The 143380-nt window shown below is 41.4% G+C and overlaps 7 protein-coding genes across 12 annotated transcripts; 1 reads left to right on the forward strand and 6 right to left on the reverse strand.

Annotated features, from left to right (window-relative positions):
- Positions 1 to 2054: 2054 nt before the first annotated feature.
- On the reverse strand, positions 2055 to 10603 carry r3hdm4 (R3H domain containing 4). Of its 3 annotated transcripts, XR_013935754.1 has the most exons (9): positions 10425 to 10586; positions 8394 to 8551; positions 8117 to 8238; positions 7548 to 7665; positions 7368 to 7453; positions 6074 to 6159; positions 4971 to 5026; positions 4275 to 4770; positions 2055 to 3282 (listed from the first exon to the last, which is right to left on the reverse strand). XR_013935754.1 is itself a non-coding variant. In XM_080474179.1 (8 exons), the coding sequence occupies exons 1-8, from the start codon at positions 10463 to 10465 to the stop codon at positions 4667 to 4669; spliced, it is 771 nt and encodes a 256-aa protein (XP_080330305.1). In that variant the 5' UTR covers positions 10466 to 10603; the 3' UTR covers positions 2055 to 4666. The 3 variants fall into 3 exon arrangements, 2 of the variants coding, with proteins under 2 accessions (XP_080330305.1, XP_080330306.1); XM_080474179.1 differs by having other exon boundaries at positions 2055 to 4770; positions 10425 to 10603; XM_080474180.1 differs by lacking the exons at positions 2055 to 3282; positions 4971 to 5026 and having other exon boundaries at positions 3959 to 4770; positions 10425 to 10581.
- A 12432-nt stretch (positions 10604 to 23035) lies between these two features.
- Positions 23036 to 65658, reverse strand: abca7 (ATP-binding cassette, sub-family A (ABC1), member 7). The gene is made up of 50 exons (XM_080474123.1): positions 65573 to 65658; positions 64463 to 64560; positions 63989 to 64082; positions 63311 to 63452; positions 62326 to 62450; positions 60056 to 60174; positions 59411 to 59608; positions 59025 to 59117; positions 58479 to 58716; positions 57149 to 57288; positions 56443 to 56559; positions 56152 to 56349; positions 55684 to 55889; positions 55234 to 55410; positions 54573 to 54795; positions 54188 to 54409; positions 53200 to 53404; positions 52541 to 52654; positions 51428 to 51599; positions 51108 to 51239; positions 50214 to 50353; positions 49974 to 50111; positions 48049 to 48293; positions 47834 to 47891; positions 47514 to 47716; positions 46479 to 46605; positions 46344 to 46367; positions 45927 to 46072; positions 45633 to 45757; positions 45362 to 45469; positions 34494 to 34686; positions 34228 to 34322; positions 33958 to 33990; positions 33693 to 33798; positions 33537 to 33611; positions 33226 to 33395; positions 32685 to 32862; positions 32463 to 32578; positions 31621 to 31765; positions 31324 to 31447; positions 31046 to 31175; positions 30818 to 30944; positions 30242 to 30304; positions 29567 to 29673; positions 28872 to 29013; positions 28024 to 28158; positions 27802 to 27905; positions 27558 to 27650; positions 26861 to 27110; positions 23036 to 26608 (listed from the first exon to the last, which is right to left on the reverse strand). The coding sequence occupies exons 2-50, from the start codon at positions 64526 to 64528 to the stop codon at positions 26144 to 26146; spliced, it is 7146 nt and encodes a 2381-aa protein (XP_080330249.1). The 5' UTR covers positions 64529 to 64560; positions 65573 to 65658; the 3' UTR covers positions 23036 to 26143.
- A 207-nt stretch (positions 65659 to 65865) lies between these two features.
- Positions 65866 to 82334, reverse strand: LOC308115941 (amyloid-beta A4 precursor protein-binding family A member 3). 2 transcript variants are annotated; one of them, XM_080473824.1, is made up of 12 exons: positions 82059 to 82328; positions 80220 to 81216; positions 79842 to 79872; positions 79602 to 79747; positions 79255 to 79341; positions 71516 to 71683; positions 71068 to 71106; positions 69590 to 69769; positions 68363 to 68575; positions 67296 to 67415; positions 66919 to 67059; positions 65866 to 66800 (listed from the first exon to the last, which is right to left on the reverse strand). In XM_080473824.1, exons 2-12 carry the CDS (start codon positions 81201 to 81203, stop codon positions 66729 to 66731), a joined length of 2181 nt encoding a protein of 726 aa, XP_080329950.1. In that variant the 5' UTR covers positions 81204 to 81216; positions 82059 to 82328; the 3' UTR covers positions 65866 to 66728. The 2 variants fall into 2 exon arrangements, with proteins under 2 accessions (XP_080329950.1, XP_080329951.1); XM_080473825.1 differs by lacking the exon at positions 71068 to 71106 and having other exon boundaries at positions 82059 to 82334.
- Positions 82335 to 82919: 585 nt separating this feature from the next.
- Positions 82920 to 87035, reverse strand: pex11g (peroxisomal biogenesis factor 11 gamma). Its single transcript, XM_080473827.1, has 5 exons — positions 86886 to 87035; positions 85525 to 85725; positions 84831 to 85009; positions 84181 to 84249; positions 82920 to 84035 (listed from the first exon to the last, which is right to left on the reverse strand). Exons 1-5 carry the CDS (start codon positions 86946 to 86948, stop codon positions 83822 to 83824), a joined length of 726 nt encoding a protein of 241 aa, XP_080329953.1. The 5' UTR covers positions 86949 to 87035; the 3' UTR covers positions 82920 to 83821.
- A 1233-nt stretch (positions 87036 to 88268) lies between these two features.
- LOC308116089 (FYN-binding protein 1) lies at positions 88269 to 101968 on the reverse strand. 3 transcript variants are annotated; one of them, XM_080474077.1, is made up of 16 exons: positions 101824 to 101968; positions 96023 to 96590; positions 94622 to 94736; positions 94174 to 94229; positions 93952 to 93989; positions 93044 to 93081; positions 92449 to 92581; positions 91881 to 92043; positions 90759 to 90909; positions 90564 to 90580; positions 90349 to 90418; positions 90133 to 90175; positions 89783 to 89945; positions 89424 to 89457; positions 89066 to 89103; positions 88269 to 88935 (listed from the first exon to the last, which is right to left on the reverse strand). In XM_080474077.1, the coding sequence occupies exons 1-16, from the start codon at positions 101824 to 101826 to the stop codon at positions 88907 to 88909; spliced, it is 1659 nt and encodes a 552-aa protein (XP_080330203.1). In that variant the 5' UTR covers positions 101827 to 101968; the 3' UTR covers positions 88269 to 88906. The 3 variants fall into 3 exon arrangements, 2 of the variants coding, with proteins under 2 accessions (XP_080330203.1, XP_080330204.1); XM_080474078.1 differs by having other exon boundaries at positions 96023 to 96587; positions 101824 to 101934; XR_013935750.1 differs by lacking the exon at positions 90564 to 90580 and having other exon boundaries at positions 90749 to 90909.
- An 18932-nt stretch (positions 101969 to 120900) lies between these two features.
- LOC308116002 (prostaglandin E2 receptor EP4 subtype-like) lies at positions 120901 to 124462 on the forward strand. The gene is made up of 2 exons (XM_080473944.1): positions 120901 to 122025; positions 122861 to 124462. The coding sequence occupies exons 1-2, from the start codon at positions 121213 to 121215 to the stop codon at positions 123191 to 123193; spliced, it is 1146 nt and encodes a 381-aa protein (XP_080330070.1). The 5' UTR covers positions 120901 to 121212; the 3' UTR covers positions 123194 to 124462.
- Positions 124463 to 128211: 3749 nt separating this feature from the next.
- On the reverse strand, positions 128212 to 134841 carry dcst1 (DC-STAMP domain containing 1; the record flags this gene model as incomplete). Its single annotated transcript, XM_080473104.1, has 13 exons — positions 128212 to 128378; positions 128480 to 128606; positions 128879 to 128974; positions 129057 to 129156; positions 129292 to 129449; positions 129547 to 129668; positions 130003 to 130146; positions 131481 to 131646; positions 132383 to 132522; positions 133777 to 133905; positions 133995 to 134069; positions 134539 to 134664; positions 134799 to 134841. The coding sequence occupies 13 exons, from the start codon at positions 134839 to 134841 to the stop codon at positions 128212 to 128214; spliced, it is 1593 nt and encodes a 530-aa protein (XP_080329230.1).
- Positions 134842 to 143380: the final 8539 nt, after the last annotated feature.

Below are 143380 nucleotides of genomic sequence, written 5' to 3' on the forward strand. Positions count from 1 at the left end.
TTATAATCTTCTAAGAAGTTTGTATAGTGATGCTGAGTTGAAACTTATTTTTTTTTTTTTTAATACAATGAAGTGACTTATTTTGTCAAAGTTTTAATAATGTCACCTACACCAAAATAACTCTGCAAACATTTTTGTATATGAAACACAAGAACAGCAATAAAAAAATATCTTTGGAGTAAGTGCAGTAGAGTCAAAGAAATCCAACAGAGTTGACATTCATGATGTGCATATTACCGAGTCTGTGTAATCGAATTATTAATTGAAAGGGGTTTGCTCAAAATGATAGCAGTGTAGAGTTCAACTACTGAGTTCATTCATTCTGTGAAAAAACAGCTATCAGTCAGGTGGCCCATATCTGATGAAGCCAGCACATGTTGTCCATGTATTTATTCCTCTGAGAAAAATGAGTCGTTCCAGACATTGCTCAGAAGAACAGCATAGTCCATTAAAATGGATCAATGAATAGTCCGAATGGAAAAGACTCAATGATCAACTCCAGGGTGATCTAAGACGGTCTGAAGTTACCAGTGAGTACTGTGACAACTAGAAGATGCCTGTGTGAAGCTACCTATTGGCAAGGAGGTCCGTCAAAGTCCCACTGTTAAAAAAGACGTGCTCAAGAGGATACAGTTGGTCAAAAAACCCAGTAAGCGAGCAGCATAGTGGTTCCAGGCCCCCCCAAAAAATGAAGCGATGAAGTGGCCAGGCTAATCCCCAACAATAATCTGACAGAATGCAGAGGAATTGTGGAATGTCACATCATCCGGGGTTGGAATCAGGGTTCACAGGACCCAGAAGTTGGTCGACTCTTTGCAACACAGATGTGAAGCAGTTCTCAGAAACAGTAGTTAGAAATATTGGTTCAGTGATTGACAGGAATGCTAAATCATAAAAATGTCTGAATTCATTCAGTAAATATTTGAGCTTGTAAAGAAATACACTTTTTGTTTTGCCTCGCCCAATATAATTTTTTTTTTTAATTTACTGTAAAATCACTAAAATCTTATCACATTCTTCAAGTTTGAGTTTTACAGCATATTTTTGGAGCACAAACACTATGAAAGTATGTGAATGTGTGTTTATGAGTGTGTTGATATGCAGTGCGGTCCCTTGGGGATCGTGATGTATTTTCACCGGGTCAACAGATCGATGGCAGCAGGATCGACCTCGACTCCATGGGGCCACGTGCATCAATGAGCCTTGCTTCACCACATTTCTTTACAGAGAAATGATGATATTGAACTCTGCGCACCAGGAACACGCCTCAGGAAGAGCAGCTTCAAAGATGCTCTCACATAGTTTTATAGCGTCACAGTTTGGCCCTCGTCAAACTTGTCTAAAATTTTACACTTTACCCATTTTTCTGTTCTAAATGATCTGCTTTCAGGAGAAACTGCTAAGCTGCTGTCTAGTAGGTTCCTCCTATTAATAGGTCTCATGATGAAAACACAACTCACTGAAGCTTGTTTGGAGAACTGATGTGCGTGCGTGTGGCTGCGACGGCAGACGTATACAGCGAAGATGTAATGTTGTCTGGCTGTAGGCTGTTTTTTTTTTTTTTTTTTAAACGACAGTTGAGGCGTTCTGTTTGCTGAGCAGTTTGCAAATAATGCTCTTGATTGTTTTAACCATCTCAGCCAATAACTGCTTTTCTTTGACGTTTTACTGAAGAAACCCAATAAACAAAGTTTGCCAAAAACAAACAAGTTGTCGAGGTGATTTTTATCATTATTTAGTTGGTAAATAAAAGGTATGTTTTTATGTACACCTCCAATACGTTGGGTATATCTTCATATTATTAGTTGTACTCATATTTCACGTGAACAACTGCTGATGTGAATCACATGCACTACATAATTAGGATGAGGAAAAAGTGAAAACAACTAACATGCAAGATATTACAAAATAATGGTTGATTTTATATGTTAACGGCATCAACCATACTTCAACAAGTCATCATAGTAAGAAGCAGTGACTTCACTACTTTGTCTACTGTCTGAGCTTGTTGTGAAAGTTGGATGTATTCACCGTCACAATAATGAAGAGATTTGGTAAGTCAAGTCATGTTTATTACAATTGTGATCTCAGACATGGCTTTCAGCATTTAGAAGAAATAAGTTGACAGTAAAGTGAGAAAATACCTTAATAGCTGCAGTGATTATTATAAATATGGACATATGATCGATATATATATACACATATATATCTATATACACACAAACACACACAAAGATGCTTCAGATAAGTGTATAAAGCTCTCAGACTGTTTAGGCTTTTTGTTAATCCAAACATTGGCACAAGTCAATCGAAGTCTATATTTACAGCACAACTACATCAAGGTATTGAGACGGTGGCAGCACCCTGCAGTGTGTTGGCCAACGCAATTCAAACAAACTAAAAAGCATAAAGTACACAGGAACTGACTACATGACATTCAGAGTGACACTTTAAAAGCCTGAGAAGTTGGATTTTCATGCAACCCGCTCACAAACTTTGGTTGTTGATAAAATGCACCAACAGATCAAGTTTTGTCACATTGCCTACGGCAGTGGAAAGAAAACTAACCGGTGGCAATTTATTACATTAAATAACCTGGATACATGTTTCCAAAATGCAGGCAGTACAAAGGTAGAAATATATTTACAGAACAAAGAGAAACTCTAGTTGTGAAGGCAGAGATCCATATCCAGGATGTGAACATTAAAGATTAAACACACCCGAGAGTGACAGCTCTTACTCTTATCCATATCAAACCTTAAAGGGGTCATATTATTCTAAAAGGTTTTCCAACAGTAATATGCATCCCCATACCTGGAATGACGCCCAAGAAGTGAAGAAAATCTGTCCTCTCCCTGGTTTGTTTCATTTTTAAAAAGTGTGCTCCAATGAGCCAATCAGAAATCAAACCCTATATGGTGTCATCGGGGGTTTGGCCAATCCAAATCAAGGTCGGCGCTCCCTTTGACTCTCCCACAATTAAGCAGCTCTGATTTGGCACATGGCACCACGAGAGGAAGTACTTCTTCCCCTTCCCAAGATGGGCATGTGTGGGCGGAGCCAGTCCAGCTCACACAGACACAGCAGATTCTGAATGCAGCTCCTATGAGCCAATATTCAAATCAAGGAAAAGCTGGATTTGGGGCGATAAACTTTGACTCCAATGTTTTTGGACCAACAAGACCCATGTGAAAGTGTTGGAAAGCTGTATAATATGACCCCTTTAAATGTGGCTGTCATCATGTCATTGCAACACATTTACTTGAAGCCAGAAAGAAAGATCTGAAAATAGAGAAAAGCAAAATAAGTCCCCTTTTAAACGGGTTATGTCACTGTTTTGTTTTCCGTCCATCACTTGTCTAGAGACGACTGAGACGTGTGTTGAAGAGACGGTGTCAGTCCACCGGGCACAGACAAAAGCCAGCAGAAACAGATGTACCAACTCAAATGACCTAAATCCACTTTGTAGGATCTTTTACATCAAACAGTTAACTTCAAAAGAGAAAAAGAAAAGAAAAACCACTTCCCAAGCAACAATTTAAAAAAACGAAGACATTTACTTATGCCGAGTGTCCGTGCATAAAGACCGCTCGCTAAAACCCATGCTTCAATTCTTTGTACTCGCATGGATCCTATAGGCTAGTTGTTGTTCAGGCAGTGATTTCAGAGGAGCACCGTTACAGGTTGTGATTATATCAGCATCACAAGCTTCTTACAGTCAGAACTGCTGAGCTCAGTGTTTTTACAGTAAATTTCCCATTGTTTTCCAACAACATTCAAGGTTGCTGCTGCTTTTTCTTGCTCAAATAAAACAATGTTCAGTAAAAGTTGTTACACCGTCTACAATATTGTAGGAGTGGCCCTCGGTAAAAACACATCTCGTTGGCAGAGAAAGCTCTGATGAAACTATATTATTAGTAATATAAAAATGGCTCTTCAAACTCTGGGTTTTCTTTTTGGAAAGTTTACTCATATATGATCCCACATCATCATAATCACAAAATATTCCTGTTATTGAATATAATTTGACTATCCCAAATTAAATAGGTTTTCAGAAATGTACATAAAGTACAGAAATTGTATTACATTTAACCGAGTTTACCAGCTTCTGTCGTCGCTGTGGAAGTTAAATCCAAAGATAAAGGTCACACCTGTCCGGCGTGTGTGACAATATAAAAGTGACTGCAGGGTCACCTGGAAACACTGTCGGATGGGAGGAGAGACTGTTTTATTGTTGCTGTTGCTTTCAGATCTTTCCCAGTGAGATGAAAGACATGACATTTTTCTTGGGGTCGGCGCGAGTCACGAGGTCGGCTGACCACGTTTGTGAAGGGTGATTCTTTGCACACTAGTTATTTTTGAACCGTTTGAATTACACTTTGTCAGTGTCTGTGTAATGCAATGCATGCCAACATATTAACAAGACTGCATATTGACCTGCACGTGGCTTAACTCCGACACTTTGATGCATTTATGGTGATAATTAATGGAGAAATTTACTGGAGAAACCAGAGAAAAACAGAAGCAGGGAGGTTTTCCAGCTCCGTTTACTGAGCTCAGTGGACGTTTCAGACGCTGCGTACAAACCATGCCTTTGTATGTACAAGTCACCAAAGCTCCCGGGCCTTTGTGCAGGAAACCCCGGAGCCGCTGTGACGCGCTGGACTCAGCTCATCTGCTCCAGGTAGGCAGACAGCAGAAGTCCAGGAGGCAGAAACTCTTCTTGTTTGTTCAGCACTTCAGTCTGACGTGAGCCGTTGTGGTCTGTGCCTGAGGGTCCCACAAACAGCAAAACAGCCTTTAAAAATGTACAGCCACACATATATGCCTTTGCACTTCTCAGCAACTGTTTCTCATCAGCATTTACACTTTCATATCGGAAAAAAAGAGATTCAGCTAAATCCACATGACACCATGAGGTTAAGAGATCCTGAAACCGTGTGTTCCTGATGTGTATTAGTTGCACTCACTTGCGGAGAAGAGGTCCATATACTGGCAGACGGCATGAAGCAGCAGTCTCTCAAAGCTGAGTGAAGCACACAAACACCACAACCGTGACTTTCCTCTCCCCCGTCCCCTCAAGCTCATCATTTACAATCAACCGCCACGAAAAGGAGCCTTCAGTCGCTTCAGCCGAGCAGATCAATAAAATCCATCCATATCCATTTGCTCGCATCCTGTTTTTATTTGCTTTAAAATGTTTGTGTTGTTTTCATGCTGCTGCAGCAGTGAATCTACGTCTGTGGGTGAATTATGTAATCCAATATGAACCAGCCTTCCAGGTGGTGAAACGTATTTAGCATCGATCAGTCTGGAGTTTCAGTCTGCGTATTACTCGAGAGCCGAAGATATAAAACTGTGTTCAGATGAACTGAGGGTCTGTGTTGGTGGGGTCGTTATATTTCAGGAACTGGTGTGACTTGGAAGTTGATCTCGAAAAGAAATTCGAGCAGCACAGTCGTGACTCTGAAGGTCTAACAAGGGCCAAAGCTTTACGTAATCCGTATATACAGTAACCTCATAGATGAAGAGACTTTCTCAGTACCGGAAAGACCGGAAATCTTTTCCACATCAATACATTTCACTGTATTTCTGTAGATTTATTGGTATCAATGCTTCAAAGCAAAATAAAACTAATCAGGAATTAAATACGGGGGCGGTTTTTACTTTATGACTTGTATTTAAACAAACTTGTCATAAATATGAGTTAAAAAAAGATTACACTGGAATTTCAGGAAAAATAAATACAAAAAAAGTCCTCAACATCTATTAAATCTATGAAAGACTGAATACATGTGCAAATCTATTGATCATCTACTGTGGTAAACACAGCCCCCCCCCCCCCCCCCCCCCTCCCGCCCCCCGTTAAACTTGTAAGTAATATATAACAATTAATCAAAAGAATAAACTTTGTAATTCTTATTGAAAAAATATTCTCTCCCACGACACAAGCCTGTGGAAATCGCTGAAATAGGACACCAGTGGCAGATTAAAACTTTTTGAGGATGAAGAAGAAGAGAAATCAGTCTGGTGCTTCTGCAGACATACAGATATCCTGGTTACATTTTCCTACCTGCTGGCGAGGTTCGTTGTGTAAACAGATCGAGGTTGAGCATCGAAGAAGCTCATGAGGTTTTCCTCAAGAACTTCAACCGTTCCCTGAAAAGGAAAACCAGAGAGATTAACTCTTTTGGCCGGTGCTCATTGGAAAACAACCCGAGTTTGTATGAATTTCTGGTGAATCACAATCACATTGTGTCACAATAAAGCTTGACACACAATATTTGGTGCTTTAGTTTACAGCAGCAGAGCCACTCTGTGGTGAGGAGTACAACTAAGAGCAAATGTCGGACAGAAAAACACATTCTTAAAGTTTGTCAGATGTTCTCCTTTTATATAGTTTTGAACTATAGCGAATGGAGAGATTAGTGAACAAGGCCAGAGTCTGAAATTTCATGTGGCCTTTGGTCTGAAACCATATTTGTTTACATCGCCTGCAACTATTTGAATTATTACAACCTGAACACGGTTCAGTTTCCGTTCTGTTGATATTTTTTCTGGACCAGGAGCTGAACCACAAGTTTGAATACTAAGTTCAAATGAGACTATAAGACAAATAATAAATGAATGTTTGGTGCACAGTAATGAAAGAACGAAAATGGTTTCGCATTAGAGGTGTGCATCGTCCACGATATTATGGGTAATGTGGTTTTGGCAATGTATACTTTTACATTATCGAGTATTTCCATTATCTCAAAAAGAGAAACCAAAGGCAAACAGACGGTAATGCAGAGGTGCACGAGGTGCCTCAGAAGCCAATCAGAGGGCAGGGTTCAGTCACGTGAAGATAATGTTCTTCCCACATAAACAGTGTCGGCGGAAACAAAACACACAGACGTGAATCTCGCATGGGGGAAACATGCAAGAACCTCCGGCCTCTGCAGCCAGTTCAGGGGATGAACTATTAATGAGACGTTGGTCGACATCACGAGTCTGGAAAAGGTTCAGTTTTGAACGGACTGACGACACTCAAAATAAAAGTTATTTGCAAAATATGTCGGTGTCGTGCCAAAGTAGACAGAATCTGTATCCCCTGCTGTAGAGCGCGCCTGCATTCTGAAGAGTGGAGATACAATTCCGTGTTGGATGTCAAATTTTGAAGGATATCGTCAGATTATCATTCTCGTGAAATAAAACAAATAAGCAAGATTTTTCTTTTTTGATTTTCATATCGGATACCTCTACTTCATATTTTGGAAAAAGTCATTCATTAAAAACTGAAAAAACCAAGAGTTAACAAGAGAAAAAAAGCCTCCACAAGAAACTTAACGTGTGTGGATTAGCTGTTAATACAGTGAGACACTCACTATAGGGATTTGTTTTCGCCTCAGAGTCACTCGCAGCCTGCGATCGATTCTTTGGAAGCAGTCTTGTGCACTGAAGGCAGGATTTACTGCAGAGAGACCAGGGACAGTCAGGCTGACATGCACATGTTAAACAAATAGTCTCCAAAAAAAAAAAAAAAAAAACAGTCCTCTGTGACGGACCATTCCTCTCGTCTTTGACGAGCCGGTTGGCGTTTTTCTTCTTGGCACCTTCCTGTTCCAGCAGGGACAGGAGCCGCTCCTGCTCCTCGCCGGAGCAATTCATGAAGTCATTCCACGGCTGAAACAACACGGCAATAAACACAAGCAGTCAGCTTAGGAAGAAAATGTATGCGACTTCTGAACACAGTGAAACATTCCTCAGTATGATGCTCCCACCAACTGCTGAATAACGCATCTATGTTGCACTGCGATGCAGTTTATTATTCCTGCAACTGCATGGACAAATTGTAAAAAAAAAAAAAAATACTAATTTGATTGCCAAGAAGGTGTTAAGCGGCACACAGTAAAACAAGTCAGCAAACCACAAAGAAAAGCGCACACGACTGACACCAGACGAAATCTCATTTCAGGCCAAAATAAGCAGCTTTGCCATGAGGGTTCAACACAGAGGTTATTCTTTCAGCAGGAGCTCTCCTTTACATCAGAAAACTCAGAGGACATAACTCACCGACAGCACGCTTCTTAGCTCTTATGTAAAGAAAGGACTGACGAGCACTGCAGATGTCTACCTCTATGTAGTTTCCATTGGTGCAAGCTTCGGTGAAGATGGACGGGATGGCCGGGTTACTGCACACCTCCAGGTCGTCTTTGGCGCACTCATCCTTCTCAAGGAGGTTTGCGAGAAAACGTGCTGATTTCCAGAAGGAGGCGAGAGACAGTGATGGCAGGGATGTGAGCAGAAGCAGCGACAGGTGAATACGTTTAAAGTGTCGGTAAATAAAAGGTGGAAGTCTGTGTTTCCCAGCCTGGGGTGGGGTGGAATGCTTGTTTCGGGTGAGGGCTTACTGTTCTCCTGTCGGCGAAGGCTCTTCTTGCCTTTAGCCCGGGGAGTGAGGTCAGAGTTACGGATGGCTTGGTTGATATAAAACTGCTTCTTTTTGGCAGGAGACACTCGCTTGGCAGGTGAGCTGGGCAGCGAGGAGCACTTGCGCTCCTCGATCAGGCTACAAAAACGGAGAGAAAAATAATTCCATCGATGTGTAAGACTCGGCTGCTCGTACTTGATAAAAGTGATTTATTATTATTTATTTTACACGTTTTGAAAATTCAGTTGACCCACATCTTGTTATGGTGCCTGGGAAGAAACCAATATAAGACCAAATCTACTTGGGTTTAGGTCAAAGAGACACATTTCAAGATTTTTCTAAAATTTCTGATCTTCTGATATCAACCCAATTCCAAAAAGATTAGTGGGAGATACAGTCGCAGACCAGGCTGGTTTTCCGCCCTGGGCAAACATCAGCAGTGTGAAAGACTGTATAACTCAAGACTGGTGCATTTTCGTAAACGAAAACACGACACGCACTGATGACATCTCATATGACGTATTTTCCTGCAACGCCACTATTCAGCGATGCGTTCGCAGCACATGATGTTCACACTACAAAGCCTATGTGTTTAGATGCATTCCAGACCACCGCTGGAAGTGGTTTAAAGCTCTCAGGACCCTGTTCACACTCGTTCACCATTTGTGATCTGAAACGCATGTTAACGTCAAGTCTGAACAGGCCCTATGGGCTGAGGCAGAGTACACGCTGGACAAACAAATAGTTGGATTCACACTGACTGACAATTTTTTCGGGGCCACCAATTCACTGTGGCCAAGAAGGGTCAGTGCAACTGCAAGAGCCACAATAACACAGCAAGAGCCACAACGTAAGTTAACACACAACAGAAGAAAGCAGCGGTTGGAAGAACACGCTTTGTTCCCAGGGGACAATATTTAATGCCAAACTTTTTTTATTCACAGGAGCGTGTATTAAAAATCTAAGTACTCAATAATCTCAATCTCGAGCAGCAGCGTTTTACTTACGTTTCATTGAACTCTCCCATAATCAAAACAGTCTGTCAGAAAATATTATCCCAGAAATAAAGCTTGTTCTGACCGCTGCACACCTCCGTTTAGTCTTTGGCTGTTGCGTTGACCCTTCTGGTCCACCAAAAACAACTAACCTCAACACCACACCACAATCCTTATGATTGAACAGTGTCTCGAAATTACTCATCAGTCTTTACATTACTTGACAAGTTATCGATTACTTGGCTGGATTAAGATATGTGGAGGCTTTCAGTCATTTGTCTTTTGTTTTCCCACCATCTACAAGTCAAACAGTCTTTGTGAGCAACATCTTATATAAGAAAGAACACACATGAGCTGAATGTGGTCGTCAGTGATGGAATCCTCCTGCAGAGTGGGTGTTCTCTCTTCACAGTGAGCATTGCAGCAGGTTTACATGTAGGTCAGTGTGTTGAGGAGGACAGACCTCCTCTGCTTTCTGCCTCTCGGCTGCCAACTCCTCGGAATTATTTTTAGCTCCGACCTGAGCAGGCTGATCGCCCCATAACATGCAGTCATATCTCACCCAGTCGTTTGCAGTCCCATTATTTTTTGCATGCAAATCTCAACAAAGTGGGAAGCTTTTAGCTGCAGACCTCCGAATTAGAATTGTGACTAAAATACCAAGAGGTCTTCTCAAATCTGACCAAGGAGCAAATGAGAGAGGACATGTGTTACTCTTCACCAGATCACCGATGGGAACAAGATAATAGATGTTTAGATGATGTTACAGGAACAGGTCGGCTAGCGGCTACAGGCTAACAACGACACATTTTAAACCTCTATTATCGCCTCAGATTTCACACAAAACAAACCAGCAGCTCGGACGAAGTGGAGGTTTGTCGATCACCACAGTCGGCAAGACCTAAATCTAAACGAACAGCGGCTACAAATCCTGAAAGTAGCACCGAGTCGTATTTCCGGCTAATGCTAACTAGCAGGGGTAATGAGAACGTTAGAGACTCGGAGAATCCACTCACATATAATCCTGGTCTTCATTGTTGTTTGTCAAAACGACCATCTTACTCAGGCAAAAGCCAAACGAAGCAGAGCCCACCTGAATGTTTAAAAATAAACCAGATCAAACCAGCAGAGTTGCCACTAAAAACAAGTCAAGATGCAAGGCAAAGCAGCAGTGTGGGAGGAACCTCAACAAAGAGCCGAGGGACAGCGAAGAGCACTCACTCCGTCAAAAATACCGAGGACGGAAGAGTGAGGAATACTACAAAGTGTCGTTTCTTAAATGTTTCGCCTGCAGCCTTCCTCACAGCGTCATTTGGCGTGTGATGACGTGTCGGTCTTTATCACGTGACGGATCTGTCCGAACCTATCAGCAAGGTAAAAACATGCCTGTTTCAAGTTGTAGTTAAAAATAATATTTACTTTAGGAATAGTACTACTACTACTACTACTACTACTACTACTACTACTACTACCAACAATAATAAATCAAAAGTTCTAGAGGAAATTTTGTGTGCCTTTGTTTCCTGAGATCTGTTTTGAATTCCTCCATGAGGTGCCTCTCCCATCTGCTTTCTATGGGACATTTTTATGCAGTTTTTTGGGAAAGTCATGGCAACGGTGCAGTACTAGTTACTTGCAGAAAAAAACTGCAGAACAATAATAATTAAGTAAAGCTGCTCCTAGGATAGTGATTTTTGCACCGTGCCTCTTAATGAGCGTTGAGACTCTGTTTCTGTGGTGCTCCTGTGTGGTTCTTGGAGAATCTCCCCCACATTACCACAAGAAACACTGTCTAACAGGAGTTCTCTCAGTCCTGAAATAAACGCCACATTCTCGCCTCTTGAAAGGTCTCTGAGTTTCTGAAATTCACGGACCTCATTCCCAGCTACCTGTGGGCAGTGTGCTTCAAGGAAAGAGTCCACACGGTCAATGATCTCCTCCATTGGCTGACAGTGACTGCTGTCAGTTCTCTCTCTCTTGAGTTGGGTTACAATGCGAAGAATTGCCATTTTGACAAACTGTCTGCCAAAAAAAGCCCTGATCTTGTTTTTAACTTCTCTAAAGGAAACGTTGGGCTTCTGTGTGGTCTCTGCACTTGAGTCACAGCTTCTTAGTTGTTCGTCGAGGTCCATCACGATGTCAAACACCACCGCCTCTGTGTCTTCTCCAAGATGTTTGCCAATCAGTTCCCTCTCAGCTTCCACTATGTCTTCTAAAAAGGGCTCTGCAAACTCATTTTCCGCCTTTGTCATAACTTCATGGACAACTTTATAAGTTTCTGATACTACCCCTTGGCACAGATTCACTTTGATGACATCAGGAGTGTCTGTTCTTATCAGTAATATCTCTGAATCCTCCTCCATGTCATCGCTCTCTAATTCAGAATCAATCAACTTTACAGTTGACACTGGAGACTCCTTGACGATGCAGTCATCACCTACCTGAATGATACTGATCTCTTGTACAGGGGTCTGAACATCTGATCTGTCCTTACGATTCTTACATCTGCTCACTGGCAGACGTCGCATCTTTGCCGTAAAGTCTTTAAGGACTCTAGATGAAACAGTAATCATTTTGCTCAGCCTTTTAGGAGGGATAGTGTGGTGAACAGACGGCCGAGCAGAGTGGTCAGAATTGACCATCTCTGTGACCTCCTCAACAACAACAGAAGGAAAAGAACAGCAAAAGAACAATTTCAACAGGGAAAATCGCAAATCAGGCAAAACACCTTCTGAAGAAATTGCAGATGATGCCCTTCCTTTGCTGAGTGTTTGTCAGTTTAAGGCAGGATGCAACAAGATTTGCAACGATGACTTTATGCAGAGTCATAGCACAAAAAACTTTGTCCACACCACCCAGTTCATCACAGAGAACCTTGAAAATGCCTTTTACAAGGTTCTTCAAAGTTTTGGAGGTGATGTTAAGTGTTTGATCCTCCACCTCTGACAACACCGCCTCAGTCAGCCAATCCACTATGGAGTCCTGAAACCTTGCAGTGTAAGCTGAAGGCAGGCCCTCCTTCTTGAATACTCGTGTTACCAGAGCATCAACTATTAAAAGGACTTGTGGCTTCTTCATGTTGTCTGCTGCTTTTTTCTGTGCTGCTCGTTCAACATCCATCTCCACCACTGCACCATGTGCATGAACTACATCCAGTAACGGTGTGCCCTGCAAAGTCAGCAGCACCTGCTCTGTGTGCTGGACATTCTGTACATTGAACCACCACTTCATCATTCCAAGGACGTGTCGGATGCATTTCTTGACATCTACACTATCACTTAATGAGCGTTGAGACTCTGTCTCTGTGGTGCTCCTGTGTGGTTCTTGGAGAATCTCCCCCACATTACCACAAGAAACACTGTCTAACAGGAGTTCTCTCAGTCCTGAAATAAACGCCACATTCTCGCCTCTTGAAAGGTCTCTGAGTTTCTGAAATTCACGGACCTCATTCCCAGCTACCTGTGGGCAGTGTGCTTCAAGGAAAGAGTCCACACGGTCAATGATCTCCTCCATTGGCTGACAGTGACTGCTGTCATTTCTCTCTCTCTTGAGTTGGGTTACAATGCGAAGAATTGCTATTTTGACAAACTGTCTGCCAAAAAAAGCCCTGATCTTGTTTTTAACTTCTCTAAAGGAAACGTTGGGCTTCTGTGTGGTCTCTGCACTTGAGTCACAGCTTCTTAGTTGTTCGTCGAGGTCCATCACGATGTCAAACACCACCGCCTCTGTGTCTTCTCCAAGATGTTTGCCAATCAGTTCCCTCTCAGCTTCCACTATGTCTTCTAAAAAGGGCTCTGCAAACTCATTTTCCGCCTTTGTCATAACTTCATGGACAACTTTATAAGTTTCTGATACTACCCCTTGGCACAGATTCACTTTGATGACATCAGGAGTGTCTGTTCTTATCAGTAATATCTCTGAATCCTCCTCCATGTCATCGCTCTCTAATTCAGAATCAATCAACTTTACAGTTGACACTGGAGACTCCCTGACGATGCAGTCATCACCTACCTGGATGATACTGATCTCTTGTACAGGGGTCTGAACATCTGATCTGTCCTTACGATTCTTACATCTGCTCACTGGCAGACGTCGCATCTTTGCCGTAAAGTCTTTAAGGACTCTAGATGAAACAGTAATCATTTTGCTCAGCCTTTTAGGAGGGATAGTGTGGTGAACAGACGGCCGAGCAGAGTGGTCAGAATTGACCATCTCTGTGACCTCCTCAACAATCAAGCTGGTCAAATGATCTGAACTGTCACTGTGAACATCCTCCTTAATGTCCAGAGCATTCCTAATTGTTTCAGTAACTGTGTTCTTCAAAACAGCTGAAACATGGTGCTGCTCAAGCAAAACGTCTTCCATTCTAATTAATTTCAACATCAGATTTGACACTTCTGAAATCAGTCTCAAAAGCAGCTCTGCTAACAATGCTGTAGTCGCAAAGTCTGGCCGACACAATGAGAGTGATTCCCACCGTTCAAATGTCATCTTTTCAAGAAATGACTCCACTAACGGTTGGACAATAGCCACAATCTCCTCTCTCTCAACTGTCTTCATAGTGACTGTTGGTGTTTTAAAATGAACTAAGCTGAAATGTTTTAAATGCTTCTAATTTGTTGGCTTGGATTGTTTAGTAGCTTTCAATGTCTGTCAAAGTCATGGAAATAATAAAGTAGCAAACCACTTCTTTTGGGTTTAACATCTCTCAGGACCATAACCTCTGTTCATCAAAGCTCAAACCAGCTTTGTATGTAATCTCAAAGCTTTGATGTAACTTCAGAGAACTGTGATGTCATCAGATAATTTCCTGACTTTGAAGTAATGCATGTGATAATTACTGTTGCCAGGCAACTACACCTGGCTGGTTGTAAATCCACACAAATTTGCAGTTACTGAGAAACAAATGACATGACGTCAGAATAAAGGCTGTTACTGTACTTTTTGGAATTTTAAGCCATTTATAAAAGACTTCTGATTTATCATCATACGTCATTCAACTGTGAGAAAAATTAATGTGCAGCTGAGTCAAACATCTGCGATTTATTCAAGATTGACTGTCCCAGAAAATCTTGATATATTTTTCAACTCCTTTTTAGTTTAAGAGCTTCTGGAGTTTGTTGAACATGAACATTAAGCCCAATAAAAATTTACTTCATGAATCATCAGATTAACTGAGCTTTTCATCCCACATTTGGCATCTCTGGGTTTTCAACATCCTTTACAAATTATGATTCAATTCTTCACAGATAACTTTGATTTGGTGGATGGTAAAAGCCTTCACACCCCTTTAACTTTTTCACATTTTCTCACATTACAGCCACAAATGTAAATGTATTTTAAGTGATTGTCCAATACAATGTGCTCCATAATTTTGAAGTGGAAAAAAATGATAGATGGTTTTCAAGTATTTTTTCAGATCCCCTGAGTCGATACTTTGTAGAGCCGCTGCAGATCTTCTGGGGTCTGTGAGTGGCAGCTGATGAAAAACATTCTAGTGTTGCTGTGCTTTATGAGCTTGTTCACAAAGTCAAGCATCCAGTCATCCTACCAAGTAACAGCCATATCACATGGCTGATTGTGTCCCACTTTCATGCAAAGTCATGCCATCAAGGTCAAAGCCAGACTTTAATGGAGCTTCGGGCCAATAGATTCTGGATAATTGGTGGAAGCAAGCTGGTTGAGAAGCTGATACACAGCTGTGTAATTTGCATTAAACATCGATGGCCAACAGAGAGGCAGCGATTGGCTGAACCTCCCAAAGAATGCGTTGAATCTTCAGCACCCAATCTTTCAGCCCTTTCATTGCAAAGAGAGCACACAAAGAATGCAAAAGATACAGTCTGATATTCACCTGTCTGTCCTCTAGAGCTGTTCATATCAAAATGCTTGAAGATTTGTCAACTGACTCTTTCATTAACTCGTTCAGATGCTTCATCAGCTTGAGAGGAGCCATCCGACAACTACACTGTGATCAAGGCTCACATTTTATTGGTGCCAGAAATGAGTTCAAGAAGCACTTAAACAATGTGACACTAAGGTACTGGAAATCTTCTTGACTGAGCAGCAGTGTGAATTTGTCTTTAATGTTCCCTCTGCCAGTCATGCAGGCTTGGTCTGGGAACGCCAAATTAGAACCATAAGAAATGTGTTGAACGCAACCTTTGTACAGTGCCTGGGTAGACTTGATGATGCCTCCCTCAGAACACTGCTATATGAGGCCATGGCTATTGGTAACAGCCGCCCATTAACAGTGAATGAAATCAATGATCCTCAGGGACTGGAACCTATAACACCAATTCACCTAATTTTGATGAAAACTAAAGTTGCTCTTCCTCCCCCTGGAATATTTATCAAGGAGGATCTGTATGCAACAAAGAGGTGGAGAAGAGTTCAGTATCTTATTGAACAGTTCTGGAGCCGCTGGAAAAAGGAGTATCTGCTGAATCTATCCATCAGACAGAAATGGCACTTACCTCGACGCAACCTCAAAGTGAATTATGTAGTCATTATCAAAGATGACAACCTCTCAAGAAATCAGTGGCAACTTGGACGAGTGATAGAGACCTTTCAAAGTAGCGATGGCCTAGTTCGTCGAATTAAAGTGCAAGTTGGGGAGCTAAGACCTCATGAAAAACAAGACCCTCCCTCCAAGCCCTCAGTTATTGAGAGACCAATCCAGAAATTGGTACTCCTTCTTGAGAACTGATTAGAAGAATGAGATTGATAACACTGCACTCGTTGCTTTATTGTATGATGCCACAGTTACACAACTGATTGCTTAACTTGTGATAATTCATTTCGAGTCAGAAATCCTGTACAATTAATTACTTTAGCATATTTGTTCACTTTTTGTACCATGTTTGCGGACAGTTTGAGGTATGGAGGTGTTGCTGGGAAGCTATGAAATGTATTGTTGTAAATTGATTTATGCATTTTATTTAAGAATATCATTAGTTGTATATAATTAGGACTGTACATGCTATATCTGTATCAATTATTAGTGTATTGTTTGTGGAACTCCAGAAAGTTTTTTTTTTTTTTTTCTTCTGTAGTATTGTTGTGAAGTATTGAAACTGTGTTTCGATGATCGGAGTTTGATTATTGAGAGAAAATATATCGACACACTCATTCTGAAATTCTCTGCATCTTCGACTAACTACATCTGAGGGGTGAACAGCAGCGGAGAGAGTTGGCAGCCCTGCCTACTCCCCCTGCACACCCAAAACCTTTTTTGATCTAAGCCCATTGGTTATGACTGCTGCCATAGGGTAATTGTATAGAACCCTCACCCAATTTATGAAGTTGTGGCCCAAACCTCATTGCTCAAGGGTGAAGAACAAATAAGGTCATTCTCCGCATCGAGGGAGACCAAAAGCCGATCCCTTTCTTGTCGCCTTCATATCTAAATCAAATGTATTAACCTCCTTATGTTATTGTATGAGTTACGGCCCTTAATAAAGCATGTTTGATCTTCTTTTATGATATGAGGCAAAAGAGCTTCTAGATGGGTTGCCAGGACTTTAGATGAAATTTTAAGGTCAACATTAAGCAGTGAAATAGGCCTATAGGAGGCACAACCTTCTGGACATTTTCCTTTTTTCAGTATTAATGAAATATTAGCCTCCCTTAAAGGGGACATATCATGCTAAATCCACTTTTTTAGCCCTTAAATGCATTTTTAGAGTGTTTAGAAGTACAGAAAAGTTCAAAGTAGTCTCTTCAGGTGCTCCGTTGATATCTTTATATTCTGTTTTGGTCATATTTTGCGATCGGTTTCGATTTTTCTATTCTCTATTACGTTTTTTGAACAATGACGTCACACTATTCGCAGCGGAACTGCCAAATTAGGACATCGACATTTCGAGCAATCCGCCATTTTTGTTTCTCGCTGCGATTTTGTAGTCAAACCGAAGTTACGAGAGGATAATTCGAAATGTTCGGTTGTTGGATGTAGTAACCCACAAGCTTCGTTACACCGTCTCCCAGCATCAGAACCTTTTCGAAGTGCCTGGTTGAGTTTTATTTTTCACAGAAATGTACCCACATCTGTGGGTAAGGTCATTTTTGTGTGCGCGAATCACTTCAAGAATGACTGCTTCAGCAACCTCCGCCAGTATAAAGAAGGATTTGCCGAAAGACTTGGTCTGATTGAGCGGTCAGTTCCTTCTATCTATGGAGACGACGAACAGAGCACTTCGGTAAGCTGTATATAACGCTAAAAAGTGTGATGATAAGACGTCCCTGTCATTGTTTTGTTAGCATTAGCAGTTGCACCGTCTTCATATGTTAGCGCTGTGTGCTCGTTTTAGATTATAATGTAACTTCTGTGTTAAATAGTCGTTGTAATACAGGCAGTATTGTAGTAGTGGGCATGGATGGAGAAGTTAGTGTAAATATAGTAACACACCATTGCGTTACATCCATATGAAGACGTTGTTCTGCAGCTGCATCATCGTCATTTTCATCTCGCTCCGCCGGGTCCGACTCTGGCTCCAACATGTATGGCTGGATGGACAAATCTTCCCTTGTTGACATTTTGTAAATAATGTGTGAATATAAAGTTTCTGCGCCGTTAGATAATTGTATCTGTTCTATCAAACTACAAAGATGGCCGAACAGGGTGACGTTGAACCGAGTGTCACCTCTGCAACCTGGAGAGGAGGAGGGGTATGAAGTGTCTCATTTGCATTTGAAGAGACCGCCCCAAAACGAGTTGCTCTCAGAAGCACATCAGAAAAGGGGTTGAAAAGGGGCCTGTGGAGCTATAATAATGAGGAATTCAGACCCAAGCATTGCAGTTCCGCTTTATATAGACCACAACTGTATGATTTATATGTAAAAAGGAAGGATTTAAAAGCATGATATGTCTCCTTTAATGTTGGAGGGAGGATACCAGTCTCAGATGAGTGGTTTAGCATATTTAAATAGGGCTCTGTGGGCAGGTCTCTGAATTCCTTATAGAACTCACTAGTGAGCCTATCTGGGCCTGTTGACTTTCCACTTTGAAGAGACATAATGGCCTCCCCCACCTCCCGTGCAGATATTTGAGCATTTAAAATTGCTTTCTCGTCGGTGGACGGGTTGGTAAGATTAATTTTAGAGAACACATTTTTTAATTGTGATTGTGCATTTTCACATTTCTCTGATTGGTATATGTTCTTACAAAAGTCATGAAAAGTATTACTGATGACTTCCAAATTTGTAGAGCAGGTTCCACTCCTATCTGAGATTGAGGCAATTTTTTGAATGGCCCTGTGTTTTTTTGTAAGACAGGCTAGATATTTACTGGTTTTATCCCCATGCTTTTTGTTTTAGTTTGGATGATGAAGGGTTCTTAATATAATCTTTTTTTTGCAATGCTGAGCCCTGTTACCAGTATTTGCTGTTGTTTCATAATTCAACGCTTTTTGCTGCCTATGTATGAGAATATTAAGCCTCTTGCAAAAGCCATACATACTGTGAAATTGAATCCTGGCAGTGCCATCATCAGTACACATTTGAAATTCCAAATTCTTCTCCACAAATGGCAGCTTTAATAAACAGTGCCCAGAGTTGTCTTTTGTAAATTATATTTAATTATATATTAATTTAAATGAGAAGTTCTTCCTCACTAAGATAGCCACATCCCGGCTTTTGTTAGAGAAGGATGAAAAACAGACATGTTCAAGACAACCTTGCTGTAGTTTAAGATGTTCTTTGTCAGAGAGGTGTGTTTCTTGTAAGAGTGCGATATCATTTAAAAAAAATTTTAGAGAGAACAAAACTTTTTTCCTCCTGATTGGTGAATGGCATCCTTTAATATTCCACGTACAAAGCCTTAATATACTACCGACCACAGCACGTTAAATCATTAATGAAATGGGAGGAGGCTGCTGCTGATAAATTGAAAGAAAAATAAGAAAAAAGAAAAAAAAAGAAAGGGGAAAAAAAAACTGAGCCAAACACATTACAACAGATTACTTGAACCATAACACAGAGAACAAGAGCACCAACAGTGCGTTTCAGTAGGGCTTCCCCATTCAACAAACAGGGGACTTTAACTTCTGTAAACATGTGTCCGCTGCACCGCTTAAGTACGTATTTAGTTATTTTTCAAACAATACTAAAAAAAACTGACATTCGCATACCGACAGTCCTGCTGCCTGCAAGTGATGATGATGATGGAGTAAAGGTCGTATGTGAGCCATGTTGGTCAGCGATCTCACCCCAGTCTCGTCCAGAAAAGCCAAAGCTTCAACGTGGGATTCAGCCACCTTAATTCTCCCGTTGTGAGAGATCCTCAGCCGGGCTGGGGAGATGGAGTACTGTACACCAGCCAGTTTCAGTCGCTTCTTCACCTCATCAGACTCCTTGCGTCTGTGTATGACTGCAGCGGAGAAATCCTGGAAAAGCATAATTTTCGATCCTTCTTACATCAGCGGTTGTCTACTGTCCCCGTTCCGTCTGGAAGCCTCAAGCTCCCCGACCGCACCAACGGGTGTGCCCTTTTGATTTTGATCTGGTTAGCCTTGGCTTCTATCTGGAGGAAGGCGGGCAGCCAACTTTCAAAAAACGTCACCGGTCGGGTACCCTCAACGCCCTCGGGCAGCCCAATAAGGCAGATATCCTTCCTCCTGCCTCTATTCTCCAGGTCGTCAATATGTTCACCCATTTCAACCACTTCCTTCTCCAGCGCTTTAAAGATGTGTCACAATAATAGCAATAATATTACTAAGAATAATAATGATGACATTTAATATGATAATAATATTTTGATGAAACAAATTTCAGATAAGAAAGTGACACAAAATGTTCACAGACATTTAAATTGTGACAGACATACAAAATTGAAAATTTCACCAAGAAGAAAATAGTATAACCAGAAAACCACACAAAATAATGTGAAATGACACGTGGTTGGTTTTAGCCTGTACATTTTTGCAGCCACATTTATATATCGTTTCATGCCACCTCGGTAGCAATATTTGTTATAGACTATTAAGCACTTCTGGTTATTGTTAACTTTGTAAATGTGAAAAAGCTGAAACTCAATCTGTAGCTGAAATTACTGGAATAAGACATAAAGATGACTTCTATGACATACAAAATAAACAAATGAACTGAAATTGATGACGAAGACAACAAGCGATAACAAAGAAACACAGAAATACACAAAGGCTGCGAAAACAGACACACAGAAATGAATAAAAAAGACTCAAAGGAAACAGAGGTACTAAACTTTCACAAAAAGTTAGAAATGACCAAAAGACAGCAAAAACTTCTATACGGAGAAAGAAAACCACATGAGAGAACCAAAAAGGAATAGACAACGGAGACAGCGATTACAGAGGAACACAAAAAAGTTACCTCAAAGAGATTCAAAAAGATTGAATTGAAATAGGCACACAAATGAGCTACAAAGTGATAGAAAATGCAAAACAAAACAACCACAAAGAGCCACATGGGTTTGATTCAGGATGGAGTAAGACTCCTGGCTAATAGATGGTATTTGGTATGATATACCCAGATTGTTGTAATAACTGAAATAATAATACTCCTCTGTAGCCTCCAGCAGCTTGTATGTATGTGCCGTGTTGAGGTGGCTGCAGCTTAAGCTTTATTCCTGCTTTGAGTTTCCCCATTCTGTCAGCAGGGCTTCAGTTTGTGTGCCTGTTACCATAACAGCAGGTTTAATAGCAGACAAGTTTAATTGTTCTGAGCTTTTCTCACTGCATCTGCAGAGGAAACAGTTCTGACAGATCCGAGCGACAGCATTGTTGTTGTTTTTTCAGGGAAATGTTTGTTTTTTTGTTTCTGTTCTGTAAAGGGGAAAGAAAAAAAGATGGGGACAGTAAAATTTCAAAAACTCGAACCTGACATTTGTCCGCTGGTCGTGTGTCAAGTCAAGAAATCAGTTCCGAGGACGAGACCTGTGAAGCTAAAGCGGATCACTAAAGAGACCGACAGCAGGTCCACCTCAGACAAGCCTGTGACATTATGTGAGACATCAGCAAACAAGATGAGAATCTTCGTCAACCTCATGCCCATTCTGGCTTCAGCTGAGGAGCCCCAGGAAGAGGACAAGGAGGAGCAAGCGGCGACAGATGAAGGGGACTGCTGCATGATTCAAACAGAACCGCAAACCACCAGCAGGAATGGCCCACCTGTCAACAAATCAGTGGAAAAGGAAAATAATTCAAGACCTTTTTACCCGGGATTGAATTTGAAGAGAGCGGCCAAAGCAAGGCAAATACTGCTGCCGCCTATAAGTCGGCCACAACCAGCTCCTGAGAGGAGTGACCGCCAGAAGATGAACCACACGTCCCTGCCTCCCATCACTTTAAACCTGGGGGCAACAAGCAGCTCTACAAACTCTACTACAACAACAACAACAACAAACACAACACAACAGTGGGCCGGTGACGGACTGGTCTCGGTGTCAGACAGCAGATCCTGGATGAACAATCCTCTGCTCTTTAAAAGTGTGAGTCCAATTTAAACCCGCTCCACTGATCTCAGTATAATCATGACAGAAAAGTACTTTGTTTAGAACAAATTAAAAGGCCAGTTTACTTACTCAGTTGGTGTTTAAGTAACTGACCAAACTCGATACAACAATTCCTGCTTCTTCCTTTGTTTAAATGTCTCCCTCTCTCAAGTCCATCGGCTTTATGGAAAAACAATTGAGTGTTGTGTTGCATGTAGTATTTCAATTGATTATACCTTCTCTGGGGTCAAAGTATCAAAATATTACCCAGCTGTTATTGGGGTTGGCTGAAGTTCCAACCAAGTCTTGTACAGTTTACATCACAGTTTGCACAAAAAATACATTTATAGTCCCAAAGCTCCACTTTTCAAGAAATGTTGTGAAATCAAAACATCTTTGAAACTCGTTTTTGAATTAATGGGCAATAGGTTGCATGTTGGCATGGCGGTTAGGGCTCTGGCCTCGTTGCGAGGAGTTGGTGGATTTGAGTTTGCATATCCATGAGTATGAGTATCCATGGGTTTTCTACGGGTACCCACAGTCCTAAAACGCATACACAGTGGCAAAATGCTTTCGTTTAATTGATAAACCTTCCAGTTGACGACATAACCTCAGGTGTCATCCACACCAACAATTGTATCTTACTGAGTCACATTATACAAGACTAAATAGATGTACGATCAAATCATCTCACTTTAAAATGTGAAGGAAATGTGGAAATGCCGGTCACCAGATTCAATCACAGGTAATGATGGGATCTTCCTTGTAAATAGTTTTCTTCAGTCAACAATGAAACATGTGGGGAAATTATGATAGTTTGTTTTTCTTTGCATTTCTTTAGATGTATGTGTTTGAGGAACACTTGTGTTATTTGCACTGTGTAAATGAATCTGAATGAGAGATTTTTATTCATCTTTTTTTTATTTATCATTTATCTTATTTAGAGAAAATTTATAGCAGTTTTTTGGGGGATTTATATGACATGATATTGATCAAAAAGACTGAATTTAGAAAAATACAAGCCTAAAGAAAGTCAAGTATCTCATGACATTACAAAATAGCTCATTTCGGTTGAATCGTTATCCTTCCTGTGCAGAGATCAGCAGAGTTTCAGCTTCCCGACATCTCCGTGTCCAGCCTGAACGCCCTGCTGCAGACAGTCACACAGAAACTGGAGTGGAGGAGGAGGAGGAGGAGGAGGAGAAGTGATGATGAAGTCCCGTCTCCTCGTCTCCCTGAGGACGTCTGTCGATGGAGTTGGAGTGAGACGAGTGCTGGGCAGCAGAATGGAAACTTCAACATGTACGTTCCATAAAGCGGTGAACCGTTTCACATGTCTGTTTGTTACAACAGGACTGGTGCAGAAAGGGTTTCATATTAATGCTGCTTTTCTTATTCAATGTCGTCATGTTAGATAGCAACTTTTATTGAATGTTGAATACAAATTTTGCAAAACAAATGAAAAAAAACAAGTCTTGTTGCTGCCAACATTTAACCTCAGTACAAGTGAATTCACTCAATAAGACTTTGGTTTCCAGTTGTGAACAACGGCGTCACATGAGTGACTGTCGTGTAAAGAAACACGTAACCAAACCTGTTTGTTCTTTCACACAGAAAAGGAGCAGAGGCATCAATGGGAAGCCGAAGCACAAACAGAGAGACGAGCCTCCCTCCACTTTTCTGTGTTTCCAAGCCCGCAGTCATTCTTAGTATGACTCAGAAAAACACAACGTTGTCCAACGTGTTTCAGTGACTCATGAGAAAAAAAACAAAACAAAACCCAACAGACTGTTTTAAAAAAGAGCACTGGAAATCATATATTTGTATTTTCTTTCAGGACAACACATTCACATTTACACATTTTTCCTACATTAGCATATTTTCAGGAAATTGCACAGCGGATGCATAGATAAAATAATATTCAAGTACATTCAGCGTTTGAGAAATTCAGTCCAAATCGACACGTTCAGCTTAATTCGATAAAATGGGATCATTTATCAATTTCCGACTCATTTTTAGCCTTTAGTCGGCGCATGGCAGAGAGCTGCAGAATTCTAGTGCCGTGTCAGGACATCTTAAACCACATTTGACCTATTAAAAGCTGATTTGGAGTGAAATTCCTCACATACCCTCTAGTTGTCGCGCGTCTATAGCAGCGATAGTAACAACATTGTAATAAATACACAGTGTTTCACAGAGCAGTAACTGCCTGCTCGGGACATTCAGCCGTCTGTTGTGTCTGTGTCAAAGTTGAACGCAAATAAATAGTTTGTCGTAAAAACAATCTTTAACCAAAAGCCATGTTGTTGTGTCTTTGATTGCCCAATCTTTGATATAATATTATGTCTTTAAAATAAACCCGGAGTGTTTGCCATATCATATTTGAATCTAGTATACGCCTGTGTGTCTGGAGACTTTCAATGGTTAAATAAGAGTTCTAAGACTCACTGACGATGCAGGAAGCCCTGGCCTCTGAATCCTGGATGAGACATAAACAAATCTTTAAAAAATACTTAAAATAGTCCATGGCAAAACATGTGCTAGTGGATTTGACCCTTATAATATGTAACAGTTTGTTTAAATGCTAGACAACGGACCAGGAAAAAAAAAGAAGAATTAAAAAACATTTTGACAGAAAAAGACAAAATAAAATGTAAATTTACAAAACAGTATCACATTAAACATCTTTTTGAAACATTTAGGAGATAATAAACAATTAACTTGCAGTACAAGCAAAATCCTTCATAATAGATACAGAAAGCTGTTCTGACACAGTGCTTAAAATACTTTATCCTCTATAAAATCTTCTTAATAATTACAGGTAACACGTGACCAACTGTTGGTGTTTGCAGCATTTTCTTCTTTAAAGTGCTTTCTGCAACATAAAACACGACTGTAAGAGGTCCAAGGATTGAGTCCTGAGGAACGCCACCTGCTGTTGCTACACAGATGACAATCATTCAGGCCAGGAGTTTTCAAAGATGGAGAGGAGCCCACCCCACCCTCACTACTGGGAATAATGCTTCAAGGACAGACTTCATAGTTTTTCACATAATAAGATATGATTGATGACTACAGAACAATATTACAGCCACTGGAAAAATGTTTTAAAATAAAAAATCCTCATGCGCTTTGAGAAAAATGTTGAAATACAATGTTGAGATTTTTCTATTATCTTTTTATACAAACTGGAAACGTCTGTCTCCTCGGGTCCGTCCACATGCCGGCGCGTGTGACTTCTTCTACAAAATGCATTGCAGGCAGTTTAATGAAGTGGTGAAACTATACTTCATAACAGGCTTTATCCCATAAACACAGTGCGGTTATCATCAATAATAGACTTTGGAGAGGCGGTGCAGCCTGCAGCTCTCCGTCGCTCCTCACTGACTTCTTACGGAGAATGAGGGACATAGGCACCGATCCCGGGCTGCTTATAAAATGTATTATTAATAAACACTGAAATTCTGTGTAAAATCAGATGTTTAGAAGCAGTGAGCAACCCTATATAGTCACAATTATGTGATTTAATGTGATTAATTCTGCATCCGAGGGCATATGGTGAAATGGACCAGAGGAGAGGGACGTTTCCAGTTTGTATTAAAAAAAATTAAATAAAAATCTCAACCATGTATTTTGACTTTTTTTTTCTCTGTGAAAAAGAAAAAAAACCTAGCTCGACATGAACTTTTGTTCTCGCAGTGCATGATTTTTTAAAATTTAGTTTTAACATCTGACTTCTTTTTCACTTGAGTGGCCCCAATACTCTTCCGTAGAACTGTTGGAATCCAGGCAATGAAAACATAAAAGATGTTTCTCCTGCGTGTCAGATGGTTTTGACTTTCAAGTATCTATTGAGTCTTTGCATTGTTCTTTTTCTCAGGATCTTTCTAAACTTTTAAAAAGTGAAACAAAAGTCATGTTTTGAACCGGGCATCCTCCCAAACTCAAACCTTCAACTCTCTATGGCGCCACTTGGGTGAGACATGCACTACACTTTGAAAACCACTGATTCAGAATAAAGAAACCACTTCTTTAAAAAGAGAGACTAAAGAAAAGACACAGTGAGTATCAGCTGGGGGGTTGCAGACAAGTGACAGGTGGTGTGAACAAGGCACCAAAGCCATTGACAGGAAAGACCTTTGGTTCTTTCTTCTGAGAATAATCTGAATACTCATAGTCAGTGTATTTTGATTGTTCACTTCCCAGCAGTTTAAAAACGAGCACTCAGGAAGGTGATGTAAAGCATTCGGCAGTTTTTGGTCTACTTCACAGTGAGCTGTCCTGAGAGCTGTTGCCGACTATAAACAGTGCAGAGGGATCCTTGCTGGAGCTCTCTGCTCTCTGCTTGGACCTGCGAGGTTTACTGGATCCTGCCTGAGCGGCGCCGCTGCTGCTGTTGGACTCGCTGCTGGCCCTGCGGCTCGTCACCGGAGACTCCTGGGCGGTTTCTTCCGGCTGTGGTAGTCTGCTCATTGCCATGCTGTTGCTTTTCTCTCCATCAGATTTGGCCTTGCTGGCTTTGGCCTTCTTTGATTTACCTGCTTTGCTGGTTTCAGGGGATTTCCGGGGCAGCTGCGGACTTCTGGCCAGCTGAGGAGAGACTGGTGGGTGTGGGTGGATGATGGGAGGAGTAATCCGGGCCGTGGTGTTTGCCTGCGCCGCGCCGTTGCCGACGACCACGTCTGTAAGATGGTCGTCGTCGGTCTGCTCCTTCGCAAAGTTGACAAACACCTACAAATATAATCCAACTTTAGTGTCACATTGTTTTTCTTTAGTGAAAGACATATCATTTCAAGAACTGCAAGCATAAGTCATTTACTCTCAACCAATTAGAGAAATTAAATCAACGCTTTTTTTATGCGTCTTTTAAGCACTGAAATATGTTTGAGCACTTTTTTGTCCGACACACTTTCTAGTAACGGCGAATGTTTTCATTCGTCATCATCCACCATAACGATCAGTCAACACCATGAGCCTCATCACCTGGTCCAGTGTGGTCTGTGAGACGGAGAAGTCCACGATGCCTAGCTCCTCATAGTTGTTTGCCAGCAGGTCAAAGATGCGAGCGAGGCAGCAGGCGTGTGAGGGCAGCTGGTACTGCAGCACGTTCTGGTGCTGCTCCTTCAGGTCGATGCTGGGGAAAGACGTCTTCATGTAGAGGCTGACAGGACACGACTCGGGGTCGATTCTAGTGTCTGCCAGACGGAGGATGATGGTGTATCCATCACCAAACCTGAAAGAAGGAAGGTGTTGGTTCATAGGGTGGTATTTCTAATTTACATGAATCTTTTTCTTTTCTACTTTTGCACCTGGAACACATGGAAACTGCACAACAATAACAAAGACATCCTAGCTTGTTCTTATCTGCAATAACAGTTGTTCTATGACTTCAAACTTGAATCAAATGACCTAATCAGCTGTTTGACTTTGACAACCAACCTCTGCACCAAAATCAAACCACAATCAGTCTGAACAACAGCGCAGTGTTGAATTACAGCCTGATACACCAGAGGTGTAACCATAGTGTAAATAATCGGTCATCATATGCATCAATTAACCTAGAAGAAACCTGACACCAGCAGTGCAGTGTGTGTGTGTGTGTGTGTGTGTGTGTGTGTGTGTGTGTGTGTGTGTGTGTGTGTGTGTGTGTGTGTGTGTGTGTGTGTGTGTGTGTGCCTACCGGTTTTTCAGGTGCTGCACAGATCCGAGACATTGAAACCTGCCATTGACCATGATGGCCATCCTGGTGCAGAGAGCCTCACATTCCTCCATACTGAACACACACGACACAGAATCATTAGTGTTTTCATACCTTTTATACTATTTGCACAAAGAAACATCCGCCTGCAAATCCAGAGGTTAGATATATTGACATCCTGGTATCTTGAAACTAAACTTGGAGTTGAACGTTTGCCTGCTCTGACCTGTGGGAGGTGAGTACCACGGCCCTCCCTTCTTTGGTGACACTGAGGATGCAGTTCCACAAGAACCTCTTGGCTTTTGGGTCCATACCAGTGGTGGGTTCATCCTGATGTTAAGATCAACATGAACAGTTCAGGTTATATGTAACAGTGCACAGTAATTATTCTCTACATGCTCAGCTGCAATGTTGAGAATCTCAGCGGTTGTGTGAACACGTTTCTCACCAGGAAAATAACAGGCGGGGCGCCGATGAGGGAGATCGCCGTGGACAGTTTCCTTTTGTTGCCACCGCTGTAGCCTCCAGCCTCCTGCTCTGCATATTGAGTAAGCCCCAGTTTCTTCACCCCCCACTGTGCCACCTAAACACGGAAAATACATCACTGCAACAGTGCACCATGTTTGCTTTATGTTTGACTGTCCACCATTGGTTAAAAGATTGTAATTCCCTTATGAAGAGAAGAACTATAATCCTGAATATTTACACAGCAAAAGTTAAATTCAAATACCAAATATATTAGGTCGTTGCTTAAATTTAAAGAACTTTACCTCCTCTTCACCATATTTTCCATTCCCAGTTTTGGTAAATTATCTTTTATGGTGTTCTTATTCATTTCTTATCATTTTTAAAAATTCTGTTTGACAGCCTGTTTTATGCCTCATACAAGCCCGATGGACAGGTTTGCACATCAGAGGAGGGCAACATACCAGCCTGTAACTTTCTCATTATTCATATTAAGGATATAAATATCTGAAGAGATGATAAAATTGCAGCCAGGAGTGACATAAACCACAGATATAAACAACAAGTCAAAGCACAAACAAAAAACAAAGATATCAATATTCAGAAAAATCTGAACGAATAAGTTAAAAACAACCATTCCAGTTTAATTTGACGTTGTTGTTGATGGTGACAAACAGCAATAAGTCACATTCGGATTGTGTGTTTTACTGTAGGAGTGTGTGTCATTAAGATTTTTTGATTGAGGTTAGGAGTTGACATAGAAGGTCCCACAGCAACATCACCAGCCCATCAGGCAAGTAGGGCCACACTTCTTCTGTCAGGTTGGGTTACCTTGCAGACAGATTCCTCTGGCACCCCCCGCAGGCGGGCATACAGCTCCAGATGTTCCCGACCGGTCAGCATGTCACTGATGGCATCAAACTGTGGACAGTACCCCATCAGCTGGTGGACTCGCTCCATCTCTTTCTGCACACTGACAAAAAAAAAAAAATAATAATCACAAATCGATTGATGTTTATGGCTTTGCAAATGAATCATAGCGGATGCTGATTAAAAAAAACGTAGCACCTCCCCTCCTCTCACCCTCAATTACTTTTATAGAAACTTTTTTTATCCTTGACTTAGTGTCATGATTTGGTTACACAATAATTTCAACCACATACCTAAAAGGTGAGCATAGCTTATACAGCAGATGGAACTGACTGCTGGATTTGTCATTTTCTGTATATTAAACACAAATTGATTCAAATTGTTTCAATAATTTTTTTGTTTTTTGATTTTCGCTTGGGTTCTATTCAGAGACAAATATTTTGCTATTCAATGTGTCCTCTTTCAATAAACTGATGGTGTCTTTCTTCTTACAGTCCTGACTGGAGGAGTCTTGGGGCATTTTTATTCAGTTTTCTTGCCATTACTGTGTTATTTTATAGTAAATAGTATTGTGTCAATATGAAACTAATCTACGTGCAGGTATTGTTAAGGTAAGCGGAGCATGATGTGACTGCGGCTGTGGAGTGGTTGAGAACCTGTAGTGGTTGAGAAACGCTTCTCCATGTGTGATATCAGTGTCTCCAGTCAGCATGCGAAACGTTGATGTTTTCCCGGCTCCGTTCACCCCGAGAAGGCCGAAACACTGGAGGGTAGAAACAAAACATCAAACTTTCATCACCTCTGATCACTTTAATATTATACTTGTGCACTTTAAATTGTTAAATTTTTTTTAAATTTGATGCCACTGCTCTCTATATCATTGTTACTGATTTATCTACAGTATCCGTTCTGTGACGCTACAAATATACCAATGGCGGGAATAATAAAGTGACATCATCTGCTGGCTTTTATCATCAGACGATGGTAACTCACTTTAAGAAGTGATGCACTCAGCTGAAATAACAATGTGAATGTTATCAGTAATGTACTACTACTGTAGCGCTCACAAGAACTAATAGCAATGATTGTGACATCAAGAGGAGAAAAAGCATCGCAATCGTCATCGAGCTGAAGCTCTTTAGCATAAATAATAGAAGTGGTAAAGTGATAAAACAATCCCTGCAAAATGTCAACTGGACTGAGTAAACTACAGCAATTAGCTCAGATGAGACTAAATGATGGAACATGCAGAGCTGCTTAAAAAAAGAAGAAGTGATCTCTCTTCACGAGGTGTGACATAACTGGACGTGTAGCAGTCGTCAGCTTCTCACCTCACTGCGGGGAATTCCCAGGCAGAGTCGGTCTACTGCTGGCTTCTTGCCCGCCTTGTAAACCTGAGCAACAGAGGAATTTAGTCACATTCATCGACCAGCAATTCACAGCGATGCAATCATACCAGGTTGTCTGTAAGTACAGTCATTAGAATTGAGAGGGTGTGTGCTTGTTGCCTGGCTTAACCCCCCCCCCCAAAAAAAACTGTTACATAACTGTTGCAAAACTCCGAGCTCAGTACATTAGACTCAGTTGCACATAAGATTTCTATGTAATAAAACACAGGATGTCTTCACACACAGACCCAGCAAGCACCGTGTAAAGCAGTTTTAAAAAAGTGCTTTTGTGTTAGTTTATGTTCTAGTTTTCAGTCCAGATGTGATAGCAGAATATTCTAAGAACAATACACACTTGAGTGAGAAACAGGATTTAAATATGTAGTTTGTGCATTTCATAGTTATATTGTGAACAACGTGATGAGCTGATTGCACAAATCAAACAATAAGGGCTAATAGAAGTAGACAATCTCATGAAGAGTTCTTGTTTTAGTGGTTTTGCTGGTGTCCTGGTTGTACCTTGCTCAGGTCAATCATAGAAAGGATGTCCGACTGGGCTTTCCCACTTTTGACTCTCTCTCTTTCTCTGGCCACGTCTTCATCCTCCGGACCAAGAGGAAGAATCTCGGGTTCATTCCACCATGGCCTGAACAAAGAGACCACATGCCCCAACAACATTCACCTTTTCTCCAGTAAATCTCAGGGATGAAAAACAGAAGAAGAAAATGTAATTTTTTCTTTTTTTACCTGAAACGAATAAAGAACTTGTACTGCAGAAGTATAGTGAAGATGAAGAAAATAACTCCTTCAGCTGCCATTGCAAACAGGTTCTTTCCTACAAAATCCCACTGAAGAGGGTCCAGGGTCTGTTTGGTACCTGCAGAAATACAAACATACTTTAAACATTTCCGTGACAAAAATTTTAATGCTTGAACAAAGAGTGTTAGTATAAGCTCAGTACGAGTATCTCCTTTGTGTGCACAAAACGCATGCAAGTGAAGCTGACATCCTGAACAAATACATACCTAATCTTTGGAAGGCGTCTGCCATTGCCTGGTTCTTAGCCATATCAATGAGTCCTCGTCCAAGGCAGAAATGAGGAAAAATCAAGAACACCTTCTTCAGGATCTTGTTAACTTCATTGAGATGCTGTAAAGAAAATTATTCATAAATAATGAAGCTGTTAAATTGCAACAACCTCTCATAGCTTTAATAGTATATAAAATCATTCAAACACATATCTGAGCCGTCAGTCTGGCTTTGTTCAAAAGAAAACAAGGGATTTCAATTATGCCGTCTGTACAACGTGGTGAAATTTGTACCTCATCAACAAACAGCTCCAGGACGAAGGTGGCAATGCTGCCATTTATTCCAATGAAGAGGTTGATGGAGGTCAGCACCACATAGGCTGTGCTCGGGACGGTGAAAACAAACGATGCTGGGTACATCATAGGAGTTATGGACCATCTAGAAATCATAACGAGGCAGTTCAATAGATAAATCCAAATACTATATGAAGTGGGATAGAATATGTTTTGCTTACAGAGGAACAGATGGAGGCTAATTAAATTATTTCACCTTTTCACAAACTATTACAGGATTACTTTGGAATAAGAAAAAGACAGAACAAGAGTTCTGAGTTACATAAAATGTACTCACATTACTTTCACTAATAGTGAAAGGAAGAGACCCTACACACACATTGGCCACTTGATTAGGTACTTTCTTATAATCTATCAATAACAGGTAATAATGGTCAGTTTTACTTGAGATTATCATGGAGGTCAGCTACTGTCGGCTCATTTTTGTGGTGAAGACGGTGTAGTAAAAAGTGTTTCTCATATTTTGGTCAATATTAGCATCAATGATAGAAGGCACAATATAAATATCAGCTCTAATTGTAATGTAGATTATCAACTCCACTGAAAATAAAAACGACCTAAAAATGAGGGTATAATTATGTTAAATAAACTATAATAGCGGAATTGATAACAAAGTCATTGAACTGGATCCCACCGTTTTGCAGTAGTATTAGCATTAGACTATTGAAGAGGCTGAGGAGTGCCCGTCAAAATGAAGCCATTCCAGAAAGAAGAGTTACATGTGATATATGATAAAAATATTAATGGTGTGACAGTAGTACGTGAAATCTTGTTAAATGTACCCGTAAAACAGGAGGAGGAGAACCAGAGCGGGCAGATTGGTCTCAGAGACGTAAGACTGCTGCTGAAAACTGATGAAGATCAGCACCACCATGGTGGCCGGGACTGTGTAGTTCAACTGAAAGAATTCAAAACAGAAAGAAAGAAAGATTCTTAATTGCCACATAGTGAAATATAAGGAAGGGAAGATAAAATGTGTCCCCTGGTTTCTCTTCAGTACTGACCATGTCCCAGACAAAATTGGCGAGCCAGTAGAGGATCGGTTTGACCCCACTGACAAACTGCAGGTGTTTGGCTTTACTGACTCGCTCCTCAATCAGAAAAAGTACGAAACTGGCTGGCACAAAAGACATGGCAAAGATCACGCAGATAGAAACCAGAACATCCACTGATGTGGTCATCCTGAAAGACCAAACAGAGAAGAGCACATATGCGTTTATATAGACCATGTACGATAAAAATCAAGAGCAAAAATAGAGAACGTGTTATCATGTAAGAGTTCCCTTACTGAAGACTTTTTCAATGTATAAGAATATGAATAATAGTATAAACACAGCACTTTTCTGCCTCTCATTTTTAAAGCAGCCTTTAAAGTCTAAATCTAATAATTCTACTTTCTACTTTACCACATTACTTTGAATACGAATTGATCAGAGTAAAATGTCCAGACTAAACTATATGTTAGTCAAACACGTGTAAAAAAAAAAAATGAAGAAAATGAAAATAAACAGCTTTAGCTTGGACTCTTCACAGCAGTAAACTAACATGGCTATTTCGGTGAGCTGCTCCTTGGTGAGGTTGAGTGGATGATTGTAGGCAGTGATGCCGTATCTTCTCCTTTCTGGTCCTGGAGGCAGACTTGCTCTCAGGAGGCCGTTGTTCATCACATTAACGAACGATACCATGGCGTGCCACCCTTTATTGTTGTACCAGACCTTAGGACAGCAGAGTGAGAAAATACATTTACACAGCCGGAAAAATCAGGACAAAAAAATAAATAACTAGGGAAACTGTGCATAAACCTGTAAACAAATGTGCCTCAGAAAAGAGTTATATTATAGATTACAAATATTCACCTTGACATTGTTTAGACTGTTCAATCCAACGAGAAACTCTGGCAGTCGATTAAGCAGATGATCCACTGAAGTGTTCTGAGACGAGGACAAGATTGTTATACACAGGAAAATACATGTTTAAAAAGAAAAGAAAATGATCCTAAGAATTCGTTGTACCTCTGCGACCTGATATCGAGTCCTGATTGCCATAACTGAGTCTTGTAAATGGTTTACATGAGATACCGTCTGAGTGGCGCTGCCTCCGAGGGAGAAGCCTCCATATCTGCAGCACATAAATTCAACTTTGAAAAAACTTGAAGAAGTCTGTTAACACCCCCTCTGGAGAGCGATCAAAAGAATATTTAAAGTATGTAGGAATTCAATCAGACAACAAAAAGAAGACAACAATGAGTTATAGCTGATAGTCTAAATTGCTCCTCACCTGAATTCATTCACCCATTTCTTGGTTTTTAGGCTGGAAAAACAACAACCAAGAAAAAGAGTCAGGCCTCAAATAACGAGACAAGAAATAATCGAAAAAAAGTAAGAAACAGACAGGGAATAACCAGTAACAGTAACCTAACGCAACAAACCCATTGCTACATGTGAATAAATGCCATCTGGAAAACCATTTATTTTTAAGACAAACCATAAACGGGAGAAATAAAATCACAAACAGGGCATTCGTTATTTGGTTGGCTTCATGAGGTACCTTTTCTTGAGGATTTGAGAGTAGGTCTTCACCAGATAGTCAGAGATATTATAATTTGTCAGATTTTGGAGGATGTCTCCAGTGGCTCTTTTCATCTGAAAAATAACAAATTGAAATTGCACAGAATTACAATTAAAAACTATTGTGATAAATTGTGATTCTTATTTAGCGGCAGGAACCAGCTAGAAAATAAAGCAAACATTATTGACATAATTGTATACTAAACCCTGCACACACAGTAAACTAGTCCTGGTCATCACACCCACCTGTGGTGGAGGAAGCCCACCTGCTCCTATTGGACACTCAGGTAGCATCCGGCGGGTGACGTTGGTGCTGCACTCACACTCAGGTGAAGGCCTGCTTTTGCTCCAGTTTCCTCTGCTGAACATCTGCCAGGTGGAGTAGGAGACCTGAGGCCTCATGAAGAGGCCACCGCGCTCAGCTTCACACTGAGAACTCCTGCACAGAGTGGAAGCAGATTGCTTGAAGGTCAGAGCCCAGCACGTCCATATGTCCAAGACATAGAAATGTAACCAAAAATCATAAGACTGCTTACATAATTTGTGATTTTGACTGACACCCCCCCCTCCAGGCATGTAATCAATGGCAGAGCTCCTCCAAGTCAATGCGAATGCAGGTCAAAAGGTTGGCACCCCTATTTACCTCGCATCAGACACCAATTACATCACGCACCAAGAAGCAAAACGTCTGAACTTAAGAGAAGCCATGACACTTGTCTTCCATGGGGTTGGATGCATGGAAGTCACGGTGAAAACAATGCACTACTTCCTTTCTGTTCGAGCATGCTACCCTTTCAGCTCATTGATCGCAAACCCCTTTTGCCAGGTCAATGAGGACAGCGAAGCATCCGACCGGCGCTGCGCCGAGATGGAAAGCCGAGCTCGTCGAGGATCTGCGAGGGAAGATTCTGAAGACTTCCAAGCAGAAGCCCAAGCCGGAGCAGTGTCTCTCAACAGCAAAGAGCAAAGCAGCCAAGGAGAAAGGGGAGACTCCAGAAAAACAAACAGTCCTGTGGCTTCTGCTTCCGTTAAAGGACAAAGAGAGAAGAAAACTGAAGTTTCAGCAAACCTGCCATTTAAAAGACACAACGCAGAAACGCAAAAAGCATGGACGTAGAGCTCCCTTCTTTCACACACCTGTTAACACACCTGAATGTCATGATGATGCCATCACCAAGTCAGCAGAAAGGTTGATAACCAGCCCTATGGGGGCATTATTGTAGCAAAATTATTTGTCAATGCGTATAGAGAGTGGCCTGTCTGCATTCCAATCCATCGGTCCAAAGTCAGAGTTGTCAGTGAGTAAAAGAATTTGTCAACGTGAACCTGAATCTGCAAAAGTTATCTTGTAATTTGTCTGTCTGTAATTAGGTATTTAAAGGTGTAAAAAATCTGCTCATCTGTGTTAGAATTTGTACATGTAATAAGATTTGTCAATGCGTATAAAGAGTTGTGAGGTGGGAGGTATCGGGGGAGGACCCAGACCGCAGTTAAGTAGCCTGGACCCCCCCACCCTAGGCACCGCCCCATTGTTCCCTATTGCAGAGTGAAGTAAGACGAGGTAAGATAGGGAGGGTTGTGAAGGAGGGAGGTCCCCCCGTCGCTAGCACCTTGGCCAGGCTGGACCCCCCACGCTGCCCCACTCCACCCCCGAGCGGCCGGCCGGAGACCCGGGGAACAATACCCCGCCGACAAGGTGCCGTAAGAGGACCTGGGTAGGAAGCCCCCACCCCACCCAACGGCCGGACAGTAGACTCTACCAGGTGGACCAGAAGAATGGAGGTGTATTAGCAACCAGATGCCCGTCGCACGCACATGCGTGGGGGAGTCTCGGAGCGAGCGGTCTTACCGAGGCGGAATCATTACTGTAACGACCGGACGACGTTATCGACTCGGTCCTGAACACCGGAGTTCTAATTAGATGTGGGAACATGCACCAGATAGCAGTTTGTTTGTGGCTATGTGGGGGCTTTTCAACTTGAAAGAACCAGGTGCTCGTTCGGAGCCAGGGTCAGACTTTGCACCAGTTCTTTGTCTTTCCACTGCCAAAGCCCCAGCCAAACAGGGGCTAAACTGGTGCTACGCTGGCCCCACTTCATTGCTGGGCCAAAGAGGAGCCAGACTGGGGCCCGACGCGTCATCAGTTGAGGGCGGAGTTATCGCTGGTGTTGGGATTTATGGTTGGTTATTAGCATTAAATTACTGTAAGTAATAGATTACTGAAAGTAAAAAATCACGGGAAGTAATTTATGAAAAAGCGAAATTATTAATGGAAGTAAATGGTCATTTACTCATTAACAACTCCTAAAGTAATTGAGTAATTACTTAAAAAGGAATAAATTATCAAAAATTATTTATTAATAAAAAAATTATTAATTTGCATAAATGTTATTTATGTATTAATAATAAATTGTGGCACCACCAGATAAACTGGAAATAGCTAATACCAAAATATCAGTCTCGTTTGTAAAAAGTTTATTTAAGTTAGTTAATATTTCTGCGTAAAATATAACAATCTTAAATAAAATAGAAGGTGTGAGATCCGAGCACAGACTGTTACAAACCAGGGGAATTGTCAACAATAAATACACAATAATAACCATGGAGCGTTCAGTTCAGCTAGCGTTTATTAATAAAATGTATTAATTCATAAATAATTCTGAAATCATTCCATAAATTAACACATTCAAGTAGCAAATGACATCTAACACGGAGATCTAATCTATTAAACAGCAAAAACTATGTACAAAGAGTGTGTGTGGCTGGCTGATGGGTGTAATGACCTCGAACGTCCACCAGGTGGAGGCAGACGTCCGCGGGTCAATGTGAATTAGTGAATTTAGTGAATTTATTGTAAGGAAAGCCCCTTGAGATGCAACATCTCGTTTACAAGGGGGACCTAATGTGCGTGGGTGTAATGACCTTGAACGTCGGGTGGATGAGTTGGGATCCTCATCCAAGATGGCTGCTCTGATGCGGTTTCAAAGAGCCAAAATAGCGGCCCGGTTGCGCTCTGCGGAGCAGCGTTACCATGGCGATAGGGAGACGCTTTTCGAGGTCACGTGACGACTGGACGACGCTGTCAGTCCGGTTATGAGCCGGAGTTCTAACTGGATGTCGGAGCATGCAGTCAGAAATCTGATGATCTGTCATTACCGGCACAAGTTAGCGGTTCGGATGCTAATGTGGCTATGTGTGTTGAGCTTATATGGAACAGATAATATGAGCTTCAGCGGACGCGCAGGGCGAGCGCGAATGGGGTTAATGACAGAGAGAGAGAAAGAGAAGTAGAGAAGAGTTCTGGCGCGGTTCTGCTAACACGGGAGTCCAGCAGTTATCAACAAGAGCTGGGTCAGCTGTTCAGACTGTCTCAGCTTCTGTTAGCTGCGGGATAACATAAACTGCTTGGAAACGGGGGAGGTGATCGGCATCCTAGAGTCTCACAAGCACAAAATAAACACACAGCAATCTCAACAGAACATCATTCTAGCTATTCTGCCCAGACACAGCCTATCACTTGGTCAGAAGGTGGATAGAACGAGCCTATGGTGTCAGAGAAAATCCTTTGATTTGCAGCTGTGTGGGTCCCGTTGCAGAAAAAGAAAAGACGGACAAAAAGTACGTTTCCACGGCTTCTCCAGCTCGTCCTGGGAGTTGGAGGTGTTCGGGCCCAGTCCCTGTGAGTCAACACACGGCCCTTTGTGTCCCCATACGAAGTTCTGCATCTGGATCAACGCGAGTCCATCTTGGAGATGGTTGAATTTTCGCGTGTTGGACTTTTATAGTTGTGCGTCATGGTCCGACCCCTGGTGCGGTCCGGCTGCGTCTCAGCCAATCTCCTTGGGCTGGTCTCAGGTTTCCAGACCATGGGTGTGGCGGAGTTGGTGGATTCCCCTGGTGGTAAGCTGCAGGGATGCAGCTCCCGAGGTGGGGGACGGGGCCCCCTGGTGGGGGGTCACGTGACCAATGGCGAATTTTTCCAGTGGCGACCACATGTTTCTTTGTTCTCAAAGAAACATGGTCAACCCCCCCTCCTTTGTCCGGAGTGGGGGTGAGCATGGTGGGCTAGGCCCAACACTGGAGTTATCGCTACCCAAAAGGCGGAAGCGAAGTTGTACCGGCTTTCTGAAAACTTACAGCGAACACGGAGCCAATAGAGCACCTTTGGGATGTGGTGGAACAGGGGATTCGCATCATGGATGTGCAGCCGACAAATCTGCAGCAACTGTGCGATGCTATCATGTCAATATGGACCAAACACTCCGAGGAATGTTTCCAGTAACTTGTTGAATCTATGCCACGAAGGATTAAGGCAGTTCTGAAGGCAAAATGGGGGTCCAACCCGGTACTCGCAAGGTGTACCTAATAGGGTGGCCGGTGTGTGTCTATATAAGCAGTAATTGACCATATATAGAAATACATTATTTAATATATTGCAATAAATTTTTCGATATATTACAATATATTATTGATCTGTAAGGGTACACTGCCCCCTACAGGCCTGGCATGCTCATAGTAGCTCTGAACCAGGTGTATATAGGCGCGGTTCCACCGCACCCTCTGTCGCGTCGCGAGGTAGGGTGGGTTTCCGCACAGTCCGACTGAAAAGTTGTGGATGGTACGTAAACAACCCGCGACCGCCGGCTACGATTTTCCGCTACTCGAGGAACGGGTCTGTGAGGAGGAGCTGCAACGCAGCCGTCTGCTGATTGGTAGTGACGGTTGTCACTCGCAACTTGCCCACAATATTTAAATATTTCATTGGCCGTAAACCCTCCTGTTGTTGTTTACATACAGCACTTTGCGCTCACTGGTAGATTTGTTAACTGGGTTTATTGAAAAGTTGGCCCGCAACACAACATTGCGGTCTTTTAACGAGATACAGACGTTCCTCAGTCAGGAACAGGAGGAGGAAATTTATCAGGATCTGGACGCTGCTGTTAACAATGAGAAAGTATAACCTGAGTCACAGAAAACAACTTGGACGGCCGCCGGCTGCTTCCGTGTTCTTCACTGGACGCTCTTCGAGTCGTTCACAACCCCGCCTATATTTTTACCGTACGACAGAGTTGGTCCTGGGTGCATTTTGCCGTACCGTAACTTCCCGCTCCGCAACGTACTGCGCGGTGTTGAAAAATAATCCCCAAACTCATACACACGTTATTTTTTTTCCCCGCTATGGCCCCTCCGGGGCTCCGGACTAAAGCAAGACGGACGTGAAAAAACACCAATAGATATAAGAAGAGACGTAATGTTTTCTGGCTCTTTGGTCTGCATCTGAGGTTCAAGCCAGACTAGATGGAGGAATCCGGACTAAACCGATGTTACAGTCCATCTCCTTGTACCTGGATGAGCGCTGTCAGCGCGAAATTGTTGAAATCCGCGACGTTTCACGTTTTGGAGTGACGCAATGACGTGGCTCCCACTTGGCTCCATTAACGGTGGAAAAAGAACCGGTTCTTTGGTGGTGCTCATTTAAGAACTGGCCCTGGCACCGGCCCTGAACTAGCTCCTGGTTCTTTTTGGTGGAAAAGCCCTTGTGGGCTTTTCTAATCGCGATCAGATAACGGCACGAGCGCTGGTGAACGCGTGCAGCGCGCGCGTGGAGTCGGGGTTAATGGAAGGGAGAGAGACAGAGGAGAAGAACAGAGAGTTCTGGCAAGGTTCGGTTCCAAAACCCGGTTCTCCACACAGAGATCCCAGCGGGCCTGGAGCTCACTTGGACCTCTGGTTCTAAGGTGGAAAACCTGAGTCTCAAGTACCCAGGTTTTTACAAAAGCAGATATTTCTCCCTCTATGTTTACAAATAAAATCTTAATTGACACAGACCCACATAAGCCGCTTTTCCACCGCGCAGTACGTTGCGGAGCGGGAAGTTACGGTACGGCAAAGTGCACCCAGGACCAACTCTGTCGCACGGTCCCTCCACAGAAAGTACGGTATAATAAATATAGGCGGGGTTGTGAACGACTCGAAGAGCGTCCAGTGAAGAACACGGAAGCAGCCGGCGGCCGTCCAAGTTGTTTTCTGTAACTCAGGTTATACTTTCTCATTGTAAACAGCAGCGTCCAGCTCCTGATAAATTTCCTCCTCCTGTTCCTGACTGCGGAACGTCTATCTCGTTAAAAGACCGCAATGTTGTGTTGCGCGCCGACTTTTCAATAAACCTAGTTAACAAATCTACCAGTGAGCGCAAAGTGCTGTATGTAAACAACAACAGGAGGGTTTACGGCCGATGAAATATTTAAATATTTTGGGCAAGTCGCGAGTGACGACCGTCACTACCAACCTGCAGACGGCTGCGTTGCAGCTCCTCCTCACAGACCCGTTCCTCGAGTAGTGGAGAATCGTAGCCGGCGGTCGCGGGTTGTTTCCGTACCATCCACAACCCACCCTGCCCCGCGACGCGACAGAAGGTGTGGTGGAACTACGCCTATATACACCTGGTTCAGAGCTACTATGAGCATGCCAGGCCTGTAGGGGGCAGTGTACCCTTAAAGATCAATAATATATTGTAATATATCGAAAAATTTATTGCAATATATTAAATAATGTATTTCTATATATGGTCAATTACTGCTTATACACTCACCGGCCACCTTATTAGGTACACCTTTGCGAGTACCGGGTTGGACCCCCTTTTGCCTTCAGAACTGCCTTAATCCTTCGAGGCATAGATTCAACGAGTGTTTGGTCCATATTGACATGATAGCATCGCGCAGTTGCTGCAGATTTGTCGGCTGCACATCCATGATGCGAATCCCCCGTTCCATCACATCCCAAAGGTGCTCTATTGGATTGAGATCTGGTGACTGTGGAGGCAGATCGTCTTGACCATGTCTAGAGTACATGCCTAAATGCATTGAGTTGCTGCCATGTGATTGGCTGGTATATATATATATATATGTATGTATATATATATATATATATATATATATATATATATATATATATATATATATATTTTTTTTGGCCTTGAAAATATTGTCAACCAAGACTGATATTTCTAATGATAACGACATTTGAACAATATTCATAGTAGCAACAAAATGATCATTTCCTTTTGTATCCGTGGACACAAACAGGAGTATTCGGAGAAAAACCCAAACACCAGTTGAGCCTGGAGAGTCTCATTTGAGGACCATTTCCCCATGTACACGGAAGCGGTAAAGACAGGTGTATTCATCCTGACCCCAGTTTGTGAGAACCCGCAGTTGCACAAGCTCATAAAAGATGCCACTGGGATTAAGCAGCTTAAAGGTCTGTGTGGACCCTCCATTCATATTGAAAATGAAAGTCCCAAGCAGTGTTTGTTCATCTGATGGATGTTTCATCCCATAGACTTCAAAGTCTTTGGGGGCAGAGTCAATGAGAACATTGGGGTAGATGGGTAGGTGCAGGTGGTCCAGGGTCACATGCGTTATCTTCACAGGGTGGAACAACAAGATGGTAAGACTACCTTGGTGACCAGAAAATGCCCAACCTTTCCCTGCTACTATCACTGATTTGTCGTCGATGACAGTGTGCGGACCTTCAAATCTGCACCAGAAATGGAAGCCAAACAGCTTGATACCTGCTTTAGGATCACAATGTGTCTCTGACGTCATGCTCAACATTACAGTGGCACCAAGTGCCCTCTGGGCAAAGTTGACCATACTGTCAGCCAAGGGATATCTAATGTGAGACCTGAGGATAGCCATCTTGGTCAAATTGTCATCACTGTGTATTGTTTTTTGGAGTGCTCGAGTGTCATGGTTGTTGTTGGGGGCACTACCAGGTGCAGGAGAGGAGCCTCCAGAAGCCGTTTGCTTTATATTGTTTAGCCTCAATATAAGCTTTTCATGTTGTGCTTCCAGAGTCTTTATCTTCACTAGGAGACTGCCAACAGCCACCGTGCTCTTTCTCTGGTAATATCTCATCTTCGAGGCAACCTTGTGCTCCAAATGCAACCTGCTGTTTGTATTTACTGCCTCCAGCTTGGATGCCATCTCCTTAAAGTCCTGCTTCAGCCTCTCCTCATACTGTGACAGAATTTGCTCCGGCTGTAGCGGCAGCTCTGTCAGCCTCTGAAGTTGCAACAGAGAAATATTTGGGGGAAAAGTCTCCAAGGAAAAAAGCAACCAACCAATAAGTCCAATGAGTAAAATGAGTAGCAGACACTTCTTCATAGGACTGCTGGACAGCTGTCCTCTGCTTTCCGTGCTACTCTGACCGTGGTTTGGACAGCTGCAGTGCACAGTGGAAAGGCTTCTCTCTTGAGGTAACATGGGCTTATTGGTGGACATCTGGCCACTGTATGCTAACCACCTGAGGGGGGCCCGCATGGTAGGCTTGATGTGATCGTAGTACGTGAAGGGAGAAAGAGTTGGATCTCTGTTCTGGGCCACAGTGGAAGAGCTGAGCGAACTATCACTTCCTTTCGTACTGAAATGCACTCTTTGTGGCTTGGTCGGTTCGACGGACTCTTGAACGGTGATTTCTTCCTTAAATGCGACGCGTCTTGATGTCGACTTTTTAACTCGACTGTGTTGGCACTGGGACACAACACGGTTGCTCCGCAGAAGCATGACTGGTATTTTAGTGAGAGCAGCCAGAGAATCAGGACACACTTGCAAAAGAGATAATTAATCCCAATGTGTTTCTCGTGAATAAATAAAGGCTTTAAATGAATGAATGAATAGAAATTAACTGTCTAAAATTAAATCACCAGATTCTTTCAGGAAACTACTATATTCTGCTTCAAGTTAGGAACCTTCTCGTAACACGGAACTCATTGATAGCTGTGAACTGACAACTGAAAACACCCAAATCTAACCTCCCCAGTGACATCATTAAGCTTTAAAGGCTTTGAAGATTCTGCGCTTTCGTCTGTGTTCTATCATCTGGGCTCTTTCATCAGGCCCCACCCCTGGCAACAGTGTTGCCATAGCAACCATGTCACCCAACTGACAACAGACATTCCTTAAATAACAATAATATACAGGGAAATATATTGTAATATATCAAATTATATATTTCCATTGAAATCTGTAATTTAATCTACAAATATTTTGACCAAGCAAACTTTTTACAGTTTGTGTGTACATGCTCGGAACTTGAATGTGACATCAATAAACCATATATGTAACATTTGCCCTTTCCATTACAGTCCTCCACACTGGCTCTTGGAGGTATACAGGCTTAGAGGTTTCTGAAAACTGAAGCAAAATTAAGAAAGGCCAATGGTAAATAGGATGATAGGATAGATTCTTCATGTTCGGATATTGACGTAGTCAATGTGCACTAATGTTTGAAGATAGCATATTTTATTTTTAAATAAGAATTAAAGATGTTTGATTGAATACCCATTGGTCTGCATATTTTTTATTTTATAACATATCGGTGTTGCAATCAAAATTTGGGATATATTTATTTGTATATGCTCGTATCTATATTATGAAGTGTATTAAGTACATTATTACATATATTTCAATATAGATGTCTATATATTCATCATATATATCCCAAAATGTATTGACTATATTATTACATATATTTCAATATATGTCAACATATTCTTCCATATACAGTATATTACAAGGTATATTGAATATATTATCATTATTAGTCAATATTAAACTGAACATTTTCATTCATATATATTCTGGTATATTGAATGCATTATTACATATATTTTAATATAAAGAAAATATATTTTCATATATTTTTCAATATATGAAAAGCGGCAAATCCTTATGTATTTTTCTATATATTGTAATATATTAAAACAATGCATATTTCCATATATTTACAATAGATTTTTTAGATGCATGCTTCTTGTTTTTTGCTAATTATGATTCAGAATCAGGTTGTAATGCCAAGACAGACATTAGCTTTATGAAATCGTTTCAATTAACCAATAAATCAGAATACTAAATATTTCAATATATTGAAATCAAATATATCTTAGAATATATTTTTTTTGCGTAATGGTAACGAGAAGCATGAAGCCACGATAGCCAATCAGAATCCTGGAAAAAACACGTCACTAATTGTGATGTAAATATCTGCAAATCTCCACTGTGGCCAGAGTTTTCAGGAATCATCGTTTGTGGTGACTCGTAGCTGCGTTTATGTGTAAATGCAAGGCTCAAACGCAGAGGAGTGAGAGGTGTTCTGACAAACTGCCGGTGAACTTCCTCCTGCTCTCTCCCCGATCCCTCGCTGCTAACGAGGATCAGGAGGAACGAAAAAAAAACTTGCAGTCACCTCGCAGCAAAAGACTTGTTCCTCTCCTGGTTGTGACAGTACTGTGGCGAGAAAAACTCTTCATGAACTCGGATGGACAGCCGCTGAACGTCCTGCAATGCCACCGTGTTTTGCTCCACAATGAAGCCATGTTTGTTTAAGGATCTCCCGACAATTTTTGATTTTCTTTAAATTTGATGCATTTGGTTGACTTGACGATAATCTAGAACTATATTTTGCAAGCGTTAAAACAGTTTAAAGGTATTTAGGAGATTTCAGTGCTGTGTTTTGGTTAAACTACATTGGTTTAAAATATAGAAAAATAATTAAATATTCACTTAAAAATCTGCTTTGTTAAAAAATGATGTGGTTGTTTAAAGTTAAAACATAATTAATTTCCAGTTATTTAAGTAAAGAATATAACTTTTGTAAAAAAAATCTAAAATTTTTTTTTTTTTTGAATTTCTTTTCTTTCTTTGAAGTTTTTAACCAAAAGAAGTTTCACCTAGAGAATGTAATATTGTACACCTAAGATTGTGCCAACCACCTACCATCCACTGCTGTTCCAATTACGAAAATATGAAGAAAATTAAGGTTTGGTTCTTGCAGTGAAACCCAGTTATACAAGTCAAAAGCATTACAAGAATTAAAGGGACTTGACGTGTACCGAGGGCCTCCAGAATGACTAATATAAGGACATTTTCTATAGGAGTGTTACAAGGTTAGTTGAGGTTAGGTTGAGGAGTTATGGTTATGAGAAGTATGCATGCCAAATCCTATTGAGAATATAAGGGTTAAGTTCCTGAAGTGTTGTTTCTCACTGCTTTTAGCATTTTCTCCAGTGAAACCACTGAGCAAGACAAAGTGTGTATGAATGGTTCTCATACGTGTTGTTGTCCTCCGCCTCCCTATCCATGCACTTGGTCCCAAAACCGGGCTGATCCAGCAGAGCCTCCAGCAGGTTGTCCATGGCTGGGTTCCCAGGAGCGTCATTGCTGTAAATATGAAAACCCGAGATGAGAGAGACTTTCAAAATAACATTTAAGTGAGGAAAATGACCTTGACAGTAACCTGTGCCTTTCAGTAGCAGACCACAGAAACTCACAGCAGACTAGGCTGAAGAAAAGCACTTGTGAAAAAAATGGTGTGCAGACCTACCTGAAGAAGGTGTACTGCTCTTTGTACATCCAGGGATGCAATTGCAAAGAGGGATACTTCCCAAAGGGAGGAACGATGAGGCTGAAGAGCAGTGCGACAAGCACGAACACGGCAGGAAGAGCAATCTGAAACAGAAACCAAAGCTTCAGGATCAATAACATGTTTAATCCTCTGATGGTAGTAATGATAAGTTGGCAATATTAAAGTAAACATTTCATGGTCCAAACATGATTTGTGCACACAGATGTGTGATGTCATCTGATGAACCTCTGCTTTTGAACGGAGCTATCTCACCTGAGCAAAGAGTCCTCTGCGGCTCCTCCGAGCGTAAAGCCAGCGTTTGATGAAGAGAGCTCTCAGCTGCTGCCACGTCAGCCACCAGCCGGTCAGAGGAACCCCACCTCGGCCGTCTCCGCTCAGCAGGTCTGTCTCCTGAGGCTCTGTGAGCAGGAAATACACAGTGGGATATCTTACACTGACGCATGAGGCGGGATAAATGGATCGACAGATACAAAGATATTGACACCACAACATGATGAAGACTCTGCTTTACACCTTGTAATAATATTTATTTCAATTTACGTCTATTTAATAAGGTTCAAGTTGAATGACTCTAAAAGTATAAAATTAAGAAAACACATTTTTCTGTTGGGGGAAAATAAGACTTTCTCTTTATTTCTAAAGATCCAGGAAGAGGTGAGTTGGAGATACCTTGTTTACGAAGCCTTTTCTTTCCTGGGAGCATTATGGAAACAAACCGTCAAAAAGGAAGATGAAGCAGAAGGCCAACTGTTCGCATTAAGTGTAATAAATACAAACAACTTATCTCTGAGTGCGAGTACTCACCTGCCTCAGGTTCCTCTTCAGGAGGACACTCGGCTCTCTGCTCTGCCGATGGCTGACCGTGGTTGGACTCGGCCTGCAGATCTGGTTCAGCGTCCGCAGGCTTTTCCTCTGCCACTCGCAGAAAGATCTGGAGTCAAACAGGGGAGCCATGATAAATTATTCAACTGTTTGCAATTGCAACAAGATGCTGTTCAAAACATTTTGAAGAAAATATTCACTTAGAGCAGACAGTTTTAATTGTCACTTCATAATGCTTCGTAAAGCAAGTTAATGTTGCTCATTCACTGATCTTTATTCTCATTATGAATTCAATACAAAAGCTGTGTCAATACTTTCTGATTGAAATAGCCAGTTAAATTAGCTCATTTATAACATATGTTGGGGTGCAATGGGTTCTAACCATGCCTCATCTCTGGTAGAAAAGAAATCATGATAAAAATTGAATAAATAATGTCTATTGTTTATCTTTTTAAAGAAATTAACGTATCCGAAAGGTAACAAAGACAAACTTGTGAAAATAATCAAATCAGGTACAGAGAACAACAATTGTGAGAGCATGTCGACAGCAGGCCTATAAGCCTTTATATATAACCAATCCACCTGCTTTTTAACATTTAATGGAAAAAGAATTAATCTATCAAACCTCAAGTCACGCTTTTCATTGACAATGGATCACAAAAGCCATACAACAAAAACTTTAATTTGAAATTGCTCAATTAAACAAACACCATGTAAAATTTTGAACTTTGGAAAATCCAGAGACTTCTGGGTAGACTTTCACCTTCAGTTCCTGAGAGTTGGCAGGCCAACTTTTCTTTTCATTTGATGTATTTTGTACATCTTTAATAATGGTAAGAAGGTTTTAAAATAATTCAACAAACCAGAAGGGGTGTGTGTCAACCATAGGGGCCGTTTTGACTATTTTAATAGGGATTTTGTGCTGGATCAGTCATATATAAACACTAGTTATGCATTTTCTTTTCCTGACCATGTTGGCTGTATGGTGAATAATCGCTAAATGAAAGCGTATCTCACCTCCTCCAGCGTGCTATCTGACAGGCCGTAGCTGCTGACGCCCAGCTCACCAAGCTTCTGATCCAACTCTGACAGGAAGACTGCCAGGCTGCTGTCCTTGGCGGCTGTCTGGGGAAGGTTGATCACTGCCTCGCGTCTGGACTCTTCTACCAGCTTTGCCCCTGGCATGTAGTTCTGAGCCAATGACATCAAAGCTGCCAGGTCTGTCGTGAAGATGGAGATGAGTCCGACATCAGCATGGGTCTCGCAAAAAGAGCGATCGAATCCAGAATTTTATTGACCTCCTGAGTGGGGAGGTCAGGCTGCAGTCAAGTACTCACTTGAGCTGTTCTCCTCACTGCCGAGCCCAGTGTCTTCACTCAAGGATGATTCACTGTCCTGAAACACAAATCCTACTTATGAACCTTTAATACATCAAGAAACAAGGTAATTTCTAAAATAAATGCAAGCCCACGTCTCTTAGTTTGTTCTTGTCCATGCTCAATGAACTAAAACAATGTTCAACTTGGAAGTGAAGAATGTGAAAACAGTAAACCTTGGTGAGAGGAGGCAGCTTGTTGGTGCTGATGCTGGTACTGGTGCAGATACTAGAATTGCTGGGAGTACCAGTCTCTAGGCCTTCTCTCTTCACCACAGTGAGGTAGTAGCCAGAACCCAGCTTGGATTTCAGGAAGAGTGGAGAACCGCAGCAGCAGAGCTTCCCCTGAGAGATTATCGCGATGCGGTCCCCCAACAGCTCTGCCTCATCCATGTAGTGGGTGGACAGGATGATGGTCCGGTCTGATGGAGGAACACAGGACACGATGTACGTTCAAATTCTGGCCTTTTCGCAAACTTGAATTAATCATCTTAATTTTTCAGAGCAAATCATGGAAAAAAATCAAAAAGTGGATGATGAAACAAATAAAACAAATACAGTTTTATTTTGGAGCGACTGTTGCTCAGTTGGTAGTGCAGCTCGTCTCAGTTAAAAAGCTCAATCTCCGCGTCTCTCCGTGTCCATATGTCGAGTGAACTAGACACCGTGAACCCCGAATTCCTCCCAATGTGATTAAAAATGTCAAGTCTTTTAGGGGCTACTAAAGAAGAGGAAAACCACTTTGTAGGTGAAATTCATGTCAATTAAAGTCGTTCTGTCTATGGCTCCTAACAGCTATTAATCATGTTTATGTATGCATCAGGAAATCCAGCATTATAGTTCAAGCTTAGTTTGAGAAAAAAACAGTGACCCAGTCAATTTTAATAGAGCATCTCCGAAAAGTAAAGAACTGACTTTTATACCAATCGGAAATCATGTTTTGTTTGCACTTGCTTCTGTCCACTATTGTGCATTTCAGTTCAAGAAATGATAAGAAAGGTCACCTTTTCTTTCTTTCTTTTTTTTATACCAAAATCAGTCTGGCTTTTTTTAGTACATGCAGGCAAGCATCTTGTCTTAGCACATGGTATAATGATTTGACGAGCTTCAAAATGTGTTTTTCTCTCATTCCTCCTGGGGGTATTCCAGAAAGGAGGTTCAACAACCTCTGAGTCGCTCCCTGAGATGGGAAATTCAGAGCTTGTGGTTCCGGAACAGCTGATCTGAATTACTTCAATCAACTATCAGTATGTGAACCTTGATTTAAGCGCGTGCACAACCACGATAAAAAGCTATCATCAATGGAGCCCTAACACCGCGAGTCACTATGGCAACAGACCGAAAACCGAGTTATTTTGCCATAAAAGTCCCAGTGCTGCAGCAGCGGAGGAGAGAGACGACAGGGAGAAAACTGCTGCCAGAGTCAAACCATAAGTTTTAATAATCTACACCACTGACTGAACATTTAACTTAAGATCGCAGCATACAGGGAGAAATAATAAAATAATACATAGGTAAAATCTGAATTTCATTTCGGTGCAATCCAACAGGAGAAAAGCAATATGGAACTAAAAATTAAACATAAAAACATCTTTCAGAATCAAAAGGCTTATGTGTATATATGCTCTTATTGTACCTCATTTTGATTTTAGTATTTAAATTGATGTTTTAAATCAAAAAAATATTCAGCAGCCACTTCAAGTAGTAATTTAAACCAGCAACAAAATGTTGTTTGAACTCGTCCTCTGTTAATATCCTACTTAGTAGATTAACACAATGTTTAGACATTTTTATTATAGTGGAGTCATTTAGAATGTGACGAAATGTACATCAACACTCAATAAATTAATAAAATACCACACACACACACACACACACACACACACACACACACACACACACACACACACACACACACACACACACACACACACACACACACACACACACACACACACACACACACACACACACACACACACTTCTTTATTTCTATACATAAAATGTGCTCTGATGTGAGGCACGGGTTGCTTCGGGAAGGAATTAAAAATACCCCCCCTGTTCAGAAGCCACAGTAAGATTGTGTTGCCCCTGTACAATACCTTTGCGGTATTTAAGCAGCAGGTCCCAAATTCCTCTGCGGGAATAGGGGTCAACGCCAGCGGTGGGCTCATCCAGGACGACCACCTTTGAACCTCCAACGAATGCTATTGCCACTGACAGCTTCCTCTGCATCCCTCCTAACAGACAAGACAGAGAGGCAGTTTGAACACATGTATCACGTCAAACTGGATTTTTCTTTTCAGCCTTTACACGCACTGAAGTGAAACTATTGTCTGTACCAGAGAGATTTTTGGTCTGCTCATGTCGTTTGTGCAGGAGGCCGACATCCTCCAGCAACGTGTCCAGTTCATCGTTAACCTCTTCCTCTGACAGGCCCTTCAGACAGCCATAAAACCACACATGCTCCTCCACCGTTAAACTGCGAAAAATAAAGTGAAAAGATCAAAGCTGTGGCGTAATTATTTTTCTTTAAGAAAATGTTTTGTTTTTGTTCATAGCATTTTACAATGTTATTCTCTATATTGTCAATTCCATTTAAAATATCTGCAACATAACAGTCTTCAATTTGAAGTAATGACATCTTGTCAAATATCTGTCGAGCAGACAGAACTCAGTCTCATCAAGTCTTTAGAAGACAGTATTCTAGAAATGAAATATTGAAATTCACTGAGGCCACTGAGCCCTCGAGAACATATAAAATAGAGCTTTAGAACACTGTAACAACAGTAACTAATAATTTATATCAAATTACAGTTTTTTGTGTGAAAGTCTACAGAATCCTCTATGGACTTTGTGTTTCTGTCCAGACAGGCAGTGTTTTTTTTTTTAGTTGTTTTCTATTCTTGAATGCACATTAATGATATGGCCAATCTATGAGGTTTCCAATGGCTTCAAATAGCATTTAGACACCTTTCAGAGAGTATTAACAACAATATGTGTACTATCATATATTGGAAGCATCAATTCAGGTTGCAAATAAATTGTATCTTGTGTGTATCAATGGTTTATTAAGAAAAGAGTCAAATATCAGGCTGGTTGGGAGATTATCGGATAATTGAGCTCCGTCTTGATGTAATATTGTGTGTTTTTGAATGCTCAATTAGAAAAGAAAAACAAGTGAAGGGAGAAAGTCAAGACAAGGAACATTGTTAGTAGACTTGGAGGAGAATTACATGTCAAACAGGACATTGTGTTGTGGACACACTCCCAGCGTTCTTCTGATGATATCCATGTCATGACGGATGTCCATCCCCTTAATGTACACAGTCCCAGTGGTGGGTGGGAAGAGGCCAGTCAGGACAGATCTGACAAACATCAGAAACACTCAAAGTTAGGGAATTACAGGAGCGCTGACACTATTTTAGATTTATTACTGAACCACATTGCAGTGAATGAAGAAAAAAACAAAAAACAACAACAACACAAAACTGAATTGACACACACAAGAAAATGAAACACTAATTGCTAATAAATATTTTCTTTCAGCTCTTACATGGTGGTGGTTTTTCCGGCCCCATTGTGTCCAAGAAAAGACGTGATCTGTCCCTCAAAGAACTTGAGGTTGAGGTGGTTGACGGCCAGTTTTGCCCCTTTCTTGTAGATTTTCACCAGATTTCTGATGCTCACGCCCAGGATCAAATTGCTGGGCTCTGGTTCAATGTGGTCTATTTAGAGACATCAACACACAATCAATGCAATATATTATCTAGTCTAGAAATGTCAACTATACGATAATTAAAATAAAACTCTGGAATAGTTCATGAATAAATGACAACAGCTAAGTATTCTCTACTAATTATGCGCTTATATATTGTGAACCTGTTTCTTAATCTATATTTCAATTGGTATTGTTCCACCTACTGGCAGTAAAATGAAGACAATTGTCAGCGAGTGACAAAAGTAAAAGTGCAGTAGCTTTCAGGAATTGCCAGAACTACACAAAAGTCAGGAAAAAGGTTACTTTATACCGGAAAACTGAGATTTATTTTCTTCTTTATTTAACAGCTTGTATTGTCTTATTGCAATTAGAATTACAAAAAAAATTAAATGGCAAAAAAAATGTTCAACCCCACTGACCCTAGAAATTCTCTCTTGTATGATCACTATACATGTGTTCTTAACAGGCTTTTGTAGAGGTTGACCATAGCATGTGGTACAAAGAGTGATAAATGAACAGAAATCAGAATGTGTGAACGGCAACAGGGAAACAAATGTGAACAAGAAAGATTGTGAGTATCGGGGCTCAGACCTAACAGTGTGACATGAAGTCTGGACTGTTGCTTAAATTGAACTTCAGTCTCCTTACTTTCTCAAACCTTTGAATTAATGGGTTTATAGTCTCAGCTCATTAATCTAATTGGTACTTAATCGTTTTAAGATTACAAACCAGTGCCGTCTTTCAGCTGGAATGAACAGCTCAGCGAGAGGCAGAAGGCTGTGTGAAGCTGCCTACTGCCAAAATGTGTCGCTGGGCAGATTGACAGATTAAGTCCATCAAATAAACAACTACATATCACTCATGTGGCTTCCTTTTTCAAACCTCCTTTTAGAGGGCTGTGACAGAAAAGAGTGTAACTTGATAGAGAAAGAGAGCAGCATCTCGTACCTTCATCCTGCTCTGTAGGTGCAGGTGGGATTGGCATGCCTGCTTCAAGAGGAACTCCACCCCAGTAGTTGACCTGAAAGATGAAGTACCAGGGCCTGGGGATCCCATACTCACCTGTATAAAACAGACAACAACAACAAAAACAATTTCAAATAATCAGCGCACGTAAAATTATAGTATCTAAAGAATGCAAGAGAAAGTTCGGATTTTGATTTCAAAAAAAATTTGGGGGGATTTTACGGCGTTTCTCCACATTATGTTTTAAAGATGGTTGAGAAATGTGGTTAAACCTGTTTTCATTGATCTAAGAGCAATAACAGTGTTTTGCAAATCACTTTATAATACATGGATATTGGACACAAAAACAGAACAGAGACAAAAAAAAAACCCTAAACTAAAATATTAATAAATCTACAGTCAACCATTACTTTTGACATTTCAGCCTTTATAATAACCGATGACATCATGTTGAAGATACAGCTTTTCAGTTTTAATTAACTGTTCTCCTAAAGTGTCTCTTCCTCTCTGACAGTTCGTAACCTGCTCTGACGGAAAATAAAAATGATAATACTATTTTTTAGCTTTTGACACATGCTTGGTTTAATCTTTTCACTGTACTTCTATTGTGTCCAGCTGCAATAAAGCCACTGTCTTCATACCTGGAAACACTGCTTCGATGTACCAGGCTGCAATGGCATAGATGAAGGCGTCTACATAAAGCATGATTATGGAGGTAGTAAAGTTGTAGGTGTCTCCTTCCAGGGGGCTGGAGCGCAGGTTGTACCACTGGATGCCCACACCTTGCTCTTCATACTGAGAGAAATACTCACAACCAAAGCCAAAGGCCACAGGGGAGAGGAAACTCTGAAAGAAGCAAACATGTATATTATAAATAGTAAACAGATTTAACTTTCATAGCATTTTTCCACTGATTAGCCACATTTACCCATTGGAAGCAGTTTGGGTTTCAGTGTCTTGTTCAAGGACACGTCAATGTGCAACAACAATATCCACAGTTTGAGTCCTGGTTGTGTTTAGGCCTCTTTTGGTGTGTATTTAGCACGCTTCCCTGTGGGTGCATGGGTTTACTTTCTTTCTGTTTTTCTTTTTACAGACACAAAGTATGTCTTATCGTATTTGTCTGAGTGTTTGCCAAATGATGGACCGATTGATCTGTCCAGGGTGTATCCTGCCTTCACCACCAGTCAGTGGAGACTGACTCTAGCCCCCTGTGATGCTAAGTTAGACAAGGTAGTAAAGAAGATGGATGATTGAAGCTGTTCCAAGTGCAGCATCCTTTGGAAATGAATGGCCATCATGGAGCAACAGCATTAACTTGAGTGCTGTTCATCCATTTAGTCCTGTGCTTAGCGTGCACAGTTTTAGATCATTGCGTTTTATTATCGAGTTTGTCAACAAATGTATTTCTCGCACTCAAACCTCTGTTATAAATCAAATACCAAATCAGCGAGGTGAAGAGTTGAAAGCATTTACTGATTATTGACACACTCTGAATCACAGGAACCATTAAAACCTGCTACAGTGCAATTCAATTCACGGAATTCCCAGCAGCAACAGACGACAGCTCTTTCTAGGAAGAGGCATATAGTAGTATACACATGTAACATTTCTGTTTGATTGGCTTACAGCAAAGACCCGGTGTGTGGTGTTGAGGTGGTCTCTCCAGGCGACACACAGGACATAGGGCAGGTAGAGGCTGAAGTAGATGAGCCCACCACAGGCAGCGGCCAGGTTTGCCTTTGAGAAGAAGGTACTGATGAGGAAACACTGCATGATTGTGGCAGTGGCAAAGGCCGTGAGGAAGAAGAAGACAACGGCTGGGTCACTGTACGGCAAGATGTCACCCCACTGGACAAAACAGAGGTACACTGTCAGTGGACAGGAGACAGCAGCTGAACATATAAACCAGTCAAATACATATATATTTATTTCTATAAGATTTTTCTACTCATAACTATGTTTTGAGGATTCTCGTTTATAACATGCATTTTACAGGGGCTGGTTGTCTTGCCTTGAGGAGAGCAATAAGAAATGCTGCAGAGATCAGAAAAGGAACGATGCTGCTGATGAACCAGCTGAGCCAAAGTGTTCCAGTTCCCAGACCCATGATCCTCATGGTTTCCTTCAGCCTCGCCTCCTTCTCGTACACCACACCTTTGATGATCATGGCCACTGAGTAGATCCAGGCCAGTGTCATGAAGAGCGGGAGGGAGCGGTTCAGCACTCGAAGAAAACTGTCAGAAGTAGGTGGTAATTAAGCAAAGCAAAGATGCAGTGGATGGCATGAATAAATTAAACCAGACAGATTTTGAAAATGGAAAATACACTTTTCAGTGTTTTTTTTCTCTCCAAATTGTTCATTAAATGTTAATAAGCCTCACTGATGAGTTCAAGTAAACCAGACCAGTGTCAGGAGATGGGAGAAAGAAAAGTTAAAATCAGAGCTTAAGTTCTCAAATGTCTTTATCCAAACAGAAATAGAAAAGTAACATCTAAAGGATCCACTGATATTTCCCACCTGCTTTATCTATATTAATAACACAGAGAAATGAAGCCAATCATACCTGTATTTTTTACCTGGGTGCAACTGAGTAAAGGTAAACTAGTTAACACAGTCTGGCTATTTTGATACTCCCGGTGATTTCATTTATTTAAGACTATGCATCACTCACACATCATCTACATAACATGGGTAGGGCATTTGCTGGACGTAGATGCCAGTAGTCTGCTGAACTCCAGTTAAGATGCGGGTCACAGCTCTCTCCACGAGGTCCTGAACATAGACGAAGCCCCCCCAAATGTAGCGCATATCACTGAAGGGGTGAGCAGCGGGACCGGGATCCCAAAACCTAGAGAGAAAAAAAGGAGTAGCGTTAAAACATAGGCGCTGAAAACAGAATCTCTCTACAGTAAGACACATCTTCACAACTGAACAGGATATTGATACGATTCTAAAAGATCATTAGCAGTGACATTCAGTCACAAACCGACAACTTTGCCACGAGGCAACCACTCACCATGATTATAAGTATAGAGTATAAGAGAAAAAGATAGGTTTAGCTTTTTCTACTTTGGAAAACAAGAGAAAGAGTTAAGGAAGAGATTCGGGTAAGCTTCAGTACCTGTCCTTGATCTTGTTGGTTCTGGTCACGTCGTCAATGTCCATTCGGATCTTGTAGACAACATGGGGAGGCAGCTTATCCGAGGATGTGTTGGGCAGCAGGAAAACCACACCTGCCCAGAACTGCCTGTCCTCCAACAGCTCCAGGGCTCTGTTCACCAGCTGAGCCTCAGACTCCAGTCCTTCCAGTTTGTTCAGGGAGAAGCACTACAGGCGAGAAAAGGTTAAAACAGCTAAAGGCAAGGAAGAAAATCTCACAGTCAGAAAACAACACCTGAAAAATAAAAGTTTGTGAGCAGTAAAAACAACAAATTCACATTTTTCTCCCTATGTACAACTTTAAAAGTATTTGGGGGAAATTTCAAAGTAGAATAATTCATGCTGTGGTATATATTCAGGCGAGGAACGAACTTTCTTGAATATTACGAGAACAGCATGGATGAGAAATAGAACATCAAAAGAAGATAACCTCAGTGATTTGTGCCAAAGTGGTGATTGTGTGAGTGAGGTCATTGTAGATGTCCAGCCAGGTCGGCGGGGCTCCAGGCTTCCTTGGAGTGTCCGCAGAGGGCGTTGACAGGAAACGAGCAATGCGCGAGGCTGTCCATGGGGTATTCTCCAGACGCAAGTTGACCAACACGGCAATCTCTGGGCGCTTCAACAAATCCTGGTTCACACACAACATAGTGTAAATGAGAGATGGATTTCCAGCATCGCAGCTCTTTCCTCCTGTATTGAGAGGGCGCCTGTTGGGTCACACCTGCAGCAGCTGAATCTGCACACTGGTTTCCATGAAGCTTTTGATCCGTGGCCCAACTTCAATCCAGGCGTCATTCAGTTCCTGGATAATCTGCAGGTCTTCGAAAGTCTTGTTCACCTTCAAAAGAAACAACTTAATGTCAGCATAAACTGATGGGTTACTTAACAAGCGCAAGAGTAAGGTCCAAAACTTGCCAAGCTCAAAAGTACCCCACAAATTCCCCTGAAAAATGCCCTCATAGACCACCTTATTAGGCACACATGTAAACCCAAAAATGATACAGTGCAACAGGTCTGTGTTATGTTCTGCTTTTACCAAACTAATATTAGAAACACATCTAAATGTAAAGCACTGAAGCTAAACACAATTGCAAACTACAACCTCAAAAAAGTAAATATTGTAGGAAAAGTTCTTCTCAGGTCCGAAGTAAGATCGAACAAAAGCAGATCAATGAAGTGAAAATGCTAAAAGTGATGACACACTATTTATGTTGTTTATTGAGTAAAATCTCACATGTGTACAGTGAACAGTGAATGTTAATATATTGCAAGTGTCACAGATTAACCAGGCAACAGAGGTTGAATAAATCCACCTGCTTTCATTTGTGGATAATGTTTTATATTTTTTTTATGAAAAGCCTTTAAAGTAACATCTTCTCGTTACACAACAGGTCAAATCCAGAGAGTCTGAGCTTTGTTTCTTGTACCTCTTTCATGACTTGCTGCACTGCAGGAGTGTCTGGTGTGTAGAGCAGCTTTCCGATGAACAGAGGTTTGATCCCTCTCCACACGATGCGAGACAGAGGGTTGGACTCCAGACCCTGGATCAAACTTTTACAGAATGGAGCTGCAAGGAGAAGTGAAGCACATGAGTTGTTACCAGTGTGCACAAAGAAGTTTCCTTCTCTTTGACACTGAGGTGATAGTGTTGTTGTCCCTAAATTTCCTTTCGCATTATGATTGTTTACAGAAAGTCAAACCACATGAGAAGAGGTAAACAAAAGGATAACTGTCAAGTCCTGATTTCTTGGTTAACAAAAAACCAGAGCATGGATCAGTCAAGGCATTACACATCTCAAATATATCAACCCTCATATGACCGTTACTGACTTGGTCCTTAAATGAGTAGGAAAACACAGTTCTTTGGGATTACATGAACAAAATACTCTGTTCAATCTCAAATCTGCTTTAAAACACACACACACGCACACACGCACACACACACACACACAGAAAATAACAACAAAGAATTTTGCACACTACCTTCAGTTCTCGTCAACCTCACAAAAAAAAATCCAACAATATAATAGCCACTCATTCAAAAAAAGGTACAAAGATCAACAGTAACCATCCGCTGTTGACTTTTTGACCTACAATGACTCTTATACAGTAGAAAGGCTGTTTATGTCCCTTTTTCACAGTGAAACATTTGTAAAGAAAATGGGTATGTAGATTTTTCTCATTAAAAAATCAGCCCATCTTTTCTCTCAATGCCAAACAGCTAGTAAGTCTTCATAGCCTCCCAGCAGCCTTGGTCTTAACCTTCAAGAGACATGTTTCCTTATTTTCTAAGCTAAATGTTATTATTAACAATCTGTCCTAATTACACACAAACCAGCAGAGACTCAGAAGCATTCCTGCCACACAGGGAGTCACACCGGAAAAGATGGGTCACAAACACGGTCTCTCTTGCTCTGGGCTTTCAGATATTTCAATCTTTGTGACTCTGATTATCAGGGGAGGAAGGTATAACTTTAACCAAAACAACACTGCCAAACATATGTAAACAATTTATCCTCTCCACACTAATCTGTCTTCTGTAATGCTCATGCACATTTTTCCTCCTCTGTCCCTTTATCCTTGTCTAGACCTTTAGTTCTCAAACTTTTGTTTTACTCTGAGATATAATTTCAAGGAAATGTGAAACTGAGGTGTTGGAAAAAAAAAAAAAGCAATCTAAACTATGGAAAATGTTCTGCACTCTTTCATATCGTACAGCAAAGCCAAAGACGTTCTCCGATTTGCAAAGAATCTTACTTGTGTTGTTGTCACCGTTTAGGTCCAGGTCCTCAGTGCCGTTCTTGCCCAAGAAAGACTTGATGTCATTGTCTTCATACCAATTTAGGGAGGGGATGCGTTCGCCTCCAATCTCTGGGTGACCGCACATGATTCTTGAGAACGCTCTGAAACTTTCTCTGGGGAATGCTGTGCGATTTTCTGGAGACAGAAGTTGAAGTGCTGCACTCATCTCTGCAAAACTGGAGAGGGAGGAGAACTGGAGGAAGAAAGAATGAGAAGAGTGCGAAAATAAATTTAAAGAGGGGACACGAAACATAAAAGAGCTAGATTGAAGGCATAAAACTGGTGGAAAAGCATCACAACCAAAACATTTCATAATTAGAAACACAAAATAATACAAAGCTACACAAGGTTTTAAAATAATGGTTAAAGAATCTCAAGTTCACAAAGCAGCCACTGATAGATTGGTCCGTTTAATTTACAGGGATTCAACGACAAATGTGCCGTTTGTAATTTATACAACGCAGTGGCATAGAAAGGCAACAAAGAAATGTGCGTTCTTACATCATCCATGAGGACAGCAAGCTCCTGAGAAATGGATGTGACGGCCTGACTGATGGACCTGAGGTCTCCAGCATTGGCCATCAGACGCTCTCTCTGGAGGAGAAGCAGAGAATATTACCAGTGGGAAATCAGTAAACTCCTTGGGAAGATTTAGAAATTAGAAAGCTTGATTGTTGCTGTGCATGTTAAATGTAAACGCAAAGTTTAAAGCAACAACATAGTTTGTACAAAGCTGTACAAAGTACACGCATGCACTGATAAAGTGCTCTTATGAAGTACATACATATAATGCCAAGTGAATATTATATCACGATAATATCAGCGACATTCAACATACGATAACGCTTCTTTGCAGAACACAGGTTTCCCCGTTAACTGGAGTCTACCGTGAGGAATTTGGTCAGGTCGAGTTGAGACAGAAAGAGGCGCTCCGCCTCCTGCAGAACGTCAGCAGGCTGGTCACACAGCCGAGTCTGGAGGTCGTTCATGGCAGCTTCTCCTCCGTCCACCGTCAGCCACTGCCTCAGTACGCTTGCATTACACACCAAGTCCTTCAGCTGCATTTGAAGTCCGGTCAGAGAAACCTGAGCGACACAAAATGAATTCACGTTGTGAGACAAATAACTACATAACAGAAAGAAGAACAGCAGGAGAATAAATCATTCAGCTCCAGAGCGACACCATGAGGACATCCTAAAGATCAGATTTCTATATTTTGAAATTGACTTCATATTTTCCAAGTCTTGATTATTATTCTTTACTGATTTCCAGCTTTATTTGATCGAATCAATTAAATCAGTATAGAATAATGTTATCTATTTTCTAACTGTTAGGGGACGGTTTGAAATGTTATGTTACTATTGATATAATTATAAATTGCATTAATTTAATGTTTATTTCAAAGCTGAATAAGTTTTGCATCTCAGGTCGACATATAGTCACAAAACACTATGTTGACGGGGCTTTAGTAAACTTTTGCTTTACACAAATAAACACGTTTCGTAAATGAGGAATAAAGTTGGCGAATGTACCTGAAAGTTAAGCCGTGCCCTCAGCAGCTGGTCCACAGTCTCAGGTGACAAGCTGCTGTTCGTCAGGAGGAAGGTGGAGAACGTCTCATTGGCCCTCAGACACTCTCTCACCGGGAGATCTAAAGCATTCAAAATATTAACTTCAATGCAAAGAAAATAAAACACACCAAAGCCTAAAAGTCCACACTAGAATTACCAAATCCAATCCTTTTAAATCGTCTGAAATAAAAGCCGCTGACAGGTTTGTTCCAGCAGAACGATACCAACAACCAGTTTGAGGAACTATAGATGTTGTGCATTTCTATAAATTAAATCTGTCATATATTGGAGACTTCCAGATGTTCTTTTTTATTAGTTCATACTGTAACTTTCTTCAGTATTATTCTCCTACTGTCTTGCTTGAGGCTTAGAAGCAAGGAAAAGTGGTCTCGGGTTGTTTCTTGCCTTAGGCTCATTGATTTTCTCCACAAAATGCTTTTCATATGTCTCATTTACATGCCAAGCGAAAGTTATTTCGACTTTGTGTTATTTGGATTTCAGTGGGTAACTACACTATTGTACAAGTTGCAAATAATCTGCAAAAATGCAAACAGATCTAATCAAACTGCATTTAGCTCAGAGGCAGACGGTTTAGTCTCGATCTCTAAAAGCATAATCCAACACCAATAACTGAGTTCTGTCTGGTTGGCGACACACTAGATTTTCTAAAGTGCTGCTTTATGTGGGTGAAAACTGAGAAGCAAGAACACACCCATGATATAGAGACAGACACACACATCTATCAACTGGAGGACTATTTTTTTTGGTTTATTAGTTGTTTACTTTGATAAAATCATTAAAACTTAAAAACATTTATTTAAAATCTTAACAGTTTTGACTGTTTTTGTTTCCTATTGCTCAAAATGTGTGACTTCTTATTGCTCCCAGTTTTTTTTTTTTTTTTATAAATGTCCTTGTTGCATCACTTTAATGTCCCCATTGTTCAATAAATTAAGCTGGTCTTATATTGCATGTTGCTTCAAAATGTTGTGGAGGATTATCAATCTTCCAACATGTCAGGGAGCGCTAGTTATGATGCCATCTGATAATCATTATGATGGAAATAAACTCGTAAAATGTGATATGAGCCAAAGTTACGACATTACTTCACACTCCTCTGTTTGTGAGATGAGAGCGGATACCTGAGTGATAAAAAAAGGTTTAATTATATGGTTCTAAGCATCTTAAGACAAAGACTAATGTTGATTTCACAGATCCCTTGTGAGATTCAAAGTCTTACTTATATCGCTTGAAGATAATATCTTATAAAAACCACTGAGCACACCTTAACAGTCACGGTTTTCCTTTTCAGTATGAATGGCTCAGGACCTTTTGAGGCAGAACATGTTCATGTGGAATTCATCAAACAAAACATTGAAAACCAGCTTTCATCCATTCTATTGTTTGTCGGTGCAGTGGTGTAACTCTATCTGGCCACAGCAGGAAGAGGAAATTCAAACACTGCGTCCAGTGTACACAGCAGCTCTAATGCATGTTCATCTTGTCTCTCAGCAGTTTAGTTGTTTTTTTTTTAGCATATTTGTAAAGATCAGCTCCTGTTTGTTACTGTGCCTTGACAATTCTGCCTAGATAAGTTTGAAAAAAGTCAAATTTGAATGCATTTCTATGTTCTTCTGTTGTGAACAGCCAACAGGGAGTTTAACCTGAATTACCTGGCATTTCTCTGTTTGTATATTCCAGCAGATCTTTTTTTAAAGATTTAAGAATAAAAAAGATTTTCTCGTTTGAGAATCAGCAAATGGATATGTAAACCATTTTGGCATAAAAGGAAGTTTCTGAGAAAAGTCCATCCATTGAACAAACTGAACCCTCATTGATGCTTCTTCCTTAAGTTTTAGTGTTTGAATCAAACACTGTTGACTTTCTGTCCTCCATCACATAATCGCCCTCATCTAAGCCACATGAGCCATGGCTGGATCGAATTTCTTCATATGAATTATTTATTCTTTATCTTGGGAGGCAAGCTTAAAGACATCTTTGACTTATGTTCATTCTGTGTTTCACTTGCCCCACCTTTTAGACTCGTTCATTACACACCATTTAATGAAAACCAATAGCCTTTTCTGCTAATAGTGTCAACTGATCCTCTGCTGGACAATGTGCCACTCTGAACAAGTGTCCTTATTTACTTTTCATTTTGTCTGATTGTACATATAGAGCTCCAAAGTATATATTTTTTTTCTAAGAGCTGAAAAAACAAACTGCAGTACTTGGCCAGCCTCCACTTCTTTCTCCCAGTTTCTGCACACTTTCCATCAGCTCCTGAAAGCCGGAGAAGCTCCGGTTTCCACTGTAGGACAAGACGGTCTGAGCATCCACAAACAGACGTGACAGTCTAAGAGAGAAGGACAGAGAGGGGTCAAGACACAATCACAATACAGTACTTCTATTTGTAAACACCATTTTCCTTCCCACTTATTCTACATGGGTCTCTCCCGGATGGCTAAGCTCATCACTCTATCACAAAGAGTGAGGCCCAATACCGAGCAGGGAAAAAAAATCTGTGAGCTCATAGTTTCTATCCTTGAGGATGGTGAGGTTGGGTATGTTGACCAACTGGTTAACAGAGAGTTTTACTAGCAGGCTCCACTCCTTCTTTCAGCTTAACAATAATCCCGATTAAAAGAAATGATAGTTTCATTCTTTTAAAAATTCCGACTTTTTTTTTTACATTACATGTGATTTTTAAATTAAAAAAATAAAAACAGCCAAAAACGGCATTTAGTGGCCAAATCTCCACTGCAATTTGAAACGACTTATGTGAGAGAGCTGCTGAAGCGACACTTCTTCTAATGAAAAAACAGTGTTGAATATGATGGATATGCACATCTCAAAGGGAGGAGATCTAAACATGTTGCCTCAAAGAATCTTCAAATAAAACTCCTGTAAGTCTCCTCATATAGCCTATAGATTCTTCAACTCATTGTGTTTAGTGAGTTCTTACAGTAGAAATGACATCATCTTGATGGAGCTCTGCATAGAACTGGGCTTCACCTGTTAGTCAGCAAACAAGTTGAAGACTCTCAAAGTGGCTGCATCTCTTGATGGAGTTTTACATTATATGGTGCAAAACTGCAGCTTTCTTGATCATTGAAGATTTTATTATTTCAAATCTACTCAGATTTCTGCGTGTAAGTAGGACCACTGTGTCTACTCCACCACTTCTTACAGTCGACCTGCTTTGAATCCACCTACATGGAATTGTCAAAGTTTCCAGCTTGGCCGGGCGTCTCTCCTGGAGTCGGGTTGTGGAAGCAGGGGTTGTTGATGTTGCAGATAATGCCTTGAATCCAGGGCAAGGCACCTGCGGATGGCAAGGCTTTGTTTGGAAAGTGACCTACAAGCGGAGGAGAAACAAAAACAGTCAAGCAAAAGGGGATTAGGCCTGAGACTCGAAACAAAGAAAATACTGTGTGAGTGACCCGGAAAACAATGCCCAAATAGTTATTGCATTATAAGTGAGGTGTCTAAAAAATAGGATAAAATCATTAAAAACTACATAAATCATAACATAAAAACTGAATTGTATGGGAAATATCAAATATTAGTGAAATAAAAACATGGATGACAACAGTTTGATGCTGAGCTACATCTTTTCATGTTGTGTCTTTCTTATGTAGACATGTTATGTCACCCTCGGTTAAACCACAACGTATTAGACAAGATCAGCAGCAGTTCAGAAAAGCCAACGTGCCTGTGTGGAAAAGAGACACTCAGAAAGAGTTAATCCTCTTTAGGTGGTTGGCAAAGGGCCTTTTTTCAGACCTGGAAGACACTGTGTGTGCGTGTGCGTGTGCGTGTGTGTGTGTGTGTTAGTGTGTGTGTGTGTGTGTGTGTGTGAATGAAGAGCACAAATACGATAACATTACTCACATTGGCTCTGTTTATATGGTGGGTGTGAATGACGAACAGAGATGAGGATGACAAAGAGGAAGAGTGGCCAGAGGAGCTCGATGATCAGCTGGATCTGCATGAGGAAAAAATATATATAATCTGAAAGCTTCAGCGAGCAGAACTACCAACTCACACATTTATTGCTTCATGAAACTTCATACGGAGGCACGTTACTACATAGTAATTAGTGCACTATAGTTCAAATAAAGTTTTGTCTCATTAATATCAAAGCCGTGTCTCGTTATATATTTATTTGCACTTGTTATACTACAACTACTTATACTCACATCTTAGCATTACCATAGTTTGTTGAGAAACAACGTTTTTAATCAGTGGAATAGGTCAAATATTTTGGATTTGTCAATAAGAGTAATCAAACTAAGCTCTTATCTCGGTTCAGAAAGTTCCCATTTTAAAGTGTTTTTCTTTTCAGGAGAAAGAGGGGTGGTCTACCTTGTTCCTTCTACGGTATGTGATGTTCTTCCAGAGCAGGAGGACCAGCTGTTTGATAAACCCCATTGCTTCCAGCAGCTACCTCACCATGACGGGATCTTGAAAAACAAAATGTGGTGAGGTGAAAAACCATCTTAGCAAGACAATAATAGGACCACAAACTTTTAGGACACACATGTGGTTGCAAATTCCTACTGATATCACAACTGGAGTTATTTTTGTCACATGACATATCAGTGTTCAGCATCATGAGAGGGACACATTTTTGGAATCAGCAAGCAAATCTTGGTCAGAATGAGTAAAAATGTGTTTCAAATGATGACAGAACTTTGTACGCAGTTCAACTGCACTGCACCGCATAAAGGAGTGAATTATGATTTTGCACTAATACTGTATCCACATTGTTTCATGTAACATTGTTTCTGCTGTGTTTCGTTTCCATTTCTGATAAACTATGTGGAAGAAAGTCATCCCTCCCTCTGGGACATTCCCAGAAGGCCTCTGTCCGTGACTGTTGTCAGTTTCGTTTGGTCTTTTGTGGCCATTGTGATCTGCTCAACTCTGACAATCCCCTGCTTTATCCTGAAATCCTCCTGATCCAAACAGCTTACCTGTCCTCGCAGACATTCACTTTTGCTCTGGCATTGCTTCTTGTAGTATATAATCTGAAGCTGCAAGGGGTGAAAGCCACGTATTTATGTGGTCAGGCTCATTTCCATTGCAATTGAACCAGCGTTCTGCATTCATGTACTGACACTACGAGACTCTGCCGATGTTGTGCAGTTTCAGCAACTATTGTGACCAACACATCCTATGAAGTGGCTCCATTTCCTGCTTGGCAGCTGCACCAAAACATTAGCGGGTTCCTGTTGCACTGCCCCATCCTTGCCAATCAATGGAGAAAACTCATCCATCTTCTGTCGACGTACAAATCGCTGACATTTGTTTTGATAAAAAGGTAAACAAAACTAAAAAGGGAGTTTGCGGCTAGCTTCCTTCAATTAGCATCCTTCACAGAAACACTGTTATCGCCTAAACGGGCCTCCTCAAAAACACAATAAACACACTTAGTAATGAGCTCCTCAGTGTGAACTCGCTGTTAATGATTACCTTTCTGTGATAAAGGTGATTAAAAACGGCTCCGGACTCCTCAGCCAGACCAGCGGCAAGTAGCTTGACATTGACTCACCAGACTTGAGACAGCAAGTGTAAGCAGGAGAAGGTCCGCCCCACCGGCGAAGCTGATTGGTCGAAACACAATCAAGGGGGTGGAGCCGTGGAAGCCGGCCGAGAAGCTGATTGGCTGTCTTGTTTTGTTTAGTAACAGAAAAAGGGCTGATTGACCAGCTATTGATAGAGGAAGTAATAGTCACAGCCTAGATAGTAATAACTGTAGTCTTAAATTCACAGAGAAATAAAAATGATTTATTAGTACAAACATTGCATTTAAACCTGTAACTTGGAATAACACTGAAATAATATCATATACATTACATATGCAGTTCATAATTCTCAAGAAGGAACTTATCAAAGCTTATTTCTAAATCTGCAGAATTAAAAGCATGTCATTTTTCAAAAGTCAATGATACAAAACGCATGTTTGAAACACACAGCAAGCACGGAGTCTCAATAAATAACATCAAGACATCTTATGACATTTTAATGTAGATCAAAATACACAAATTCATAAAAAATATAAGCTTCTCTCTATAAAATAAGGCTTAAAAATTGTGCATATCTGCTTCATGTCAGGCACAAGGAAGCATTGTGATGAATGAACCAGAGCGCCGCATTGACTGGCCCTCTCTGAAGCTTGCAGCAGACACTTGATGTGTACGTGACAAACTGGAAGTACGTCACAATGAAACACAGACTGTTAATCCTGATTCAATAACAACCCCTTCAAGCAAATTTACCTCAGGCCCCCTGGCATCAAACAACAGGCTAGTAGAGTCATGAAGACAGTATAATTGGTGCTGTTCATCACTTAGTGAGTTAGTGAAGTCAAAATATGAAGCGCTTACATGTTATAGCATCTCAACTATTGCATGAATTATCCAAATCTCTGATAAATATAAATGAAGTGCTACCTTTTATCCCTGTCATTTTACATATTACAAATGTACTTTATCTTGAAAATATATAACTAGTGTAGCTTGTGGTATTCAGTGTTGTGACGACAGTTCTGTAATATCAATTGCATAATATTTTCCGCTCAGGTAGCTTGGACACTGGAGTATTTTTGTCTTTTTGAAGAGGACGACGGTCACAGAAACACTGGCTGCTCTTGTCCCGTTAGGAGTCGGTATGTTGACGCCGGCATCGTCTTCAAGTGAATCTGTTCAGAAGGAGAGAAATATGGTTTTCATCTATGGCAAGGGAAATATTGTGCTTACATTCACACGTTTGTGAATATTGTACCTAAATTTAAGTTTAAGGCTTTCATCACTTCTCACCTCTCCGATAGCACTTGTCAGGATCTGGATGATCTTGTCGTGTGGCGTTGCAACAACACTTTGCCCGTTGATCTCAATGATTCGGTGCCCAACACGAATCCCTCCTCTTTCTGCTATTCCTCCACGCATCAGACTGCAGATCTGAAACAGAAGAAATGATACTTAGCGTTTTGATTTAAAGAGAAAAAAAACAACAAACATAACGTTTCATTTAGGTTCATTTAGTTTGAGTCTAATCAAACGTTTAAACTGATTCCTTATGCAAAGAGGGAAAGCTGATCTTGTTGATTGGGACTTGCTTATCTAACAGGTATTGTATCACACTGAAACAACAGGAATACGAGAAGTTATATGAACAAACATGTATGATGACTTACAATGCCATCCTCCACACTGAAGCCGAGCTGAAACTTGGGATCGGGCCTCCTGATGATCGCCATGGTGACAGGAGGACAGTGGACAATGCTCAGCTTCACATACTTTTGGTTTTTCAGATCCTGAGTTGAAAAAGCAGAAACAATATGATTTGTCAAGCAACAGTTACAGTGAGATCTGTTTTTTTATGACAGTCACCAACTACGAATATACATTTTCCAGAATTTCTTCTTATTTTCAAACCTGTTAATTGATGTGGCGAATGGATGCTTATTGTATATTTAAATCACACTGAGGCTTTGAAGACTATCAAATATTTCAACTTCCTTGCAGTTTCTGGTTCATTTGTTCAAAACTTGTTTAAACACTTTTATAAAAAACTTGGCGAGAAAGTGTTTTTGCTTAAAGAAGGGAAGATGTTCTTATGACGTTTAATTGTTCTTACAAAGTAAATACATTTTGATGATGAGAAAAACAAAGAAATAAAGAGTTGATGATAAAACACTGGTATGAGGTACAAACCTCGCAAAACCAAATAAGCGTTAAAACCATTGTTAGAGAAGTCCCAAACACTCACGGCTCGTGTTACAGCGTGGCGATTAGAGAAGTGGACTTGGGATTGGAAGGTCACAAGTTTGAATCCCACTGTTGACAGGTCACCACTGTGGTAGCCCACTGCTCCTCTTATAAACAACTTAAAGACTTCAAAAACTAGAAAGGTGAACAGTTCTACATGTGCTCAGACTCTCAGTCATATAAAACCAAACTGGCTCTCAGCCACTAAACGAAAAATATTATATTCCTCAATTTTACAACTGAAAAAAAAAAAAGAAGGTAAATCAAAGTGCTCCTAAAAATGTAGGTGTCTTGATCCACACTGAAAACAGTACTGCATGGAGCCACAGTGCCACCTGGTGCACCACTACTACCACATAGTGGCTGTGAAAAGGTGAGCAAGTTCACGCAAAGAGTGTAATAACTCTTACATGAATGTGATTTTGTTTCTGAAACCTTTATGACTTTTATTCTATTTTTGATTTGTGCTCCATTTCTCTTGTCTCAAACTTACTCTGATGATGTTCTGGCAGGCGGTGATGGGCAGACCCACCAGGCTGGTTCCATTGATGGACATAATGCGGTCACCGATGCTGAGCTCACCACAGCGCTCGGCCGGACCTCCATGGAGCAGGTTGGCCACAACAACTGTGGGCAGAATGGAGCCCCAGCCTGACTCCACCACCGCTAGTCCCAGGATCTCTCCAGAAGCCTTGGTAATGGCAATCTGAATCAAAAAAACACCAACAAACGTCACCAATGGCATCAATAAATCCTTACACGATTAACATTTTTTTTTTTTATAGATTTTCAGTTTGCAGTGTTCAGTGTGTTATTACTAAAACTACAGTTTATGCTTAAATTCTCTGTTTAAGGGGGTGTCAAACTATTTAGTTCAGGGGGCCTGATTAACTCTTACTGTGGCTAGACTGGTGCAATAGTAGCATACTCACCCATTACAACAGCACAAATCTTTCCTGCCACACAGTCTCTTTTTAGACTGTGAGCAAAGGCCTGGTGCGTTTCATAATACAGGACCTCTGCAGCCTTTAGTTTGCATGCTTTCACAAACTCACCACCACCATGGTATTTGTTTAATATTGATGCTATTTTGCAATACTAATGAGAGTTGGTTCTAGCAGCTAAGGTGATTCAGCGAGAGTAATGTGTCACCAACATTCACTGCTGCATCACTCAGCTACTCTGCATGTGAGGTGGGGCCGACTTTTGTAACTTGCACCACTTTTATGCTGTATGCTTCTTGAGCGAAGTGGCCTGGGCATCTGTAGGTTGTATTACATTGCTGTCATGTGGTGATCAGTTCTGCTCATCTTCTATACTATACCAGCCCATAACAGGATCAACATGTTAAGAGAAATAAAGAAAGATGGGCACACAGACAGACACAATTTTAGACATCAATTAAACTTAAAAGCATGTTTTTGAACTCAAATATCAAGAGAAAATTCGGAGATCTACAGGGTGATTTTCCCCCCCGAACCCAGAACCAGGGATTCTACACATTGACCGCTACAGCACTGTGCAACCCATTATATAGTCCTATTGAAATAGTGCGACCCCCTGTGGTTACATGGGGAACAGCTGGACTGTATCCTCTTGTGGGCAACCGGTCTGTCTCATGCCTGAACCAGACACTGGACACAATGTTTCTAAAACATATTTATGTATCGAACTTGTGATTATGAATAATATTTCAAGATTATTGAATATAATCACTTACATCTCGGAGGTTCTGGGAGTCAGAGAAGTGGGCCAGGTCTCCGTTGTAAAGCTCTTGGTTTTCCAGGTAGTCGCTGTACTCGCCCGGCCTCAGATCACTGGCCTTGATGCCGTTGACTTGAAGAAACTGCTGGTACGCCACCCCGAATGCCTGACCGATAGCCTGAGCTATGACCTGAGCCTGGTTGGAGAAACAAATGTTACTCGGGTTCTACCACTGCACCTACAGAAATGCCAACTGGGACATTTTACATTTGAATGGTTAAGCCATTTATTAAATAAATGCTTCTCCTACACTTTTGTAAACTTAATTTTCTTATGAACAAACGGAAGCAAATGGGCTTATTTGCAAAAATCTAAAGAGTGTGACAGTAGAAAGTATCTTTGCTCCACCTGTTTATTTTTGGTTTGTTTTTTGAACTTTGTCAATATTTAGAATATATTTGTTATATTCACTAGTCACCTTTTCACTGACTTATCAAGAATGAAACGTGTAATATTAGATGCCTTCAACTATGAAACCATGGGCTTCATGGCCTTCTGCCTCCCACAGCTAATTAGTTGCTAAAAGAAACTCTTCTTCCTCCTATTCAGTGAAACTGGGACGACAGCCAGACCACTTTTACATTCAGGGGAACTCGCTGGCTGTCTCAGAGAATAAAACCAGGCCAGCTGAGCCTGAAACTGTTGCCCAGCAGAAAGGAGCACATTGGTTAGGAGGCTGTGAAGAGCAATGAACTCAATAATACTGAACAATGAACCAGAGTACACTGTTGTTCATAAAGGTCTTTTTAAATTTGTTTTTAATGAAAAACTAGACTGGCCTTCACACCTAATTAAATCATTATGTGACTGCAGTTTCAGTTTAATGGTTTAAAATGACCATCAGACAGAATAACCTGAATCAAAAAGAATATGTATAGTCATAAAGAAATAATTTAGAAAATGCTGCATTGCCTTTAATTGTTTGTCATTAATTTAGGGAGAATTACATAAGATATCCTGACATGATGATGCTGACTGAAGCTTTTGCAGCCCCATTAATGTTCTAATGTCAATATAAAGCAGATGTGCTTGTTTATCCACCAAGCATGATTTATTTTAATGTTATTCATCTTATAACAAATTGCAGCTCTGACATTTCCATTTACAGGTTTTCACAAAGCTACAAAAAAATTAAGTACTTGCACCTGATTTGATCTTTTCCTTTATATGCTACCTTTTATGTCCAATACCCATTGTGCTTTCCACTGCACTCGATCATTAAAGAAATGTTGTGACCTTTCAGATAGATCTTTTAAATCATGGATAATGAAAACAGAACTCGTTCTTAGCAAATAATAATGTAATTAATTAAAACACAACACAAACTGCTTATCAGGACCAGCCAACAAAGCAGGATGATTGAGTGGAGCAGAGCTGAATCAATATCTCTATTGTCCTTCTGTTGAGTCAGTGGTCAAATTATAATACACTTACTTTAATTAAAAATATACGGAAAGATCTTTCTTTGTATTCCTGAAAGAAAAAGAAAAATAGAATACAAAAAGCAAAAAGCATGGACAATGCCCATATCTGTCATTAATAAATAGACTCTTGTATGAAGAGTAGAACTTATATAAAAGGTTCTCTGTGGCCAGACAAGCTGTAAATCAACTTTACATAAACATATAAGGACAAGCATTATTGACATTACAGCGTGAAGCGTTGCTTAAACCGTCTCTGCTTTACATGCAGAAACAATGCATTTTAATGGTTGCCTGTACTTTTGAGGCGATAATTCTTATTAGGGCTCTTAATCAAGATTATATTTAATAGTTCTTCTGGGATGGCATTGGTGCTTGAAAACTAAAAAGATGGAAGAAGAAACACATCATGCTGATCAATCACCTACAGTATGTGAACAGAAACCCTCTGATTGACTCACATCCTCCGAGGAGAAGACGTGGCAGATCATTACGCACTTCTTCTGAGACGAATCGGAAGCTAGGTCACCATCCTGCCCTTTGCGTTTTCTTCGAGCCATCAGGACCACAATGTCATCAATGTCAGCGATGTAAGAGATCATCTGCAGAGCGTGATCCATCATGGCTTCCTGAGAGACGACAGGACATGAGGAGGTTAATATTCCGTATCAGAGAGGAGACCGGGAGAACGTGAAACCTGCAGAGAGCCAACAGTAAATGACCTATTTTAACTTCTCTGACAACTGTGGAGTAAAATAGACTCTAGTATTACTGCAATGTGACTTCAGATGCCTCATATTCAGCACACACTCTTGTATTAAGCATTTCTTCTGCAGGAGCTGAGTTTTAAGGTGAACATTAAAGTGCGCTACGGTGCACTATTGAAAAGAAAAAGAAGAAGAGACTAGAAAAAACATTATTTTTTGTGATTAATACATTTTTCTTTCTATGTTAGGAATTTCAAAAAATAATGACAAAAGCATTCAATTTCAAAAGATGACTTATTTCGGCATGCACCTGTACTGTTTAAAAATGATGAAGTTTGATCTGCTATTTTTGTATTTGTATGGATTTAATTTTTTATTTTTTTTATTTTTTTTCTTCTTTCCCTTGTCCTGTTCGGCAGCTTGGGCCAACAATATGATGTGATTGAGAGCCTTCGGAGTCAGAACAGTTTTTGGTCTAGCAACAGGGAGAGACCTGGAGTCTCCTCCTGTTGCTTGCTCCGTCAGAAGTTGGCATGGCTGCCGTACACGACCGGGGGGGAACGCACAAAGAGAGAGAGAAGAGAAGAGAGAGAAGAAAGTTTGAGGGGGGAGGGGGATAACATACAATATCCTTGTTGTGCTACATATATTATTTGCAGTTATCACACTGATCCAAATACTTTCCAACTGTTTTTTGATTAAACCAGCCTGAGCAGCTCTATCTAGACAGTAAAATGATTTCTTAGATTAACCAGCCTGAGCAGCTCTATCTAGACAGTAAAATGATTTCTTAGATTAACCAGCCTGAGCAGCTCTATCTAGACAGCAACGTGAAGCAGGAACATGAATTAACAAAGAGGTGACAACAAAAGAGGAACATGATTTGTGAAGTTTAAGCAAATGATGACAGAGAACAAGCAACTTCAGAAGCACCTTTCGTGAGGAGTGAAAGTGTGTGTGTGTGTGTGTGTGTGTGTGTGTGTGGCTTGTCCACTGGGTGTGACCGGAACTGTTGTGGGGGGACCCATGACGACACCCCGGGGTCCGAGGCCATCGGGCCCGGACACCGCCACCCCGGCAGACGGAAGCCCCCCGGGCCCGGGGAGACCCCAGCGAACCACCCCAGAGAGCCACGCCCCCGCCCAAAAAGCACCAGGCGGAGAATGCAGAGAGGAATCCCCCCCAGGCGAGAGGGGCCCACAAGAGAAGGATAAAGGGCACAGGGCCCCAGGCCCCGACCCAAGCCGCCAAGCCGAGAAAAGGCCGGAGCAGGGCCCCCGGGCTAGCGGGTCGAGAGCCCCCCCAACCCCGGCAGCGAGTCCCACCGCACCCCCGGGAACAGGCCCACCCACCGCCCCCCCCCCCAACCCGGCAAGGCAGAGACGGCCACAGCCGCCGCGCCCCGGACCAGCCCCGCCCCCAGACCCAGGAAAGCGAAGGCTGGCGCAGGCCCCGGTCGGAGGACAGTCAACTCTACACCCCCAGGAGCCTCATATCCCACCCGCCCCATGATCCTCCCCCCCGATTTTCCTGGAAGAACCCAACCCCTGACCCACCCCCCACCGACACACACACACACACACACACACACACACACACACACACACACACACACACACACGACGGGGGGGGAGTAATGACTCTCGCCCACCCCGGCCGCCGGCCAGGCCCCCACCCGGCCACCGCGGTATCCCAACCTCCACCAATCCAACAGCAAATGGAGAAGGAGCACCGCACCCCAGCCCCCCCACGAGCGCCACGCCCGAGGGAGCGCGCCCCCCGCATTCCAGCCGTACTCACCTCGGGCCGGGGCGGGACCCCGGCGGGAGGTGCTGGGAGGAGCCACGTCTCCCGCCCTTCCCCTGCCCTATATGTGTGTTGGATGTATGTAAGGGTGTGTCTTTGTGTTTTGAAAAGGTGGATGCAATGTGTGTGTCTATGGTGCGGTTTAAAATTGGGGGGTAGCGGGGCCCGGGCGTTCTACCGCTGACAAGCGGCAGAACCCCGAAAGCGGCTTACCCCCTCAAGACCCTGCGTGACTAAGTGTGGTTAAAATTGTGGGTGGTGCAAAGTCGGGGGAGGACCCAGACCGCAGTTAAGTAGCCCGGACCCCCCACCTAGGCACCGCCCCACTGTTCCCTATTGTGGAGTAATATAAGGTGAGGTAAGGCAGGGAGGGTTCTGAGGGAGGGGGTCCCCCCGTCGCTAGGACCTTGGCCCAGCTGGACCCCCCGCGTTGCCCCACCCCACCCCCGAGTGGCCGGCCTAGGACCCGGGGAGCCACCCCCCCCCAACAAGGCGCCGTAAAGGGACCCGGGCAGGGAGCCCCCACCCCACCCAACGGCCAGACAGCAGAGTCCGAGACCCGCAGGGCCCAGTGCGAGCCCAGCCGGAGGCCAGTGGCCAGGGCACCCCCCCTCATTCGCCCACACCCACACAGCCCCCCCCCCCCCCACACACACACACACACACACACCAGGCCCTGGAGGTCACTCTCAGTCAACCGTCCATCCAGAACCCGGAGCCCCCCCGTCCCCCGCTCCCCCCAATCCGGGAACGAGGCAGACCCGGAGCGCGGCAGCAGGGGCCAACCCGCCCCACCGGGGGAGGGGGCCAGAGGGAAGACCCACCCCCAGCGCCGCAGCGGGCACCCCCACCAGAAAGGGGGAAGCCCCGCACCCCCAGGGCCCGGACGACCCGCCCCCAACCCCCCCCCAGCCGACAGCCCAGCCGGGGCCCGACGCCCAGCCCCCCCACCACACCCCAGCGGGCCCAACCCCGGCCCAGAGCAGAGCCCCCCCCCACACCCCCGCCCAGGACTCCCCAGGCCAGGCCGCAGCCCCCCAGCATAGACGCCAGGACCCCCCCGAGCCCACAGAGCCACCAACCACCAAAGCCACGGCGCCCCAACCACTGATGGTCCCCAGAGCCCGGGGTGGAGCCACCACCCCCCCACAGGGCTACATGGTGTATTTAATTATTGGAGACCATGTGGACTCAAATTGTGTCAAATGATTTTTCCTACCAGCAGACATTCTCTCCAATGTGATGTGGTCTAGAAGTAAGTTTTTAAATAACTTTATATTCAGATTACTTTTGGATTTCCAGTTCATGAGGATCGCCTTTTTTGCTACGCTTAGGGAAACCAGGAGCATGCAGGACTCATTTTTTTCTCTTTTAATTTCTGTGAGATCTCCTAACAAGCAAAGTGAAGGTGAGACTGGAATAGGGTGGCCCAGGCATAACGATAAGTCTTCACAAATCTTTTGCCAGAAGGTTTGGACTGGCGTACACAGCCAAAGTGCGTGTAAATAGGTATCGGGGAGATCACCTGTGCAGTTTGAACATATGTTAGTGGGAGTGAGCCCCATCTTGAACATCCTTTGTCCTGTGTAATGAACTCTGTGAAGGACCTTGTATTGTATGAGCTGTATATTGGGGTTTTTGCTCATTTTGAATGTATTTGTACAGATTTCTGACCAAAATGTTGGGTCTCTGTTGATGTTGAGATCTTCTTCCCATTTGAAGGTGGGAAGGGATATTGAGATATTTGAACCTGACAGGATTGAGATAATTTTAGAAAGAGGTTTAGGTGCTGAGATCTTCAGGAGATTTGTCTCTGTCTGAGGTAAGTTCAGGTTAATCTGTTCTGGTTTGAACTTAGTTTGTATTATTGACTTAAGCTGAAGATATTCCAGATAGTTGTTTTGACTGATGCCATATGCTTCTATTAGCTCATTAAATGGAATAAAAGAGTTATTGGAGATAAGTTGTTCCAAGTGTCTTATTCCTTTATTTTGCCATCTTGGGAAGTTTATGGGTTTCTTTCTTTGCAGGATGTCGGGATTGTTCCAGATGGGTGTGAGTTTGCAGGGAATGAGTGAAGATCCATTCATTTTAAGAAATTCCCACCAAGCTGTCAGAGATGTGTTTATATTGATGCTTTTAAAGCAGCTGTGCTTTTTAATGACAGGACTGAAGAAGGGAAGATCTCTGACTTGGAGATCTTCACAGAATGTTTTTTCAACGTCTAGCCAGCCTTCATCTAAGGGTGTCTGATTGATCCATTTTACAACATAAAGTAGTTTATTGGCCAGATAATAATTATAAAAATTTGGGAGTTCTAAGCCACCTTGGTCCTTGGTGTTCTGTAGTGTTTTTAAACTTATACGTGGTGGTTTATTTTTCCACAAGAATTTTGAGACATGAGAATCAAGAGTGTTAAACCAGGTTTTTGGTGGTTTTGCTGGGATCATTGAGAAGATGTAGTTAATTTTAGGCAAGACCATCATTTTGATTGTTGCTACTCTCCCCATAAGTGAAATTGGGAGTGTCCTCCATCGAGTGAGGTCCTCCTCTATTGCTTTAATAAGGGGGGTGTAGTTTAAGTGTACCAAGTCTGAGAGTTTGGCTGAGACGTTAATGCCGAGATATTTGATGTTCCCTGGTTTTAGTGGGGTGTTAGGTGTGTGCTGAAATGTAGAGTTGATAGGCAAGACAACTGATTTGTTCCAATTTATAGAATATTCTGAGATTGAGGAGAATCTGTCTATTAACCCTATTGTTTCTGGAAGAGAGGTCTGTGCGTTTTGCAGGAAAATTAGCACATCATCTGCATAGAGACATATTTTATGTGTTACATTTGCTGTTCGTATTCCTTTTATGTTGTTGTTCTGTCTGATGGCTGCTGCTAGTGGTTCGATAAAGATTGCAAAGAGAGATGGTGAGAGTGGACACCCCTGTCGGGTGCCGCTCTCAAGATTGAACCTTGAGGACATTTGGTCATTGGTTTTAACACAGGCACTGGGTGAGGTATACAGTATTTTTATCCAGGAGAGGTAATTTTCTCTAAATCCAAATTTCCGTAGTGTAGCAAGTAGAAATTTCCAATTTACCCTATCAAAGGCTTTTTCTGCATCTAAGGAGGTGATAATGGCTTTTTGTTTAGTGGTGGCAGTGGTCTATAAGATTAATTAATCTACGTGTATTGTTAGTGGAGTGTCGTCCTTTAATAAACCCAGTTTGATCTGGGTGTATGATGTGGGGTGTGATTTTTTCCAGTCTGCTTGCTAATGTTTTACTAATTATTTTAAGATCTACATTGATTAGTGATATCGGCCGATAGCTAGATGGTAGTGTGGGATCTTTATCCGGTTTTAGAAGAAGACTGATATTTGCACAGTTCATATGTTGGGGGAGAGTTGAAGATTCTTTAATTTCCTCAATTATTCTGAAAAAAATAGGTGAGAGTAAAGACCATAATTCTTTGTAAAATTCAGTGGGGTATCCATCAGGTCCTGGAGCTTTACCATCAGGCATGTGCTGGAGAGCTTCCTGCAGTTCTTCAACTGAGATGGAAGCTTCTAGACCTTGGATCTGTTCTTCTTTTAATTTTGGTAGGTCAACTGTGCTCAGAAAGCTCTCTATTTCAGATTGTAAAGGGTCAATTTGTGAAGAGTAAAGTTTTTTGTAGAATTCTCTGAAGGTATTGTTTATTTCTTGTGGGTTAAAGGTGATTTTACCATTTTGAGTTTGGACTGAGGCGATCGTACATTTTTCTTTATTTCGTTTTAACTGATTGGCTAAAAGTTTGCTGGATTTATTACCATGTTCTAAGTTCTCCCAGCGTAGTCTCTGCAGTTGAAATTGTGTTTTATGTTCAATTATTTTGTTTAACTCCATTTTCAATTTTCTTAGTTCCATTAATAGGCTGTCGTCTTTGCAGGCAGCATGAGCTGTCTCCATAGTTTTGATTTTATCTTCCAGTTCTTTCTCCTTTATTTTTTCCCTTTTGGACTTGTATGAGGAATAAGAAATGATTTTACCTCTCATGACAACTTTAGCCGTCTCCCAGAGGACGCAGGGAGAGACACCAGGCAGGTCATTTGTTTCTGAAAAGATTGACCATTGTTTTTTAAAGAATGTGAGGAAGTCTGGATCCTTAAGCAGTGACGTGTTAAATCTCCACTGTCTAATAGGAGGGGTGATTGTTCTATTAGTAACTGTCATAGTGACAGATGCATGGTCACTGATAGTAATGGGGTGAATCTGTGTGTCCAGGATGTCTTTAATCACTGATTTACTCACCAGAAAGTAATCTAAGCGTGAATAGGATTGGTGCACTGCTGAGTAGAAGGTGTACTCTTTAAGGGTGGGATGAGAGGTGCGCCAGGCGTCGCAAAGACCATAGTCACTCATGTACTGCTGGACTATGTCTGTAGATTCCCAGTGTCGGGTGTTTGCTGCTTTACTAACTCTGTCTACTTGTGGATTGAGGGTGATGTTGAGGTCTCCTCCCACTATCAGTGTTTTGTCAGAGTGTGTTGAGAGGTTGGTGAAGAGATTATGATAGAAGGAGGGGTCATCAACATTTGGGCCATAGATGTTTGCGATACACATCTCTATGTTCTGCAGAGAGATGTGAATAATTATAAATTTTCCCTCTGGATCTGTGATTGTGTCTTTACAAGAGAATTGTATTTTATTGTTGATTAATAAAGCTACGCCTCTCTGCTTGGAGTTAAAACAAGCTGAGTATGTGTGAGGGAATTGTGGTGATATCAATTTGTGTTGTCCTGTTGTAGGTGTGTGTGTCTCTTGTAACAAGACAATGTCTGCCTGTAGTTTGTTTAAGTGTTCAAAAACTTTTTGTCTTTTTATTTGCGTGCCCATTCCTCGTACATTCCAGGTGACAAACCTGAGCGTGTTTCTAGCTACACTCATCTTCTAGGTGGGTTCTCTAATGCTGTATGTGTGGGTGTGTGTATGTGTGGGTGTGTGTCCGCGTGCGTGCGTGCGTGTACGGGTGTGTTTGTATGTGTGTGTCCGCATGTGTGTGTGTGTGTGTGCATGCGTGAGTGTGTGTGTGTATATGTGTCCGCATGTGTGCGCGACTATGTGCATGCGTTTGTGTGCATGCCTGCATCTTTGTATGCGTCTGTCCGCATGTGTGTGTGTGTGTGTGTGTGTGTGTGTGTGTGTGTGTGTGTGTGTGTGTGTGTGTGGATGCATATATCTGTGCGTGTGTACTTAGGATCCCTAAGTCTGACTGGCTATTCAAACATAGGAGTGTGTGTCTGCCAATAAATGAGTGTGTGATATCGTGACAGTTGGATTGTGATGTTGAGGTTTTAATGTGGTGAAAACAGTGGAAATATATTGTTAACAAAACAAGGGAGGGGGTGTGGAAATAGAAAAGAAAAGTGAGGAACCAAAAACAGAAAAAGAACCAATTCAAACCCATAGGTGACATTTAGCGGTGACGTAACGAGTGCTTTTTTTTTTTTTTTTTTTTAAATATCCCAGTGCTTTTTTTTGTATGGATTTTATTAAATGCACAATGCTGTAGGGTTTTAAAAAATTATTTTTTTTACAATTATCCCAATCGAGCTTACAGGAGAATTGAAGGTTGTGCATGATGCTAAGGGATTACAGTGGAAATAAAAGTTGGTGTTACCTGCCCGGCGGGATGGTGTTTGATGAACTGTACGTACCTGTGTGTCTGCAGTGAGCACTTTGATTCTCTGAGTAGAGATGAATAAATCCACTTCTGTCATTGGCTGAGACTCTCCCTCTGGAGCCTAAAAGAAACACTGTCTAGTCAGATTCAGCACTACAAAGCTGGAAAGAAATGTTTTGAGACACTATGAGATGGGTATACAGTGTGTATTTTTAAGTCAATAGTGAAATCACAACCAACTAATGACATCCTGATAAATTGGATTAAAAAAAAATAATATGAAAAATATATTTGTTCCCTCGACATGCAACAAATATAAAAGTTTTATGTGAAAAATGGTTGCTACTGAGTGTATTCACTACATTTCTGATGATGATTCACCTTTATCCGATCCACAGCTTCCTGAGCCTGAGTCATACGTGCATTTGTGGATGGATTTCTATCTGATTTGATCTGAGTGGAGCCCAGGTACTTTGCACCAAATATCACTCCGTCCAACAGGTCTTCAGGGTCACAAGGGCCAGGCACTGAAATGTATCACAGGAGGACGCATGAAGAACAAGGCATCAGCATATTTGAAAGATAATTTACGAGTTGAAGAAGGGCCTTGAAATGATTTACCGTTTTTGTATGAGGGCTGGTCATCAGCACTCTATGATGACGAGAAGAAGAGCAAAGAGATTCATAAAACAAGTTGGCATTGGAACAACAGATATTCAGTCATTATAGTGATATTTACTTGATAGATCCTTTGCTGGTTGTAGCTTCACAAAAACAAAAATACCAAGCATTATTAAGTCACTATTTTCCAAACCTGGATTTTTGATTTTTACCATTTGACTTTAAGTAGATTCAGGAATTAAACAATATGGCATTGTGGTGTATTTTATGCACACATCTGAAGAGGGGAAAAAACAATAATCTGAGTTACATCAGGAATAGGATCAAGTGCAGAAGGTACTACAAATCATTTGAGGATGTTTCAACAAAAGTGGCAACCTGCTCGCTCTCTGCGGCAGCCTCTTCGTCCGGCGGCTCCTCTCCCATCTTCATCCACACTGGTTCAGGATACTCATCATCAGGCAGTGAGGTGAGAGAGTCGTCTCTGTGGCGCTGATGCTGACCATTCCTATAATGCCCCCAAAACCTCTGTGCGTCCTTCTGACTGTAAGAGACAGACACGACTGCATCCACTGCCCCTGAATGGGGCGGACAGTTGGCGTGGGTTGTTGCGCCGATCTCTGTGCACTGCAGCATGCCCAGCATGTCTCTCTGGTGGGCTTCAGAGAATAGCAGGCCGGTAGTTTCACTACTATCGTTGGTCAACAGGAAGGAGGCGCATGCCTCCTCCTCAGACTGGTCGGGGTGGTGATGGTGAGGTGTGCAATGACTGGGATGAGGCTCTTCCCCCATGAGCTGGAGCTGGCTGAGCAGGGTGTGAATGCGGCTGTGGTCTTCATCACTTGAAATTCTGTTGATGTGCTCCACCTCTTCACTGACTCGCGCAGTGTCTCTAAATGTCACCTCCTCATCCACTATGCCCTCCAAGCTTTCACCTCCCACTTCCTCTTCCTTAAGTTCTCCACATTCACCTTCCAACTCCACCTGAATACTGTGAATTGGTTTTGTAATATTTTCAACAGGCTCCTGCTGGCCCATGTCAAGTGGAGCTGAACTGTTCCTCACATCCAAAGGCAGTAAAAGGGACTCATCCATATCAGTCTTGTCCAAGCTGTCAGCCGAAACGGGCAGGGTGGACTCGTCCAGCTCATCTGCTGCCTCACTGGAGGAGTCTGATCTCCATTCTAATGGGGGAGGTTCAATCAAGTTGTAGGAATCCAGATCCTCTCCCTCTGAACCTGGCGGAGCAGCTGCAGTCAGGGGGGTTATTTCCACCACTGAGGCTCCATTCAGAGAGTTGGTCAGAAAGGAGTCTGTGGGTGCCGAGGCCGACTGATCAAATGAGCGGCAGTCCGAGTCCATCCTAAAAGAAAGCCTGTCACAAGAAAACGGACATTACTGCATTTACTGTTAACGGAGCAGGGAGAGAGACGCGTAGTAATTCAAACAGTACGATCAGAGGAGGAACCATTCAGCCTCTTGTCCTTGTTGCCTAATAACTGTCAAGATAAAAAAATAAAAACAATCAGGCTGGCCAAAGCCTGCTGGCACCTCCTCCTCACTAAGGCACACTACATAATTCCTATACTGCAGATTTTAAAGGGTTGATTGAAATGTTATTTCTCATCTTTAGCCCTGTGTGACCATCAGACAGTATGTATATGCAAAGTGATGCCTGGATATCAAGATGTGGAATAAAGATTCAGAGGAAGACTAGTTTGTTTCTTCATTTGAATCATTTTTTGACTGCCTCTTTATAAGTGATAACTAAAACGAGCTGATTGAAATGTGCTGGTTTTAGGTTTTTAAAACTAAGAACAATACTTGCTCTAACGTTTTAGTTGGACCAAGTACTTTTTTTTTTTTTTTTTATCTTTATCATTATACATCGATGTGTAAACGCGACATTTCACTTCTCTTGCTAACACTATGTAAGATAAGAGATATCAGATAATGTTGCCTTAACCGGGACATCTTAACATCCATTTTCCGCTATTTTCAGCCACAGAGTTCGCAGCAGAGGAAACGCAGGGGAATGTGTAAAAGGAGGCAAATAAAAATGGAACGTACATAACATTCCACACTGCGAGTTCAAACGAGCAAAGTTCGCAGTTCCTGTAGCTGGAAGCGAACCAATCGTCCCAGGCGGGGGAGCCTGTCCAGGATGAACGCGGGGTGTAAAACTCGGTGGTTTAAAGAGAAGAGAGCGGCTCTCACCTGGTGATTCAGATCTTTCTGGGAGTCTTTGTGTCCCGGACGGAGACTTCAGCGGCTGCCACGACTCAAGAGTCGACGTGGTGCGGAATCCGAGCCTTTCCCAGGAGTTTGGTCTGGTTTTATCTGTCATACTAACGACGCCACTTCTACCGGACGCGATACTTTCACGCCATCCTGGAATAAACTGCTGTCGGGCAGAGTTTGGCTCTCATTGTTGTAGCAGCTCCGGCTGAGGTCGACTGACAGCCTTTATTTATCGGCTGATTCTGTGTCTGTGCTGCGTTCACGGGATCACGGACGTCCAGCTTTAAAGAAAACCGTTTCAAACACAGTTCATCGCAAGGGGTTGCTTACAAGTTATTAAGAATTAAGTTGGAAAAACAGGGATTTTTTTTTAAGGAACAAAACTTTTTTCATCAAATGTGATTCCTCCTTATTTTGTTTCGATTTTGTTGCGCTGAGAAACAGCCATTTACGACACGTTCTTTCGCTCTTGAAAGCAACACTTGCGTACGTCAGCGCTAAGGTGGTATATGTTCCAGACCCGCTCAATCAAACATCGACTATCTGATGAAGAGGGGACGTTTTTAAAAGGTTAATTGACACACATTTGTTTTATTTTATTTGTGACCTTCTGGACAAATCATACCAGCTCGTGTCTGAGCTTCAGGAAACATAACTCAGATAAATCAAAATCGAAAATATTTGGTAACTGCAGGCAGGCCTAAAACATTTTTACAACAAGACTTAGATAGGCATGATTTAGTGTGTTTAATGCCTAGATTAAGATCTTGGTGAATTCGGTTTGTATCCGACATATGTTAGCAATTATGTTTTGCAAAGTATTCCAGGAGGCAGTTGCAAAATTAAAACAACTTTAATAAACTGTATTTATATTACACATTTTTTTCACAACAATTGAAAAATAATTACATATCAGTTTTACTACTAGGACAGACTTATTACATGAAAATCAAACTGCAGCTAACTTCACCTATTACAGTGTTGAGAGTATAAAACGTCTGCTTGTCAGTAGCTCAAGGACACTGAATGTTTCAACCAGTCTGAACAATCATAATGAGGAATGACAGTAATATCACAGCTTTTTGAAGAGGACGGATCCATCATTGAGTCTGAAAGAAGTGTGTCTCCAACACAATTTTTATGTAATTCCAGCATAAAATTATAAAATCCGGATGTTTAAGGGTGACATGACATTATGTTTCATTTCATCAAAATGACATTCCACAACTCCCAAAAAGGGGTATAAAAAAAAAAAAAAAAACCTCTTTACAGTGCTTTATGCACCATGTCACTTCAGCCTGTGTGACATGGTGTCAGTTTAAGTTTCTTGTCTTGTTAAGCCTCCCAGTCTGGAAAACCCATGTAGTTACTGAGTTATCAAGGCTTGAATTGGTTAAAAGGGATCTGAATGTTACGAACACCTGATTATTGAATGTTGGAGTAAAATTTTTACTCCCATTGTCTGATCACTTGAGTATCCTAATGTACATAAAAAGCCAGTGGATTTTGATTTTCCGTTGCATCTTTTGGAGCATATGGATGAACGTCTACTAATATATTTAACTGAATCGTTTACAATACTCAAAAGTCCCAAATAATTATCACCTCATAGATGTTTCATACTTCATACAAATTGTAATTCGTGTCTAAAGTCTGACTGATCAAATCAAAGATCTACTCTGAATCTTTTGTAGTATCCCCTATTCATTGAGCACAGATCAAAGCATCACTTTTCATCCTCACTGTGATGAAGACTCTGTACTGCTAGTGGCATTCATCCGGATCAAATCAATCAGAGAGGAGGTGGTGCCCAGCAGACCCACCAGCCAGCTGGGAAAACGTCCGGCCCACAGAAAGCCAGGCGGCATCCAGTGGATGGCATTGCCCAGGTCAGCCATCCTGCTAAAGATGGAGAGGATCTCCAGTTGCATCTGTCTGAAGAGCCGAGAGCGACTGCAGGGAAAAAAAAGCACAGGGTACCACGTGTACCGGTCATTTCTGACATTTTACTGCCATGTTTTGACCTGATGTATCATAACAAAAACATCCCTCTCTACATCAACTCCCATCAATCCAAAATGTGAAGGAAACAAAATACCTGCTACGTCCGTCATCCCTTTCACTTTTCCTCAGCTTCTTCTTCAGTAGCAGCAAAACTCTGAGTGATCTGAGGGGCGAATAAATTCACATAATTCATTTCAAATCGTTGTAATAAAAATGTAAAACTTAGCACTTCAGAAATGAAGCCAACCAGTGGTCGAGGACACTCATGGGGTTATTTGTCAGCTTTCTGCTTGTCACAATTGGGGGAATTAATGGGAATGAGAAGTGATGTTAGTTCAAATTGGTAATTATTTTCTACATTCATAAAAGGTTTCACAAGTTCGTCAATATGAGATAAAGTAATATACTGTAATATGAAAACAGAGTGAGGACCCCATTATTTTTGGTCCTCAACCCCTTGTGTCTGTATCTATATGCCCCCCGGACGCTTTCCTACGGAGGTCTTCCGGGCATGTCCCTCCGGTAGGAGGCCTCGGGGCAGACCTAGGACACACTAGAGGGACTATGTCTCTCAGCTGGCCTGGGAACGCCTTGGAGTCCCACCAGAAGAGCTGGAGGAAGTGTCTGGGGCGAGGGAAGTCTGGGCAACCCTGCTTAGACTGCTGCCTCCGCGACCCGGCCCCAGATAAGCGGAGGACAATGGTCCATCGATTAGATTGACTGGAGCAGTATAAGGACAGATACCTGAGGATGCCCAGTATCAGCGAGGTTCCCCACAGCACGGTGCTGAACAGCCACCATTTATCAGACTTCACACTGATGAGCTCAGCGTCCGCGGCCCACGCAACGTGTTCACAGGGGTAGTAGAGCTGGTCTGCCACATTGTTCAGTACTGATATCCAGCGAACACCAGCATCCTCCTCCTTTTGTAAAATGAGCAACAATAACAACGACATTAATGGCTGTAGTTAATGTGATAACACCAAAGCATTGTGAAACAGAAATTGATTTTCCCATCATACCTGGGTGGTTATTTTACTTAATGATTGAGTTTTTACAGGGAAAGCAAGTTGTAAGTAACCAGTGATGTGACTGTAGTCATGTTTCTATTTACAGTATATATATATATATATATATATATATTCCTATAGATGCTTAATATCTGTTTATTTACATGAACAGTGATGAATACTGTTTAAAGCATCTTTTTCATTCTTGTTCCATATTCACTGTTTTCTTGTCGAAGATAGTTTTGTCTCATAAACGTGCCCCCCAAAAACAATCAGTCCGACAGTGTGAAAGCTCATATGAGCTGATTTGTGACCTGGTTCTGTTTAATCCAAACAAAAGTAGTTATGGTTCTATCTTAATTATCTTTCACATCAAACTTTTCCAATGAGATCAAACTTGAGAAGTGAACTGCTTCTTTGTATATCACCCCAGATCCAAGCCCGTAGCTGTGTGAGTAGGCCAGCATGGACAGATCGTCGAACAGCCTCAGCACCGTCCGGCAGTGGCTGAGCTGAGCAGAAAACAGCAGCAGACTTTTTCCGAGCTGCTGGGACGACGATCCTTTCAATTCTACCCTCCTGGAGAGGGCGCCTCCAACCAGCTGAGAGCCATAACAGACCGTCCTGATCTGCAAAGAAAAACACATCAAAATTAACACTTAACTCCAAACTGGAGTGGTTTTAGGAGTCGTCTTTGTCTTTTTAATTGTAAACTGATCTTTTAAAACAGCCTTGCTAAGATAACTGTTGGAAAACTCCATTCAAACCTATTTATCTACATCAATACTCTGAAGCATATGAGGAAACTCATATGCTCAAACCTCACAAAATATTAATAATAAACAATTAGAGTAATTGTAATGCCACCCTCAAAATCATATTTTCCAAACCTTGATGATGAATTTGTTAAAGTCGAACACAATATGAAGGCCACCGCTGCATCCTGGATAAACAGAGATCCTCAGCAAATAAAAAATATGAGGTTATCTGGAACAACTCAAGCATATAATGACTGCAGTAAGCAAACTATGCTGTGCCGGTAAATGTAAACTAGAGTGAATAATATTGGCAACATCTAAACACGCAACTCTTTTTTCCATGTGTGTGCGCTCTTTTCCATACAAAGACCTACAGTCTGCTCGTTCAGGATGTTTAGCAGCATGTATACTTTGATTTGGCCATAAAATGAGGCTGGTAGTGCGACATAATGCCACATCAGGTGTTAGGAAATGTGACATCAAGTCTCTTAACAAAATACAAAATAGGATGAATATATTGTCCAGTGCTACCTGACAAATGTTCACAAGAGATTTCAACATATTGATTAATTGTTTTTTTTTACCAAATAAGTCCAAAGGTGGTCACAGAGTTTGCATACAGTTAAAGGCTATCAATTAACATTAAATGCCTTGTTTGAAAATTATAAACAAAATCTGCAAGTAATTTCTACCAATGCTTTTCATCATTTCAAAAGTCCAAATGATTATGTGTATAGCAAAGAACAAGCTGGTCAGGACCATTCTCCACAGAAACCAGTGAATAATAGACTGTGTTTAACATGATTGTCACAGTATTATATTTATGTAAGAACTGCACAGAGCAACACAAAAGTAATTAATTACAAGTCCAAAAAGTGTGTGGTGTTTCTTATGGCATATCTTACAAACTTAGGTGGTTGTTTTTTTTGTCCAGTGAACTTGTAGCTGGTGAAGCTGCACTACAATACATTAGGTAGTATTAAGTCCTTTGTTTACTATAGTGACAAATGCTGCGGCTCATCAATACTCACAACTTTATCTCTGCCTCTGTAGGACTCCAGCAGGCGGACCAGAGACTCCACAGGCTGCTGCATGTCTGCTCCGGGCTGAATAATCCTTAATGTGTGGAAAACATTTCCAGGATGAAGAGTTTCAGCTCTCAGCTGGACTTTATAACAGGAAGAAGAGCTTCCTCTACTCCTCCATGCTGCTGCCCTGATACACAAACAATCTGCTGCTGCCCCCTACAGGCTGTTCTCCTGTTACTGCTGCCATGATGCAGAGACAGCTTACTGCTGCCCCCTATAGGCTATTACTATTACTGCTGCCCTGGTGCACAGTCTGCTGCTGCCTTACTGTTTTACCATGTTTTGATTTTAAAAGGAAGAAAAGAAAATATCTTTAATTATTCTCAGAATTAATTAAAGATGCTTTATAACTATGATTTACTAAAATTTGAAGCCGCAAACTTCCTGTTATGAGGCAAGTTCTCTAATCAAGTCGTACATGAAAATGAAAAAATGATAATGATGATAGTCTTTGTTATCCAGAAAAAAATATATGTCACTGTTATTTTCAAAGTAATTATGTGAACACACATATGTGTCACAAAGACGTTGGTTTGACAACATTTTAAAAAGGAACTTTTTCTGAGCAGTGTCTGTACTTTGCATGCAGATTAGATGGAACGCTGCTCATTGCTTATTTGTTGGACATTTTATTTTCACCAGCTATTTCTGAGCACAGGGCAGCCTCTTGGCACAGCGGAGTACCTCTGAATTCTAAGTATTCTCGGTTGGTAGAGCAGTCATCTCCCAATTTGTAGGTTGCAGGTTCGATTCTCCACCTTTGTCTGTCCACATGCCGAAGTGTCCCTGAGCAAGACACTGAACCTGAAACCCAGTAGATGGACTGAGCACCAAGCATGGCAGCTGCTTCCATTGCTGTGTGTGAATGTGTTTAACGATGTAAAGCGCTTTGGAACTGCTCAAGCAGCTGAAAAGCACTATTAAGTGAACTCCATTTGCTATTTACCAGACAATTTAAATATATATTGAAACTCTCTTTGAAAAACAACACGTTCTAGGGACTTTCATGAAATTTATAAAGCCTCCTGAATACCCAAAGCAAGTTTGGGCAAGTTCAGAGAAAAGAGAAACTTTGATGACCCCAAGATAAAATGTTTGAATGATGTTTTAAAGCACTTTCAAGTTGTTGTTGTTTAATTTTTATTCTTAACAGATACCAGGACTTCTGCTTCTACTGTGTTACTGTAATAAGGTTCCACTTCCCAGTTTACTGTGTTCACATGATAACAACCAACATGTCCGCCTCCAGCAGTGCTGCTGTATCCCTGCAGTCATCATCAACCAAGAGGGCGATGAAACACAGCTCAGGTAGGACCAATTCATTTTCACACATCATTTAATTGATTTTTAAAACATTTTGAAACCCGAAACAAATTTGTGAAAGATTAAAAAAAAAAGAAAGAAACAAAGAAAGAAAGAAAAGAAAGACAACTCGGGACAGAAAAATATGTATGTCAAATTATCTCCTGGGCCTGGGAAATATAAAATGCAACTTTGATAGTGTATTTATTTTATTTTCTATACAGGCAGTTTAATAAACAACAATGATGACATGTCAGTTAATTCCAGCACAAGATATATCTGTGTGTGTGTGTGTGTGTGTGTGTGTGTGTGTGTGTGTGTGTGTGTGTGTGTGTGTGTGTGTGTGTGTGTGTGTGTGTGTGTGTGTGTGTGTGTGTGTGTGTGTGTGTGTGTGTGTGTGTGTGTGTGTGCGTGTGTGTGTGTGTGTGTGTGTGTGTGATGATAATGTCAGTTTGATTGCATTGAGTTTGAGCTTTTCTTAGTTTTACAGCTGAGTATAAATATCCAGCCTCACACTGCACAAAGGTTTACAGTCCCTCTATACGATCTAGATTTTGGAGACTTCATTGTGAATTAATTTTCAGTTTTTTCTTACATAGCTTAAGTTATGCTTTCTTCATACAGTTTTTCCGTTCTCTGTGATTGAGTGATTCATCCAAGGATCAGTATGGGGCATCATTGTCGTAAACATCTGAAACACAAAAGACAAAGCAGAAAATTCATACAAAACGAATTTAGGGAAAAGACAAACATAAAGGGAATGTTTCAGTTGAAAGGACATTTTGTGTGGATTTCATTACAGAACACAAAAAAATACTCACCAACTGTATAGTCAACGTCATCATAAATGTCTCCTTCCCTGCAAACAAAGAAAGTATACTTTATATTATACTTTATATTTAACCATTTTAATCGTATTCACACTATTGTTTGGAGCAATGGTGGAGGTCAGGGACCCACAGGGGGATATGAACACTGAATCACTGAATATCTGCTAATTTTGTTGAATACATTTCACAACATGCCATTATAAAATAAAACAAAAATAATAAGAATTGTGTAAGTTCAAGATTAATTTAACATTTACAAACCGATATTTATCTAATTGAAGTATGATTAATATGAGTTGAAGCTAACTAATTGAAAGAGTTTCATATGAATTAAGGTGGATTCACTTACATTGTGAGGAGATAGGATCTGAACACATAGCCGTCTGTGAGAGGGAAGGGAAAAACACATTCAATCATATTCTTCATCAAATTGATACATTTCTATTTAATAAACTTAAAACCCCGTCTGGCAGCTTTAGATTATTTAAAAATATTCTGTATGTATTCTATGTGTGCAGTGCTTTATTCCTGTACATCAAGAGGTAGCTCACTTACACACACACACACACACACACACACACACACACACACACACACACACACACACACACACACACACACACACGCAAACACACACATCATTATGGCTCGTACGTAATATAATATGCACAGGACAGAATTGCAGAGAGTTGCAAGGAGCTCACGTACATTTTCCGAGGCTGTTGCGACACAGAACCTTCTTGTCGTTGGTGAGCTGGATGACATCCACCACTTCTCCCTGAGTGACGTGCAGATCCTTCCCTCCAGGTTTCTTAATGACACAGTTGGGATCCACCATCATGGTGTGCAGCACCGTGATCGGTCCGTCATACTGGGACACAACCAACATCACAGGGCTCAATGTCACAGATATTATCAAGAAGAGACGACCTTATCTTTTTTTATTCATACCATTTCATAGTGGGAAAACAGTTTGGAGGATCAACGTCTAACTGTGGAGATGACACTACTACTTGTTGACAATTAGATATCTGTGTGAAAATGTGAGGATGGTTTACCTTAAACTTCTTTCGAAGCTCTTTCTCCAATTTGGGATCAATGCTGGAAAACAGTTGGAGGATTATTAGTGCATGAATTATTAGTTCAAGCTGTTTCACGGAGTTCATAAAAACCCATCAGAGACACAAACTTTTGATTCTCCTGAGGCGGAATCGGCTGTCCTCACACAGCAAAGCCACACTACGTATTTTACAGAACGAGAAGAGAACATTTACCAGATTTCTGGTGGCGGTGGAGGTGGCAGAGGGAAATCGTCAGGTATCGGCTGAACGTCATCATAGTTGTCTGAAGAGAAATACAAAATTCAGTGATGCTGAGTCGACCCGATACGTCAAGTCCTAACATCCATTGACACAAAAGGCTAAAAGCAGTCGTCAGTCGAGGAGGAAAATATGTACAAAATCAAAAACACTTAGAACCAGCTACTTACCATCATCGACAATTGAACTGCAAAACAAAAAAAAAGAGACATACAAAAACTTGTCAGCTGAAACAGGTAAATGAAACTGAAAAAGCAGTTTAACCAAACTAATGGAGGAGAAAAAAAACCCCCACTTATACAAGGTTTAAACTTCTTCAGAAGAAAAGGTGAGTTGGTGTTAAAATGCAATTTACTGGCCTGTACCTGTTTCTGTTAGACTCCAACTTAAATTGTTTTGGGGGGTCTGGAGGTGGTGGAGGTAAAGGATATGTGTCTATTCTTTTTGACGGGAGCAAATTATATCTTTTAATGGCTTCATAATCGATATCCACACATGTGATGCTGATGTATCCATCTGCAAGGAAAGCACAATGAGGACGTCAGTCACTGAGTTTTACAGCGTCGCCTCATAACCATCAGGATACACACAGAGCGAAACCTCTTAACAAAACCACACCAACATAGTTTAAGGCTTCTTAAGCTCATGATCTCGTCCATCTACCAGTTTACCGATCACAGCGCAGCACAGGTTTTTTTATTTATCTTTTTCTGTTCTGTTCTGTTCTGTTCAGACTGTTGGAAGAAACAGGATGAACCTGAGTCGAAGCTCTTGATTTTTATATATATTGTGCACACCTGTTGGCACAATAATTGCATTGTAAAGAACCTTTTTTTTTTTTTTTTTTTTAACTTCACCAAGTACCTTTAGACTGGGATGGTTAAAATTTAGAATATGTATAAGTAATGAATTAAAATAAAAGCAAATCTGTGTAGTTGTAATTTTCTGTATGTATCTGTGTGAGTTTCAATGAGTATTTCCCTCTGACAATCCAAAGCCACACTAAACACATGATGATGGGTGGAATAATCACTTTAGATTGCCTGCATGTGTGAATTTGTGTGTCAGTTATTATCTTTTTGTATGCGATGCGATGAAGCGGTGACCTGTTTTTCAAGGTTAGTTGATATGTCTTGAGAAGCCAACCATTATACCAAATCCAGATTTCCATTTCTAAGTTTCCGGTATTTACTCATCGTGATTGAAACAAATAACAGAAACAGGAAGATAGAAACTCCCTGTAATTATGGCTGCATGCACATGATGGTGCTGCTGGATATTTGGATGACTGTCATCTCTGTCTGCAATCACACAACAAAACCCGCCTTTATGAAAGGAGCATGTAAACTGTAAAGTCTATATTATGAAGCATTCTCATTATTTGTTTGTTTGTTTTTCCGTGCAACTTTGACGCAGGAGCCAAGTCTAGAAGAGAGATCAGAAAAGACAAACTGTGATACGAAAGTTCTTTCTTGAATGAAACTCACAACTTCCAGCCAGAGAGCGAGCCAGCCATTTGCCCCCGGGGTTGTTCTCCACTCGGAGGATCTCTACACTTTCTCCTTGTTGCACACTCAGGTCCAGTTTACTTCCTCCATGCCAGTCATGCCGAACCCTGGCCGTGTGAAGAACCTGGACTTCTCCCTGCAACTACACATGGAGATGAAGCTGAGAGATAGATAGATAGATAGATAGATAGATAGATAGATAGATAGATAGATAGATAGATAGATAGATAGATAGATAGATAGATAGATAGATAGATAGATAGATAGATAGATAGATAGATAGACGGATGGACGGATGGACGGGTGGATAGATAGATAGATAGATAGATAGATAGATAGATAGATAGATAGATAGATAGATAGATAGATAGATGGATGGATGGATGGATGGATGGATGGATGGATGGATGGATGGATGGACGGACGGACGGACGGACGGACGGACGGACGGACGGACGGACGGACGGACGGATGGATAGATAGATAGATAGATAGATAGATAGATAGATAGATAGATAGATAGATAGATAGATCAGTGCTTCTTTACCTGGAAATTTTTTCGCAGTTCGTTCTGTTTTTTTTTAAGCTCCGTCTTCTCTTTCTTTTCCTGCTCCAGTTGTCTCTTTACATCTTTCTTGTTTTTCATCTCAACTGCAACATGGTTCACTCCCTCCGAGTCCCTTTAACGGAGCAATAAACCCCAACAGAAGTGACGTAAAGAATAAACACTGTTTCATTGCGCTTGATATCATCAAAAGTTGTATTTTTATTGGCCCCACATAACTTACACTGTAGCATGAGCACAGGTACCTCCCAGGTTATAACTTTGAACAGATAAGCCCACAAATGAAAAATAAATGAAATAGTGTTCTCCCGCTCTACCCTCTCTGACTTTTATTTAAAATATCATTTTCATTTAGTACTCAAAGCATCGAGACTGTCGTGTAAAAGCAACACCTCACAGAACTGAGATGACTTGTTGGTTTTCACCAGCGGCTGTTGCAGTGGATTTTATCATCAGCAGCACGATTAGTAATCTATTTCAGTTTATTTCATGCAGCTGCAGTCGCTCTCACCGACAGCTTATGAAATACAAATGTACTGTAGTGGACTTATGGGGATGGCTCAAAGTTTATACTTACTCATCATCAATGAATTCATACACATCATCCGCTTCATCCTGCAAGAGCAGATGTTTAGTATTGATCGAAAAGAGGAGGAAATAACACCTTTATGCAGATTTGACAGATCAATGGTGACCCACAGTAAGATTTTATTTGCGATGCTTTTTGGAGTCACAATAATCAGGTGCCTATTATAACCTATACCCGGGTCTAAACAACTACTACTACTACTTCTACTACTACTGCTGCTACTACTAATACTACTACTACTAATCATAATAATAATAACTACTAATAATAATGCATGTTATTTGTATTGCACTTTACATTCGTGAATGTCAAAGTGCTGGAAACAACAATATAAGCTAAAAAGCAGCAGTTGAAAACATTTTTAAAAAACAGTAAAATCAATAAGAGCTGCAAAACAATAATGTTTTTAGCTCATTTGTAAAACAATCAGCAGTCTGTGCAGCCCTCAGATGTTCTGGAAGTGAATTCCACAGGCGGGCAGCAGCGGTGCAGAAGGCCCGGTCACCCATGATGCTGAGTTTGGTCTTCGGGATAAGAAGGTGTGAGGTGTTAACCGAAATCATATAAACCTGGACCAAGATCCAACTGACACCATGAAGGACTGGGATTTCATTTGAGGCTGTAATGTTTGTATATGTTAACATGTTAATATTTCTATTGCCTTATTATTGGGATATGTTGCCCTGTTGTGAGTGGCAATGTGACGTGCGTCGGTGGGCGTATGATAATCTTCATGTGTTGCTCAAAGCCACGGCATGCCACGTTAACTGAAAAACAGAGCTGGTGCTCCCAATACCACACCCACACACACACACACACACACACACACACACATTTGTGTGCAAAGACTATTTCAAATCTCCCTGAAAAGAACCAGCTCACTTTCTTTTACTTACTCTGTCCCAGCACTGAGAGCTATTGTCACTGCAGGAACCTGCAAAAATCAGACAACAGATAGATTTGTCGTGTGAGTGAACACTTTGGCAGCTTTCTTTACTGAACATGTGACGTTAGATGGCAAATGAGATTATAACTACTGCTTCTTTACTGAGTTATTCAAAACGGAAAAAGAAAAATGTAATAAAATTCCAAATTATGTTTGTTTGTTTTTTTTTTACCACTTTTTTCGAAGCTTGCAATATCATCATAGGGGTCCTGTTCGTCCTCAAAGTCTCTGCAAAGAAAATACACAGACAGATTCCCTTGATCATCTCGGAGCATTTATAGAGAAACGTTTCATGACAAAGGCAACATTTGTCTGATGTTTAAACAACTCAAGATAATAAGAATGGTTCTTTGGGGGTTGTTTTCCATTGCACATTTGAAACCGGTCGGCATTAGATAGCAGGACTCTGGGACATGGATGGTTTTTGACACCTTGATGCTGAAAAGTTTTAACTTCCTCAAAATGTAAGTAAAAGTCAAATTTATTCTCATAACATTTCACTTCTTGGCGTCTCCACAGCAGTGAATGCAAAAATAACATAATAATCAGGTCGAAAGGTAAGAAATATGTCACTTGATATAGTATTCTGTTTAGAGAATTGTTCACTGGCAATCACTCACACCGAGGCGATCTGGTGCGGCAGTGTTTTTGGTTTGTTTAATCGTTGCGGGAGTTTTGGAGGACTGAGCACAGCTGGTAAAGATGCTCTTCTGTCTGCTGGTCCCGACGAGGCAGCTGAGAAAACAGGAGCGAAAAGGGCTCAGGTAAACAACACACAAAATACAGTCGCTGAAAGTCAATCAGTGTTGTTCAAGTTACTGAAAATGTGTTGCTTTTTACTTCTTTGAAAAGTAGTTTGGTTACTTCACTGGTAATTGGGGGAAAAAAAAAAAGTCTTAGTACTGCAATCATAGTGTAATTTTAGTGGGACACCAGTTAGTTGGAGGGAATATGCTCTACCATCCTGGACGTCACAGGTGCTCCAAAAATGAGACTCAACAAATGATGATGAGAACAAGCTGGATCAAACTGCAAACATGCAGACTGCAGTTGGCAAACTTAATGAAAGTATCTCATGTTTATTGATGAGATCAATAAGAAACTGTGTTGTTTCGATAATAGCTATTAGTCTTGGTCTTTCTTGTTCGTGGCATTACGGTTAGGCCACATCACATTTTAGCAATTGCTAATATTTTAAATTAGTAATGTTGAATTAACCTGTTTTTAGATTAATGCTTTTTTTTAATTAGCATATTTCCAGATAAGGTGACATATCGCGGCCCTCTGTTAAAACTTTTCTTAGATGACTTTTCTACTCAACGGCTTCCTTTCCATCGGTTTTCACTGCTGCTGCAACGGCCAAGCACAGCGAGTTTTATGCCGGATACACTTGCTACTGCAACCAGGATTTGAGTTGGTCCCTCGCATTTTGTTTATAGAAAACAAAAGAAATTGGAAGATTTATCTTACTTCTGAAAGCATTTTAATGTTTGATTGACTGTCTGCAATATTGCTATAGGAAAATCTGACTACAGTCAGCAGATTAAATAAAATCAAGCCATAAATCTGAGGTCATGATTTCTAAAACAGTAAATCAATGATAGAATATAATTCAAGTTACACAGTGTCAATAACACCAGAGTCTCATAAACGAAGCAGTTAAAAGGAAATTGATATATTCTGGAGAATTTCTCAGTGAAATTTGCAAGTTCATCGTGTTTATTTGTAGGCCATCTCGAGTATGCACAACTAATCCAAAGGCAATCTGGTTCATTGTTTGTTGTTGACTGCAAATTATATTTGTGTGACTGTTGTATTGGCTCTTTTGAAATTCTGGTGCACCGTCTGGTGACACTCATTATTATGTAAGGCTGAAACATTTTAAATTATTTTTGGGAGTTACTCTGAAAGATTGAATAAAATAAATAAATCACAAACACCACCACAAAAAGAATATTTGATTCATTCTGAAAAAGTCTCATTACAAACCATGTGAAATTGTGCAAGTTGCAGAAACTTACCAATACTATTTCTTGTAGCACCGAGACCAGATCCCTGCCTGAACCTGAGAAAAGGTTCCAGGTTGACACGAGGAGGCCGTTTTGGTTTTAATGGCCGCGGTCCTTCAGGGGGAAGAGGCCGCTTCAGCGGGATCACATCGCCTGCACTCCTCTGACGGGGTTGCTGTGGGAGTGGAGCAGTGGAGGTGGGAGAAGGTGCTATAGCCAGAGACAGTCCCGGTTTGGTTCCTGAAGTCCTCTGCTGCCTCAGCATCATGTTTTGCAGTAACTCCCCTGTCTGCCTGACCTTGCTGAGATCTCCTGGCTGAACACTCGCTCTGACCGCAGAACTGGAAGCAGACTTGGTGTGGTCGGCCTTCGGGAGCCTCAGTGGGACAGGTCCAGCTGACAGGACAGGCGGCGTGGGAGACAGTCTGTTGGCGATCTCATCCCCGGGCACTGGCAGGATGGCTCTCCCAAATCCAGGCCGTGGAGATTTTGGTGAGCCGCTGTCCCGACTGCTGGTGTCCGAGGTGTTGTGTTTGTTGTTGAACCTGGCTCTCAGAGCCTTGACATCAACACTCTCCTGCTGAAAACAACACAGGGACACAAACTCAGCTGCATCGCCTGGGTTTCTGAAGCAGGAAGTCAGCAGCACACCGGGGTATGCCCCCCCCACACTCGTCAAACCTCTGCTCTATCTTTACAGAATGCAGAAAGAATGCACATTGCAACACCTCCGTTTCCTGGTAGATTTGATCCGCACGGAGATTTGAAGTCACTTGCATGTAAAACTCCCAACTCATTCTCACATCAAGGAACACAGAAAACAGAAAACAATTATAACAAATCACTTCGCAGTTCTTAATTTTTCAGTGGTCGCGAAATTGAGGATTAATCCATTTTGGGACCGTTTGTTTTACAACTAATCAGACACCTTTACTCTATTTTGTTAGCATATAGCTAATGACTTTATTTTCAATCATTTCTGTTTCATCTTATATAAGAAGGTGGGCATGGTGTTGGTTTGGATATCAGTCCTGGTGTTACTGGATCTATTTGCAGCTTTTGATACAGTAGATAACTCAATCATTTTAAATACATTGAGACACCTGGTTTGTCTCTCTGGCACTGTTTTTAACTGGTTCAAGTTCTGCTTCAAAGTTAAAATATTTCTGTATGGATTCATGCTCCTCAGAGATTCTGAAAATCAGATGGGTTGTGCCCCAAGGCCCAATTCTTTTTAACTTGTATATGTCATCAAGGCAGATGGTGTAGATTTTCACAGCTATGCTGACGACACACAGCTGTACATTGCCTAGTCTAGTCAAGATCAATTGATAACTTTTTAAATTGTATTTTCGATATTAAATCATGGATGGCAGAAAACATAATTCATCTCAATGAGGACAAATCCAACAGAGAAACATTTATCTCGACTACAAGCACTGTCTTTAAAAACATTTGATCAAGTAAAGAACTTGAGCGTCATTTTGGACTCTGAGCTTAGTTTTATTCCTCATATAAAGCACGTGGTTAAAATCGTTTTTTATCATCTTAGAAATACCCGGAGTCCGCCCATTTCTTTCTCTTGAGCCAACACAGAGATGCTGATGCCTTTGTCTCCTGTCGTTATTGATGACTATAATACAAAACGCAAAACATCGGACACCTTCAGCTTCTGCTGAACTCAGCTGCTCATGTGTTGATGAGGGCCAGAAAGTAGGATCACATGACACCGGTTTTCAAGGCATTGCATTGGCTCCCCATTATTTTAAAGGTTTTTAAAGGTTTTAATGGTCCTGCACCTTCTAATCTTACAGATTTATTTTTATTTTATGAACCATAGTGAGCCCCTCATGTCCTCTGGTACCGGCCTCATAATCTTTCCCACCGTCAATACAAGAACCTTCGCTGAGGCTGCCATATATATATATATATATATACATATATATATGGCATTGAAATTTATGCAGTAAGGGTAAACAAAAATTTTCAGTGTCTTGGTTGATGAGAATTTGAACTGGAAATCAAAAATTATGCAAAAGTAAAATATTTAAAAAAAACAAACAATCAAAAAAACAAAAACAAATACTGTAATAAAGTAAAGGACATATTGGATAACAAAGCATTACAAATGTTATATAATTATCTGATTGTTCCATATCTGACCTACTGGGTTGAAGTTTGGGGAAATGCCTCAAAAAACAAAAATCCATCTTCATTTTACAGAAAAGAACCATAAGAATAATCAGTTGGAGAAAGTATAGAGAGCCAAGAAATTCATTATTCATTCAGCTGAAATCGTTGAAATATCGCCACTAAGCAGTTTATAATATTCGACAAATTATGTATGAAGCTCATAAAGAAACTTTATCAGTCAGTGTCCAGAACTAAAGAGCATAACTTAAAAGGAACAGTGATTTTTATAAAACCAAGATTTAGGACCAAATTAATAAAACGCTGTATTTCTGTAAAAGGGGTCATGGCTTGATCTTTATGTATGAATTGAAACACACTATTTTATTCAAATTTCTGGCTTCAAGGAATGTCAAAGAGGTTTGCTGATTAATTTCCTATGTTGAGCTCTACCTGGTAAATAAAAAATAATAATTTAATAGTAATTTAAAAACTAAATCACAGATTGAAGTTCAGCTGTAAAAAGATAATTTTTTTAATTTGGTCATTGATAAGTTGATACTAGTTTTCTCCCACAGTCCCAAAACAGGTATGTGAGGTTATCTTACATTTGAGGTGAGTTGGTGATTAATAATTCACCTGCAGACGTCAATGTGAGTGTGTGTCGTTGTCTGTCTTTGTCTTCTTTGTCTGTGAGGGACTGATGGTGACCGTTTCAAGACGTATCCTGCCTTCAAGTATACAACACACACCTTCACATGCACACAAGAGCAGTTTAGAGTCAAGAAATGATGTGAGGCGAAACCCTGAGCCCAGGATACACCCTGGACAGGTCATCAGTCCATCACAGGACAAGGAGAGAGACTGAGATAATCACGGAATAGAGGCATTTTAGGGTCACCATTTTACCTCTTGTGCATGTTTATGGACTGTGGTAGTAAACCGGGGTGCCTAGAGGAAGCCCATTAATACATGGGAAGAACATGCAAACTCCGTGCAGAAAGGCCCCGGTCAGTAATTGAACCAATGTCTGTCTTGCTATGAGGACAGAGAGCTGACCACAGCACCACCTCGCGGCTGACATCTCAGTACCATCTTATGTAAACCTTCTACCGTCTCTAACAGGCAATTCTTCCAACAATATTTTGGAAACTCTAACATAGCCATCGTTGTACTATTTTGCCGTACTGAGCAGATTTCTGAATTCAAAACTCCGTGGATGCATTTCTCTGACTTCAGGAAAGAGTATCAAAGGGTATTCATTGCTTCAGCTGTGCTCTTTCACATATTTGGTTATTTTATAATCACAACAGCAATCACATGCAAACCATGGCTCATGACATAATCATGTGACCTTCAAGTTCGCATTTCAGAAAGAAAAGTTTTGCACCGGTCAACTAACTGATGGTTGGTGTAGTTGAAGTGACAGAGGACAGGGTGAAATGGAAGCAGACGATCTGCTGCTTTGACTATCAAAGGGAGCTGCTGAATAACAAAGAAGTCTTTTATTTAACCCTCATGGAGATCTTGAATCTATTCTTCTATGTCCGTGTCTTCAGCACTGCAGCAACAGCATACCAATTTTTATTTATTTTTTTAAGTAACAATAAAAATATACAGTATCATGTGAAGCACTTTTATATAAGTGGGACTATATTTTTATTTAAAGATTAGTCGACAAATTACTTTATGAATGTAAAGGGAAAAAAAACAAACAAAAAAAAACACACATATTACACAGTCTTATATGGATTTGGGGCTAATAAATATTTCCAATCTGTCCAAATGTTGGAGATTGGGTTGTCCTTGTTTACAGTTTATGAGAAGTCAGATAGGCAGGGATCACCTCAGTGTAAAATTTTCCCCAAATGTTATTGATGTACTTGCACCACTGCACTCCTCTCCAAATTAAAGTTGCCATGTGAGAATACTGCACTTGACAAGGAAAAATGTAACAGATCATGAGACGGGTTTCTAATTCAGTTGCGAAAATGGGGCGTCGACACTGACAGACAGAGGGCAGGGTCTGTTGGCGTTTGGGAATCCTGAATCAATTGAAGTGAGTGATGTTTAGGGGGGAGAACCATTAACCTTGGCTGACCCTTCAGCTCAATGATTTGCATATCTGTACTAACTGCGTTCACCTGACCTGATCTGAGACGGACTTCGGAGAAAGTTCTGGGTTCATATTTCTGATATTGATGTTAACACCAATGTAACAGTGTTAACAGTAAAATGATTTTGCATGAAGCTGTAACTAAGTAACTAAGTAACGAAGTAACGAAGTCAAACAGAGAATGAAGAGCAGCAGGAAGTGCTTGTGACCACACAGCTTCTCACCTCAGCCAGCATCCTGCACTTGTTACCATGAAACCTCCCTCTGCTGTCACCTCTGCACCAATAAGATGCAACTTCTGCATGCAAACCAACCCCCCACCCCACCCCACCCCACCCCCACCCCACCCCATCTCTCTATGTGTCTCTTGTACTCTTTACATGTTCATCACGTCTCTCCAACGCTGCTAGAAAAGGAAGCAGACAAAAGGTTTTTCTTTCTCTTCACCACAAAATACACACACACACACACACACACACACACACACACACACACACACACACACACACACACACACACACACACACACACACACACAGACTCAGAAAAGGCTGTGCAGGTGTGTTGCAGACAAAAAAAAAACTGCAGTGAAAAGTCATTTCATAAATTTTGGTGACGACGTATGAAAAAGTGAGACTCCCAGACATGACTTCAGTGTCCGAACATCACTTTCAATACACAATTGTTAAATATATTTGTTGCCCTAAGATAAATATATCAACGAATAACGGATTAGTTAAATGAACAGTGAGTCCAAACTAAAACGGATTTGATTTTACTTTCACTCGCAATGTTGATAGGTTATAATAACTCCCTCTCGCAGATTATAATCCAGCCGCTGATTAATTGTTTGATTGTTGAGTTTCAGATAATTTGATTGTTGATACATTTTCTGTAGTTTATTTTTAGACCCTTATTGTGGGAGTATTTTGGATCAATAGTTATTTTTAAAGTCATCACTGACACATCACTGGGGAACAGAAAAGTCCTGAAAAGCAAGCAGAGCTTAATTCATATGGAAAACGAGCAGGAAATATCGACTGTCTACTATTTAAACACTATCAGATATTTGGAATGAAACAACCCAACGCTCTCAGTGAATCATTAACCTGTGGTAGCTGTGTAATACTGCTTTCTTTCATCAAACAGCAGCAGGAACAATATCTTTCAAACACAAACTTCTTTTTTTTGGAGGGGGTAGAAAAAAATATTATCCAAGCTTTTTTGAGTACCGATACGTATGACTGAAAATCTGAAGGTTTGACACAACTTGTGGATGTGAAACTCTGACATATTAAAAAGCAGGGGAACACTTTTAACAGGTGGCTCGCTGAGCTCTGTTACATATAGATGATGAAGATAAGTGAGGTGCTGCAGTGTGGTTAAAAGGATAAAATATACTGATGGCCTGTGTACAAAACCAGAATATTTATAAACATAGCTGTATGAGATGACTAGAGTGAACTCGCTAACCCAAGAAAAGAGGTATAGGAGGAGCTGGTAACAGGTCCTTAATAGGTCGATGTGAAAAAGCAAGAACAGAGCTTTGTAAAGGACAGTTTCTTACCATGTTTGTGGCTTTAGTGGTGGTTTATTGATGCATAAAGTGCTCCATGTGATGCTCAGTATCCAGAATGATGCTGCTGCACTGGCAGCTACATGTCCTGTGTCACCAAACACACACCAAATGAGGAACTGCACTAACTGAGTGTGGGCCTGCAGGAGGACTGACGGTGACACAACAAGGGATTCCTACCAGAAATAGTCTCATGGTCAAAAAGTCTGTTTCACTTCTTCGGAGGAAACATAGAACATTTCATGACTATTTTAGTGTCACTGGCAGATTTTTAATCCTTCTGTCCTGTTGTGTTTTATTCTTTCATTTTGTGACTGCAGAAGGTGAGATTTATATACACACAGTGCTGTAATGGAGAGACAACAACTGGTGAAAAGGTCATTCAAAATTATATATGTTTGATTCTGCTTTTACTAGTCAAACAAAATCAACACTCTTCATATAAATCTCAATATCAGTCATCATATATTTCCCTGGCTTTAAAGTTATCTGCCCTTAGATATCAATATTGAAAAATCCACCAAAACTGAGTGTTTGTGAGTCAATGGATCTGTAGAACTTGTAGTAAATCTGGAGTTTTCAAAGTTTGGAGAATTGTAGATATCCTGAATATAAAGACTTATCAGATATTTTAAATTAAAAGCAATAGGAGAAGTGTGCTTTTTATTGTGAGTGCTTCCCAGCAGCAGTTAACAATAATAATTAACAACACACACACAAAAGAATACCTCATTGTGTATGACAAGGCCTGTGCAGTATGATATATTTAGACTGCTCAAACTCCCCGAAAATATGAGTAAGCTGGTTAAAGAATCAAACAAAATAAGCTGCTGATCTCATATGAGTTTACATGTTATGGGGGAAAAAAACTGCATTTATTTGATTAGAAATGATTAAAACGTTGTATTTTAAGTATAAGAATACTCTAATCTGTACAATGACCCATCTGGTTTATTGTTCCCACTTTTAAGTTCCTCAGGAGAGTTTCACCAATTTACCTGTATCTACAGTGCTGTCCAAATATGGATGTGAAACATGTTGCACAGTAACATTACTCTCAGTCTCAATTCCTTTTGTTTAATAACTTAACAAAACACTGGACAGATGATGACTTGGTACTTCAAGTACCCATCTTCTTGGTTTTTTTCCCCCACTCATGACATTGGCTGTGTTTGAGTTATCTATCACATATAATAAAACAAAACCTTTTGCACGGGAAAGTTTGTTCAGACAAAAGAAATGTCACCTTTAGAATTAAAACATCTGTGTGTCTTTTCAGTTTAACTTCATTGCTGCAGCCTTTTCTTGTGCAATTTACTTTACTAATTACTAATCAATTACTAATGATGATGAATTAATCTACACACTTGTTAAAATCATCACTTACAGAAGAAATAGTGAATGAGGATTTTAAAAAAGGACTTCAGAGATTGACACCCACACTGGGCATGTTTTCCCCTCACACCTGTTCATCACAGTAGAGGGTCATTGCTCAGGGCGGAGGATGGCATTGCTCCTGTGGTTCCAGTAGGAGTGTAGGAATTTAAAGGGTGCCGGTTAAAAGCTGTGGGTGAGGTGGGACTGCTGACTGCGGCCCCTTCCATCAGACCTGCAGGCTGAGGTCCGACTGCAGGGAGTGCTGAGACTCCGGGAGGTGCCCACCCTGACATGCCTCCAGGCATGGAGCCAGCTGGACCTGCCCACGGGTTTCCCATGGGCATCTGCTGGCTCCAGGGCATGGCGGAGGGAGAGTATGGGGGGCCTCCTGCTGGCTGCATTGGGAACATGGAGAGGATCTGGGAGGTGGAGAGCATTGGTTTATATTGCTCTTGCTGTGGAGGCTCTGCGAGACAAAAAATAAAGGAAAGAAGATAATAAAGATAGAATCTTTACAACAACAACAACAAAATCAAGGTGAATGCTGGAGAAAACCGCAACAAGCCATCCAGGAAGATGAGGACTTACACACACACACACACACACACACACACACACACACACACACACACACACACACACACACACACACACACACACACACACACACACACACACACACACACACACACACACACACACACACACACACACCCCTTCTGTATGACAGTACTAACCTGGACTGGTGTTGCTGATGTTTACGGTCTGAGTGGGTGTGAGAGGATCCTCCAACGGGGTGGAAAACACTTCCATCAGCTCATTATGGGAAGAGATCTGCAGAGAAAAGAGAATGCCTTAATCTCTAAAGTTTTATCTAAATTACTTCTGTTTTGTTTTGTTTTGTTTTTGTTTTGTTTTTTAATGGAGCTATATGTTTGCTACCTGGACAACAAAATAGCAATAAAGTTTATGAACAATAAATGTGAATAAAATTGGTGTAACTGCTCAGAAAGACAGTCTCACATTGAGCATGTGAGAATAAGCTCTCCTCTCCCTTCACAACCTGTATCTCTGAAAAATAATAATTGAGGTTTTGGACCTTTTAATCATAAAAACTAAATAATAAATGCAAGTTCTGATCCTCATTCCTCCAGAACAGCAGGGGGGGTTTCATTTCTGGAATGAGTGCAACACTAATGTGTCTGCATTAAAACATCTCATCATTATGAGTATTATGGATTATTTTTTACCTGGTTTGACGGTCCGGCTGAAGACTCGGGTCGAGGACTGAAAACAAGCTCTGGAGCAGCTCCCTGACAAATCACAGTCAGTGAGTCACAGACTTGTTAAAAAGTTTGCATATAAAACAGACAAGAGCTTAAAGATGCAATATATGCAAAAACATGTTTAACGAGAAATTTATATAATATTAAATACTCAGCAGAATATGACAAAACAACAGTCACACTATCACCGCCGATACAGGGTTGTGAAGTTTTGCTGTTGAATCAAACAAAATTTTCTAACTTGTCACAGTTTGCTTAGCACTGCTATACCGTTCTTAAAATAAGATGGTATACGGAGTCGCTTAAAGAAATAGCAGGAGTATCAGTTAACACAACAATAGTGTCGCCTGGCAAATTCAATTCACCGTCTGAACCCAATCTGCAATACTGGAACTACAAACTAACGAGAGGAGCCCAAACTCTGAAAGCCAGGTGAAGCACAGACCAGCACTAAAGTGACTCAATACCGCCACGTAATGTAGAACAGATGCATGACTTAACACCTACATAGTGTCCCTTTAAATGGTGAGCCTCACAAAAACTTCAAAATATATGTAGCTTCTGGAAAAAAGCTGACATACAACAGAACATTTTAAAAATCTTTTTTCCTAATAGTGAACTAAAAGAATACTGTTAAATACAGTCGTTAGCACAGGGCAGTGAAACCTGTAATGTATGTAGTTAGTAGTGAGCATAGAATATTTTATTTTGTGTTTTTTGTGACTTTCCTACTCTGGCCTGTATACTGATATCAAAACTGACAAATGATAAATATTTTCTTGGTGACTGGTTGTTCGTGTCCGACAGCTCCACCTGAAACTCTAACTCACCTCAGCCGTGGAGGCTGTACTGTCATTTAAAGGCAATAATGGAATGTTCTGGAAGACAAAGAACAATTTTGAAAACACAGAAACTAAACGCAAATCCACTCCGACAAAGACTTGTTAGGCTTTTTGTCTGACGTGTGCTGGTGGCGCTGGTTCAGGTTCTTGGGGTGCATCTTGGTCCACACTCTGGCATATCTCAATAATGTCCGCCACAACTGGAGCGGCCTGAAAAACATAAATCACACAAATACAATAACTGCCCAGTGTTTAAATGTCTGTGTTATCAAAGGGTGACAGGATGTTCATGTTATTTCTCTCAGTGTTTGTCAATTATAAATCACTTATAATATGGAATTCACAACATAATGAAAAATGCTTATGAAGCATGCCTAGAAAAGGGTGAATAAATATGATATATATAGTAGACATTGGTAAGACATCAGAGTACATATCAAGACAGTGCTGTAGTACGTTTCTGGTCCCCAATTGCGCAATTCTAGTGCTGCAACTGTAAATATTAGTAGCATGTTCATAAACTATAGTATAAAATAAGTTGTTAAAACTAAATACCTCAATAATTTCAACAATGTCACCAGAAAATATTTGATTAAAACATTTGTCGGGTCTATTAATGGTGTGAATGTCAGCTTTCATCATTGATGTCTTGATGTTTTTATGCTTTTATTCTCTGTAAGGTGACATTGGGTGACCTGAAAGGTGCCTCCAAATTAAATGTATTATTATCATTATTAGTTTTGTGCCACACCAAACAGAAGTTGTTTTATTGATCTATCCATGGTGTTAATGCTGGTTGCATAGCCAGTTTACACAAATCCAGTCTCTCTCCCTTTTGTTGAAAGGCACTGCGCTGTTTGTCCTTTCTCTGTTTGTTCATGTATTTAATACCATGAACAAGTCAGATCTCTGTGGAGTCAAGTTCATGTTTTGTCCTGGAGTTCCCCTCTCTGTACCTTGAACCTCCCCTCCCCGTTTCTGTGTATGCGACATGCGGTCTCTCTGTCTTTGCTTCTGCACAGCTTTTGCTGTGATGATTTTGACCTTTGTTCGCCCTCAAACAGGTGTTCATGTAGATTTTGGATTCCAGCGTCTTCCTGGACTGTTCCTGTACCGACCTTTTGCAAAATAAACTGTCTCTCGCCAAAACTGTGTGCATGAGGTGAGTCTTGTTACCTGATTGGCCGTCTTGATGTAGAAGAGGATGTAGCTGTCATGGTGCTGGTAGACATAAGCAAAAGCTCTGGGGTCAGACTCGTCCCGTGTCAAGGAGCTGATGTTGCTCTTCTCCTGGGTGTGAAGAACAGTCTGAAAGGTGATGAAACACCAAGGAAGTTAAATTATCCACCAAACTGTAAAATGACTGGAAATAGAAGAAAAACAACAACTAAGGTTTAACACGCTTTAATCATAGATGCCTTTAATCATTTAACGTGAAAACACAGAGAGACTACATAAAAACATATAAAGAATAGTTGTAGTGTGTAGTGAAACACTTCAGAACTTTTGGGATCTCCTGTCTTCATTATTAACCTGCAAATTTGTTGTTTCCCTGAAACGCTATCAGAGTATCATGAGTGGAAAGAAATTGAAATTAAATCTAATTCCTGCACATTCAATACCCCCCCCCCAACAGGTCCAATTATGTAAAACTTTTGAACCGTGGTGGGATCATATATTAGTTTATGTGATGAACTAATGTTTCCGAGAAGCGGGAGAACAGCTTTATAACCCAGGACTGTGCCGGCTGCAAAATAAAAGAGAAAAGAAATGCTTTCTGATGTTGGTGTGCAACTTCAATTCAGTGGGAAACCACAGCAGCTGCTGCTTCTGCAGCACGTGATAAACAAACATTTTATCTTCAACCACCAAATAGAGGGAGGCGCTACACTTGTAGTGATGAGGGGAAACTTTATTGTTTTGATTCCTGTGGATCCCAGTCTATTTCAGATTATCTTCATCCTCTTGCACATCCGATGAGGACGAATGCATCTACATCACGCTCTGCAGAAGCTCCATAACAAATATCGACTAGACTTTTTGGTGCAACAAAACATCTGAAATGTACACAGGAGGACCAGGATGGAGAAATAGTGGTGACTCACCCCGGTCCTCTCGTTCACAATTTTCAAGCAGTCGGAGCAAATTTTCAACCAAATTCTCTGCTTGTGTCTCCCCTGTTTTCTTGATGCTTCCTCAAAGCCCTTCACCACAAAACACACACACACACACACACACACACACACACACACACACACACACACACACACACACACACACACACACACACACACACACACACACACACACACACACACACACACACACACACACACACACACAAAGACAGAAAGAAAGAACCAGAATAAGTTGCATGAAGAGTAACTTGCAAACCAAACATTGTTCATGGAACCGCAAGTCTAGAGTTCATAATTCCATTTAAGCCGAGCAGCTAAATTTATTATAATCTATCTTCTGTACACGGTTAATCCAGTTTATCCAGGTGGCATCAGTTCAACACGACACGCAACTTTTGTGCAAAAAGGCTCCAAGCTTGGAATCAAACCCAAACTTCCGTGCTGTGAGGCGACAGCTCCAACCACCTCTCCAATCAAACGTTGTGTTTAACATGACCTTTTACCATTTATCCATCTCTAAGTTTCAAGGAACAAACCTCTGTAGTGCTTTGGGATTTATATCTTAGGGACAATTACAGATCACCATTAACTGAATAGTGAAAAAAGACTTGCCTCTTCAAACGGGCTTTTAACACCTTGAACTCACTGAATTATGTCTCGGATCTTTAATCAATTTAGTGTTTTTAAAGCACTTTAGTCTTCCTTGGTGTTGTTGGAAAGTGCTGTACAAATAAACTTTGACTGATGGATTGATAGTTATCCTTGTTTGAGAGCGTCGAGAGCAGTCATGAGTCCAACGACGAACGTATGGAAACATTAAATAATAACTTCAAATTTAATAAAAGAAACACAAGTCTTAGTTTGTCATTCATGTCAACATCGCTATACAGATTTTAATCCATGTCTGCGGATAGAGACTCCTAAATCACGCACGTTGTGAAATAACTACGAGTGTTTGTGTCTGTGTGACTGAAAGAAGAAGGACTCATAACAATTATTCATCCTGAAAACAGACACAAACACTCAGTTATTGCATGAATCAGAGTTATCAAGAATTTTCTCCACCTCAGTATAGCTTTTACTGGAACTTTGTGTTACTTTTACTTCCTTTTTTATGCATCACCGGTTATTCTGTGCTTATGAAATCATATGGGAAATGTGGGTCAAGATGAATGAGTCTTTGATAAGAGAATATGATCTCCTCTTGTATGAATGCATTTCATGCTCAACCCACTTAAAACCACTGTAACAACCCTGTGGGCTGTGTCAGTTCTTTCAATTATTGTTGTTTTTCTCTTACTTTGAAGCTTTTGAGATGAATTCCATAACATGACTTTTATGGTACAAACTCCTCTGAGATTAAAGGGTCTGGAGTCACTGACATGTCAGGAGTCGGCGGGTTATCACAGGAGGATTTCCGGCAGTTCACATTTTCCCACAAGTGGAGACAAGATCCCGAAGCAACTTTTGAGAAAAGCATGTGCTTTAAATATAAACTTCAGATGTGACTTTGGTTAATATAAAATGGTCTCACTGCACGTGCTGCGATAACAACACACAAAGTTTAGGAATCAAGTCAGACTGAAGGTTGAAATCTAAAAAGAACATACAAATTACCCACACAGTTTATTTTCATGAGTTTGTGACAATTTGTTTCTCTTGACTCTGGAGGAAATATGAACTCCATCACTGAGTAAACACACTTGAGAACACACTGCCGCACTCTGGAACTCTTGCAAAATTGCAAGCTGTCACATGTTCTCGTGGACGGCAACCAACAGCGTTTTGAACAATGTTTTATAAATCGTGCACTCTGTGGGTTTTGTTTTTCTCTAAAAAGGCCAAAAAAAAAAAAAAAAAAAAGCAAAGGCTTTGTGTTTATAAGCTTTTGATGTTTGCCAACAATCTGGAGACATCTGAATGAGATCATTGCAGATCTCATATGCTCTTGTCTGTTCTCTGTGAACCACAGCTGACTCAAGCGTTGGTCCACTCAGTTGTCACATGCTCCAGTCAACTAGAACAATATGACCACTCGCTGAATATTGTGTAGGTCCCTGATTCTGGCTCCAAAAAGCTCTGACCCATCAGTCTTAGTTGACGGGACTTGTTTGCCCGGCACATCTGATCAGATCTGGGAGATTTAGACATCAACTAAACAGAGCAACTTGATTTCATGCTCGTCGAACTATTCCCCAGCCAAATCTCCTGTGTAGCAGGGCATTATCTTTTCTTTGTGTCTTCTTAAGTTCACTAAATAAAATCCTTTCACTCGTCTGTTTCACCTTGTCGTGAACAGATATGAAGTTGTGGTTGACTGGAGAGGAGATAATTGATTTCCACTCAAAGTGGACCTCGCGGCGGCGGATCTCGCAGCTGCTTTACATTTCTCACGACAACACTGGAGATAACTTTCATTGGGAACGTTTTAAGTCCGGCCTCGACAATGACTCACTTCCAATCACAACACCTGCTGACGACACACTTTAACCTCACTCGTCATCTGATCTCCGATGGCCGGTGTTTGTTTTTAATTTTCGCCTGAAGACCAGAAGATCATTGTCACAGATAATTAACCAGCTCTAATCAAGACAGGACCATGGCGAGTTTATTTTGGAGCTGGACCACAGACCTTCAGCTTCATCATGGACTCCCAGCACATTTTTTCTCCCTCGGCGGCAGGCACTGGGTCCATGCCAATCAGCTTGGCCTTGTAGCGGACCCCGTCTCCATGGAAACGGGACGCAAAGTCAGCGGGTGCGCTGTTGACTCCTGGGAAATGAGGGGATGGTGGATCAAACGATGAGGGAAAAACGCATTAATGAGTTCTCTCTGAATGATTAAAGCTCATGTCTATTTATTCTTTTAATATCTTGGAAAGTCCTTTATTGTAAAGCCTCCGTGTTTGCATATTTGCTGTGTTTTGTGTGTTCATACGTGTAAATATTTACATGCATGTTTCTGACTGATCTTAGCAAGTTTGTTTGTGTTTCTACGCTCAGAATCTGTTTTCTGTGTGTAAGCAAATTGCTGAACCAACTGATCCTTTGTCAATGTTTCATCTCATTTCCAGAGGGGGGGAAAAAAAGGTAATTCAGTGATTATGGGAATGTCAGCGTGTGGTATTGAAGCAAAGGTCGGCTTTTAAACCACTTTGCTTGCACCACGAAGACCGTTTATTGGCTTTTAGTCTCTGTTTAGTTTAACAGAAAATACAGTCAAGACACATAACCGAGTGCAATCAAGGCATCGCACTGTCACACAGTAACTGAATACTTTTCAAAATAACGCTAACCGATGAGCATTCAATTTTCTAGTTTTAGGCTGAGTTAAATTAGTTCATTTATAGCAGAGTACAACATTTCTTCTCATGTCTAAAGTGCACGAAAGTGCAGAAAATCAATGTTTTATTTTTTAGGTTTGTATTTGGCATTTAGACATTTTTAACCTTGTAAAAATAATAAGATAAAAATTGTACAATAAAAGTTGAAAATATGGTTTGAAATAGATCAATGAATGCCTGACACAGGTTGCTTCTGTCAGGCAACTTAGTGGGGGAATTTAAAGGAAAAAGAAAAAACATCTCTCCAACACCTTCACTACAAACACAAATCTTCATTTAAGTAAAAGTTCATTTAATTGTTTGTATGTACTGATCATAATTTGATCAGATTTTAATGCAAAGAGACACCACAGCTCTTTCTTACAGATGAGAGCCTCAACATAACCCTGAGTATGTGACGATGCTGCCACCGTTACAAGTGCAACACTGCTGCGGCTGCCGCCGTCGTTGGTTGTTGTAACTTGAGAAATGTTTCGTCGCTGCTCTTTCATCAATGTGGCAGGAACCACAGGAGGGAACTTTGCTGCTGCAGTTTAGTTAAAAATATGAAAATGTAGCATGACTGAGCAAAAGGACTTGGTTCAAAATGTGACGCCTCAGTGTGACTACGAATCAGGCAGCCAAGGTGAGACGAAGACACAGCACCACATTGTGGCGTTTATGAGCTTCTAAAAATGCTGCTTCAGCACTTTTTCATAAAAATGTGACTCCTGCAGGTGCAGTTGGATTTTTACAGGCATAGCACTAAAATAAAAGTACACCTTCAAGTGAACATATTCTCATCACGTCGTCATTGCTCATAATGGCTAATGGTTAACATGTCAAGGATGAACATATGGACAACTGAATGAGGTTAAGATTATTGCTCTACGACTGAATGGCTGATTGAGTAAGCAACATGCCTGACAAGACACACTATTTAAATCTAACATTTATTCCCTTACTATGAAAGCTTCTTGAGACTGACAAATGTGTTCAAGGATTTCCAGTAAGTGCTTACGGTTTAAATCTATGAGGTAGATGAACGGTGCTTCTTAAACAGCTGGAACAGCTGGACTCTTTCCAGTGGTTCATGTTGGAGGACTGTGAAAGAACAAAACAAACTGTCCTGCCTGAACGCCCTCACTTCCCCTCAGATATAAAGAAAACTCACTGACGGATGTACTTTACTAGCTCCAAATTTATGTTTCAGTTTGGAATAAAGACTCAATAATCTACACGAGGGTATGGCGCCAAAACATTCGGTGAATGAGATCACAGAAGACACTTCTGCAGTTTTACAACTTTCATATTAACGAAATATTTTAAAAAGACGCCAAGGAAAAAGTGTGACTCTATATTGACCCAAAAATTACCTGTATATAAATGTAGAATTACAACTGTTGATTCTGAATCTTCAGCTCCAGTAGATCATGAGCACATAAAAACAGCTTAAATGTATCAAGTAGTTGTATCAGATTATAATTTGCATAAACCCATTTGAATACATATTTATCACAATGAGACTATATAGCTGCTCCTTTCTACAAAAAAAACCCCTCCACACTAATTTTTGCATGGAGACTGTTGAATTTGCTCTCCTCCTGCTGTGAATCTTCACAATCAAGCTCAAGACGTAACCTGATTCTCCACCAGCAGTGACGAATTAAAAACATTGCGATTTCCAGGTGCTATTGTTGGCAATTTTAACCACCATCAATCAGCCTGTTGATATGCTCGTGCCAGAAAGGTTCGCGCGTAGCTAAGAGCTTCGTTACCATTTTTGAACATGTTTTGGACTTCAAATAAATTTCCTTCTCATCTTCAATAATTTAGTTTGACAGATCCTGGCAATTTAGAAAAACCATGGAAAAATCGTGCAGAACCAAGAAATGTCTTTATTTACTGAGACAGCTCAAACATGGTTTATTCATGTCACGTTGTCTTTCCTTTAGGGTTTAGGGTATATCATACATTTTTGCATATGGTAATTAAATATGACAAAGCTGATCTGTCACAAATTCTAAAGTGATAATAATTAATATATACAGAACAACAGAGATCAACCCTACAATCAATGCAGCTTAAACATTTTCTAACTTGCAGTCAATAATAAAATTTGATTCACTGTACAATTGTGATAAAATCATCAGAAGAAACAAAGAAACTTAATAAAGTAAGTAAGTAAATGAGGCAGTAGTTAACTGACTTTGGTCCAAAAGCGATTCTGATTAAGTAAATTAAGTCTTTGTGCATTTATGACAAACATGCAGGGAAGACAAGAAACAGGGTGATGGAAAATAACAATTTCAGACAACAAGACGTGTCCAGAAGCATTATTTAATACCAGCAAATGGTGCAAAGGACTTGTCTCTCTTTCAGTCTCTTTTATTCACTTTGGATTTAGTTTTGTTTTAGGAGGGAGATTCTAGCACGGAGTGTATAATGACAGACTTTCCTGAGAGCGAGCTCTTGACAGTCAGCCGAGGACTCATACCTCTTGTGTTGGAGGGCAGCCAGGTCCTGACAGCACTTTGGCCCGGCGAGGGACAATTTCCAGCCTTTTGCTCGGTCTCCATCAGGACAGCTTCTGTTTGGAAATTCAGGGTTGAGAAGGAGTCAGTATCCCTAAAACAACAAGGCTGGAACTTTTAGACCGAAATGAACATCTTCTCTCAGTTAGGCAGTTGGGTTGCAGACATTTAGACCAGTCAACATGAAAAAAAGGAATTTCTGAGTTTCTCTAAAAAACAAAAAAAACAAAAAAACATTGGAAGAGAGAACGACTGATCCGTCTCACCAGCTAGGAGAGTGTCTCTTCTTTGACCCTACCGCTCGACTTATGTCATCGTCAAAACTTGTTGGAGCCAAAGGTCACGCTGCTGATACACTGGTGATGTCATAGCATCCGCTGGGAGGCTCAAATACATGGGAACTCTTGCAGGAGGCTGAAGAGGCTCTAAGTGGCGGGATAGACAGCGCACAAGGCTTTCCCTCTCAGCCTTAAGGTCATGCGTTTCCCTTGAGGATGGCTTTTGGTGGTATTTTTCCAAAAATATAATCTCAACTAAGTGCTTATCTTTACTAAAGAATGTCATGCTTGCAGAAAATCTCTGCAGGACAGTGCATGTCATTAAAAAGAATTTTAAGCAAGCAGCTCATATTTGATCTGTGATAGCTAAAGCTAGAAGTTCTAAAAGTTCTGCATTGTGATGTATAAATGAAAATCAGGTAACTTTGAGCAAACAAGTGAAGACAAAAAAATAAATCTGACATATTTCAGAAAGAATATTCAACATGTTTTGGGGATTAAGTGAGGCCACAGTGCCTTTAGCACCAAACATGTGACCTTTAAAATGTATTAACTTGTTGTTTTTTTATGCTGACTCGACAAACACCTGGTGGCCAAGAGTTGAAATGTAAATTTAGTGTTCAGTACAGAGACAAAGAGCAGCAGCATTTTGTGTATATGGGGCAGCAGGAAGAAGGACCCAAATAAAAGAGGCCATGGTTGACAGAAATATTTAAAGACGTTTATTGGATGAAGTGCTGGTACGCAGCCAGGGGCAGGAAACAGAAACCAGTCTGCAGGAAGGCAAAACCTCAGGTCTACAAAACGCAGGTCATACGTCAAAATAACACAACCTAGTGAGGAATCACATCTGAATCCTCTTTAAATCCGTGCAAAATGTTACTCAGCGTCGCACGCATTTTTTTTCCAAGTACAACAATTACTTATTAACTGAACACTTTAGATAAATGATAAAACATTTTAACAAAACTTGGATAAAGAGATTACAATCAAGGTTCAAATTTTTTTTTTCTCTCTCAGTGATTTGACCCATTTGCAACACTGCTGTCTGAACCCAGCCATGACTCCTTCCCGCACTCTCCTCCTCTGCAGAACTGTGACGTCCAGTATGCAAACATCCATAGGTCTTGTGGGAAAGCATCAGTTGTGGCTTCTCTCCAGGGTAGGCTCTATTACATGAACTATGTATTGTTTATTGTAGAGGCAGAAGTGAATGGGTAAGTACAACTCATCGATATGAGATCATCACAGTTCTTTTCTCAGACTAAATGAATCTTCTTCAAACTCATAAGGGATTTCACCGACAGCGATACGACTCTCTGTGAGGACAAACACACACATATATATAGTAGATGCTGACTTTTGAAACCACTCATAACAAGACAGATGGGTCTGTTCCTTTTATAATGTATTATTTATTAAAGAATGATTAAAATGATTTGATTTGTGTTTTTTTCCATCAGCTTACCGACTGTATTTCCCAGCATGTGACTGGGCTCATGGATCTAACATGACTGCAAGTGGCTCTAAGTGGTTCAACCATGAATGTCCACATCTGCATTTATTGGGGTCAAAGGCTATTTTCTCGACACACCGACGAACCATTTCGTTCAGTCTGATCACAGAACATTTCTTAGTTTATCCAGTGTGGTTTTGAATGAGCTTCAGCTGCTCAAAAGGTCGTTGGGTTTCCACAACACACAAAGGAACATGTAATCCTCCCGTTTGAGTTGAAGCACGCAACCGCAGCAGACTTGTTCTCCGTTAGTCGCCATATAAAGTGAGACGCAGGAAGCACATATTGGAAAGCTGAACATTTTGTCATCATTGTTTTGGGGTTGTCAAGTCACAGAGCCTATTTTTTTTTAATGCATTTACAACTGAACATATGATCATTTCATAATTTAGTGCGATGACGTCACATTCGGATGAAAAGTTGGAGAAATTCATTGATGGAATATTTTCACTGTGGCTAATAGATATTATTGAATAACTCTAGGACCTAATGACAACAGGGAGATGCAGGAACAGAACAGCTGAGAAGCATTACAGACATGCCAACAAGAACAATTAGCTCTTATACGAGTAGAATAGTATTTATGTAATATGCTACAACAGCTGCTGTACTTACAGGTTAATGTCATGTTAATTACAGCCAGACGTTTGGGACAGTAGAGTTATCAGTGAGGAGGAGACACGAGCGACAGGAAAACATATATGTTTCAATCTATGACAAAAATCACTTCTCACACAAATTCACTAACATGCCCCCAACGCCAACACTGTCATCAATTTGATACGGTAAACAATTGAGCCTTAATGTTAACATTCGTGGCCTCACACATCTGAAGGAGTTACTAATGCTCGCAAGAGAATAACTCAGCATCTAATCAATTTGTTCCTGATTCTCAATGTGCATATATCTTAACATTATATATATGTCTCATCATATTAACGTAACCTAACATTTTCCCACGTTTGGCTGCGAAATTCAGTTTTAGCTTTTTTCACTATCGTCCCACAAAGAACTGTGACCAATTTGGGATGAGAATCATTTCCATGTAGCAGCACTCTGGATACCTTTTTGGGATTTTACCGGCTCCAGTAATGCCATTAATCTTTGCAGAATGTATGTTTCATAAGCCAAATCCGGATTTCATACTATTTGTGTAACGGGACTACTCCTCGGATCAAGAGTGAAAATAAAAGGTTTATCTTCCCAGTGTTCACGAAGTCTCTCATTCCCAGGGTCTGAAACTCCAACACACTTATAAATTCTTATCGTCAGTACTCTAAGCTCAGCTGTTTGAGTGTTTTCATCATCTTCTCCGTCACAGTTGGGAAATGTCAGCTTAACTTCATCCACGCTTGTCGTAGACAATGAACCTTAAAAATCTCCTCAGCACTGTGATGACGAAAAACTGAGCCAAACACTCTCTTGACCTTTCTTTGGCATTTTTTGTAGATTCACTGTCACGGTTGAATAAATGTGGTGGTCAATCTTCTCTGGTTCTCAGGTCAGTTGAATGTGTCGTTCTGACCCAAATATGCAGAGTTGGTATATTATTCTGACTTGAAACAAATCCTTCTCATTTAGAAGAGATATCGGGAAAAGCTGAGGCTTATCTAAGATAAAACTCTTCCTGTTTCTGGGGGTTTTCTACAAACTAGTTTCGCTCCCTGAGAAAATGCAGGAAAGCCTCTTAGCAAAGTTAAATATTGTGTCACGAGTGATTGACTTTGTAAATATTTGTTTGAAAAAAAATTAAAATGCATAGTTTGGAATCATTAACTCAAACAATCACAAAAGTTTGGAGGTTGCAGGAAAGTTCTCATGACTTTCTTCCATTTGTTCAAGTACTTTACCTGTAAACTGAGCACATGTAAACAAACACATCTTAAATTAAAACGTATGCTCGTTTACAAAAGTCCTTATGACATCGCAATTGAGACAGAACCGATTATTAACAAAAAAAAATTCAATGCTGGAAATAAGAAATGTTGTGGTTGAAGCATGTATGAACATTGTGAATCAGATATGATCAACAAGTTTTTCAAAAGGTTGAGACAGAAGAAACAGCAAACTGCAAAAGAGATGTTAAACAAAGAATAAAGAGTGCGTGTGTGTGTGTGGGGGGGGGGGGGGGGGGGGGCTGAGGGGAACTCTGTTTCAGTGGAACACACACACACACACACACACAACCTGTGTATCAACGAGAAGCTGAAAGATATACGAGTTGCACAGAAGTTGCGTTTGTTTGTGATGAGAACTAAAAAATGTGTAGTTGTGGCATCCAAGAGAGGGGGGGGGGGGTGGGGGGATTCGGTGATTGTGACCATCAGGGTCCATCATTTGCTATTAAAACTATAGTCAAAGATTCATCAAGCCTTCACGCATCCATGTAGATGACTGCAGTCCAACAGAAGGACCCATTAAAGCCATGATGTGTCAATCAGCTCGTCTCCTGATGTTTTGTAAAATATCATAGTGTCATATGGTGGTGCCAGTACAGATGAAAGACCTCAGTAGTTTAGTTTGTAGTTTAGGGGTGCCTCTGCAGAGAGTAGAGTTACACTTCAGGATCCCTAAAAATATCTGATCAGCACAAACTTTAAACAGACTTGAAACATTTTTCAGCAGGTGCCATGACGTTGGAGTTGATTTGAAAAACTTTTGTATAAATAACTATATTCTTTCATCTTTTGTAAACTTAGCTTGAAAGGAAGTTAATACTGTAGCGCTCATGTTTTCAAACCATGTCGCTTTTTATTCAAACGGTAACTGCAGGCAACACTTTGGCAATCCATATTCTACAGAAACTGCATAAGTCCCATGGTTTTGGGAATTATTTTTGAAATAATAATAGTATTAGGAAATCAAAATTATGGTGAGGTGTTGGTCATAATAAATAGATAAATACATATAATAATCAGCTCTAACACTTAAAATGTCCAGTGGAAGCGTATTGAAATCCAGCTGACTTTATTTGTCTCCTTGAACTTTCAACTTCGTAAATTTTCTATATGTATATGCTTCAAATATAGACACAACTTCAAATATATTTTCAAATCTGAGAAATTGGTGTGTTCCTTTGATTTATTTTTTGTCAAACGTGACGTGCTATAGCAGCCAAGTTGCATATCTGTTTAGAATGAACTACCTTCTTCAATTTACTGAGTGCAGATCAGTAGTTCTGCGAAGGGGGGAAAAACAGAACATGCAAACTCCACACAGAAATACCTCTATTGTCTCTATCTCTATTGTCTGTTTTTGTCTTTTATTGTCTTGTGCTTCTTTGAGCTTTTTGTCACGTCTCATTTTCCCAGATGGAAGTTCCCAGTTTGAGAGCATCAGATGTATTTTCCCCATCAACATAGTATTCAGCTCAAGAGCCTTTGTGAGATACCTACGCACGTTTCAAATGTCATACACAAATATTTTCTTTTCTGCCAAATATAGGTAGGGGGTATGCATTTGGCCTTTGGGACCATTTTGGGATTGTGACGTGTGCTTTTGGTCTGATTAGTCATGAACACTTTTACAGTGTGGGCTCACTGCTTAGCTCACTGTAGGAGATGAGGGCATTTGTAATCAATCTTTTACCTTTTACGACATTCAAAAGTACAATAAAGCCCATCGTGAGAGCTGCAGCATCTCTTGATTCATCTAGTAGAGAAGAGTAGAGGGTACCTTCCAGTACCTTCCAGTCACTTATGGAGTTTCCAAGTCTGGCATCACTTAAGTGGTTTTCTGTTTTTTCCCAGACAACCAGCCCCTTTATGTCTGCAGTGTTGGTTTACTTGAGGTGTTGCTTTTTTGTCTTTTAAGGTCAGCTGCACACAGAGACCCCTCTCCGCCGCTCCTCACTGTAAACACAAGTCACACTGTAATGAATGTGCGATAGCTCGAGAGCCCCAGCAGGCTGAGTGCATTGACGTCCCGTGTTCTCGCTGTGCATCTGCCCTATGTTGTTCCCCGCCGTCATTAACGGTCAATCCTGTTTGGAACAAATCTGTCCACTGCTCTTTGCACACAGCATTGTGTCACTACAGGAGAAAATCCCAAACACAACAAACTGGAACAAACGAAGAACAAAAGCTTTGTCACTTGATCAGATGTTCTTCATAACAAGGTGTTAACCCCGCTGAGGAAAGAACAAAAATAGGGAGAAACCAATGTCTCATCATGGTGTAATAGGGAAAAACTGGACACTGGAAATGAACAAGCACCGACATGGATTTGTGGGCTCATCTGTTTACGATTTGGATGCTTGATACTTGTAGTTAATATTGTTTCTATTATGTTACGATCATGTCCTAATAATGAGTGCTGGTAAAGTTTTCAATTGAAAAAATATTTTACATAAGAGGAGGCACACAATCAATATTTTAAAAGGTTTTGACGTGATGAAGTCCCTGTTAGATTACCGGTATATACAGTCCCGAGACGGGCCAGATGCACCCTAAGTGCGAGTTATTCCCACAATGATACAATTCATCAGAGGACAAACTGAAATCCATGCAGGCGCTTCCAGAGGTGGGCCCTCCCTCCTACACAAACAAAAACACCCTTTATTATAATGTTAATGCTTTACTTGTCAGTGGTTCGTTTCAAACGGAGTCAGTGATGCTGGTGTGTGGCCCAACATTTTTCTTAATGCTGTGTGACAGCAAGTCTTTTCTTAATCTCTGAATGGCCTCAGAAAACGCGAGTGCAGGAGACAACCATGACCAAACTATCATCAAAACTTAACTCTATCAGAGACTTTTTTTTTCTTTACAAGAATTTACTAATTTGCTTCAATGAAAATAAAAATCCATCACATGTACACAAAACCTAATCAAGTTGTGCCTTCCCAAATCCATGTTGCATATCTTTCACTAAAACAAGGGCAGCTATGGCTCAGTTCCTAGAACAGCTTGTCTTCCAATCCCAGGGATTGTAGCTGGAGCCTCCATGCACATGTGTGGAAGTGTCCTTGGGCAACACACTGAAGCCTGGTGTCAAACAAGCACTTTGATTTGCATCCTTTACCACTGGTGTTTGACCCAGCAGTTGTATGTCACAGACCATCTAAGGCACACCAATACGGTTGAAGTATGAACAATGTACTATATCAGTGCTATATTTAATGCTCATTAACATTTTTAAACCACGGTGGAGGTCTTTCATCTTCACGCCATTAGCAACTGAATTGATTCCAAGGCTTAAAATGACAAATGCTTTTTGTTCTGACCAAAAGCAACTAAAAGTATTCGTCAATTTGTCACGGTAATGAATTGAAAAAACTGTAATGAACATTCTTATTAAAGATATTGAGAATTTGCTTTTGATTGCAGAGTGTTTGGCAAATGACTTTTTTTTGGTACAAAAATATTAAAAATTAAAAAAACTAAACAATTTAAATCACACCTTTTCACTCTTCCTCTCAGAAAGAGAACAAACCCACGACTGCGCGGTGACCCTGGTTGTCCCGATTTCACGCTCAGTCTGTCTGCGATTTCCTTTAAAAAAAAACACTCATAAAATAAAATAAAGCATCATGATAAATTAATAATCAACGTTTGAACACCAACTTTTATCATTCTTGATGAGTGAGATCGGTTCAGGTACCTCTTCAAGCACAAACTTCCACATGGGCGTCTGCGTCCACACGTGACTAATGCGCGGTTCAGTGAGAAACTTCTGCTGAAACCGTTTATCTCCAACTTTGCTCCTCGAGACGTCAAGCGGCCGTCCTGATAGGCTGACACAAATATTACGCATCAGCGATGACCCCCATGCGCTGCCAGACGACCGGAGCGGAAATTACACAAAACACGTACTTACTTTGGTCTGTCTTGTTTGAGCATCCATCCATCCTGTTGGACTGCAGTGTGGCTCAACGTATGAGAGACAGCCCACCTCCCAGCTCACAGCTGTCTGTGTGCCACGACCTCTGGATTACTGGAAAGCAGGAGGGGATGAGACTGCCGGGGAGCTTGCCCTCGCCGACTCCGTATCTTCTGGTGCAGGAGGTTAAAGAGGAAATGCTTTCTCCATAGCCACAGCAGACCGAAGGACGTATCTCCAACAAACGCCAGCCTGTTTGTGTACTTAGCGATGGACAGTCCAAACTTTACGCACGGGTCTTTCTCCTCAAACGGGACGCTGGTTCGGCTTTCACAGGCAGCCGAGGTGGAGACAGACATCACTTTGCCTATTTTAATGTTCGCCGGCGGCGCCGTTGGGAATTTAATTGCAATAATCGTCCTTTCTGTATCGAGAACGGAGAGAAAAGCTTCCGCTTTCTACACTCTGCTGTGCGGGCTGGCTGTCACTGACCTGCTGGGCACCTGTCTGGCCAGTCCGCTCACCATAGCCAACTACCTGGACAAACATGTATTGGAGAACCAGAACGCCTGCGAGTTTCTCTCCTTTCTGTTGCTGTTTTTCGGTTTGACCGGACTGAGCATCATTTGCACCATGGCGGCAGAGCGGTACCTGGCGATATGCTGCCCTTACACGTACCAGCGGTGGGGAGTAGACCGACGGTTTGCGCAAAAGTTTCTTTTTTTTATTTACCTGAGTCACATCGTTTTCTGCTGCCTGCCCATGATGGGTATGGCGCAAAGCCAGCTGCAGCTGTCCGGCACCTGGTGCTTCATCGACTGGAGGACCGACAAGCCCGTGGCCACCGGGTTCTCCGCTCTGTACGGCGCCGTCAGCCTGCTGCTCATTCTGGGGACCATCGCGCTGAACCTGGCGGTGTGCGGAGCGCTGCTGCTGATGCGCCGGAGGACCGCGCAGCGGCGCGTCATCCGCTCCAGTGTCAGGGAGCGGTGGAGAGCTCTGTCCTCGGCCGCAGAGACGCAGATGATCACGGTGCTGGTGATGACCTCCGTTGTGGTTTTGGCCTGTTCTGCCCCGCTAGTGGTGAGGCTGACTGAATACTCCGTCTGCGGTGGTTTGCTTTGTTGCTTTACGTCCAGGTTGTCTGCTGCGTAAATAATGAAACATAATCCAACCTTAGACAAATGTTTCCACATTATTAGAATCAAACACATGAATATCAATATCAATATATATATCAATATATAGCAATATATATATATATATCAATATCAATATATATAGCAATATATAGCAATATATATATATATATATGATTGTATATTCAGCATTTTCAGATAAAGTAAAGTAGCCTATACCTCACAATTTTGGCACCTGAAAGCAATGTCCATAGTAAGACTTTATTGTGTATGGTTTCTCCTCTGATTATCACCCTGTTGAAATCGGTCTCCAAAATTGAATCCTGACAGGTATTAATAATGTTTTAAAACAATGAGCTCAAGCTTTGAAATCATTTCAATTATGTGTCTGGTACTTTCAAATCAAAATGTGAGAATTCTGCATTTTATAATTTCTTATGACATGAGTTTACAACGTTGAAAGGGAAACTTTGGAATTTTTAATCATTTTCTTCTCCATGTTTTGAAACAAATGTTGTATTATAGTCTTAATATAGCACTTATTTTGCTGTGGGCAGCATATTGTTTCCCTCAATGCTTTGCCAACTGAAATAGATCCACATGAGGTTTGAAATTGCATCGTGATTGTTGTTTCTCCTGCACTCTATTTGTTATAGGCTGGAAAACTGTAAAATTGTGAAAAAGAGGAAACTGCATGCAGCTGTTGACATGATAACTCAATAATTCTAAATATGTATCAATACATAGTTTGTAAAACAATGTTTTTTTTTCTTTGCAAGGTGCGTGTATTTGCCAACTGCTTCATGCTGAAGAACGACCTCAGAGCAGATCTGGCTGCCATCAGGATAGCGTCAGTCAACCCCATTCTGGACCCCTGGATCTACATACTCCTCAGGAGGTCCCTGTTTCGACGGCTGCTTGGTTTGTCCAGACGAGCCAGCAGCACTCGCAGCACTTCCCATCCTTCACCACAAAGGCATCTGTTTTGTCCTGATATCATGATGGACAGCCATGTGTTCAGCCAGCTGATGTGCAACGCAAACATCATCACACAGCTTCCTGCCACCAACAAATGCACTCCATATGTCACGGAGAGTCTCAGCCAGACTTAAAATGCCACAGACCAAGCGTGCATTGGACATTCAAGTAATGCTTGCTGCGCTGGCGCTGCATGCAGCATCATGCAAGGCCACTGACTCATTTCAGAACTTGTGAGAGGAATGGGTGGTGACAGACAGCTGGAAAAGAGCCCCAGGGACCCTGCAAGGCTATTTATTGAATCAGAGTGGAGGAGAAGCAGTCTGGTTGCAGTTGATGTTTCTTGGGCGTGTCATGGACTCGTCCATCCACTGTCGTCGCTTTCACCATCTTAGGTTCGAGGGGCGCTGGAGGTGAACCCAGTTGGGTGAAAGAGAGAGTACACCCTGTACAGGTGGCTAACACATCGAAGGGAAAACTGAGACGATCATACGCACATATATTGTCATATTAGAAACATGTCACACAAGTCACATGACTCTAGAGTGTGGGAAGAAATTGGAGTACCCAGACAAAACCCACACTTGCACAGGGTGAATATGCAGGAGTGCTAACCACTTCACCACTGTGCAGCCTTCACAAAGGACAGATGATTAGAAGTCTTTGAATTGCATTGTGTCGAACAATAAGAAAAGCAGATGGAGACTTCTTTTTATGGCTTCTCATCATACCTTTGTTGTTGCTTCAACCTCACTGGTGCACCTTAGATAAATCATTTCTGTCAGTTTCATGTTATGCAGCTCGCCTCAAACTCATTTTCCGTTTTCCACTGAAGGTTATTCCACCCATCAGCACTCCTGTAGTTGTAGTAAAATCTTTTTTTTCTGTTGGTACATTCGTCATCATGTTGGAGAAATAACAGTGTGAAGACTTTTAGAGAAAGTTTGGCTTCTTCAAATTGGCTGAAAGCCATCAAAACATTTTGGGGGGGGATATTTCTTGTGGCAGGCAGGTGATCTGGGATTCGTCTGTTTCAGGTACAATCATTGTTCATGGGAAACTCTCCCGGGGGTGCTTTTAAATAAGGAAATGAATTATAAACACATGGACATTACAAAGTAAAGATTTAAATATGCTGTCGATGCCTGTTTATATTAAAACTTAATGACTACAGTAACTCTGAGCCTGTGTGACTTTTGTTATTCAGTTGATTGTTTTTGTTATAGAATTAATTTGTTTCCTGGTCAAGGGACTGGCCAGCGGCATCTAAAATAACAACAAAGCAGCAGATTAATTAAATTCAGTAGGACTAATTATCAGTCATAATATTCCACTTATATGTATTTGTTTTGGTCATTTTAGACCTCTCAATGTGTCAAATAAAGTGAGTAGAACAAAAGGCCATTATCTTGTGAGTCCTGGTGTGTAGAAAGTCTCCAAAGGTTGTAGTGTCTGCAGATAAACCATGCTGGGTGACATCATGCTTATAACTGAGACTGTGCCATTTATCATAGGAAACGGAGGTTCTGTGATCGTCATGTGCAGGAGGGCCTCTTCATTATGTTTTAAAAATCCGCAAGGCTTTCCGACCCGCAATGACAAGATGAAACGTCAGGAGAAATGAGCGAATAACCCATCATTTACTGTAAAACAATGAACAGGGTCAACCACAAATGTAATCCTTAAAGGACTTCTAAAAGGTGTAAACTCTTCAGTGACCCGAAAGTCCATCCATCCACCTTATATCCCGCCTAACCTGTTCAGGACCGCCGGGCGCTGGAGCCGATCCCAGTGTACTGTGGGCCAGGAAACACCTGGACAGGTCGCCAGTCCATCACAGAGCAAACACACAAGAGACAAACAACCACACACACTGACATTCACACCGGGGGGCAATTTTAGCATCACCAATTGACCTCACATGCATATTTTTTGGACCGTGGGAGGAAACTGGAGAACCCGGAGAAAACCAATGCGAACATGAGGAGAACGTGCAAACTCTCACCAGAAGTGTCCGGGGCCATAATTGAACCCAAGACAATCTCGTTATGAGGCAAGAGCACTAACCACTGTGCAAAATATATTGTTATTCAACCTGTGGCCACAAGGAGGCATAAAGATAGAAGTAATTGGCTGTATCAGTTCCCTTGTTGTTGTTAGGGTTTTTTTTAAAAGTCCAACTTAGAAAATCCTAATGCAGACTATCACCGCCAACATGGCCTCAGCTCTCCTTCGGTACAGCCAAATGCCCACAAATAGACACTCACTGCGTGAAAAAGACTCTCCCAAAAAGAGCTTTCACCCAGACGGTGACTGCTGGTGGAAAATGTGCTCTCATGTCTAAATGATTTCACAAAGTTAACCAGCTGTGCTCATAAGCATTTGAATTAGATCATCCATTCAACAGAAAAAAATGACTTCTTCAACTAGAGCCGAACTCCTTAAAACACACTAAACAACTCTAAGTAGAGGCGGACCCAAATGAAATCCAGACCTTGAAAGTCCACTTTGTCCTGGAGTTTTCACACCTGACTAGAGCTTTTAAAAAAACACTTTAATTCTTTAGAGAGGCACAGATTTATTTTAAACGAGACTCTTTCAACAACCCGGGTTGATAACATCCAACCTTAAAATAGTGTCTGGGACTAATTAATATTTTAAACAGGAAACACCCAGAATATTTCAGATACACATGAACGCTTTCAACTGAACACACACTTCCAAATGTCTGGCTGAAATTATTCAGCTTTATTTCAAAGAAGTGAATTTCTCAAAAGCTTTCAACAAATAGCTCTGTTTGGGTGGAGACTCTACTGGGTTCCTGTTCTAGTTTTAAATGTGATGCTCCAAAATCTCTGAGCAATAGTATGACAGATGATCCTTGGAGCGTTTCGTTTGGTCAGTGGCGTCGGAGCTGGTCGCGCCCCCACCTGGCCAGACGCTGGAACACCTGCAGACGGACAGGGTGAGATCGTGAAGCACAATGGATCCAGGAGGGAAGATGTTTATGAAGAAAGCTCTTCACACGTCTCAACGGAACTGAGATGGTTTAAACCGAAAAGAAGCAAACGGCTCAGTTTGATTTCAGCTTCCTCCCTAAAGACAGAACGAGGCTACAGATGCATGTTTAGCATTACATTTAGCATTCGAAACCTTTAGCAACACGTTGACAAAAAAACTTTATGTTGCAATCATGAAAACATAGAACGATTGTTCGGAACAATTTGGAATAATTTACATTGAAGTGGAGATCTGCTGCTCACCGTCACAGTTTTCTGTCTTTGACCGACAACTTGGTTGTTGGAGGAAGAAATCCGTCTGCGAACCTGAAGGTTGTAGAGGAACAAGACTCGCTTCTTCTCCCTCTGAAAGACACACACACACACACACACACACACACACACACACACACACACACACACACACACACACACACACACACACACACACACACACACACAGCTTGTGAGTTCTGCTCTGTGATTGAGTCACTGAGATGAATACATACACATTTCTCTGCTTTCATTTTTTTTTTTTTTTAATTTTGTACATCATAAACAGACAGAGGGACAGTGAGGAGACGTACGCCTGAATCCAGCCGTGAGGCGAGGCCAGGGAAAGGGTTAGTATAGTTCATGAGTGTGCAGATTGTGTGTGTGTGTGTGTGTGTGTGTGTGTGTGTGTGTGTACACCTTGGGGTAGTAAAAGGAAGAGATGACCCTCCTGAGGCGGTTGGTGTAAACTTGGAGGAAGCTGAAGAGCGCCACTAGCACGATGCTACACATACAGCTCACGTAGATCCCGAAAGGGAGGGGCGAGATGTGGGGCACACACTCTGTGGTGGGAGAGTCTCAGTAAAGTGCTTTGTAAGGATTTTAAGATACTTGAAAGGCTTTAAGGACTTCACCTTTAAATAACTGAGAAGCTTGAATGACTTCCAGCATATACAAGGATGGAATCTGCTAAAGCACCTTAACATGAAAACGTTTAAGACCTTCTACTACAAATTTCAAAGTCTTTCATCTTCTTTTCAAGGAGTTGGGGGAAAAGAAAGATAAAGATAAATGTCCTTTGAGGACGTGAAATTGTCCAAAGCTCTTAGACAGCAACAAGCTTAAACAAAACAAGAAGGAAAAAAAAAAGAAAGAAAGAAAAAAGAAGAAGAAGAAAACAAAGAAAGAAAATACAAAAAAAAGCTTAAACAGTATCAAGGCTTTAAAAAATGTCAAGAATTGTTAAGACACTGAAATGTTCAAAATCTCCTTCAAAAATTCAATATCCCTAAACAACAAAAATCTTCAAGGACATGGAAAAGTTGACATTTTTTTATAAAGTCAACAATTTTGAAGAATTCAAGGACTTTCCTTAAAAATCTTAAAGATCTTGACAGACTTCCACTTTTTAAATCCAGTTTTCATCAACTTAAAAAAACTAAACAAAAACAGAACAAAAACAAAAACAAACTAAACGCTGAAGGCTAAATTTTCACACTTTCATTTGGTTCAGGTGGCATTCAAGTCCCACTTTTGGGATCGGATCAAACTGCCAGGGAAATGTCACGCAATAGCAACACGTGCTGGTTTGGGGGCGCAGTCGCCCGAAACAAACACCGACCAGAGAGGATCAAACACGGCTCATTGATTGGTCCGGCTCGAAAGTAGAAGTCCTTTAGCCTATGGTGGCTAGGCTAATTAGCTTGTGGCGAATTGGTAGCCACAAACAACTGTGATATAGCATCTTCAGACCAGATATCAATGAGCACCTTTCTAAATTCTTCTTCCTCTCTACTTCACATCTGCCCATGAGATATTTTCAAATTTTATTCTTTCTGCATTTGCTTCTTCTGATTTGCGTGGTTAGCTTTGTTTCTTTACTACCCAATATACATTGCGCTGCATGTCATTTCCTCTCCCCCTGTCCTCTCACCCTGCTCGCTGGAAAGATTGTTTGCAAGCGAACCATGATCTAGTTTTCAAGTGGACCATAGATTGCCTTTTAGATTCGGTTTAGAGTTCGGGGGAGTGTTCAAGACGCTTTCTTTAAGAAACTCCCTGAGGAGATCTCTAGTCAGGATCAAAAAGTGGAATGTGAATGCGCCCTCAGAATGAAATGTAAGCAGATGTTGCCCTATGCTGGTTAACTGTGGCATCAGCTAACCAGATGACTTCTGAGGACCTGTGTGAGCTTTGACCTCTGACCCACCCAGGTTGTCGCTGTGCAGTTCGAAGCTGGACGAGCTGTTGAAGGCGGAGATGGTCGACCTCAAGAGGTGGGACATCATGGAGTCTCCGTCCACTCGAATGTCCACATGGTGACTACCTGAGGAATAAATCCGAAGGCCGCATGGTACCAGTGAGGGGGCGGAGTCACACATAGGGGTGGAGGCAAATTACCCAGAAACCCTGTGTGTGTGTGTTTACTGATCACGTTGAACTGTGTGATGGTGTGTCTCCTGATGATGTCCAGAACGCGGAACAGAACAAAGTCGACTGCGAAAAGGACCAACGAGAGCAGCAAAACAAAGATCACCTGAAACATACCAGACGTCTGATGCACGCACGCACACGCACGCACGCACGCACACACACACACACACACACACACACACACACACACACACACACACACACACACACACACACACACACACACACACACACACACACACACACACACACACACACACACACACACACACACACACACACACACACACACACACACACACACACACACACACACACACAGCATTACACTCTGTTAGCATTAGGTTCTATTAGCATTAGGCACTGTTAGCATTAGCACTGACTAGAACACACCACTTGCTTGAATTCCTCGGGGTACATTTTTGGACTCCAGGGGACGATAAAGATCTTCCTCTCCGAACTTTTCAGTGGCAACAGGAAGCGTTTACCCTGAACACACCAGAGGAAGAGGGTGAAGGGATGAAGATCACAGTAAAGATGATGATTGTGATGATAAAGACGATGAAGATACCACTCTATTCCTGCGAGCGTCGATCTGTCTGAAGTACGTTGTGATGTAAAGGTTGTCAAACAAAATGTCATTCTTGTAACTTCTTTGATAAACAAACGCTCTGAAAACAAAGATGGGATGAATGAACAAATCTTACTGGGTGGAAGTGTGATGAATGAGTGAATATTACTGGGTGGAGATGTGATGAATGGGTGAATATTACTGGGTGGAGATGTGATGAATGGGTGAGTCTTACCGAATGAAGATGGTGATGAAGGTGAAGCAGAGCAGCAACTGCAGGACTTCCAGAATCTTCTGGCTGGTTGTGGTCAGTTTCTTGAAGGATTCTGCGACGGCCTGAGTGAACTCCTGGTCCAGTAGATCTCCATCCAGCACCTCCTGCTGCTGCTCCTCCTGCAAGAGGTCCCACAGGGACGGAGGAGACAGTGTTAGCAGGACTCTGAGTTATTTGTGATCGAGGACGACGAAGAGGAGGAAGAAGAGCTCTGACCTCCACCAGCAAGTCAGCGCTGAACTCTCTGGACAGCAGGTCGATCGAAGTGTTGAGCTGATCGTAGAGCTGACCAAAGTTTCCCTCCACAGGAACATTTTCCCTGCACCACGGAGTCATCACTGAAAGGAGGAGGAGGAGGAGGAGGAGGAGGAGAGGGGAGGACAGTATTACAGTCTGTTCTATCTTCAAAAACAACCAAACAATTGTCAAAATGTAGCACAAAACCCCACCTAAACTAACAAGTAAACCAGCGAGCCACTTTCCCATCAGTCCCATAAAACTACTTTGTACCACCAGATGGTGCAGAGAGTTGCTCCACCTCTCACGTTCTGACACCAGGAAGAATCTCAAGTTCACAGAGGAACCTCAACTCGTTGCTGCCACCCAGTGGACCAATGTTTACGGAATTACTGAAATGTTACGGAAAAAAGCTTCTTGGTATGGTCTCATCACCTCTCAAGATGTCACACAGGAAGTTGAACCTCATGAAGACACACAGGATGTGGTTGATGACAGGAACAGGTATGGCCTCCATACACTCGGCCAACTTGCCATTGAACCAATCGACGCAGCGCTCCACACCTTTCTCTACCACACCTGGACAACACAGACAAGAATCACACATCACATTACTTAAGTATGTGCGCAGTATGTGCCGGGACAGGGCGCATTTTTGCACATCCCCACTGACAAAAGTTGTGGATGGTACCGAAAGAATCGTAACCAATGGTTACGATATTTTGTCACCCCTCCGTTGAGGTACAGTACCAAGCAATACGGAACAGGTCTCATTAGTTGTAGCTACAACACAGCCGTTTGCTGAATGATAGTGTTGATCGTCAATCCCAACATGCCCGCAATATTTACATAAATAACTCGTCTGCCATAAACCCTCCTGTTATTGTTTAAGTACGCTGCTTTGCGCACACTGGTTGTTTTGTGAACTGGGTTTATTGAGATGTTGACGTGCTCCACAGCGCCACGGTCTTCCAATGAGGTGCAGACACTCTTCTCCATAACAGGAGATGAGGAGATTCAGCGGGAACTGGATGCTGCTATTCGGAGTTGTGTTACAGAAGCTGTGTCACAGAGAATGGAGGCTCACGGCTTTACTTGGATGGCTGCCCGAGACACAGCCGCAACTTCCACGATGGTCTTGTGACTACTGTTGCGTAATGGCTTACATCAATGAATTACAATGAATTACATACCTGGACATGGAGATATTTGTGTAACAGGTGTAACAGTCTGAGGCAAGTGTACTTGCCATTAGAGTGTCCTTCGACAAGCCTCTGGCTCAAAAACCTTCCTTGGAGGCACGGGGGCAGTAACCCAGTAAGCCCGGGGTCTTTTCACATCGAGATTATCCAATAGCTAACTATCCAATATCCAATAGCTAGATGGCTGTCAAAGGCTCTCCTGAGCCAACAACCTTTCATGGAACTTGTTTTAACTACCGCAATGGTGCCTAGTCACCCGCTCCGGTTGGGCACTGGTTCGAGTGCCAGTTTGGCCAAAGCACAGCCAGATGTCACTGTGGAATTCTTACCTATTGCAGCTTTAAAATGGTTCATTATCTCATCTTAAATATCTCGAAGTCTGTAAAAAAAAAAAAAAAAAAAAAAAGCTATGTGCTCCGAACTGAAGTTACCATGCTAACCAGCTAGTCCCAGCCTGCCCAGGCATGTTAATGCAGCATTTGGTCAGTAAAGGAAATATGAACACACAGAACAGCCCTTGTTAATCACTGAATAAAATAACCAGATGGTGCTCTGACACACTATTGCCACCTAGTGCACAGAAAAAGAGATTAGCTTAATATTGTCATACCGCACCGTTTAAGAGAGCAGAATGTAAATGGCCTCTGATTGCAGAGTCTGAACCTTTGCTGTGTTAACATGTGACGAGGTAAATGTTCAGGTCTTACTTACTGTCGCACTGCATGATGGTCTTCGAGGCAAACTGCTCCTGCGTGCTGTTCCCGCCGCTGCTCGACGTGAATCGGTCGTAACCGTACTGAAGAACGAGTTCGTCCCTGATGGTGTGAAACTTGCTGTCTACACTCTGAGTCTCCGACTGAAACCCAGTTTTGTCCTCCTGGAACAGGGACAACGCCTCAAAAATTCGAACATTGAAAGTCCTATGACTTATGTCGCTCTCTAGTGGCCATAATAGTGATGGCAGCAGCAACGCAGGGAGTTGGAAAAAAAGGATGAGGATATGGAAAGTTTATTTCAGGCTGCCGTAACTTAGTAGTTGTGCACATGTTCAGTAGCTGGACAATAAGAAAAACGTTTCCTCCAGAGTGACTCCCAGTCTCTATCTCCTGGGTCTTGGTAGTTTTATAGTTGACAGTCACTGTAATAGTCGTCTGTCCATACAAATGTCTGTGTACTCCCATCGTTAATGTTTATAATGTATTGCTCTGCTGCATGTGTCTGGTTTCATTACAAAAACTAACAAGAGCACCAACTTGTGGCCTGGCATGCTAACAACATAGTTTGTTTTTCACATTTCTGCCGTTTCCCTGCAAATGGATATCGCTCGCAAAACATTGCTGAGTAATCTCTGAACTTGTCTTCAATGTAAAAACATTACATTCTCACGTTCTCATGTAAACAGGGCCTAAGATAGTTTTAGTTTGGCATGTGATCCCTACCAGCATTGACCAGACCTTTTGATGGGCTGTTTGGATTCAGACATGAGGTCTCCCGATTGGTCAGGGTTTGTTTTATTAACCGTGTGTGTGTGTGTGTGTGTGTGTGTGTGTGTGTGTGTGTGTGTGTGTGTGCCGGCTGCTGATTGTTCAGGTATGAAGCATGTGTGTCCTCACCACAAGCTCCTGGGTGACCAGGATAAAGGGTTTGATGGCTTCCCTCCACACTAAGCGGCTGTGACGAACCTGCAGGTCCAGGTTACAGCTCACAGACATGGCGGCCGCCTCTGCGTTTCGCTGGATGTTCGACACCGGTCCTGTAATGTCATTTTGATGTCACACTTCACTCAGGACTTAAAGATGCAGTAGGTAAACTGTAGGTAATGTCTCTTCTTTGTATGAGGTGGCAATAGTGAGTTAGTGAGTAAACACTAGACTTGACCAGGGAGGTATTCCAGAGAGGAAGGTCAACAAACTCTGAGTCTCTCCCTGAACTCTGAGTTGACTTACTCTGAGATGGGAGTTTCCGGTTCCAGAACAGTTGATCTGAATTAGTTAAATCAACTCTTAAGTATGTGAACGTTGAGTTATGCGCTTGCACAACCACAATAAAAAGCCATCATCAATGGAGGCCCAATACCACGAGTCACTATGGCAACAGACTGAAAACAAGTTATTTTGCCGTAAAAGTCCCAGCACTGCAGCAGCGGAGGAGCAAGAGACGGCATGGGAGAAAGTTGCTGCCCGAGTCATTGCCTAAGTTTAATTGCATTACTCCATTCACTTAACATTTAACTTACAATCGCAGCATACAAGAAGAAATAATAAACAGGTGTATAATCTGAATTTCATTTAGGTGCAATCCAACATGAGAAAGGCCACTTGGAAGCAGCTAAAAATCTTATATAAAAACATAATTCAGAATAGAAAGGCTTATATGCATATATGCTATGATTGTACCTCACTTGATTTAAATTTCAGTATTTAAATTGACGTGGGCTATTAAATAAAAAATATATATATTCAGTAGCGACTTCAGTTTTTAACTTAAACCCCTAAGTAGTTTTCGCTCTACCTTATTAAAGCCTGGCACACACTACAGGATTTTTAAAGTGTACACAGATCAAGAGACCACACACTTGATTATCACAAAAGACAGATCACACTAACCGATTCTTCAGCAGAGTATCAGACTCTGCACCATACCTTCTATAAAACTATGGCCATTCTCCAATTCTTAGAACGCCAGTGCGTACTCGCATATATCATGAGTAACTACTTGCAGGGCGTCCTCAGAAGTTCGGAATATCCTCCGCTATCTCTTGCCAAAGGCATTATGGGTAGTTTGTCTTCCCAAGCCTACACAGGTCCGGTGTCGATAAATCCTTGATAAAGTGGGCGGAGCGAGAATGCATCTGGGTATTCCATGCATACTCGGTGAGAAACGGCCTAAGAATTGGCTCAGTACCTGGTCTCCCACTGAGAGCTTCAGAATTAGGACACGCCCCCAAGAGCAGACACAAATATTACCACAGTGTGTTAAATTATGAGAATGTTAATGATGTGTTCACCTGAGTACAGCACCGACATCATCAGCACCATCAGGTAGCTCCTCCCACTGGAGCCGAGCATGGCGGGTAACATCAGGAGGGCCGAGCACCTGAAGGAGGAAGACAGCGCCCCCAACACAACACACACACCTGAAACACACACAACCACACGGAACAGGTGTTGGTTTTGGCAGCCAAATTAAAACGTACGTGTGTGTAGTGTATGTGTGTGTCCTCACATGTGAATAGGCTTCCTGCTACCAGCTTCATGTCAATGGTCAGCGGGAGGTTGTGGGCGATGCACAGGAAGAGAACTAAAGGACAACAAGTTATTTAAACCTCAAACTGAAAAAATTCATCTTATTTATTAAAGTCATGAAAATATAAATACACAGGTTTGGACCTCAATATATTATATATAACACTATCACTCATAAAAAGTTACAAATCTACAATTATAATGTTCTGTGTAATAAGCAAAACCTATTGGAGTTGATGTCTGACTTTTTTTCCACCTATTGGGGAGTGACCGATCCCATAACATTCACTTTATCAGCTTTAGTTCCCAGCTACATGAACAGACCACTATTATACTAAACATATAAAACAAGACATACATTATCTCATTCGAAGTCTTTTATTGCAGGTGAGCTTCAACACCATGGTTACTGAACTGCACGTTTGGGCATTTTTTCATTGGTTATAAATAAATTCCTTTAAACGCATAAAGAGGTTTTAAGATTTACTGAGTTTCCAGTTTGACTGAAGTACTGCAGAAGTTACCTGCACCGCTCAACGCTCCGAACAGCGCACCGGCCACCAGGTAAGATGCCAGGGACGCCTCTGATTTGCCAAAGAGGAAGGCGTGGATGGCCGGGGGTAGGAAGCGCTGACTGAACTTCTCCATGGCTACAGACACAAAAGAACATCTGCAACTTTTCGTTTTTTCTGTGCATTTTGGTAAAATATTTCTTTAAATTAAATTAAAAGCTGTTGTTGTTCTGGTCCAATTCGGCGGCCATGTTGTCTGTGGGTGAACTCACTGCTGTGCGGGACTGAGCGTCTCCGCGGCTTTCTGGGGGACATCGTCCTGCTCTGGTGCGTGATGCGCTCTGCGTGCTGCGGGATAAAGACGCATTACATTGTCAGTGCTATTGACTCAGGCCGTGGTTTATCTGTGCCTCTGCTCAATGTTCCGCACAATGGTGTTGTTGTCCGACAGTCTCGTTAGTTATGAGCTAACGGCTAACATGTTAGCGATGCTTACCCGGTTCCACAAACAAATGTGGAAATGACGAAGGAATGCGGTCTTCTGAGTGCACGTTCAGGTTGGGTATGAAGTGTCACAAATAGAAAAAACGTCTAGTTGATGTGAACAGAGACGTATGTCTCTGACAATGTTGAATTATGGCATCACTGCTGCTCTGTGAGCCGTTAATGACGGGAAAAACGTGTCACCGGAAGTTACAATGCATTCCTTCAAGTTTTCGTGTGTTAAATATACAATAATATATGTGTTATATATACTATAATATCTTGGTAGCCACGTTGTTTGTTGTGTTTTATGTTAGTTTTATAGATGAGATAAAAAAAAAAGAAAGAAGCTGAGCAGCCTTTCATTGCATCGAAGATGGAGCATGAGCAAATTAGAGTCTAAGATTCCCAAACTAAAAGTTGATGACGTCACATAACGTTCAGCTTCACATTCATAGCAGCTTCACCATCAGCTTTTTTCTGTTTGTGACAGTTTTATAGACAAACATCTCACCTGTGCAGATATACTATGACAACTGCAAGGACGAAGCTTTTCCTGACACAGAAGTGAAAAGGTTAGTATTTTTTTTAACTCTGAACACTAAAGTTGGGTTTTTTTCAGCCAGGTAATTATTGACATTTGATTGTGAATGCTGATTCCACCCCCGCCACACACACACCTGAAAATGTTTGAAAAAATAGACCTTAATTGGTGCGTAATGCATTGTGGATTACAAAATACTACATTGAATGAACCAAACACCAAATAATATATTATATTATAGAAGAGACATACTTATTGAAAAGCACATAACTGAACCAATATAAAGTGTATACAATATATATACTTGTATGTAATAAATACAAAGAGGTATACAAAATAAATACTAAATAAAATTTGACTTCAGGAGCCACATACTGTCCCGTTTCACCTTGAGCTGGCTGGACTGGTAAAATATTGCTCTTCTAACCTTTAAATTTACACTTTAAAGTTTGCTTTGTTGTGGCGCACAGTGTACATGATGACATTGTCTATCAATTTGCAAGATCACACAATTACGACTGGAAAAGACTACAATCGCAACATAAAATCAATTTTAATGAAACATTCTGATACAAAATACAGTAAAATGTAAAAAAAAAAAAAAAAAAAGAAACCTCTGATAAATCCCATAACCACCTTGCTTGGTGGTTTGTGGGGCCGATTTGGAGTGTGTTGCGGGCCAGTTTTGGCCCACGGGCCTTACGTTTGACTCCCCTGGTGTAAAGTGAAAGTAGAGATGTCACAGCGCAGCACCATGCTGCGGGAGGCCGTCCGCTCATTAAGGTGTTTAACAGTTAAAACCTCTCCGTGGTCGACCATGTGTCCGCTCTTACCTGGTCCCCTCGTCCCCTATTTTTTGGCCGTCTTATTCGAAAATTGAGCCTCAAAAATGACGGCTGGAGGCTTGCTGCCTTGAACTGCATCGAAATGGAGCTGCCACTACGTTAACTGGCTTTAGCAGCCAATATATGGCCTCCCTTTCTGTATAGAGATGCAACACACAAAGAAGACTTACTTTGCATATTAATGACTGTGTGTGCTCTTTCTTTATTTGTTGACTTCCAGTGTTGAAAGAGAAATGGCGTAGATCGGTACCACTCCAACCAGAAGAGATCCGAGCAACCAGAAAGCGTCCGAGCTGGCCCGAAGCCTGAAGGTGGAGACTGATTGGACAGAAAGGATGGAGGTGGACGAGAGAGAGAGGGGCAGGAGGAGATACCCGAGTGATGTCACCATCCAGGTGGAGACGGGCGGAGTCACGCGCACCGTCACAGGAGTCCTTCATAGGTAATCAGAGTAAACAAAAACACAGAACGGTAAAATAGCAGAACATAACCACACAGAAGTAACTGAAAACATAACATATAGGGATAACTACTGTTGGAACCTTCCCCACATGTTATAGATTCTGTTTCCTTTAATGATAAATCACACATCACCCCTCCACTGAAATAGTTTTTGGACTGGGGGTGGAAACCAGGGTACCTGGAGGAAACACACACACACACACACACACACACACACACACACACACACACACACACACACACACACACACACACACACACACACACACACACACACACACACACACACACACACACACACACACACACACACACACAGAGAAAAACATAAAGAAAATATGTGCCCTCATGCTGGCGGTCTGTCTGTCCTCAGGTCAGCGGTCACCGCTGCTCTGTCCGGCAGGAAGAAGGTCAGACATCACCTGGTGGACGCGGGGTGGAGCCTGCTGGCGTTCATCTGTGGACTGCTGGTGGCGTCTCTGTACGGCTTTACCGGTCTGTTGCAGAACCAGGAGCTCTGGTTCTGCCTGAACACCACGATTGCCATCGCCTTCCTGGCTGCGTTCTCCATGGGACTGTCGACCGAGGCGCGTGCCTCCTTTGCCTTGATGCTTCCGTCGTTCTGCTCGGGTCAGTCTGCGAGTTTAATGAGGGTCTGGAGTCAGATCCGTCAAATAATAATCCTCTTACTCTTCTTCAATCAATAATAAAACAAACTCTCAAAGTATGAACACACAACAAACACAAATAGAGCTCCAAAACAAAGGCAGAAGTCGCAAACTGAGTTTGAGTTTAAAAATAGACTGAAGCTAAAATAATGTCGAGCTTGAAACAGGATCAGAGCTTCTTTATCACAAACTACCCTTTTTTTCTTTTTAGTTCCTCAAGTTTGTGCTCTCAAATTAAGTTTCAGCTTTCAAATAAAATAAAATTAGAACTCTCAAATGAAATGATAAATAAATTTAATTCAAGCATGGCTATTTCAATCAGAGGTAAACCTCCAGGGCGGAGCTTAAAATAAAAAGTAAGAGCTTTCAAAATTAGAGCTCCAAAATGACGTTATAAATATTACTGTTAGAGTTCATGAAGTTATGAATAATACAGCACTGTTTTGTGTTTTACTCCAAATATTTTTTTTTATCTCTCGCTCCTAAATAAAGTTAATAACATTAAAGTTCCCCAAAAATGCTATGAATGAATTCAGAGCTCTCAAATAAATATTAAAGCTCCAAAATATATAAATAATAAAGTTATTCATAAATAACATTAGCTCTACAAAATAAAAAAAATATGAATACATAACATTAGAGCTCTTAAATTGAGGTAAATTACAACTTCCAAAAACAGTCAGAGCACTCAAATGATTATGAGTTTTAAAACAGATTTCAACTGGAGGAAAATCTTTAAAATGGAGCTTAAAGTCTCAGGTAACTGTTGAGCTTCCAAAAAAAACTAGACCTTCCAAACAAAGCTCGCAATGACAAAAATAGTTGGACCTCCGAAATGAAGTCAGACTTCAAAATTAAAATTAGAGCTTCCAAATGAAACCAGAGCTTTCAAACTGGCTCGAATGCTCCCAATTTAAGTGGTTTAAGCTTCCACACAGGTGGATAGAGCAAAGAGAGCAGGTGACCCTCAGAACTCCCAGATAAACGTAGAGCTCCACACTTGCCCTCTTTGTCCATTGCAGGTCGAGGAAGAAGCTTTGTCCTCCTCCTCTATGTGACCACGCTGCTGTCCGGGCCGCTCGCCAACACGCTGGAAAACACAGAACGAGCCGCATCCAGCCTGCTGTGTGGAGCCGAGCTGGCAGCCAATCAGACGCAGGAACTCATCCAGCGATCAGCCACACCCCTTTTCTGTAAAGCCCCTCCCACCTCCGACATCACAAGTACCACCTTTAAGAAAACCACAAGAACTTCAGGCAACACAGAAATTTGCTGACGAGTCCAGAATTTCATCTCTATATATTAACGAAATATATTAACGGTTCTTGACAACTTTACTTTTTTCAGTTTTATTTCTTATATTTCACAAAGTCAGGATTTATTCAGTCAGAGATTCATGTAAAATGGAACTTGTGCTGTTTTCAGCTGCGTTGGACCAAATCAAAGCGATCAGCCGCAACGCGTACGCCGTCGCAGGAAGAGTCCAGAACCTCATCCAGAGCATGATGGACAGCGTTCGGCACGTGGGTCAGTTAAAACACACACACACACACACACACACACACACACACACACACACACACACACACACACACACACACACACACACACACACACACACACACACACACACACACACACAACTTGGTATGTATTAGTTGCTTCAACCATGAAACTTTAAAAAAACCCAAAACAAATCATACCAAATTATGTAAGATTTCAGATCACTTTGTCACTTTCATTTTTTTTAAATACCATTCTGATTCTCTTCTCTGATATTTATCCTGCAGTGACAATTTTCATTCATGATTTCTGCCTTTACCAGTTTAACTTATTCTTTATTACCTGTGTCGTTCTAACGTCTTCTGACCGCTGCCCCTGCAGCCCGGATTCTGCGGACTGTCCTCCACTTCCTGGTGGACATCGGGGACGTCTGTAATGACGTCCTGGGCTCTCCGTACAAGAAGTGTCGGGCAGTGTTCAGCGACGCCCGCAGCGACTGCTCCGACCTGCTAGGAGATTTCAACTTCCTGTGTGGCATCCTGGATGGCTTCCTGCCGCTCTGCAACATCGCTCGAGGTGCGTTTACTGACCAGCTTCGAACTGTTCTGGATCCCACTTGACTTTAAACACTCAATGCTTTTTTCTCTAAAAAACGCCAAACGGTCATTTGGACCTGCAACCTTCGACTTCAATCCTGCACATGGGTGAACTTGGACTCGATATGAACTTGATCTTTGTTCTACCGTCAATACAGCATCTGAAGAATGGTTCATTTGGTAGATAACGGGTAACTTGAACTTGGAGGACATGCACAAAAATAAATTTGACACATCTAAGGCTCTGTCCATACCACAACCGTTTCATGTAACCGCATCGTTTTTGCCCAATCATCCACACGGCATTTTAGGAGCCTGATAATGGGTTAGTCATTTAAAACACACTGCCTCGGCTTTGAGGTGTGGACAGACAAGACGCACATTAGCTGAAGATGATGATGTCATCACCCCACCTCTGGACCCGATAACCCTGCGACCCTCTCCGTGACATCACTTAACAACAACAGCAACAACAATGGCACACTACATGCTGCAGAAGCTACTGATGCTATTTGATTTAATACGGCCAGATGTTGGATTTGTCAGTTTCTCAGTTTTTTCATGCTCCGTGTGTTTTTCTCTGGCTTTGGTGTATTTCTGTGACAGAGTTACAGTACCACCTATTGGCCTGGCATTTGTACAACATCATTTTGAGTAGTTTTCATGGTGTTGTGTGGACAGAGAGGTTTCCCTTGTTGACATGAAACTTTTGAAGAACGACGAGGAGAAAACCGATTGTTTTGGCTCGTGTGGACGGGGCCTGAAAGCTTTCAAGATTTTTACTGACAACATTGACGTAACCTCTGAGAACAATGAGTCTGTCTCTAACGTCCACTATTTCTGTGTTTCAGCCGGCGAGCTCTTCTGCGTCATTCCCTCCTACATCGCCGCCCACCTGAAGGAAAGTCTGGCGGAACGTGAGTGTATGCTGTCACTTTCCCTCTTCCTGTACAGACTCCACCTGACGGCTCGTCTCCTTTCAGCCACCATCGCAGCCTTCCAGAAACTCAAGCAAGAGTTTGAGTTTAACCTGACGGCTTCGGTGAGGTTCGACGTGGATGCCAACAGCAGCCAATCCCTGCAGCAGGTGACCCAGAACATCATGGAGGAGATTTCTTCAGACCTACAAGTGATTCAGAAGCTGGGCGACCCAGTCAAGTACCTCAACCTCCTGCTGCTCGCCTTTGCCTTCATAAGGTCAGCTTCAGCCTCCATCATCCATCCAGCTCAACCTCTGTCCAGCTGTGGCCATCTGACCGTGTGTGTATGTGTGTATGTGTATATAGAGCTGTCCAATACAGACGCAGATATCTTGGTAAGATTGACTTTGATAACGTCTACATCAGCGCTCAGTTCAAAAAGTTCAACGAACAGGAAACCTCGAGGGGCGGAGCTTCAGTCCTGCCAATCACACGCAAGGAAGCCGCGATCTACATCACACCAAGTCAGTCTCTCTCTGTGTGTGTGTGTGTGTGTGTGTGTGTGTGTGTGTGTGTGTGTGTGTGTGTGTGTGTGTGTGTGTGTGTGTGTGTGTGTGTGTGTGTGTGTGTGTGTGTGTGTGTGTGTTACTGTGTGCGTGTTAAAGGTTGTGTGCCCCCCTATAGTGAACCTCCGCCTGACGGATCGAGAGCGGCGTGCCATGTTGAAGGGCTTGGTCTCGTTCCTCACACACCTGCTGGTCGGTGTCATATTGGTGGCGCTGGACTTCCTGGTGTTCTGGGTCCTGGACCAGGTGCACCACCAGGTGACAGGGGACGTCATAGCCAGAGGTGAGAGGTCACATGACAGGAAACCCACACTGTTGTATTGGTAGCAACGGTAATGGTGCATCCCCCTCAGCTCCGGTGACGGTGGCGCTCCAGGTGAACGGCTCGGGTTACGCCGCAGACATCTACAGAGACCTGGCGGCGTCCTTCGATGTCCTGCAGCGTAGAAACATCACGGTGGTCAGCAAGAAGTGTCTCCTGGAGCCGTCCGAACCAGACCAGCACACCTACTTTATCCTCGGTACCACACACTCATCCTCTGTACCACTGATAATCCTCAGTTATCTGATAACTTTTTTCAAGTAACGAGTAAAGTACGGGATTACTTTTGTACAGTAATTAGAATTCTGTTACTTTCCCACAAGCAGGTTGCGTGACTAAACAATGATTTTGCCTTGTGAGACTGTCTTGTAACAATGGACCGGTAGGGTAACGGTACTCGGCACTCATCTAGAACATTTACGACACCGCCAGAGAAAATTTTTATAGAAATATATTCTAGACTCTGAGAGCAGCAATAAAGCCACACTGCTGGACTTCTCTGTTGTTGTCAAGTGAATGCTGTAAAAGAGGGAAATGAAACCTCCCCAACTAGGAATTATCCCAATTCCCAGCTGCATGATGTCCTTATCCTTCGACTCTGCTAACGTGCTGCGGTTATATTCCAATGCAGGAATTCTGCTCGGCGTGTCTCTGCTCATAACCCTGACCGGAGGATTCGTGCGGCGCAGCAGACGGATAATTTGTGCTTCATTTTACCCAGAGAGAGAGCTGGTACGCAACCACACACACACGCACACACGCACAAGTTAACTTAAACTTTGAGTCAGGAATAAATGACTAGTTACTCTAATTACTTTATGGGGTGCTGGGAACAAAAGGTAACTTTTTGGTAAAGTTCCTGTGTAAATCACGAGGATTTACTGTTACAGTAGTGTTCAGCTAAAGTTACATCAGTTAGTGGAGGAAGATGCTCTATAATCTGGATATCAGAAGAAGATGGTCTATAATTCGAGTTTCAAATACTTTTACTCGGAACCAAAAACAGGTCCAGTGCTGATATTATAAATTGTGCAAAACAAGGTTTCCTTAAGTTTTTCTATATAACAAAATAGCAGAACTAATGTTATTACAGGACAACAAAACAAAAAGTAAAAGAACAATACTGTAATTGAACAGTAGAACTTGAAAACAAAGAGAAGAAAAAACAAAGCACAACAAATGAAAAACAAACTGGTAAAAAAAAAAAGAAAAAACAGCTCCTCCTCCCGCTGCATTTTGATTGTTTCTGCATTCACTTGATCATGAGCTTGTAATATACCATATAAAAATGAGATGACATGCTTATCTAATATACTCTTAGTAAAGCAGAGCTCTAACTCATCGAGCTCAGCATTTTCAAAGTTATGGAGGTGTGTTTTCACAAAATGTTGGACCTGAAGAAATGTAAAAGAAACTCTGCATTTGGAATTTTATAATTCTCCTGCAGTTGCTGAAATGACGCAAAAGTGCCCTGAAAGTAAAGATCCCCCACCCTACACAACCCCATTTCTCTCCATCGATGGAAACCTCCATCTGTAAGAGAAGGTGGGAAAGCCAGGTTGGCTGTTAAGGGCAGCGTAAATGACAAAGATCTAAACTTGAGTTGTTTTGACAGCAGTCGCCAAATTAAGAAGGTATTGTGTATAACTGGGTTATGATTATAAAGTGATTTTGTTTTATTTAGATGTATGGGAGACATCAACACAGCCCCAAGTGAATCATTTAGACAGTCTTCATGTTCTACATACAACCAGTTGTTGGAAAGGATAGTCTCCTCCAGCCAGTAAGCAATGCAACAGGTTTTTGAGACCCAATAGTTATGGGTGAAATCTGGCAAAGGCAGTCCTCCCATTTTTTATTTCTTATTCTAAATTAAGCAAAGAGTTATAGAGTCCAATTTTTTTGACGAAATCTTTCTTAGGATATATGGGCAGGTTTTGGAAGG

This window comes from Lipophrys pholis (genome assembly GCF_963383615.2).
Source record: "Lipophrys pholis genome assembly, chromosome: 10".
Classification (NCBI taxonomy): domain Eukaryota; kingdom Metazoa; phylum Chordata; class Actinopteri; order Blenniiformes; family Blenniidae; genus Lipophrys; species Lipophrys pholis.

What these genes read in the sequence shown, in the direction of transcription:
- r3hdm4 (XM_080474179.1), bottom strand. Translation starts at nt 10,465, where the DNA reads ATGGTCGTTTTGACAAACAACAATGAAGACCAGGATTATAT. An exon ending in AATGAAGACCAGGATTATAT is followed by an intron (nt 8,552 to 10,424) that starts GTGAGTGGATTC and finishes CCGTTTTTGTAG; the next exon opens with CCTGATCGAGGAGCGCAAGT. An exon ending in CGTCAAAGACGAGAGGAATG is followed by an intron (nt 7,454 to 7,547) that starts GTCCGTCACAGA and finishes GTCTCTCTGCAG; the next exon opens with TAAATCCTGCCTTCAGTGCA.
- pex11g (XM_080473827.1), bottom strand. Translation starts at nt 86,948, where the DNA reads ATGCAGCAGCCTGTGGAGTCTCTGGTCCGCCTGCTGGAGTCCTACAGA. An exon ending in ACAGAGGCAGAGATAAAGTT is followed by an intron (nt 85,726 to 86,885) that starts GTGAGTATTGAT and finishes TTTTCTTTGCAG; the next exon opens with ATCAGGACGGTCTGTTATGG. An exon ending in CTGATACTGGGCATCCTCAG is followed by an intron (nt 84,250 to 84,830) that starts GTATCTGTCCTT and finishes TTCGCCCCTCAG; the next exon opens with ATCACTCAGAGTTTTGCTGC.
- LOC308115941 (XM_080473824.1), bottom strand. Translation starts at nt 81,203, where the DNA reads ATGGACTCGGACTGCCGCTCATTTGATCAGTCGGCCTCGGCACCCACA. An exon ending in TCCGTATATTTTTAATTAAA is followed by an intron (nt 69,770 to 71,067) that starts GTAAGTGTATTA and finishes TTCTCCAACCAG; the next exon opens with GCTCAGGTCATAGCTCAGGC. An exon ending in TGACAAGTGCTATCGGAGAG is followed by an intron (nt 66,801 to 66,918) that starts GTGAGAAGTGAT and finishes CCTTCTGAACAG; the next exon opens with ATTCACTTGAAGACGATGCC.
- abca7 (XM_080474123.1), bottom strand. Translation starts at nt 64,528, where the DNA reads ATGGGGTTTATCAAACAGCTGGTCCTCCTGCTCTGGAAGAACATCACA. An exon ending in CTTTGGCACAAATCACTGAG is followed by an intron (nt 55,890 to 56,151) that starts GTTATCTTCTTT and finishes TCTCGCCTGTAG; the next exon opens with TGCTTCTCCCTGAACAAACT. An exon ending in TTCTTATTGCTCTCCTCAAG is followed by an intron (nt 54,410 to 54,572) that starts GCAAGACAACCA and finishes TGTTTTGTCCAG; the next exon opens with TGGGGTGACATCTTGCCGTA.
- LOC308116089 (XM_080474077.1), bottom strand. An exon ending in AGCTTCGAAAGAAGTTTAAG is followed by an intron (nt 89,946 to 90,132) that starts GTAAACCATCCT and finishes GTTGTGTCCCAG; the next exon opens with TATGACGGACCGATCACGGT. An exon ending in TGACGTTGACTATACAGTTG is followed by an intron (nt 88,936 to 89,065) that starts GTGAGTATTTTT and finishes TTTGTGTTTCAG; the next exon opens with ATGTTTACGACAATGATGCC.
- LOC308116002 (XM_080473944.1), top strand. Translation starts at nt 121,213, where the DNA reads ATGGACAGTCCAAACTTTACGCACGGGTCTTTCTCCTCAAACGGGACG. An exon ending in CCTGTTCTGCCCCGCTAGTG is followed by an intron (nt 122,026 to 122,860) that starts GTGAGGCTGACT and finishes TTTCTTTGCAAG; the next exon opens with GTGCGTGTATTTGCCAACTG.